At 45.6% G+C, this 119,736-nt stretch overlaps 2 protein-coding genes across 8 annotated transcripts; one reads left to right on the top strand and one right to left on the bottom strand.

The window, feature by feature from the left end:
- Positions 1–11,420: 11,420 nt before the first annotated feature.
- On the top strand, positions 11,421–71,996 carry LOC146336070 (uncharacterized). Its single transcript, XM_084820146.1, has 7 exons — positions 11,421–11,672; positions 47,114–48,093; positions 53,202–53,253; positions 53,365–53,467; positions 58,366–58,529; positions 66,703–66,948; positions 68,666–71,996. The coding sequence occupies exons 1-7, from the start codon at positions 11,586–11,588 to the stop codon at positions 69,419–69,421; spliced, it is 2,388 nt and encodes a 795-aa protein (XP_084676272.1). The 5' UTR covers positions 11,421–11,585; the 3' UTR covers positions 69,422–71,996.
- CHFR (checkpoint with forkhead and ring finger domains) lies at positions 25,418–117,039 on the bottom strand. Of its 7 annotated transcripts, XR_014785778.1 has the most exons (20): positions 116,922–117,039; positions 115,806–115,959; positions 112,318–112,417; positions 108,013–108,122; positions 107,113–107,172; positions 106,711–106,923; positions 106,236–106,451; positions 104,500–104,656; positions 101,295–101,449; positions 98,041–98,203; positions 97,262–97,404; positions 93,201–93,320; positions 91,814–91,897; positions 90,128–90,198; positions 88,340–88,427; positions 87,661–87,768; positions 83,526–83,598; positions 81,360–81,540; positions 47,642–47,950; positions 25,418–25,720 (listed from the first exon to the last, which is right to left on the bottom strand). XR_014785778.1 is itself a non-coding variant. In XM_084820147.1 (18 exons), the coding sequence occupies exons 2-18, from the start codon at positions 115,945–115,947 to the stop codon at positions 81,498–81,500; spliced, it is 2,046 nt and encodes a 681-aa protein (XP_084676273.1). In that variant the 5' UTR covers positions 115,948–115,959; positions 116,922–117,039; the 3' UTR covers positions 76,987–81,497. The 7 variants fall into 7 exon arrangements, 5 of the variants coding, with proteins under 5 accessions (XP_084676273.1, XP_084676275.1, XP_084676276.1 ...); XM_084820147.1 differs by lacking the exons at positions 25,418–25,720; positions 47,642–47,950 and having other exon boundaries at positions 76,987–81,540; XM_084820149.1 differs by lacking the exons at positions 25,418–25,720; positions 47,642–47,950; positions 116,922–117,039 and adding an exon at positions 116,667–116,880 and having other exon boundaries at positions 76,987–81,540.
- Positions 117,040–119,736: the final 2,697 nt, after the last annotated feature.

The following is a 119,736-nucleotide window of genomic DNA, read 5'->3' as shown; positions in this document are numbered from 1 at the left end:
AATTTGTCATGCATCTGATAAATAGGGCTTTTGGCCATGAAAAGTGTTGGTCTTTAAGATATCGCAGGACTCTTGGTTGTTTTTACTAAAATAATTGAAGTTGGGAATAAGCAGGAAAAAGAGGAGAATAAACTAATATTCCATTGGAGTTTTAGAACGGTTTGACTCCCATATATAGTAGAGGTCACTCCTTCCCTATGTCCTATAGAAGCCTTCTTGATCAGTCAAGGGTGGACTGTTAGTTAGTTCTTACAGCTGCTGAACTTATAGTGCCTACTTTAAATATGAGTACATGTTAGCTCCTTGCCAATAGAGCGCCATAGGTCAATGACAGAGCATGTGCTTTTCAAGCAAAAATCCCAGGTTCAAACTTCGGCATCTCCAGGTAGTGCTGAGAAACATTTCTTGTCTGAAAGCCTGGAGAGCTGCTGCCAGTCAGTGTAGACCAGAGGTTCCCAAATATTTTGAACTGGTGGGCATATTTTGAATTTTGAGACTGACATGGGTGCTCTCACAAAATGGCTGCCATCGGGGGCAACTGACCATTCCCAAAATGCCCATTTCCTCGAAGGCAAACTGGTGAATATAAAAGAAAAATAACTTACCCAAGAACAAGTGCAAGGCAGAGGTTGGGTCTGAGCTCCAAAATATGCAACTACTCTTCTGAGCCCACAGTTTTCTGTGCAATCTGATGAGGCTCAGAAACCAGTAACTTAGCTAAGAATGCCAACCGGGGCCCAGAGGCATTCTTGGAAATAAAGATAGTGCTGTAGACTGGTGTTTTGCCTTGCAGCTGATGGGATTACTTAGTAATGATGTCTCCTGTTAGAAAGGCAATTAGCAGAGAAAAACAAAAAGGCAAAACAGAATGAGCATTTACCGATTCCACATGCACACAGGCTATCTTAGAACCACAAAAGGAGACGCCCTTCTTTAGTGAAGAAAAGAAAACAGTTTTATTCACAGATATTCTTGCATATACAATGCAGGTACAGCATCGAGTTTGTTCAGTCCATTTTGTGTTGCATTATACCAGCAGAAACAAGAGAGCAAACACATGTGCTCCTAGCAATGGTGGAGATTGGGGGGGGCGGGCAGGAAGTGGAGGAGCAAAAGGAAGAAATCAGAGGAAACCACATTGTTGGCTATAGAGATCCTAAGGTTAGCTGTGGTCATTCCCATGAATTAACTAGCTGCAACACTGCCCCCTTCCAGTAACTTGCAGATGAGGCTGCAATATTCCCAACAGCAGCACAGCAGCTTCCTAGTTAAATAATAATAATGAATTACAAAATCCTAAAAAATTAAAATAAAAAATCAGGAGGGACAGGGACCCTTGCAGGCACCAAGCAAGGAGTCTGCAGGCACAGTGGTGCCCACAGGCACCATGTTGAAGACCCCAGGTGCAGACCATTTTGAGCTAGGTGGATCAATGGTCTAAGTGTAACACAGTGGGTAGCTACTGGTGAGAGGGCCTTTTTGGTGTTAGCACCCTAGCTCTGGAATGCTCTCCACAGAGAAGTTCACCTTGCACCTTCTTTGTGATCTTTTTAGCTCCAGGTGAAGCCTTCTTTAAAACTTTCCAAGATTTTTAACATCTTGCTTCTACATGTTAAACCTTTTAAATTGCTTTTACATTGGTTTAAAATGCTGGTGTTCCTTGGGAGTTTTGGGATGGCTTTTTTTATTCTCTGCAGCTGGAATTTTTTGTTGTTGCACTAGATATTTATAATTATATTAGGGCTCAATCCTATAGAGATGGCCATAATAAGCCTCCAAACACAGAGGCTTCTGGCCATCCAACAGCAAAGTTAGCTTTGCTGTTTTAAATCTGTATTTTAAACTCCTGCACTGCTGCTAGGTTTTATTGTGGTTGTATTGTTATATTGTGGTTTTAATGTTCTATATATTTTAAATTGTTTTATCGTGTGCTGTTTGGTTTTAATTTTTGTGAACTGCCCAGAGAGCTTTGGCTATTGGGCAGTATAGAAAATAAATAAATAAATAAATAAATGGGAGGCAATCTCCTCCCACTCTGTAATTTCGCTAGCTGAGGCATCAGGGAGGGGGAGGGAAGGGGGCTGGGGAGGCCTGGGGGTATGGCGTAAGACATCCCCTCCTTTCTCTGCCCAATGGCATGTCCCCTTTCCCTTCCCTCCAAGGCCTCTCCATGCCAGGTGGGAGGGGGAGGGGAGCAGGGAGTCCTGGGTCCAAGGTTGGAGCGCTTTCTTCAACCTCGGATCCAGGAATCCGAACTATCCTATACCCCCCCTCCCAGACTCTGCTTAGGGGCCATAGGATTGCTGTCTTAGGGAATGCTGGCTGGGGAATGCTGGGAGATGTAGGACTTTTTTTCTGTCCAAACTTGCATAGGATTGTGCCCTGATTGGCTTTATTGTTATTGTAAGCTGCCCAGATAACTCGATTACTGGACAGCGTGTAACTACAGTTAATATATATCTTTGAAGGCCAAAACACTTCCCTGGGGGAAGGGGGAGGTGGAGACAGCAGTGCCCCTCTAGACCTCCAGAACATCTTTTTCTGCTGGGGACTGGTAAAAAAAGAAGCTCTGTGCATCTATGAGAGACAGCACCTGCCCCCACCTCCACCTTCTGTGCCCAGGTAAGTTTTGGGGGGCAGGGGAGAGGAAGTAGGGGTGCTGGCTCCTTGCACACCGCGCCTCAATTCTGCGAGGAGAATTTCAAGCGGAGGTGCTTGACTATTCGAGCCCCCCATTCAAATTCTCACATGTAAAGTTCTTTTTCCAGCTCTTCCTTTCCAGGCTGAGCCAAACGAAAAGAAGAATTTCATCTGTGCCCCAGGAACCAGTAGGTGGCTCCCATTCCACATCAGTAGTTGTGGATTAATTTAATTTACACTTCTGGTTTATTGGCAAAGAATTTGCCTTCTAAACTGAGACAAAGGGTACAGTCCAGTCCATTTTAGGCCCGTTGACTGAAGTGGGAGAATTAAGCGCCAGGTTCTGTGCAAACATGTATGGGATTGGGTAGCAGATCTGTCTCACTAAGTTCAGCAGGATTTTTTTTTTAAAAAACCGAATGACTTAGATCAGCTTTCCCTGAGCTGGTGCCCTCCAGATGCTTTGGACTACAACACCCAGGATTCCTGGCCATTGGCCATGCTGGCTAGGGCTGATGGGAGTTGAAATCCAAAACGTCTGGAGGGTACCAGTTCAACAATGGAACAATTACCTTGAGTGGAGTGGGTAGGCCCTTGATTCAGGTCTTCAAGCGGAGGTTGGACAGTGATCTCTTGAGGCTGCTCCATCTGTGGATTTCTTGCATCAAGCGGGGGGCTGGACTAGATGGTTTCCAAGTCACCCTCCAACAGGCCATGCTGGTTGTAGGCGATTATTGCCTTCATGTCCTGTTTGTGGGCTCCCAGGAGGCATCTGTTGAAAAAGGATGCTTAACTACTGGATGGACCTTTGGTCTGATCCAGCAGTGCTCTTCTTATGTTTTTATATTCATGCGCCAAAATACTCCAGTGCAGCCTCCCCCAACCTGGTGTCCTCCAGATGTGTTGGACTATACATCCCAGCATCCCCAGCCTGGCAGGGAATGCTGGGAGCTGTAGTCCAACTCATCTGAAGGGCACCAGGTTGGGGAAGGCTGCTCTAACGTTTGTGTTCACTGTTGGGCTTAAGACTGTTTCAGGTCAATCGTTCTGCTGTACGTAGATTGCATTGCTGGAACTGAAGGGCAGGAAGTCAACCCCAAGTGTAGCAGAAATGGAACTGCCACATTGCCAGCTAATATAATTGTTCTGTACATCTCATGATGGCTTTGAAGTTAGCTCTAAATCCTGGGAACAATCATCATAACTTTTGATTATAAATTGTTTCTTTTATAGGGGAAGGGGGAAAACAAGTTTGAAACATACCCCAAGTGTAGAAAAGAGGCTGTTTGCTCTTGCAAAGAGGGCATGTAGTAGTTAACCCTTATTCTGTTTCAATCACTGTTCTGCAGCTTCCACAGAGTGATCAAAGAGAAGTGAAAAGATGGACATCTTTGCAGTTCTAAATATTGCTTACGGCAAGGGTGCGCATCCTGTGGCCCTCCAGATTCTTTGGAGTACAGCTCCTAGCATCCCTGGCCATTGACCATGCTGGCTGGGGCTGGTGAGAGTTGGAGTCCAAAAACACCTGGAGGGGGCACAGGTTCCCCACTCATGGCCCTACAAAATAATAATAAGTATAAGAATAAGAATAATGATAAGAATAACCCATTGCATTCATAAACAAGAATCCTTCAACCTTGACCAGCTACATGTTGTGGCTTTCAAAGACCTTGACTTATTGCTCTCTGAATCCCTGGGAATGGCAAAATTGGAACTGCGTAGCAGACAGAAGCTGGTAGGAGGGAACAATTACTGGAGAAGTGAAACTGGGTCTACAGGCAGCTTAAGCAAGGGTACAAACAGTATATGTTGGCTCAGTAGTGACTGCTCAAAATCCTCGCTTTTGGTACGGCAGCAGGATTGGCATTTTCTTGAAGGGATTATGGGTGACTGTACTCAGATGACCTCTGGAAAGGAATCCAGCTAACAACAGTTATAAGATCCTAAAAAGAACTGCAGTTTTAAACCTGCATGCTTTCTCCAGTGGCTTTCGCTGTTTGCTTGTCAGGTTATTCGAATCTCATTATTCACCTGTCTGACAGTCTCCCTAGGCTTACGGCCTAAAGATGTGAGAACTCTAGTCAGAATTTTTACTTTTGTCGGGTTAAGACTCTTGTTTAAAACTTTGTGGGGTTTCGTTTTTATTCTTTTTAATTCCTTGTCGGACAGATTCCCCCCCCCCCCAGCTCAACTCGTGTTAATGTTGACAATTGCAGAAGGATTTCACTCTGAGAGCAGAGAAAGCAGTACATCAAGCAACTCCTGCTTGGAAGAGCACATGAAGGGCCTGTTGGAAGTGCCACATTTCATAAAAGGCACTTGTCAGACGACAGGACTGTGTAGCAGAACCATAATAAGACACTTTTTGAATGACAGCCCTTGGAGGGAAACCCAGCAGGTTAAAGAAGCTAGATTTGCATTCGGTGCAGGGTCCAACTCAGTGATGTAGCTAGGTAATTTTAGACCCCGCACGTAACAGTCTCACGGGAGGCCCCTTGAAATGGCCTTGCGTATCACTTCAGATGTGAAGCACGCAACCACTATTTCTTTCGATCACCCCCAACCTCCATTCCATACTTTACAACTGCTTCTACGTTCCTAACATGTTAGAATGTTTGCCAACCCTGGTAAAACCCTGAGCATGCGCAGTGGTGCATTTTAAACTCACTTAAAATAATGGCACCATCATGACTTCAGGAATAAAATGGAGTTTGCTTCTGCTCCCCTGATGCCCCCATCACCTGCCACTCTCAGGGTGGTCATTTGGGGCAGCTGGGGGAGGGGAGGTTGGACTTTGCCCCCAAGGTCCAACCCTAGCACCACTGTCAAACTGTGTTAACTGGTTTGCACACCTTCAACAGGGAAGAACTGTAGTTCAATGGTACACCAAATGGCTTTCAAGAGCAAGGCCCCACGTTTGAGCTCTAGCATCTCCAGTTAAAAAGATCAGATAATAAGTGATAAGAAAGTCCATTAGAGAGCTGCTGGTGGTCAGGGTAGACCAGGGGTCCCCAATGTGGCCTCCAATGGCACCTGTGACGGGGTCACAGGGACCCGCAAATTTTTTTTAAAATCCCCCACCATTTTTTTTAATATGTGTAAATGGATTTGTATATATCCATAGCAATGAATACATATGAAATGCATGCAACTTTCTAGCAGTTATACATGGGCTTTAACAAAAGTGGACCAAATATCCAAATAAGTATCCATTTCAATCTGAGCATGAGAATGTAAAAAGAGCCCTGCTGGATCAGTCCAAGGGTCCATCTAGTCCAGCATTCTGTTCACACAGTGGCCAGCCAGATGCCCCAATGGGAAGCCCACAAGCAAGACATGAGTTCAACAGCACTCTCCCGCCCATGTTCCCCAGCAACTGGTGAACGTAGGCATACTGCCTCTGATACCAGAAGTAACGTATAGTCATCAGGACTGGTAGCCTTGTGGTGTCTATATGCCACCCGTTCAAATATTGAAAGCATTGTAAGGTCCTCAATCCATTGCATTATAGGGGGTGAGTGTTTATCCTTCCAATGTTGTAATATTAGTGTTTTAGCTGTCAAAAGGGTGCAGTGAATCCATTTATGCTGACCATTTGTTAATTTCCATGAAGCAGGTAAATAATTTAAAAGAGCATGTACATCAGTGAATATGTTCTTGTTCCAGTACAAAATTTATCTGTGTAATAACCTCCTCCCCAAAAGAAGCAGTTACTAGACACTGCCAAAACATATGTTTAAAAGAAGCATTAGCTGTATTGCACCACCAGTAATTAGCTAAATTAGACATTCCCTTATTAAAGAGGTGTTGTGGTGTCCAATAGACATGAAATAAATTTTTTTCTCTGAGTAAGACACAGCCTAAGATCCACAGACACGACAGGTAGATGCCAACGCGATGATCCACTGATTAGGTATTTCATGGTGAAGGCCACAGCAGCTTTTCAGATTTCCGAATGTGCCCACAGGTCCAAAATGGTTGGGGACCACTGGCATAAACAATACTGGGCCAGATGGACAACTTGCCCGGTCTGGTATGAGGCATCTTCCTAGGTTCCATTTGTGAGAGGCAATGCCATGACAGAGGGACTGTTCCATGTGGCCATTGTACAATCAGGCGGTCACTTATGAGTTGTGGAAAAAAAGAGGAAACACGTCACCAAAACAGAGGACACAGATCTGCATAAAATTTGCACATGCTAATTCATATGTATGGATGCAAATTTAGAAATAATTATTATAATTTAAATAGAAATACAGTACACCATAATGTGGAAGATTGCGACCAGGTGACCTGTGTACCTGCCTGTACAGTCTCCTGTCAAGGTGCTACCTGTTGATGGGCAACAGTTCTTATTGTTCTTCATCTTTAAACTAGAACTGGATAGGACAGCCTTTCAAATAAAGGATGCCTTCAAATAGAGGATATAGCTCTGTAAAAGTGGGCACATGGCCACCCTGGCAACATCATTGCAGAAATCACAGCAACCATGTAGACAAACAATTCCCCCATCTCAGTGTCTGCTAGGCTGCGAGTGCGTTGGACACCCCACACATTCCCACATCGTTGTTATGGCAATCATTGTTATATCTGGGGACCCATAGGTACTGAAGCCTCTGTCTGATTGGCCACAGTTTGGTTTGTGCCTTGGGAAGGTCACTGGCTCTGAGCTGCCCTTCCCATTTTCAATGTTCTGCAATACCCCGGAATGACTCTACATCAGGCAAGTGTCAGCCCAAGACATTTTGCTGCCAAACGATCACCCCAATATACACACACCCACAAGGGCCAAGAATTTAAAAAGTCTTGCTACACAAAACAGACACCAGGGGCATTTCTACATGAGGCTTTTATCCTGCACCTTTACTGGGGCTTTTGCTTCCGGATTCTTTGCGGGATTAAGATCAGCTGCTTTTTTCAGGGTTTTTTCCTTTCTCTGCCTTTCTATATGTTTCATTATATAGCCACTAGATAGCACTGTGGTATAGCAGAATTGCACAATTACTCGCTATAAACATAATGTCATTTAGAAAAATACCGCACTTTCCTCGATCTAAAAAACCCACTATAATGTTTGCAAGCATGGGACAGGCCCTGGAGGATGACGACATTGCATATAGGACCTGCAAACTACCATGAATGACCAATCAAAAGCGTTTAATAAAAGAAAGGCTGCAGTTCCCGCATTTATTTATTTATTTATGTACTGTCGAACTGGCAGATACCCTTGGGGAAATTTGCAATCATAACCCCCCCAAACAAGGAAGTAACAAGCCAAAACAATAAATACAACAATGAAAATATTTTGGAGTATTGTTTACACATTTTAAAAATATTTTAAAGTATTTTTGAAGTATTTTAAAAGTAATATTTAAAATATTAAAGAGCCAGGAGTACAATTAATAATCAGAGCACCAGATTAAAGAATAAATGTCTGCTGAAGAGCAAGATCTCAACCTGGCATCTAAATGTAAACACGGAAGATGCCAGATGAATCTCCCTGGGAAGGCCATTCCACAGACAGGGGGGCCACTACAGAGAAGGCTCTTCTCCTGGTAGCTACCTGTCGCATCATTGCAGGCGGTGGCATCTAGAAAAGAGCCTCTATCCACCACACACAGACACACAGTGCAGTCTGAAGCAGGTTGCTTCACCCTGTTTCAGGGCAGCAGAGAATCTAAACTGGGGAAGAATCTAAAACGGTGGACACCTTGCAGCCACCTGCTGCAAATTGTGGTTCTGCTGACAGTGGGGCAGGGTGAACCAGCAGATGGCACTTTGCCAGGCCAAGGGTGGGTGGGGCTTGAATCTAGAACTGGCTCTGGCTGCAACCAATGACAACCCCCCCCCCCCGATATTAACCAACATTACTGCAGTCAAGGAGGAAGCGTACTGCCAAAACAGTCCTGCACAGCAGATACCTCCACATTACTCAAGCAAATAAGCCAAGTCACATATCACAGGAATGAACAAACAAACCAGGGCCAGAAACCAATTTAACCTGGGGGTTCCTTTCTTAACCTAGTTAACCAAAACATAAATGTGAGCAAAATACATCTGCCATACATGCCAAGGGGAACTGTCCTGAGGTTCAAATCCATCTCACATAGGGTGGCCGTGTGTCTTAATTTACATAGGAGAGTCCTCTGTTTAAGGGCTCTGAAGCCTATCAGAGGGCAGCCCTCTGCTTGAAGGCATCCTCTAATAAAGTCTGTTTGATGGGCTGTCCAGTCCTAGTCCAGTTTAAAGATAAAGAACTATCAAAAGTGAGAGCGGAGGCCTAGAAGTTGGTCATCAACAGTTAGCACCTGGACAGCCCACAGGTAACCTAGTCACAGTCTTCCCCACGCTGGTAATACGTATTGTATTTCTAGTGAAATTAATTTATTATTATTATTATTATTATTATTATTATTTACATTTCTATACCTCCCCATAGCTGAAGCTCTCTGGGCAGTTTACAGAAGTTAAAACATTACAATTCAATATACAAAGTTTAAAAACCATTTACGTAAAAGCACAGAGACAATATACACAAACAGGAAGGAAAGGTTCCTCCTGTGCAAGCACCGGGTCATTGCTGACCCCTAGAGGGACGCCGCTTTTGCCGGCGTTTTTCATGGCAGACTGTAGCGGGGTGGTTTGCCATTGCCTTCCCCAGTCGTGACTACCTTTTCCCCAGCATGCTGGGTACTCATTTTACCGACCTCAGGAGGATGGAAGGCTAAGTCAACCTGAGCCAGCTACCCGAGGCCTGGCTTCCTCTGGGATCGAACTCAGGTCATGGGGAGAGTTTCGGTTGCAATACTGCCGCCTACCACTCTGCGCCACACATGGCTCTATACACAAACAACATATAACTAAAAACAACTTAAACAGTCACTCAAAACTAAAGACATATGCAAGACCAAGTAAAACTCAACACGTGCTGCCAAATGCCTGGGAAAAGAGATAGGTCTTAACCTGGTGCCAAAAAAATAACAATGTTGGCACCAGGTGGACCTTATTGGGGAGCTTGTTCCACAGATTGGGGGGGGCTGCCACTGAGAAGGCCCTCTCCCTTGTTGCTGCCTCCAGAGCTTCCCTTGGAGAAGGCACTCGGAGGACGACCTTAAACGCTGAAAGAAGTGTACGGGTAGGTTCATTTCAGGAGAGGCATGCCGTCAGGTATTGCAGTCCCAAGCCATGTAGGGCTTTATAGCATAAAAGCAGCACCTTGAATTGAGCTCGGACGCATACAGGCAGCCAATGCAAGAGGGCCAGAGTCGGTCTTATATGTGCAGACCTTCCAGTCTCAGTTATCCATCTGGCTGCCGCATTTTGCACGAGCTGCAGCTTCTGAACCATCGAAATTATAGTGATTGTTTATAAATGTGCATCTATTCATGTACATTAGCATATGCAATTTTTATGCAAAGCAGTGTCCCCTTTTGGTCTCTTTTTGGTAATCCATTCCCTCCTTTTTGGCAATGCATAAGTAGCCACCGTAATGCCACCTATTTTATTTTCTCTAATATTCTGGCAGGCTTTGAATTGAGTTAGGTTAGGGAGTATAGAGCAGACTGTGCAGCACCCCCAGCTGTATCCTCCAACACCTCAATGCTGCCCCAAGGTATCTGCTGCCTGAAGTGGCTGCCTCACTCTGCCTAATAGTAGGGCCAGCCCTGAGGAAAATCCTTAAAGATGTAATCCTATGCATGTTTAGACAGAAAAAGGACCCACAACTCCCAGCATGCCTGGGAATGCTGCGAGTTATAGGGCCTTTTCTTTGGTCTAAACATGCAATAGGATTGCACCTTAACTTGATTATTAGCACCATAAGAGAACCCACACTTATAGGAGACATTCCAACGTTTCCCCTTTGATGTTGTTTTCAGTGGCCACCCGCGGAAGGCAAACAGGGAAGTCATGCATATTACGCCAGTACTTTTCCAGCTGCACTGGCTGCCAGTCCATTTCCGGGCCCGATTCAAAGTGCTGGTGTTAACATTCAAAGCCCTTAACGGCTTGGGGCCAGGTTACCTGAAGGATCGCCTCCTCCCATATGTGCCTGCCCGGACCTTAAGATCATCATCAGCGGCCCTTCTCCGTGAGGCCCTGCCAAAGGAAGTGAGGCGGGTGGCTACTAGGAGGAGGGCTTTTTCTGCTGTGGCATCCCGGCTCTGGAATGAGCTCCCTAGTGAGGTTCGCCTGGCGCCTACATTGTATTCCTTTCGGCGCCAAGTGAAGACCTTTTTATTTTCCCAGGCATTTTAGCTTTCTAAATTTTTATCTTTGCTGTTTTAAATCTGTATTTTAAACTCCTGCACTGCTGCTAGGTTTTATTGTGGTTGTATTGTTATATTGTGGTTTTAATGTTCTATATATTTTAAATTGTTTTATTGTGTGTTTGGTTTTAATTTTTGTGAACCGCCCAGAGAGCTTCGGCTATTGGGCGGTATAGAAATGAAATAAATAAATAAATAAATAAATGCAAATTGGCGGGGGAGGGGGGAGAGAGAGAAAAAGAATTGGGGAAAATCCTTTATGAGCCTCTCTGGAAGGCGTCTGCAAAAATAAAAAAAGGAAAGGAAAACTCCATCCATGTCTCTCCCACAGTTAATCCTGCTGCCTATGGCTGCTTGCGCAGCAATGTCAATGGGACCTAGATGGTGTGTGCGTGAGGAAAGGGGAAGACCACCTCTTCTCCATCTCCTCTCCTGTTGCAGGTGATATACCCGGGAGGGAGGGAGATACAGAGAGTGAAGAGAAATGGGACTGGGGAGGAGGGGGGAGAGGACACGGTGAACAGGAGGAGTGAGAGAGCGGAGGAGGAGTGAGAAAGAGGAAAGAGAGAGCGAGCAAAAGGAGGGAGGACCACGCTTGGGAGAGAAAGGTACTGGGAACAGCTTCTCGGGCTTTTGCTCCTTCCCCAACGCACCAACACACAGCTCCAGCAACCAAGCATGGGCAAAACGCTCCCTTTGCCCGGATCAGGCTGGTTCCATCTGTTGGCGGCGGCGGCGGCCTGCTTCTGGGGGGCAGAAGGCAAGGTAACCCCGTGGTGCCAGAGCGGGCGAGGCGCTTTCTTTCGGATCTCTCCTCTACCCTTCTGAACAGATCTCTCTCTGGTTGTTGCTTTTCTCCGCCTCGTAGAAAAACCATGGAAAAGTCTTAATTCCAGGCTGGGTGATTAATAAAATGATTATGATGATCTAGAAAGTGCCGGAAGCGTCTGCGTAATTGCGCTTTCTCCTTAAACGGGATTTGGGGAGGGGGGCTTGTCCAGACATGTCAGGGTGTTTTTGTTTTTCCAAGGGCTTGGTGGAAGGGTGGCCTGGAGAAGGAAAGCTTTGATTTGCGAATTGTGCCCATGTGTTAAAAAAGAAGAAGAAGAAGAAAGTGGGTGGGTGGAGAGGCGGAGGCGGCTACCGCCTTGCAAGTCAGCCAGGGGAGATGTTTAGAATTTGCTGGGCTGCGGAGGGGAGGGGCGTGAGCAGCGTACCTGGGAACCCCTTTGATACCCATCCCGTTGACTCCTCGTCTTATTTTGTTTGAAATTTTAAACTGAATTGCGCGGAAAATTTGGGGAGCGGCAGCAATGCAAGGGCGCGCCGGCGTGCTGCCTCCACCCCGCTTTGATCTGTCGTCTGTACGCCCCCTCCCCTGGCGGCGCCAACCCGCTCCGTTCTCCTTTTAATTAAATTGCAGGGGCTCGACCGCGTCAGATCCAAAAGGCCCTTTTTTTACACTCTTGAATCGGTGCCGTGGAAGGAAAGCCGGATTAAAACCGGTGGGAAGGACGGGAGAGTGAACTGATCAAATGAACGGACAGAGCCAATTAATTCTGTCCTCCTGAAACTGACTAAAGCCTCGGAAGGCTTTTGTTCGTTTGCAGAGAATCGAAGCCCCTTGGAAACTATTCCCGCTATGTACGCCCCTCCTACTTTTGTCTCTGGTCAAAACAGGTGTTTCAGGCTTTCCTACATTTTTAAAAACCCTGTACAACCTGTTTGCTTTCTCTCACTGCGTTGCCCCCTATCTTTGTGTCTGCACACAAGGGAAGCAATCCCTCTCTCGAACGACTTTCAGCTCCCAGAAATGATTATCTGTCTCCACTCTTATTGATGTTTTAAAGCCGGGGTGCAAAACTTCGGGAACAGGGGGGCCAAAACTGGCCCACCTAATGGCTCCTCCCTCAGTCCCCCCCCACTTTGTTTGCTGTTTCCCCAGCTTTTATGCATTTTTGTCCCCCATTCTAAAAGGTTGAAATGCCTCTCCTAAGGCGGGAGACTGGCAGGAAGCTCAAATACGTTAAACTATTTTATACTTTATAAATACTTTAGCTCCACCCCTTTTGCCTTTGGCCACACCCACTACTGGAATAGTGGAGCGTCTCCAAAATGAAGTTTGGCCCTCTGGAGCTGCATTTGCCTCTTACACCCCTGTTTTAAAGAAATGGTAGGGGGCAAATGCGTCAGTGAACATCTCAGGTTGTTGAACTAGGGTTACAGCTCTACCTGTCTTAGAAGTCTGAGCAGATTCACACTGCATGGTTCCAGAAAGCAAGAAAGTGAAATTTGTCCTTCCAGACATGGAGATAAAGTGATAGGCAGAGTTTTAACTCTTTTCCTCTACATTGCCAGGCTGCTATCAAAAGGTACAGGAGCATGGCTAGAGAAACGGGTGGCAAGCTTAGGACAACAGTGGGGACAAGTGTTTGATTACTGTTTGCTGAACACAACTGCAAACTGTAATGAATGTTGGGCACAGAACATAGGACGCAGCCTTATACGAGGTCAGTTAGTCCATCCAGACCAGTATTGTTTATTCTGGCTTTCAGTAGTTCTCAGACCTCAGGCAAAGGTGTTTCCCATCACCCGTTACCTGATTCTTTAAACTGATGCCAGGAATTGAACCAGGCAGGGACACTGCACATATAAAGCCATTATAAAACCATTGAACTGTGGTCCCTCCCCACAGGGCCAGCCCTACTATTAGGCAAAGTGAGGTGGACACTTCAAGCAGCAGTTACTCCTATCAGAAATGGAAACAGCACTATCCAAATCCCATTAAGCTCTCTGGTTGGCCTCAGGCAGTTCACACATCAACTATTTTTAACAGCTTGCCTAAAAGAGCCAGTGTGCTTTGATAATTAGAGCAGCCTTCCCCACCTTGGTGCCCTCCAGAAGTTCTGGACTACAACTCCCATCAATGGCAGTACTGACTGAGAATGATGGGAGAGGTAGTACAACATACCTGGAGGACACACACTGGGGAAAGCCAGGTTAGAGTGCTGTCCTAGAACTGGAAAGACCTGGGTTCAAACTCTCCATCGGCCATGAAGGTTACTGAGTGACTTTGGTCCAGATATTGCCTCACAGCCTGACTGTCCTACCTCACTGGTTTGTTGTGAGGATAAAATGTTGTAAGGATAACTGTGTGTCACGATAATAGAACCGTGAGTCATCCCATGAAGCTGATTGGTGGGAAATTCAGGACAGATAAAAGAAAGGACTTCTTCACACAGTGCAGAGTTAAACTATGGAATTCGCTACCACAAGACGTAATGATGGCCACAACTTTGGGTGGCTTTAAAAGAGGATTCCTGGAGGAGAAGGCTATCAGTGGCTACTAGTCCGGATGGCTATATGCTGCCTCTAGTATCAGAGGCAGGATGCCTATGTACACCAGTTGCTGGGGAACGTGGGCGGGAAGGTGCTGTTACACTCATGTCCTGCTTGTGGGCTTCCTATGGGCAGCTGGTTGGCCACTGCATGAACAGAATGGTCTGATCTAGCATGACTCGTCTTATGTTGGACAAAAATGTCATGAATCATCATCATAAAAGGCAGAAGAAAGGTGGAAAGATGCTGTCGTAAGCAGACTGAAGTTTGCCTCCTTTTTTTTTCCTACGAAGGATCACTCCCGAGCTCAGTGAAGTATTAAAAAATTTCAGCTCCGAAACTATGTCCCTCAATTAGCGAAGAATGCAGCCTGATTAATAAGTCTGTGACATTTCAGCTGTTAAGTCTGTACAGCTATCGCCAGTGGAGCCAGAATCACAGCTTGCTGTGCTAAAGTCTCTTGCCACATCAACCAACCAAATAATGCGAGCGGAATCCATACAGTGAATGATGCAGGCAGAGCAGCAAAATAGGTGCTTTTGGCGAGTAACTGCTGAAGCACACTTTGTAGCCAAGAAACACCACCACACCCAGAAAAGCTGGAGGGGGAGGAATGGTCTTGCTTGATGTGTCTTGCTTGTGTGTCTTACCCCCTTTTAAAGCCCTCCAAATTAGTGCCCATCGCTACATCCAAAGACCTCAAGACAGCAGACACATAAGAACATAAGAAGAGCCCTGCTGGATCAGAGCAAGGGTCCATCTCGTCCAGCATTCTGTTCACACGGTGGCCAAGCAGCTCCCCACAAGAAACCCACAAGCAGGACGTGGGACCAACAGCAACCTCCCGCCCATGTTCCCTAGCAACTGGGATTCAGAGGCATCCTGCCTCTGATACCGGAGGTAGCATAGAGCTATCGGGACTAGCAACCACTCATAGCCTTCTCTCCTCCAGACATTTGTCCAACCTCCTTTTAAAGCCATCCACATCGGTGGCCATCACTACGTCTTGTGGAAGTGAATTCCAGAGTTGAACTCTGCGCTGTGTGAAGAGGTCCTTCCTTTTCTCTGTCCTGAACCTCCCACCAATCAGCTTCATGGGATGACCCCACTAGTTCTAGTATTACGAGAGAGGGAGAAAAATGTCTCCCTCTCCACTTTCTCCACACCAGGCATAATTCTGTACACCTCTATCATGTCTTCATACTTCTTTGTACCTCTTCCACATCAAGTTTTCAGACTGGTGATCAGAACTCTTCAGGTTCTAATGTGATTGTCCGGGGACTCTGCAATCCTAAGCGGAGCCTAGCAAGATTAAGAAAAGTAGTGGCCAGATCAGCTGCCTCTTTTGGCGTTGTGTTGTTGAAGTGGGACCAGCAACAACATGTTGCAGGGTAAAGTTCAGTGTTCTAGGGAGACACTGATGTCCTCTTCCACGATATCCCATTTGCTTTTTTCCTTTTTTTTCTCCCCCAACAGACGCTCAGCATTCTGTGGTACTGAGCATGCTCAGTCCTCATTGGGATGTGTTTTTTTTGCAGGGGAAGGGGCTTACCCTCTTTCATTTTTCCTTCTAAAGATTATCTGCACCTCTGCAAACCTTGAAATGTCCTCAGGTAAACTCATACGTCCCTCTTATTTCCCACTTGCTCTGTTTTGGCTACAGACCTGTCCTCACTCACTGCCAGAGTTTGCTGTTAGAAGGAGTGATGATAAGGATCATGCACCAATGATGTTCAGTGGGATATACCATCACAAAAGACATACACACACATATATTTTATTATTACATTTATATCCTGCCTTTTTTCCTTGTGCAAGGAGCCCAAGGCGGCTTACATTCTCCTCCTCCTCTCCATCTTATCCTCACAACAACCCTGTGAGGTAGGTTAGGCTGAGAGTCAGTGACTGGCCCAAAGTCACCCAGTGAGCTTCATGGCTGAGCGGGGACTCGAACCCAGATCTCCTGAGTCCCAGTCCAACACCCTAACCGCTACACCACACTGGCTCTACTTAGAAAAGGAGTACTTCAAATCTGAGTCTGCAACTGGAAGACTGCAACTGGGAGTTGAGAAATGGAGACTGTGGGGTTTGCTTTGTGCAGCCCAAATTAAGCAAGGGGCATATTTCCTCACCCACCCTGCCAATTCTCTCCTTGGTTATATCATGGGATTTCCTATTCAGATGTGGGAATGGAAGGGAAGGTGTTTGTTTTTAAATATGGATGCACGACATTTTGGTATTCCTATCAAAGTTTGGTAAGTGCCTTAACATGGTATCCCTATATATAGATGTCTGATGCTGATTTGCCTTGACAGACTCTTTAGGGCATTCATGTCTCTTGACAGACTCAGTGTTTGGGGCATTCATGTCTCTGTTTTGGTGCCTAATAGGATGTGAGTGCACGCAGCATAGCAATACTCCCTAATGACGAAGGGAGAGGAGAATTTCGGAACCGCAAACCGCTAACGTGTTTGTTTATTGTTATAACGTATTAATTGCCTTTCTGCCCTGAAAGGAGCGCCCGAAGCGATACACTATTAATTCAAAACAGCTAAAGACAAGCGAAAGAGAGAGTAGGCGACAACAGTGGTAACAGCAAAAAAAATACACACAATTTTTTTTAAATCTGAGAAAATACAAATCAACCAACTTTATAGATTGTCCCTGAACTCCAAGAGGTTCCTCGGTATGCTTCCAATGGGGAGGTCTTTTATTATAGGGGTGCACAGACTTTAGGCTTACTGGATCGACTTTGTTTTTTGCCAGAACCCCAAGATTCATCAACTGGAGCCTGGTGCAAAATAGAAGCTCAAGAAGGCAGTCAAAGGTTTGCAAGAATGAGATGCCTCTGAGCATGTGCCCAGCCTGGGAGGGTTTTTATTTTTCCAGTACCAGAACAGGAACCCACACACACATTTGCTATTCCTCCACCCCCCAAACCTGGCTTTTGTGATTTCCTCCTAAATTAGGCTGCTGCGAAACCTAAATTAGGCTGTTGTGAAGCCATTGGGAGTTGGAACCCCTTGCCAATATACTGCAAATCACCTGGAGATCTACCAGTAGATCCCAATCTACCTTCTGCCCACTCCTGTTTTATTAGACTGGGAGAGGTAGGGGGTTGCTACTCCCTTTGCCTATAGTATTGGGCCACCTCTGCTCCAATAGTAGTGAGTTTCGGAGTTGGATGCCATCACTCAGAATGTCCTGCTGTGGGCAGGGCTGGTCCTACCATTAAGCAGAGTGAAGCAGTTGTCTCAGGCAGCAGATGTGTGTAATGGAGTATCCTGCCAAAGGCCAGCAAGGTGTCAGAGGAGAGAGTTTTGGGCCACGTAGCTTGCCCTGTGCCCCCTAAACTAGCCTGCTGCCTTCAGGTGTGGTGGACCATGCTGTCCTGTTGCAAGTTGTGAGGGTCCCCCTTATGACCTGACCCCCCAGAGCAACTCCTTAAGGAGCTCTGGCCAAATTAAGAGTCCCACCTTCCTTCTTTTACCTTCCCTTTCCCAATAACGTGGGGTTTAGGCTGTAGGTGTGGGGTGACTGGCACTCTAGACACAGGGTTTAACCACAACAGTTTACTGGTAAATTAAAGCAAGCAAATCACAACTAAAGGTATTTACACAATAGAGCTGAGTGATACAAAAGGTATTAAAAGGAAATAACAGTTGCAAAACGCAAATTCATTTACCCTAGCTGTACTTAGACTTCTCCAGGTTGCTTCTTGCTGCTCCCTCTGCAGGCTCTGCTGTTCCTGATGCTACTTGTACTGCTCTCTCTATATACCCTCCTCCCTCAAAATCGAAAGTACTACTTCAAACCTGAAGAAATGAAACTTAACGGGGGAAATTAAATGACTCCTCTCAGGATACCCCCTCCCAACAAAAACTCCAGGCCTCTAAGCCTGACCCTATTCCCACTTTGCTTCGGTCGGCCTCAAACCTTCACACCACTGTTGAAGGAAGATTCAGCTGCCATTTCTGTCGGCTTTTCATAGAATCATAGAATAGTAGGGTTGGAAGGGGCCTACAAGGCCATCGAGTCCAACCCCCTGCTCAATGCAGGAATCCAAGTCAGAGCATCCTTGACAAATGGCTGTCCAGCCTCGTCTTAAAGGCCTCCAGTGTGGGAGAGCCCACCACCTCCCCAGGTAATTGGTTCCATTGCCGTATTGCTCTGACACTCAGGAAGTTTTTCCTGATGTTCAGCCGGAATCTGGCTTCCTGTAACTTGAGCCCATTATTCCGTGTCCTGCACTCTGGGATGATCAAGAAGAGATCCTGGCCTTCTTCTCTGTGACAACCTTTCAAGTACTTGAAGAGTGCTATCATATCTCCCCTCAGTCTTCTCTTCTCAAGGCTAAACATGCCCAGTTCTTTCAGTCTCTCTTCATAGGGCTTTGTTTCCAGCCCCCTGATCATCTTTGTTGCCCTCCTTTGAACCCTCTCCAGCTTGTCTGCATCCTTCTTAAAGTGTGGTGCCCAGAACTGGACACAGTACTCCAGATGAGGCCTTACCAGTGCTGAGTAGAGGGGAACTAGTACTTCCCGGGATTTGGAAGCGATGCTTCTATTAATGCAGCCCAAAATAGCATTTGCCTTTTTTGCAGCCACATCACATTGTTGGCTCATATTCAGCTTGTGATCGACGACAATTCCAAGATCCTTCTCGCTCGTAGTGTGGTTGAGCCACGTATCCCCCATCTTGTAACTGTGCATTTGGTTTCTTTTTCCTAGGTGCAGAACTTGGCATTTGTCCCTATTAAATGCCATTCTGTTGTTTTCTGCCCAGCACTCCAGTCTATCCAGATCACTTTGAATTTTGTTTCTGTCTTCCAAAGTATTAGCTATCCCTCCCAATTTTGTGTCATCTGCAAATTTGATCAGCATTCCCTGCACCTCCTCCTCCAAGTCATTAATAAAAATGTTGAAGAGCACTGGGCCCAGGACTGAGCCCTGCGGTACCCCACTCGTTACCTCTCCCCAGCTTGAGAAGGTCCCATTGATAAGCACTCTCTGAGTCCGATTCTGTAGCCAACTGTGGATCCACCGGATCGTTGTTTCATCTAGCCCACTTTGAGCTAGTTTGCTCATCAGGATATCATGGGGCACTTTGTCGAAAGCTTTGCTGAAGTCGAGGTATATGATGTCTACAGCATTCCCACGGTCTACAAGGGAGGTGACTTGATCAAAAAAAGAGATCAGATTTGTCTGGCAGGACTTGTTTTTGACAAATCCATGTTGGCTTCGAGTAATCACGGCATTGATGTCAAGGTGCTTCCAGATGGATTGCTTTATGATCTGCTCCAGAATTTTCCCAGGGATTGATGTCAGACTGACTGGTCTGTAGTTCCCAGGTTCCTCCTTTTTACCCTTTTTGAAGATAGGGACAACGTTAGCCCTCCTCAAGTCATCTGGCACTTCCCCGGTCCTCCATGATTTCTCAAAGAGAATAGACAGCGGTTCTGAGAGTTCTTCTGCCAGTTCCTTTATTACTCTAGGATGCAGTTCATCTGGCCCTGGAGATTTGAACTCATTCAAAGTAATGAGGTGTTCCTTGACCATATGCCTGTCGATCTCAAGCTGCAATCCTGCCCCTTCAGCCTGTACTTCGCCTTTGCCAGGGGGGTCATAGACCCTCTTTTGGGAGAAGACTGAGCCAAAGTAGGAATTGAGCACCTCTGCCTTTTCTTTGTCATCTGTTATCATTTTGCCATCCTTATTTAATAGCTGAACAACCATTTCTTTCCTCTGCCTTTTACTATGCACGTAGCTGAAGAAAGCCTTTTTGTTGTTTTTAGCATCCCTCGCTAACCTCACCTCGTTCTCCGCTTTAGCCTTCCTGACGCCATCCCTGCAATTCTGTGCTACCTGCCTGTACTCTTCCTTTGTTACTTGGCCTTCTTTCCACTTCCTATATGTGTCCTTTTTTGTTTTCAGGTCATCCCTAAGCTTTTTGTGAAGCCACATTGGCTTCTTCTGTTGTCTTCCACCTTTTCTTCTTGTTGGAATTGTTTGTGATTGTGCCTTGAGAATTTCCTTTTTTAAAAGTTCCCACCCATCTTGGACTCCTTTTCTCGCTAGCATTGTTTGCCATGGGACCTTACTGATCATTGTTCTGAGTTTATTAAAATCAGCTTTCCTAAAATCCAGGGTACGCGTTTGAGTACACTCGGCTTTTGCTTCCCTTAGAACCAAGAACTCAAGTACAACATGGTCGCTTTCCCCCAGAGTTCCTGTAACTGCTACTTTATCCACTAAGTCATCTCTGTTGGTTAGGATCAAGTCAAGGATAGCCGATCCTCTAGTTCCTTCCTCTACTTTCTGTAGGAGGAAGTGATCCGCCACACAAGTCAGGAATTTCCTGGAGGGGCCATGTTTTGCAGAATTTGTCTCCCAACAAATATCGGGGAAATTGAAGTCCCCCATTACTACTACATCATGCTTCCTTAAAACATTGGCTATTTGCTTTTCAAAAGTTTAATCCTTGGCTTCTCCTTGATTGGGTGGCCGGTAGTAGACTCCGACCACCAGGTTCCTTTTATTCTTTGCTCCATTTATTTCAACCCAGATGCTCTCGATGGGGCTACCAAGCTCCTCCTCCTGTATTTCTGTGCAGAGATATGTATTTTTCACATACAGTGCAACCCCGCCTCCCTTTCTGTTCCTCCTGTTCTTTTTGAACAAGTTATATCCTTCAACTGCTGTATTCCAGTCATGAGAGTCATCCCACCAAGTCTCAGTTATACCTATCAAGTCATAATTTCCCTCCTGTATTAAGAGTTCAAGTTCGTTCTGTTTGTTTCCCATACTCTGGGCATTAGTATATAGACATCGAAGACCATGTGCTTCATAGTCTGGCTTTCTTCCTACATGTGTCTGAAGACTATTATTGGGCGCTATCAGCGCTGTTCTCTCCATTGCAGTGCATGCGCCTACGTCCATTGTTACCCCCAACATTACATCTCCCTTCCCCGTAGGATTCAGTTTAAAGCCCTCCTGATGAAGTTCTTCATGCTGTGGCCAAACACATTCTTCCCAGCCTTTGTGAGGTGCAACCCATCCCTAGCCAACAGCCCATCTTCCAGGAAGTATAGCCCGTGGTCCCAGAATCCAAATCTCTCTCGTCGGCACCACCTTTGTAGCCAGTCATTCACCCGGAGTATTTTTCGTTCCCTTTCTAGCCCTCTTCTAACTACTGGAAGGATGGATGAGAAAACTATCTGGGCCCCAAAGTTCTTGAGTTTCCTTCCCAAAGCTTCAAAGTCTGACGTGATCTCTTTGTAGCTCCGCTTGGCGCTATCATTTGTTCCCACATGGATGAGAAGAAAGGGATACCTGTCAGTGGGCTTTATGAGTGCAGGTAACCTTTCAGTCATGTCTCTAATCTGTCCTCCCGGGAGACAACATACCTGGCGAGTCCACGGGTCTTCGCGACATACTTGGGTCTCGATCCCACGCAGCAAGGAGTCTCCCACTACTACCACTCTTCTCTTCTTCTTCTTGTAGGCCTGGGTTTCATCGCCTCTGTTTGACTGACCTTCAGCCTCTTGCTCACTCTCATGCAGGTTCCCCTGTGATTCTTCCTCTGCAGGCTGTCCTCCAGTCTCATCTGCAAGTACCTGGAATCGGTTCCACAGCTCCACCGCTTCCACTGGTGCAGAGTGGCGTCTAGTTCTTCTTCTCCTAACTGTCACCGTTTTCCAAGGAGTATCCTCTACTCCATTTTTCTTCTCCTCAGCATTTCCCACTTCTGCCTCATCTTGCTGTTGCTCTTCAAGCTTCTGGTCTGCCCTTTGCTGCTGTAGTTCCCCCATTCTGTCCAAGAACTCTTCGTGTTCTCTTATTCCCCGGAGGGTTGACAGTCGCCGCTCCAGTCCACTTACTTTTTCCTCCAGCAGCGTGATCAACTTGCACTTGTTGCAGGTGTAGGCCATGTTGTTCTCAGGCAAGAAAACAAACATGGCACACACCTTGCAGGTCACCACCACTGGAGAGTCTTGTCCTTCCATAGCCCCGTTTCCCTTTTTGTGTCTAGCTTTGTGATTGTTCTAGACTAGCCTGTGCCTGCTCCTCTACTCAGTAGAGGTTAAAAGCAGAGTCCCACTGGTGTGGAAGTGTGTGTTACAAGACAAATAAATGGGAAAAAGTTAGTTAAAAAAAAAAAAATGTTAGGGGCCTCCCCCTTGACCTCCCCTGCCGAACTCCCCTGGCCAACTCTTGTTTGCTCCCCCTGTCCGCTCGCTCTGTTCGCTCGCTCTCTGGGAGCTTGCCTGCTTCTGTAGTCCCTGGACCAGCTGGAGCAGCTTGCTCTGCTCTGCTCTGCTCAGCTGGGAGGCGGGAAACAGACTGAAGCTTCCCGCCCAGTCAGCTGCTGGGAGTACTCAGGCCGCACCCCTCCAATTCAGTTGGAGCTCTCAGAAGCACCTGGTGAGCTCACAGCCAGTCAGAAGGATAAAGGGCAGCCCCCTGGGCTTCCTGCAACCCACTTACCTCTTAGCCTCTGTCCCCTTTGTCTCCTTTGTCTCTTCAACCACTGCAACTCCCCTGGCCAACTCCTGTTCGCTCGCTCTGTTCGCTCGCTCTCTGGGAGCTTGCCTGCTTCTGTAGTCCCTGGACCAGCTGAAGCAGCTTGCTCTGCTCTGCTCTGCTCAGCTGGGAGGCGGGAAAGTACAAAAATTGTACTTGGAGGGGGTACAAAAATTTTGTACATGGAGGGGGCGCCATTTTGTCCTTTGTCTCGGGCAGCAAAATATCATGGGTTCCAGAACTGCAGACTTTGCACAGGGAAGGAACCCACAGATTAAAAAAAAAAGTGAAACAAGGCTTTCCCAGCAGACCTCCAAGAGTAGGGAGGAAAGTTGGCTGGGTCGGAAGGGGGAGGTTTATACAGCAAGTGACTGGGAATTGTAAGATACCCAAATATTTTCCAGAATATAATTTTCAAGGTTGCAAATGTTTAATCAATTAAGAACATGTATTTGAAAAGTCGAACATGATCTATTACCATCAAGTTAATAAAGTACAAAAAGTCCAATGTGCATATTTATCTGTCAATGAAGAAAAATAAACCTTATTATATAGCTCTCAGTTTCACAATGCAGTCCTACAAACTAATAATGAACTCAGGCAGTACTCCAGTACCCACGTACCTGGAAGTAAGGCACATTTAATCAAATTGGACTTACTTCTGAGTAGACATGTATGCTCATGTAGACACGGATTGTGCTGTCTCTGACTGTGGGCACTTATGTAGACAAAATGGCGCCATCCATGTGGAACTCCCCAAAACAGCCCAGTGCGGGCTGAACGTGCTCAGTGGTCACAGAATTCTAACTGTATTTGGGGAAGTAATGGGAAACTGGTGTGTGTCTGTGTGTGTAATGGAGTATCCCGCAAAAGGGCATCACTGGCCGGCTGACTGGCATCCTTAACAGGAGGATTCCACACTGCAGCAGTTAATTGCAGGTTCCACTTGTGTAGTTGTAATTAACATATCCTAAATAAAAAGCCAGAATTTCTATACAGACATTTTCTTGGCTCCCCCTCCTCTCCCAAAATATATGATAAACCAAGCCCATGCTGCAATTAAATAGTCTTTCTTTTCCTGCATGGCTTCCCACATTTATTTATAATACATCGTCTTATACATCAAACACAGATTCCAGTTCTTGCTTTCTTTTACCTTATTTCTAGGCCTGGGAGCTGCTCTTGCCTTTACTTTGTAACTAGCAACATTCTCACAGTAAATAACAAATTGGCTGCAATCCTATACCCACTTACCTGGAAGTGAGCCTGTTGAACCCAATAGGACTTATTTCTGAGCAGACATGTATAGGATTGCACAGCTTTAATATGTATGTCAGTTAGTCCAAGTAATATTATTCTAGGATTCATCAGGATCTTGTATCCAACAATATCTCCAATGCACGTCATAATCCTTGTCTTTCTACCTAATGCGCTCCCACCAAATCTGAAAAAGTTTCATCGTGCAAGTGGCAATGCTAACATAATTCAGATGTATTCCCATATGCTTTTTTTTTTTAGAACTTCACAGGAGTGTAATACATTATCTATATATAATTTGATTTTTAACAGTTCCCTAAAACTTGAACATTTTGATCGAGTACAAATATGGCCATGTTTACTTGGACAACGTATTTTTTAAAACTGCATTTTTAATGCAAGTACTTATAAAAACTGCAGATGGAAAGCACAAACTCACTAGAGGCCTTCCCCCCCAATGTTTAAAAAGGGAGAATGCCTCGTCTAAGATTATGCCTCCTGTAACATTTATGCATTATCTCAGGGCACCAGCAGCTGACATTTTAGGGCAGTTGCCCCGGTCCCATTGCCCTGGCAGGGCCCAGTGTTGGTGCCTGCTCTGGGCCCCCTTTAATATTTTTTCTGGCCCAGCACTCCTAGCAGTACCAGGTTGCTGGAGGTAGTCACCCTTTTAATTTCCCATAAACCCCCTGACCTAGCATCGCTGTGAGGAATTATGTGAAATTTTAAAGTGGCTAAACTCTGCTGCCCTACACTGCTCAGAATGCTGGCACCACGTTCTGACCGGGACCCCCCAAAAACTATGCTTTTTGTTTTCTTTATAAACAAACCAACTATTCTGTTAGTTTTATATTTTACATGCTGAGGCATGATGCAGGATATTTACGCCTTTGTAGTTATTATGTATTTCATCAGTTCAGCGCACAGTGTCTGCAATATGTTTCCAATAGTTCCAAATTGATTTACCCCAGCAGCTGCAGTGTTTGAAACGTCAGACTGGGCGCCTCATGGTGCCTTTTTGTCCACATGTACAGATTTAGAGGCATGTGCAATATAGAGATGAGAGTCCCGTCCCGCCGCTACCCCCACCTACGCCCCCACTCGAAGATCTAATTGCCAGAGACCACGGAACAGGACGAAACCCTGGAGAAGGACAACTCGTGCGAAGAACACATTTGAACAAGGCATTTCCAAAAAACAAACATATAGACACAATAGGAACAGTGATTTACCAGGGTTAGGGATCAGAAAATAAGAGATTGTCACTACTAAACAGGGACATTTGGACTGGGTGTTATAGTTAGGCAATGAGGAATGCTCCGGTGTTGGGAAATCATAGTAGGGTGACCAAACAAGAGGACGTGCATCACCAAAAAAAGAGGACACTGATTTGCATTTTAAAAAATTGCATATGCTAATGTATATGTATAGATGCAAATTTAGAAATAATTATTATAATTTAAATAGAAATACAGTTCATTTCGGCATAGTGTGGAAGACTGTGACCAGGTGACCTGTGTGCCCTGCTGTCCAGGTGCTGTTGATAGGTGTTTCCTTCTGATGGGTCTTTATCTTTATTCTGACTTGGACAAGACACAGCACTTCAAATAAAGGACTCCTTCCAGACAGAAGACAGACTCAGGCAGCTCTTGAGAGCAGGGGTCTTGAGAGCAGGGGTCCCCAACCTTTCAGGACCTGTGGGCACATTTGGGAATTTGAGAAACTTCTCTGGGCACCACCACAAAATGGCTGCCATGGAGGATGTAGCTAGTCACATCATGGCTGTCATGGCGGCCTGGCTAGTCAAAAGTGAGCTGAAGAAGAAGGGGAATAGTGAGGCTAGAAACTTGGAGGGAGGAGGAAATAGCAAGGCAAAGGGATAGAGGGGAGAGAAAGAGCAAGACTAGAGGTTGGATGGGGGAGAAACAGCAAGGTAAAGAGGTGGGGAGAGAAATAGCAAAACTAGAGGCTGGGAGGAAGGGGGAAACAGCAAGGCAAAGGAGGAGAGGGGATGGAAAAAGCAAAGCTAGAGGCTAGAAAGGGAGAGAAAGAAGATACTCCAAGATCTCTATCAAACATTTTTTTCTGGAAGGGGGCAGCGTGTGGAGAGCTTTGTGGGCATCATTGAAGGTGCCCATGGGTACCATGTTCCCATGGATGCTGTCTTGGGAACCTCTGAAATAGGGGACTGTCCTCCGTAAAAGAGGACACATGGCCACCCTACATCATCATGGTCACTTTGAAAGGCAAAGCAAGCAGGGGAAGAAGGATACGTGGCAAGGAGGACATCTGCAAAGCAGATAAAGATATCTTTACCAGATAACGCTTGCTGGTAAAGACCTTTCAACAACAAATCTGCCTTCCCTGTGACTGGCAAGCCAGCGCCATGATCTCTCCCTATCCCTGCTGGGTTGACATGCTTTGCAGCGGCCTGCAGGCAATAAAGTGAAATTTACAAGCATCCTGCTTTCTAAAGTCTGGATTAAGTCGAGAGAGTCCTGGAATTCTAAACCCTCTTCTCCTCCCTGCAACAGCTGGAATGCTATATAGACTTGACAGGAAGGGAAGAAAAGGCACAGCTGAATTTTCTTTCTGGATAAGCTACCCTTTGAGGGCAGCTGTGGCAATTTGGTTTTTTTAGAAATTACAGGCTGATTCACATGTGCATGGTTTCCACATGATGATGGCAGCAGTGACTTGATTGTGTGAACAAGCCAACAACCACATGCTACATTTTCATAAGACCTCCCACCCAACGCTTTATAAAAGGGTCAGTTCATACATTCAGCTGCATAGTGTGCATAGGCATGCATAGGCATGTATGAACCAGCCTTTTCTTCATGTTTTTTTCTAACCATGTGGTTGAAAAATCTTGGAATTCCTTCTCTTGTATACATTTATTTGGCATCCTCAGGCCTGCGTGTAATATTCCATCATTGCACCACACAAACACAGAAGTCGGCACTGGGTACAACATTTTTATAACATGAGAATCTTGACTTCATTTTATAATAAACAGCCAAGTTTGTAGTTCTCATGGGCTGTGAAAATAGGCTTGAAAGGCTATGTGTATAATGGCTGATAAGATGCTGATAGACATATGAGTGATATTTTAAATGCCTCTGTATGATAACTGTATGTGGAAACATGGAAAACATATTATCATTATGTATTTATTCATATATTTATTCATCCAGCAGTGTGCATGGTGCTTTACAGGGGACAAGAAAACAAGTCTCTCCAAACTGGGAGACTGGGCATCCAAATGGCAAATGTGGTTCAATGTATGCAAATGTAAAGTGATACATGTTGTGGCAAAAAAATCCCAACTTCAAGTATAACCTGATGGGATCTGAGGTAGCGGTGACCTGCCAAGAAAGAGATCTTGAGGTTGTGGTGGACAGCTCGATGAAAATGTCAACCCAGTGTGCAAATTGCTGTAAAAAAGACAAACTCCATCTTAGGCATAATTAGGAAGGGCATTGAGAATAAAACTGCCAATATCTTATTGCCTTGATACAAATCTATGGTGCAATCATACTTGGAATACTGTGTACAGTTCTACACTTGGAATACTGTGTATGGTTCTGGTCATTGCACCTAAAAAAATATATTGTAGAGCTGGACAAAGTGCAGAAAAGGGCAACTAAAACGAGCAAGGGGCTGGAGCATCTCCCCTATGAGAGAGGTTACAACAGCTGGGATTATTTAGCTTGGAAAAAAGGAGGGTAAGGGGAGACAGGATAGAGGTCTACAAAATTATGCATGGAATGGAGAAAGTGGATGGGGAGACATTTTTCTCCCTCTCTCATAATACTAGAACCCGGGGTCATCCTATGAAGCGGATTGGTGGGAGATTCAGTACAGATAAAAGGAAGTTTCTGAGCAATTTGCACAAATTATGGCCGAATTTGCAGAAATTGTGGTTGAATTTGCACAAATTACAGAAATTCAGATGTAATTTGCAGAAATTCCATGGTAATTTGTAGAAATTCAGCTGCAATTTGTGCAAATTGCTCAGAAACTTGCAGAACTCCCCCCCCCAGCGCAAACTTCCCAGAAAATCCACAAACTGCCCAACTCACTGCAGATTGAGTTAGGCACTGCAACAGGAACCAAAATGAAGCCCAGGGGGGGCGAGCCTAGGAAAACTCATCGAACTCCACCCCCCAAATGTATTTCTCCAGCATCCCTAGTTGTAAGCTAAGTTACAATATGGAATGGGAACTAGGGGGTTGTGCCAAAGGCTTCACAGAAAGGGTGGGTGTGTAAATGACATGAGAGGGTTGCATCATGCCAGTGTTTTGAGAAGTCGTTCCAGGCATATGGGGCAGCAAGGGAAGAAAGGGCAGTCTTTGGAGGGAGCAGGAGACATTTGAGTGGTAGAGGGTGGTGGTGCAAAGATCACAGGCAGGGATATATTAGGTTATAAGAGCACAGAAATAAAAGGTTTGTTACTGTGGTATTGCTTCAAGTGTCACCAGGTGGCGGTCAAAGATTTGACAAAAGAAGATTCACAGTCTTTGATGGCTGGGGATATTTTCCTTAATGGCCTGGAATTTCTTCCCAGTCTTTGGAATGTTGCACCCTGCATCTAGTAAGAGGGACAGTAAGAACAGCTTGAAAAGCAGTTTCCAGTCTCAGATTTGGGAAGGGTGACTGAGAGTCAAGGGAAGAGATCTGGGAATTTTGAACTGGGAGTTCAGCTGGACCTGAGGTAGACTTGGTGGGACAGTGCAGCGGGGATCCAAGCAGCTGGTCACTTCCGGAGTCTGATATAGGATCAGTGGTTTTGCTACCTCCTGTAGGAATACTTGAATAATTGGGTATTGCGAAGTCTCCGGTGCTCTCTCATCCAGACTAACTGTAACCTTTTAGCACTGGTATCCCTGGACTTCTTACATCTCAGAAAAGTGGGCAGTGCTTAACATTATTAATAGGGAGGGGGAGAAAAAAATATAGGGAACTTCTTCAAAGCATTTTGGGAGGTCCAAAGAATGAAGAAATGGTGGGGGAGTGTCTGCATGCAATATTTCCCCATGTGGATTGCTTTCAGTACCATATGGCTTTTTGCAACACAGATACTCAACATGTGGAACATCCTAGGGGTTTGCATAAAAGAAGATTTCCTTTGTACTGTTGGAAAACAAAGCCAAATTCCAAGCTGTTTTCATCTTTGTTTGGGGTTTTTTTTTTAAGCAGCTCAGAATCCAATTTGGCTCTGAAAAATTAGCAAATGTCACACATTCCACCCAGGGTAGTAAGACTTGAAAGAGACTCCCCTATACCGTTGTTTTTCCCTCTACTGTGAATTTGTTTTGAACCCTTTATTTAATGAGCCAGAAGGCAGAATATTGGCATGAATTCAATCTCAAATTTCCGATTTTGTTCCGCAGAAGAAACGCTCAATGACCGCTTGCTGCTTTCTCCCTCGGTTCAAAACTATCCATCAAATGGCTTTTGTTTTATCCTAGAATCATATATACGAATTGTGATTTCAGTTCGCTGAGTGGCGGTATTTATATAGCTAAGAGGGAAATCTTGGCAGGCCCAGGGGAGCCCCAACATTTGCAGAAGTAGAAAACTATTTCTAGAAAAAAGAAGCTGGCATGGGGGGAGAGAGCCAAACGACCCCAATGAGGACTGATATTTTAGTGCATTTATATCCAGCATTTCTTCCATGATGGAACTCAAGATGGTACTCATGGGAGTTTCCAGGTGGTCCCTCATCCACGCACTGATCAGACCTCAGCCTGCTTAGCTTCAGCAAGGTGGCTGCGTCTAGTGAAGGGTGAAGGTACCCCAGGTGAATTCATTATTTACTCGGAAAGTAATGAATTCATCCATGTTAGTTCAGACAACAATTCTCCTTTGATACAAAATTTCGTTCCATGTATACACCTACACCATATCAAGGTGCAGCTTGGGAGACATAGCTTGGAAACACATCAGGCGGCATGACATCGTGCATCACCGTGTTATGCGCCTCCTTTCGGATTGGTTGTTTTCATGTGGCCTGCCTGCGTGATGATGTCATGTGATGTTTATTCACGGTTGCCAGTATGCAGCTGGACTCACACAGCCCTCCGCCCTGGAGCCAGAGCTGCAGAAGCATCGATGAGGGAAGCCGCAAATGAGACTGCTTCAAGTACGTTTTGGAGGGGTCTAGGTGGTAGGATGACTGAAATTTGGTGGGGGGAATCTGCATACTGCTTCACTGTGCATACTTCAAAGCTCGCAACCAAACACCTAGGCTGCTGAAGACTAGGGAGAGGACCTTTTCTGTGGTGGCCCCGACTCTGTGGAATTCCCTCCCTAGTGACCTCTGCCATGCCCTCTCTTTGATGAGCTTCTGCCAGGCTTTGAAAACCTGGCTGTTCAGGTGAGCGTTTGGGGTGGGTTAGGGTTTTTGTAGAGTAATGTTGTCCTGTTCAGTTGATTTGTTGTATTTTGTGTTGTTATTTGTATTGTACGCCACCTAGAGTGGCCAGGTAGCAGGCCAGATGGGTGGCGAATAAATCTAATAAATAATAATACATCTAATAAATAATAATACATCTAATTAATAATAATAATAATTCTGAACTTAATAGCAAATTCGTAATGCATCAATCCAGGTTTGCTGCAAAGGTGAGCATTATGAATGGACAAGTTTCAACCAACAAATAGACTAATTACGAAATTTGGCTCGTTCCTGATCTGGTTGCTCCCCGTGCCAAACCATCACCAGGCCAGCGACAAAGCAGAGGAGAGGTCTATCAATAGCTATTTACCATAATGGCTAAATGGAGTCTGTGTTCAGAGGCAGTATGCCATGGACTACTGGTTGGTGAGGGGCAAAGCTGCATGAATTCCTTTTCTTATTTGGATAACCCATGCATGAGGAAGGTTGGGTCGGCCCTAGACCAGTGGCCAGCAACTAGTGCCCTAGGGAAACCATGCAATTGGCACCCCCACCCCAAACCCCAAGGGCAGATCTAGGCTGAGGTTTTTTGTACACTGGGAAACATTTTATCCCAATTTTCTGTGTAATGTTTTTAAAGAGTATTTATTTAAACAGAGTCACCATTATTTGGTTTTTCCATCCTTCCGTCTGTCCAACCAATGTTTATGAGACTGGATAAAAGAGAGACACTAAATTTGCAGAACAGATTTATACACAACAGCTAGACAATATTTCAGTCCGATTTCAAATAAAAATGCATTAAAAAATTAATTATAATTTGTATTTTTACAAATCCAAAATCATTCATTATGCTATTCTGTTTTAATTGCCATTACCGCCACATCATGGGCATCCATGATATTTGGAATATTATAAACATAATGTGAAATAATGACATCTTTGTTATTTTATTTGTATTTCCCCCCCTCTCATTTGGTGCCCCACTCGACTGGGCACCCTAGGCGACCGCCTAGTTCACCTATATGGATGGGCAGCCCCTGAGTTGGGGCAAACTTTAAGGGGCCCCCTTGGTCTCAGCTGGATGGAAGGAGATTGCTTAACTCTGGAACATCTCCTCTGTAGCTCCTGGTTCTTTCTTTCTCCGACCAGAGAGAGCCAGAGAGTTCCTTCCTCTGCTTTTTATATACAGCATCCTGCTACCCTGGCTTTGCTCAAGGGTAGGCCCTTCCTCATAGTTCATAGACCAGCCTTCTCCAACCTGGTGCTCTCCAGATGTTTTGGACTAAAACTCCCAGCTATCCTGACCATTGCCCATGCTGGCTTGGGGTGATGGGAGTTGAAGTCCAGAACATCTGGAGGGCACCAGTTGTGGAAGGAGGTCATAGACTATAGCTCATTGGTAGAGCACATGCTTTGCATGCAAAAGGTCCCAGGTTCAATCCCTGGCATCTCCAATTCAAAGGCTCTGGTGATGTCCAAGACCATCTACTAGAGATCTCATTGCCAGCCAGAGTAGATGATACTGGGCTAACAGACCTGGCATAAGGCAACTTCCATATTCCTCCCTCTGACTCAAGGGAACCAACACTTTAATGATACCATGCGCCACACATGTGGCATATGCAGCAGAGGCTGCCCTACGGCTGTGAAACTTGGGAGTCTTGCCAAAGGTCTGGAAGAGGATGGATAGGTTGCATGGACAGGGACCACAGCTCAGTAGCAGAGTGTGTGTTCCAGGTTCAGTCCCAGGCAGCACCTCCAGTTAGATTCAGTTAGATGATGGGAAAAAACCTCAGCCTGAGACTCTGGAAAGCAGGGGCAAGGAACATCTGGCCAGATGTTGTTGGACTGCAGCTAATCAGCCCTAACCAACATAGCTAATGTTGAGGGGGTTGCACTCCAATAACATCTGGAGGGCCACACATTCCCCAATCTTGCTGGAGAACCACTGCCAGTCAGAGCAAGTGATACTGGGCAAGAACCAGCCACATAATGGAGCCAGCAACATTGCATGCTGCTCTCTTTCTCCTTCTTCTGCTTCCCCTGCCATGGGCCCTGCTCCTGTATCTGAGTGCTTTGGCAAGGTAGGGATGCCTCCCAAACTGCCCCTCCAACATCTCATCTAATATGATTTATTCTACTTATGAGTTGCTCAAACACCATCTATTCTTATCTTGCCCCCTCCAACCATTCAGCACACCAGCAGGATATAACCAGCAGGATATCAAGGGCTTTACTGCAATCACAGTATAATTATGGGCATATCTGGTTGCATCATTTTAATTATTTAATGCCGAGCTGGAAAACAGGTCCCTAATGCCTGATGGCCATTATAACCCCTCATTATTGTTCACACCGTCCTTCCTTTTAAGAGTGGATACGACAAACAAAACTGACAATGCTCTGCTTTACATTTCTCCCCCAAACCAAACAAAAGCACAATCTCTCCTTAATGGATTTTTTGTGTGGAAAGTAAAAAGATGGAAATACTGGTGGGGAAACACAGGAGGATTACAAGTGGGAGATATTGTCATGTGGTCATCCTGTAAAATTCCGTGAATGAGGTAGGGCGATTGCATGATAAAAGCCTTGTCCGGATGCACCCTCCCCAAACTATTAACAATTTGTTAAAAATTATGAACAGGTGCTTCCAGGTAGGGATGGGTGAACTTATCACAGTCCAGGTCACACGCTGCTTGCCAGACGCCCACCACCTCCCCGCCCTGCTCAATGAGTTCAGTGAGTCATCGGGAGGTCTGCAAGCGCCCAGCGAGTGGCCACGCAGTCCCTTGCCAAGCCGCCATTTTGCATAAAAACGGCAGCTCGGCAAGAGATTGGGTGGCAGCTCACCATTTTGCATAAAAATGGCAGCTCTGCCTTTTTTTTTTAGGCTGATTTTATGCAAACTGACCATTTACATCTGTAATCCTGCATAAATGGTCACTTTACAGCCACCATTTGTGTAAAATCGGCCTTGATGTAAAAGGTCACGCTGCCATTTTGCAACCTGGTGAAGGATCAGGGATCCCTGCACTTGCCCGACTTGACATGTGCTGAGTTGGGCAAGCATGGGGGTCCATGGACTGGTGTCTGGGAGGGCCTCGAGCCCCAGCTGAATGCCCGCAACATCACTACTTCCAGGTGTAGCGTTTTGCAGGCGGTTGCTCTGAATCAGAGCACAGGTCCCCTACAATACACCCACTGAAGATGGCAATTCTCATCATGATTGCTGCCAACCTAATTGAAGTAATTGGCATGGAGAAACATAAACCAGGTCAAACATAAACCAAAGAGAGCCAAAAAGAAAATCAAACCATCCAGATGGAAACTGAGTAAGATTTATCAGCAGGACCAGCGCCACCAAGGGTGGGCATGGTTGGGCACCTGCCAAGGGCCCACACCCCAGCAGGGGCCCAATGAAGAGCCCCCCGGACTTGCTCTTCCTCTTCAGAGTCGCAACCGGCTTGTTCACCTGCCTCTTGCTCTGACCCAGGCAATGGTGGTGGTGAGAAGGGGAGCAGTAGGTGCCACGGCCTGCTTGCTCCCTGGCTCTCCGCCTGTCAAGCAATCAGGTGGAAGCAATGATGAGAATGAGGAGGTGGAGCAACAGCAGCTGGTGATAATGGCGGTGAGAAGGTGGACTCACTGAAAGAGGGGGCCCATCGACGCCGTCTTGCCCAAGGGGCCCCAAAACCTGGAGCAGGCACTGTATCTCAGACATGAACACAAGCTTGTAAAACCATGGTTAAGTCTATATAACTTTTACAGTGCCATCCTAGGCATGTCTACTCAGAAGTAAGACCCGCGGAGATCAGTAGGATGCTCCCTGATCAGCATATGTAGGATCACACCCTAAATACTTCTTGTCCCATATTTTCATCAAGTTTTGTTCCTTTCCGATATCCGAGAAAAGGGTGCCAATTTTCCAGAGAATCTTTTGTCATTTTAGAACCCTAGCAAATTATTTTGGAACATGTTAGCTGGCATGAGTCCCTTCTGCCAGAACTTTCCCTGCCATGCTGCTATTGAGGGAAGAGATTGTCTTCCCTCAATAGTAATATGAATTGTAATATTCGTACACTGTCTTTGCTGTAAGCAGTGTGTTACCAATACGTTTTTAATGGTCCCTCTTGCTAATTATATCTTTGCCAAGCAACAGAACAAAAGGCTCTGCGCATAATTTGTGTCCTTCCATCTACAGTTAGTATAAGTGTTTGTATTATTAATATTTTTTGTTTAAAACATTTCTATCCCACCCTATATCATTAAGATCTTAGAGCGGCATACAGATAAAATCAATGTAAACAATATAAAACGATAAATAATTTAAACAGTTAAAAACATATTAAACCATGAACAAACTAATACCAATTAAAATCGAAAACAATAAAACAGTTAAAACAGTGTGCTACTTTAGGGAATGCATTTAGCCCTCAAAGGCCTTGGTAAAAAGCCACATTTTTACTTGGTGCTGAAATGAAACCAATGCACACGCCAATCGGGTCTCCAAGAGGAGCACATTCCACAACTGGGGTGCCACAGCAGAGAAGGCCCTCTCCCACGTCCCACTGTAGTGTATGTCTCGCACTGGTGGGATGCAGAGGAGGACCCCTCCAACAGATCTCAGTCCTCAGGCAGGCATATATAGGGAGAGGCACTCCCTCAAATATCTAGGTCCCAAGCCGTTTACGGCTTTGCATGTCATCACCAAAACCTTGAATTCCGACCGGAAGCATATTGGCAGCCAGTGCAATATCTTTAAAACTGGTTTTATATGATTTTTATGAGATGTTCCAGTCAGCAGTCTAGCTGCTGCATTTTGCACTAGCTGCAGTTTCCAAGTCGTCTTCAAGGCAGCCCCACGTAAAGCGCCTTGCAGTAGTCTAATCAGGAAGTTACCAGTGCATGTACTACTGTGGCTGGGTTATCCCTTTGTAATAATACAAAGGGAGGGGCCATAGCTCAGTGGTAGAGCCCCCGCTTTGCCTGCAGAAGGTCCCAGGTTCAGTTCTGGCATCTCCAGGTAGGGCTGGAAAAACTCCTACCTGAAACCCTTGAGAGCTGCTACCAGTCCGTACAATACCAGGGGCAGGTATTGTGGCACCCGTGGGTGCCAATGCAACCCTGGACACCTGTCCTAGTGTCCTACCCCTCCCATTAAAAAAAAAAAAACACATTGTCTTACTGGCAGCTGGGATTGCTGTGACATAGGTTTCTGTTAGTGCTGAAAACTGTGGGTTCAAAGAAATAGTTAATGTGTTAGAACTTACATCCCACCTCTACCTTGTACTCAGTCTTTGGGGCAGGTTATTTGTCCCTTGCCATGCCTCCCATGTCAGCCATTTTTTGGTGGTGCCCAGAACTTGCCAAATGTGCCCATAGCCCCCCAACTTTTCCTACTCCTCGTGTAGACAACTGGGTTAGTTAGATCGTAGGAAGGCAGCTTCTTATGTTACTTTGTTAATATATAATGAAGCTTCTGCTCAATTAATTGTGACACCTTCGTAGCCAACTTAAAGCTTCGTCTAATGAATCAGTTAACTACATGGCAGGCCTAATATTCATACACTGGTTCAGCTACATGTGTGTTGCAACTCCCTTGGCCATGTTAGCCATAGACAAATTTCAGTAATGGAAAAGTATAAACCCTTAAGTTCTGGTGGGGAGGAAAGAGTGCATTTTTAAAACAAACTACTCTTGTTGTTTTTAATAGGTTAACAGCAGTTTTACCACATGAAAGTGATTACGGGAGTTGACGTTTCAGCTCTGAAAACATCAATTCCGAGAAAAGGGCTAAAGTTTCCTCCTGTTCCTTTTGGACACATGCAAGCTAGCATGAAAGGATCTTGTTTTCTTAGGAATGATCAACTCTTAGTTTAGCAAACGCTAAGAAGAAGTATAAGAACATCAACGTTTAAGTTAGAAAGAGGGAAACATAAAAGCCTGTTGCTTTGGGAGTTGTGGGGGCGGGGGAAAACAAAAGTTTCCAATTTAAGGGGTTGGCAAAAGGAGAAAGGAAGATGTAAGAAGGCATCAGACAATTTAAAAAAAGCCTAGCGGGTAGAATATCCCTGCACGGCTTCCCGGGAGTGTATGATTTCGAAAAGCAAGTGTGGGAAAAAAGGGTTAAATGCTTCCTCATGTAAAAACAAAACAAGCCCATCTACCTGCATGAAGAAAACTAGCACATCAGGGAGGAATGTTATAGCATAGCATAGCCCACGACTTTATGAGTTACTTTTCTTCATGCAGAGAAGGTTTTTCTTTTCCTTCAGTGTGGTAGAGAATACAAAATGTGATCCCTGAACTGCATTCTGAAGTGGTACAGTCCTAGGAAGCTGCACAGCCCTGATTCTGCTAATCACATGGCTCAGCTCAGAGTGGGGATCATCTTAACCTTCTCCTTTAACAGTGCTTCCAGACTAGATTGTTATTGTGCAGTCACACTGCTGTCTCCACAGGTTTTTACAGGGGATCCAGATGATGTTATCTTTTACTTGTAGCTCTCCTGCGTTTTCCCATTGTTTCTTCGGCCTCTTTTTAAAAAAAAAAAACACACACAGGAAAAATCCGTTAAGGACAAAAAGATGAATAGTGGGTGTTTTGATTGGTAGCACTAAGGAGCCCTCCATCTGCAAGGATCCTAAGACTATTCTACCAGGCCGATCAATTCTACAACTCTGGATGGTAGACACTAGAGCCAAGGTGACCCTCTTGTAGGTCAAAGCGTCTGGAGAGTCACAACTCCCATCGTCCCTCACAAGTGGGTATGCTGGCCAGGGAGGAGTCATAGTGCCCTCCTTGCGCTAGAGACTGATCTACTTCCGTTGGAAGGCTACAGAAGCAACCTTCATGGCAAAACTAGCGACCACTCGAAATTCGGGTTTAGAGGAAAAGCAACTGCAAGGGAATGGATGACGAGGCGAACGCCAACTGTCTCATTAAGATGTCCACAGCTGTAGCTTATCAGAAAACTATGCCTTCAACAGATCACATAATTATGCCATGAAGTCATGAGACTTGAAGCAAAAAATAAACAAGCCACCCAGTAAACTCAGACACATGGGCAAATGCCAGGAGGAATAGCAAGGCACTTCAAGATTTGCACAGGAACAACAACAACACAAGCTTCGTTCTTTCTTTCTTTCTTTCTTTCTTTCTTTCTTTCTTTCTTTCTTTCTTTCCTTGTTTAAAGAATGCAAAGCCCTTTCCAGCTTGGAAACAAGCCATCTCACGCATCTACAGACTCACAGATGGATTCCTATTTCTGTGCAATTACCTGCAGAGCACTCTGGTGTCCTATGCTATAATCAGCAATAGCAAAACATGACAACTGCACACACAAGTAATTTGGTGTTAGAATTATATGTATTTATTTGCCTGTATAGCGCAAGCCGGAGGAAGGCTGGGACCAAATTCCAGATCATACTGCTATCTTTCCTAATGCAGAGACTACAGCTACTGTATAAAAACACAGCTGGTTAAACGAAGCGGAAGCTTGATTCAAAGATAATGTTGGGCTTTAACCATAAAAATCCTGGTATATTTGTTAGGGCCTTCCCATACAACCCTCTCCCGTCTCCTGCAGGTTTTATGATCACTACTGTAGTGTTGGCCCCAATCCAGCATTATTTTATCCTTACACAATGGATTGCATGAAATGCTTTTTTAGAAATTAATAAATAAGGAGCCGGATGGTTGGGAATCCTAGTGTAGACACACTCTTTATGCATGCTTCTGACGTAGGGTAGCCATGTGTCCTCTTTTACAGAGGATAGTCCTCTTTTTAAAAGGCTGTCAGAGGAATGTCCTCTGTTTTGAAGGAGCCCTCCATTCAGGGCTGGCCCTATCATGAGACAGAGTGAGGCAGTCACCTTAGGCAGCAGCTTTCAGGTGTCATAAAAGAGCAGCACATTACTAGTTATTTATGTTGTTATTATCTCCAAGTTAGATTACTGCAATACACTCTACGTGGGGTTGCCTTTGAAGACAGTTCAGAAACTGCAGCTCGTGCAAAATGTGCGGCCAGGTTGATAATGGGGACCAGAAGGTCCAAACATATAAGACCGACTCTGGCCTGCTTGCACTGGCTGCCTGTATGTTTCCAAGCCTGATTTAAGGTGCTGCTTTTAACCTATAAAGCCTTACACGGCTTAGACCAAAATACCTGATGGAGCGCCTCTCCTGACACGAACCTACCCGTATGCTACGCTCAACATCTAAGGCCCTCCTACGGCTTCCTACACCGAGGGAAGCTCAGAAGATGGCAACAAGGGAGAGGGCCTTTTCGGTGATGGCACCCAAATTATGCAATGACCAATGACCTCCCCGATGCGGCCCACCTGGCGCCAACATTGTTATCTTTTCAGCACCAGGTTAAGACCTTTCTCTTCTCCCAGGCATTCAGCACTATATGCTAAGTGTTTCATCGATCCTGGAATGTCTTGTTATGGTTGTTTGTTTTTGAGACTGTTTGTTAGAAGTTGTTTTAGATATATGTTTCTTTTGTGTAGATTGTGCGTTCATATGTTTTTTACGTAAATGGTTTTTAATCTCCGTATATTGTATTTTTAATGTTTTTAATCTTTGTAAGCCGCCCAGAGAGGTCCGGCTATTGGCAGTATAGAAATGTTGATGATGATGGTGATGATGTATTTCTACTGCCAGGGAGAGATGCTCATGAGGTTTTCTGCCTGATGTACTAAAATAACTTGACTGGCTTTAGGTACTATGTACCTTGACTTGGGGGGGGGGGATGCCGTTTGCTGCTCTGTCTCAGGCAGCAAAATGTCTTGGGCTAGCCCTGCATCCATTTGAAGGACTTCCCAGTCCAAGTCCAGTTTAAAGGTAAAGAACCATCAGAAGGAAGAGCTGGGCCTTGGAGCTGCCCATCAACAGCAGCTAGACAGCAGACTGAGCGAGGCATACAGGTCACCTGGTCCCCGTCTTCCACACGATGGTGAAATGTACTATGTGTCTATTTAAATTAGAATAATTATTTCTGCATTTGCTTCCATACAGATAAATTATCACATGCCAACGTTCTCTTTTGTCCTCTTTTCTGGAGATTCCCCGGTGGCTGCCCTACTTCTGAGTGTGCTAATATCTGCCCTAGGACACAGCGAGACACCATTTAAAATTTCCCACAGTGCCTCAGACAGACACCCTAGGGCACTGTGGGAAATTTAAAACAGTAGCTTGTAGCCACTCAGCACAGGAGTCCATTGATGTAGGAGGGGGCCCACCGAGAGAACTTTGCCAAGCCCCCCACCCCACCCCACACCAATACTGGCACAGGCCCTGCTTGTGACGCACCCTCCAATATTTCAGAGATGGAATTAGTGTGGAACACTGCAAGCAGGTGAGCTCTGTGCCTGCCCTGGGCAACAGTTCTTACGGTTCATTATCTTTAAGCCAGAATTGGATGGGGTAGTCCTTCAAATAGAGGAAGGCTTCAATAGAGGGCGGTCCTCTGACAGCCCTTCCAACAGAGGACTGTCCTCTGTAAAAGAGGACACATGGCCACTCTAGGATAAATGGCCACCCTACTTCTGGGTCTGCATTTCTGCCATAGCGATCAACCAGCATTTCCACGTCTGTTTCCAAAATGCGAGTCTGGAAATATAACACCGGCAGCAACCAGAAACATCTCCATCAAAATCCCCAAGTCTGCGCTGTTAACATGGGCGTCTGAGACATGTAATTTAGCCTCCCATAACAGATTGTTCAAATTCGCCAGGACAGGTTTCTTCCCCCCCTTTTAAAACTTCTTCCTGTGTGGATTATATCAGTTAATCCCTCATTTCCCTGATCCAGAAACACCCCTTTCTGGCTTTAAAACATTTTAAAAAGCAAACACATCTGCCTTGCATTTATGTATTTCTTTGACTTGCTGATGAAGCACGTTCACAAGTCAGCTCAGCCTTTCTAGCTATAATGAATAAATGATTGACTGCTGAGGTGACCTTTTCCGCTATACTTTGGTGAACAGAGCAGGTTGTTGAATTTGGGTGCATTTCGTTTTGTGTTCCTTCACAACATCCCTTGCAGCTCCTCTTATATCAGCAGTTAAAGTGCCTCTTCTCAAAATAAAGCCAAGCAGACGTCCTACTAGATACCAGAAGAATGTAGCATGCAGCTGATTAAGGTTGCTATATGTTGTTGTTGTTTTTCCTGATCACGGGCATTTCTACATGAGGCTTTTATCCCGCACCTTTAGCGAGGCTTCTGCTTCTGGATTCTTTGTGAAATTAAGATCGGCTCCTTTACATGTGCTTTTTTCCAGGGGGTGGGGGTTATTCCTCTGCCTTTCTATATGTTTTATTATACAGCCACTAGATGGCGATGTGGTATAGTGGAATTGTGCAATTATATGGGACTGCCATTTCGCCATTTCTATATAATACCAGACTTTCCTTGTTAGGGAAAACAAAAACAATAATGGTTGCAAAGCATGGGAGAGGTCCTGGAGGACGACAATGTTGTGTGAAGGACTTGCAAACTACCGTGAGTGAGCAACGACAAGCACACAATAAAAGCCTCATGTAGAAAGGCTCAACGTTTCAGTGCTTTTTTCCTAAATATGCATAATACAGATAGTATTCATGTATTTATCATATTTATATCACACCTTTTAAGTGAAAAATTCAGAGCAGCTCACACAACATTCAGTTAAAATAACACCATTAAACTACCAAACACACACAAGATCTACACAAGATCTACAAAAATGGCTAATAATGTAGCACAAACCAATGCAAATTCAGGGCTAAAAATTTGTTTTTTTTAAACTAGGAAAATAGAAGGCTTTTGCCTGATGCCAAAATGATAACAACATAGGCACCAGGCAAGCCTCCCTGGAGAGCGCATCCACAGATGTGCCATCACTGAGAAAGTCCTCTTTCCAGTCGCCTCCTATCGCACCTAGTTCAGTGGAGTCATCCGATGAAGTGCGTCCAATGTTTAACTTAGTGAATGGTCAGGCTGTTATGGAGGTAAGTGATCTTTGAAATACACTTTTCCCAAGCCATGAGGGGCCTTAAAAGTCAACACTGACACTTTGAATTGTGCTCGGAAATGGACCAGGAGTTGGTGCAGCTGTTTAAACGCTGCTGGGTTGAATATTTCTCCCCTGCTTCCTTTGTCTCCACAAAAGTGGGGTAGGGAAAATTTCTGCAATTTTTAGGGGGGATGTGAAAATCACAGCACGTCTGGGTGGGTGCTACTTATTATTAGATAAGGTGACTGGGGGGTTATCATCATCATTATTATTTTACAAAGCCAGGTTGCCATTTTTGTAGGCCGCTCATCTCGGGACCAAAACAGAAATTACTTTAAATGCGTGTCTAGCGGCTATGTCTTCCCTTCATTTTTAGGTAGGTACCAGGCCCCCAATCCAGATCTTAAAAGTCCCCTACTTCCCATGCTAGAATCCTGATCTGGATCAGGACCTGCAATTTTTATAAATACTTGTTTCAAAAACAATAACTTCAGAAAATCTGCTGCCCAGTTCATTTGATTAATACAATCTTCTCGGTGCCAGGTCAACACTCCCCGCCCCCATGTATTTTAAGTCGAGTTACATCGGTTTGCCTATTCTGTTTTATTTGCCGCCTCTCGATTGTTCTCGCATGATGATTTCACTTTACTGTTTTATTATATATTTTATTTTGTTTGACTAGCTTGGTCATACGCATTGTTTTTCACCCTGGGCTCCTCAAGGATGAAGGGAGATTTAAAAAATATTTTAAATAAATAAAATAATAAATAAATACAATCCTGTACGCTACCGTAATTGATTAATTATCAATGAATTGACTGAAGCTCATACAATTAATTAAGACGTCTTCAATCAGGTGACAGATCTAGAAAATACTACAGCGGGTGATGGAAAGATTATACTCACCAGCCATTTCTTCACTGGAAATTATGCCTCCCAAGTTCTCTTTGCAAAGTCAAAGCCATAGCTGGGCATTGAAGGCAAGTGGTGGAGGCTGTACGGATAGCTCTGCCCTTCCTCCTCCTTTTTTGTTTAAGTTTGAATACAGTACAGCATGGGTTACAGGTTGATAATGTGCAGGCAAGGCTGACGTCAGGTGTGAGGGTCCCACTGGAAAAGTGCCCTCTTCTGGGCACCCTTCTGAAATGAGTGCTCTTCCTGGAAGACTTACCAGCAGCAGTAGCAGTGTCACCAATACCGGCTCCAGGTTTTGGGAGACCCTTCAGCAAGACACCCTCAATGGGCCCCCTCCCTCAGTTAGCCTACCTTCTCATCACCGTTGTCTCTAGCTTTACTATTCCTCACCTTTCTCATTATTACTACCTCTTGGTTGTCTGACAGACAGAGAGCCAGGGAGCAAGTAGGCAGTGGCATCTACTGCTCCTCCTTTTCACCACCACCGTTGTCTTGGCCACAGCGAGAAGCAGGTGAAATAGCAGGTTGCATTGGTGAAGAGTAAATCCAGAGGGCTCTCACCAGTGGGCCCCTGCTGGGATGTGGGCCCTTGGCAGGTGCCCAACATACCTTCCCTTGACGCCAGCCCTAAATGCCACAATATGCAGTCCGTGGCTTTGAGGCACCGTTGTAATTACCCACAATTGTTCGACGTGACCTGGTGTCAGGGCACTGTGAACAAATTAAAATGACTGATTCTGAGACATCCGCCACTGCTGCTTGGTAATGCAGGCCCCCGGGGGGATGGTCAGAATCAGTGCCGGCTCCAGCTTTGAGGACCCTTGGGCAAGACACCCTCAATGGGCCCTCTCGGTCGGTTAGCCCACCTACACACCACCATTTGTCAGTTGTCATTGTCAGCATGGCTGGCTGGGGAACGCTGGGAATTGTAGGATTCTTTTCCATCAAAATATGCATAGGATTGGGCCCAGATCTCTCATTTTTAGAAAGTAAGTACTGGAGAAGTGGGGGGGGGGGAGAGAGACAGACTTTAAAAATTGTGTTTTTCAAAGCCTTTAATTTCAGAGTGAGCCAAAGAGGAGCTGGTGGGGAGAAGGAATCTAGAATATTTTGACATCTGTGCCTATACACAGACTCCGTAGGATTTGTCTGTTGTCCTGCCAAGATCCTTTTTGTGTTTAAACAGACTAAAAATGACTTAATCCTTTTTACTTTTGTTTTTAAAATAAATCCCCTTTCCTCCCCAATTAATGCCAGGGAATGAATAGTGACTACAGGAGAGCAAGCGTCTTGTTAATTTATAGCTTTCTTTTTCCAAGGCAGCAGGGGAGCTGGGGGGGGGGGAGCGAGGGGCAGTGGAGGAGGTGGCAAGATTTATGTTCCTCAAGTTAATGCAGGAATTGCATTGATGTTTCCTGGGTTGATTTATTCCCCTAGATCCAAGCATCACCATGGAATTGAAGGTCAACATGTCCTATTCCCTCCTGAATTGAGGCACACTCCTCCACATGGAAACATTTCTAACAAATGTACCACCCTAATTACACATTTAACCTATGACATTATGGACAGGAGAGCCATTCTCAGTGTGAGTGAAGCAAAACAAGAAGGCGTCAAGGGGCTACCATGATACTTTCACAGTAACATCAAACAAAAAGAACGGAATCTAAACTCGCAGTCAGGCAATGTTACCACAATGCCGCAAAATAGTGAGCAAGCTTTTGGGTTCTCCAGAAGTCTTTCTCAGGCTAGATGGGGTTTCGGCGGGGGAAAGCTTGATGTTGTTGTTTATTTATTTATTTCAAACATTTCTATCCCACCCTATATCATTTAACAGTTAAAACAATGTGCTAGGGAATACGTTTAGCCCTCAAAGGCTTTGGTAAAAAGCCATGTTTTTACTTCGCGCCGAAACGAGACCAATATCTGCGCCAATTGGGCCTCTAAGGGGAGGGCATTCTACAACAAGGGTGCCACAGCAGAGAATGCCCTCTCCCACGTCCCACCCTAGTGTATATCTCGTACTGGTGGGATGCAGAGGAGAGCCCCTCCAACAGATCTCAGTTCTTGGGCAGGCATATATACTTTGTTGTACCCATGAAGTCTCCATGGCTGGAGGGAATGTAACCCTTAAAAAGAAAGGAACGTTCCATCTTCAGGTGATAGAAAAAAGTCTGCCTCCAGTTTTAAGGTCCACTCCTGAACGGCTGAAGTGTTCTGCAAGAAACACTACAAGCAAAAGAAGCCATGTTGGTCCATTAGAAAAATCCCAAAATCTGCGGTCAGATCGTACTAGCTAGGACCAGCGAAAATGTCATAAAATAGAATAATCACATGCATCTAAGTGCTAGTCTTTAATCTTTAAAGCCTTCAACAGCTTGGCATAAGAGTTCCTTAAGAATTGCCTCCTCCTGGGAGGTTTGATTGCCCATCTTTGTTTTCATTACAGCACCAGCTTAAAGCTTTAAAACAAAAGTGCCTGTGTCAGGCAACGTGGCCCTCTAGATGTTGCTGGACTGCAAATCCCATCATTCCTCACCATGGCTGTGCTGGCTAGGATGATGGAGCTGGAGTCCAACATCTGGAGGACACAAGTTGCCCACCCCCTGGCCTAGGTCTTGTAGATTGATGACTTTTTTAATTTGATGCTGGAATGTCATTCAGGTGATTAAAGGTGTACAATATAGGCATGTTGTAGTAATGGGGTTGGGATTGTGCCCACAGGCCCTGCCTCCTGACCTCTATGCATACATCATGCAGTCTGCATATAAACCAACGTTTGTAGGTTCCGCTCATGTGATCTGTATCCTCCATTTTCACAGGGTACAGATCACGTGGACATAGTCTATACACTTTAGGCTGGGCTGGCCCTATCATTAGGCAGAGTAAGTTGGCCGCTTCAGGCAGCAGATGACAGGAGATGGCAGCAAGGTCTAGGAGGAGAGAACTTGTATGCCACATGACCTGCCCTGCACTCCCTAAGTTAGCCTGATGCCCTCAGGTACAGGGGAGGATGCTGTTCCATCACTGGTGTGGAAGAAAGATTTAACTGCCAGTCCAGTTGGCTTTTGTACATGAAATGGGAGTGGGTGCCATCTTGTTTTGGCCTCAGGCAGAAAAATGTCTTGGGCCAGCCCTGACTTTAGGACAGGGGAGCAGAACCTCTTTCAGGCCAAGGGTCAAATTCCAGTTTGGAGAAGTTCTCGGGGGCCACATTCCATTGGTGGACAGGGCCAAAGGCAAAAGGGATGGGCCACAACCCTCAAAATACCAGCATATTTTAGCTTAAAGCCCTTACTGCCAATAACTAAGACAGAAGAGAGGTTAAGAATGGTTTCCCCCTTTTAGAATGGGGGAAAAGGTGCACAAGAGAGGTTTCCCCCTTTTAGAATGGGGGAAAAGGTGCACAAGAGAGGTTTCCCCCTTTTAGAATGGGGGAAAAGGTGCACAAGAGAGGTTTCCCCCTTTTAGAATGGGGGAAAAGGTGCACAAGAGAGGTTTCCCCCTTTTAGAATGGGGGAAAAGGTGCACAAAAGCCAAGAAACCACCAAATATCAGTTGTTGGGGGGAAGTGGGTGCGGCCTTCTGAGGATTCCCAGAGGACCAGATTGGGACCTCCAGAGGGCTGAAATTGGCCGCTGGACCTGAAGTTCTGCACCCTTGCTTTAGGGTGCACATGCTAGGCTCTGGTGCAAACATGTGGCCACTAAGTTTTTGTTGTTTATTCATTCAGTCGCTTCCGACTCTTCGTGACTTCCTGGACCAGCCCATGCCAGAGCTTTCTGTCGGCTGTCGCCACCCCCAGCTCCCCCAAGGTCGAGTCCGTCACCTCCAGAATATCATCCATAGGACAGCATTAAAACCATATTTTAGCAAAATCATGGAGGATAAGGCTGGCAACTAGTCATGATGGCTACATGCTACTTCCAGGATCAGAGGCAGCATGCCTCTGCATTATACCAGTTGCTGGGGGATAACAGGAGGCCAGAGCTATTGCTTTCATGTCCTGCTTTGGGGCTTCCCAGAGGCATCTGGCTGGCCGCTGTGAGAAACAGGATGTTGGATTAGATACACCTTTGTTGTGATCCAGCAGCATGCTGGATACCTGGCTGGAGCATGCTGGGAGTTGTAGGCCTTTTTTCTGTCTAAACTTGCATAGGATTGTGCCTTAAGTCTATGAGTTCCACAGGGAACATTCTTCATGGCATAGATAGGATGCTGGCAGGAAAAGGACGTTTGTATAGGGCATGGGTGGGCAAGGGTAGAGGGTTTGGGGGGCGATTTCCCCCCCACCAGAATGCACTGCCGCCCGCATCTACCCAACCCCCACTGTTTTGAAGTGAAAATGTGGCTTTCTTGCCACCACTGTGCCACCGACATTGTGGTGTGGCGTGGCCACAAAAACGGCCAGAGGGCCATTTGCGGCCTGCAAGCTGCATATTATCCATAAGGGGAATGGAGGGCTCCACTGGCCAATTACATGAGGGAGAGATGGAGGAAAGCTGAAGGCTGGAGGACCTGCTGGGGTTCCAAGATGACCACGATTCTGAGGAAGGAGCGGTGCCTCGGGAAAGAGGTCTCAGCTTCCAGGAGATTCCTGGTTCAAGACTTCCAACGGATGGCAGTCTTGACTGTAACTGATGATTCAGAAAGCAGTGTCAGCCACAAGCCAGGTGCAGTCTGGAAGGGGAGAAATGGCTGGCTGGCACATTGGGTTGTTACTTTAATTCAAGGAAATTAAGATGGTCCCCCGCTTTTTCTGTTTCAGGTATACTATTCTTGTGGCGCGCAGCTCAACTCAGTGGAAAGAGGACTCATTTTATCACCTGGTTTCCCAAACAACTACTCATCAGGCATGCACTGTGTCTGGCAGTTCTTTATCCCTGCCAGAACATACCTAATGTTGGAAATTTTTGACTTCGATGTCTTTGAAAGCGTAAGTGAGAACTCCGACGCCTGGGGTGGTTTTCTTTCTCTTTCAGAAAGTACAAACAAGGAGTTCTTCCCCAGTGAGGAAAATACGAACCGTTCCACCATCTTTCCCACCAAGAGTTCTGTTCTCCAAGAGTCTCGCTTGAAGGATTTTTATAATCCTTCCAATGGATTTCCAGAAGCTGCTTCTCAAAAACATGAGTCCAAACAATTTCAGCAAATAGAAGAACCCAAAGAGTTAGCCATTGCTCCCCCAAGTGAGCTACCATTCATGGGAACCACCAACTTCACCTTGCCAAGACAAATAACTGGTGGAGTAAAGGAGGAGAATAAAGACCCAAAGAATAAAATACTGTTTGCTCACCTCACTGCTAGGGAGAGAAGTAAGGCTTCTGAAGGCCATAAACAACTTTTAGGAGATGCGGCTGTTGGTGAGAATGTGGCCATTTCGAAAACGGTATTGCCAACGGAGAGCTCCTCGACCGCACAGCCCTCAGCTGATGTTTGCCCCCATGATGTCTTGTACGTCTCTGACCTCATTGCCTTTTCTTCTCGCTTCTGCGGTACCAATTCACCGTTGAACAGGAACTTGACTTTTGGATCTTCTCTAAAGATGGTCGAAGTCATCGTGGAGCTGATCACCACCACAGATTGCGGGCGAGGCTTTGCAATGCTGTTTGAGTACAAAAATGACACAGAACTGATGGCCGTGAATGACTCAAAGGAGGGGAAAGAAAATATTATGATGCTTGTGATCATAACAGGGATCCTCTTCTTTGCGCTTTTTCTTTTGTCCTCACTCTGTATAGCTTGCAGGTACGTGTTGCCATTCTTGACTCATTTTTTAACCATTAACTATCATTTTACCATTAACTATCAAGAATATTGCTAGGGCTGTGTTGGATTGATCAATTCAATGAATAGATTTTAAACATTTTGATTGACTTAAAAAGTTGCCCCAGGTTAATTGGGCAGCAGATATTTGTTTTAAAATTACTTTTAATACAAGTAGTTATAAAAAATTGCAAATGGCAAGCATTATCTTTAGAGGTGGCATTGCCTCCTCTGTGAAAGTGAAGGGGGGTAGACTTTTCTGCGATTAGGCCTGCTGCAACACGTGTCATTTGAAAACATTTTCTCTGTAGAACTATTTTTCTTGTATGCAGATCTGTATACAGATTTAACTGATTAAGGGAGCAATCCTATGGCTGCTAGTCAGTGGCTAGACGGCCATAGAATATGTGGGTTTCCAGGAACCGACCTCGAGCCCGCGCTCCAAGGTCGCTTCCTGGAGAACTGACCTTCCCCCTGTTCCGCACTGCCTTGCAGGCAGCGTGGAACTGCCCCACACTCAGAAGAGGAGCGCTGAGCGGCCAAAACAGGGCGTTCTGGGGCGGGGAAGGCGGAAATGCTGATACGACACATCCTATGTGTCGTACTGGCAGCCTCCTCCCCTGCTCCACCTTCCCGTGGCTAGACAGCCAAAACTGCCTGTCTAGCTGCAAATGCAGGGCAGGAGAAGCACAGAAGGGATGATGTAAGGACTGAGAGAAAAGTGCAGTGGTGGCATAAATAATAAGTCAGTTACCTGCTCTGGATGGGGTTACGCTCCCCCTGAAAGGGCAGGCATATAGTTTGGGGGTCCCTCATTGATCCAGCACTGTCACAGGAGGCACAGGTGTATTCCATGGCCAGGAGTGCCTTTGACCAGCTTGGTGGGTAAGATAGTCACGGCCATTGCTTGGACAGGGATAGCTTGACTACTGTGGTCCATAAACTGGTAGCCTTCAAATTGGATTCCTGCAATGCACTTTATGTGACCCTTAAGGCTGCTCCAGAAGCTATAGTTGGTGCAGAATGCCACAGCCAGGTTAGTAACAGGAGTGGCTTATTGCCAGTATATTACACCTATGTTGAGGGAACTACATTGGCTACCTATATGCTGCCAAACTAGGTTTAAGGTTCTGGTACTAGTTTACAAAGCCCTAAATAACTTCAGATGAGGACACTTAAGAGATTGCCTAATCCGCTACCAGCCTACTTGGTTGCTGCACTCATGAGATACTCTCCTGGCGGTACACAAGTTTTCAAAGGTTCGGTCTGTGGCTCAAAATAGGGCCTTTATTATCATAGCGCCCATTCTCCAGAACTCCCTACCACCAGAAATTAGGCAGACGCCAACCCTTCTGGGTTTTCAACACCTACTGAAAACATATCTTTTTCAAACAAACATTCTCAGGAAGCTAATCTTGACCTCTGTATGAAGACTTCTTTTTATACATCACTTAGAAATTTCTTTAATATAAGCGATGCATAAACATTGTTAAATAAAGAAGGGATATCATTCCCTCTGTTTCTGATGTTCAGGTGGTGAGTGCTGTTGCTAATGTGGCCAAAATGCACCACCTATGCATAAGAGGGAGGATTCAGCAGGTTTGGGGGAACTCCAAGATTTTCAGAAGTACAAAAAGATTTAGGGGGGGGGAACATAAGGTTGTGGGGAGAACCAAAAACAACCCAATGAGGACTGAGCATGCTGAGTGGTCATGGGATGCTGACTAAACGTTGTAGGACAAAAGGAACACCAATGGGGAGGCGGGGAATGGAATAGAGTGACTGAAAACTTGCACAGGGAGCCATGCACGCTGCAGAATTTTGTTGCAGGCCCCACTTGTTACATATCATTAATAGTCTCTGTGATTAGCGATTGACTCTCCAGAACCACAGCATTCAGTCTCAGTGCTTCTTAGTGCAATGTCTTGAATTACCTGACCCGGAAGATGGTGATCTTAAGTTGCTCCGTTGCTGAGGAAAAACCTCCATGAGAGAAGCTAATCATCTTGGAATCGTCTCTTTTCTGAAATTGTCCTGCTTTCTCCTCCACCGTTCTTTGTCCTTGGGAGACCAGAGCAAGTCAGAACTTGGCTACCCTTTCCTTCTCTCATCTCCTCTAGTCTTCTTCTCCGTGTTGTTGTTTTTAATCTGTTGCTGCCTGGCTAAAAGTAGCACCTCCCCGCCCCATAGGCTGTCTGAACGGCACTGGCCAGTTCTGGCACCTAGTGCTGTTCTAATGAATGGGTATATATGTGTGTGTGTTTTGGGATGGAGTGGGGAGTTCATCAGCAAAAGTCTGCCAGAGACTCATTCCCTTCAGCCACAGAGAGCTCTCTGGGGAAACTCCAAGATTTTGCCACACTGTTGCCTTTGTTTACTAGTTGGAGAAGGGATGAAAGCTTCAGTTGTTGGTTGGCCAATAATTCTAATTACTTTTGGCCATGAGGCCAGGCCTGAGTTAGCAAAGAAGTTGTTTTTACCCCCCTTCTTTCCCAAGCCCCCACAAACAAGGGGCTTGTCCACCTTATTTAATTTGAATCGTGCCCTGCACAGCCTGCGGGGTTTTGGTGCTGGTTGTTTTTGCTCTGTGGCTGCGAAGTATGAAGAGGCTTCGACGGAAACCCTGAAAACATAAATCGTCTGACCTGCCAAGGAGCTGTTCCCGACACTGACCTCGGTGTTTACAGCCATCTCACCAGAAGAGAAAAACCTTGTTATTTCTTGCTCACCCGCTCACAGAAAGCACCGAAGATGACTACCATCCTTGCTCCGTTTTCCACTTAGTACGAAGAAGGAACACAGTCAGGCTGTGTTCCTTCAAGTGCAAGTCTCAAGCAGGCCTCACTATATAGGGTTGTGAACCTAAACTGACTGGCTAAGAAGAACTGGCCCCAGGACTGCTAGGTACCTGGACTTAATAGTCCTATGGGTGGGTGGCTCCTTCAGATGGCATTGTTTTTTTTTCAGTTGTGAAGCACATCACTAACATTTCTCTTCCCTACCACCATCGCTATGCCATGCTTTACAGCTTTTTCTACATTCCTGATGTGTTAGAATGTTTGTCAACCCTAAAAAGAAAAATATTTAGAGCATGTACAGTTTTGCATTTTAAGCTCACTGAATTCATAGCCAATGGGATCATATCATGCCAGTACTTTTCCATCTGCACTGCCTGGCAGTCCACTTCCAAGCCCGATTCAAAGTGCTGGTGTTAACATTCAAAGCCCTAAACAGCTTGGGGCTAGGTTACCTGAAGGACTGTCTCTTCCCATATACACCTGCCCAGACCCTAAGATCACCTTCGGTGGTCCTTCTCCAGGAACCCCCTCCAAAAGAGGTGAGGTGGGTGGCTACTAAGAGGAGGGCCTTTTCTGCTGTGGCACCCGGTTGTGCAATAAGCTTCCCAAAGAGGCTTGCCTGACACCTACATTGTGCTCTTTTCAGAACCAGATGAATACCTTTTTATTTTCCCAGGTATTTTAGTTCTTCAGTTTCTATTCTGAATCCAGTGCTGTATTTTAAATCTTGGCACTGCTGCTAGCTTCTGTTTGCTTATTTTTATTTTTTACAATGTAGTTTTAAACGTTTATATTGTATTTTATTGTCTTGCATTTTATGGTTTTATTTGTTGTGAACTTCCCAGAGAGCTTTGGCTATTGGGTGGTATAGAAATGTAATAAATAAATAAGTAAGTAAGTAAGTAAATACTTCAGGAATAACATGAAGTTTGCATCAGCTACCCTGATGCTTCCCCCTCCAGCTTTCTGGGTGGTCATTTGGGGGCCCCCAGACTTTGCTCCCAAGTTCCAGCCCTAACTGCACCCCTGAGAGCCAATGACTCTCTTTACCTTTGGTGACAGAGACCTTGTTCTCATTGCACATCCATAACCAGAAAGGGGTTGCAGGGGGATGAAAGGCCCTTAGGAGGGTGTGGAATCACTGAAGAAGAGCCAGTACATAAAGACCTTGTTCAAATGTAACGAGAAATAAAGATTTCCAGTTCTGTGAATAAGCCACGGCAAGCCTTGGGTTCACATGATTCCCCATCCCTCTCCTCTCCTCCTCTCTCACATCCTGGAGGAGGAGACTGGAAGCTTCTCCTTCTCATTGCAAACAAACTGCAGTTCCCTGTGAAATCTGGACTCTGGGAACTGTGGTGAGTTAAAACTGTCTAGTTTGTGAGAACAAAGTAGGATCAAACCATGGTTTCAGATCCTGGTTTGTTCATTAGAGTTAGCAGGTGAGGGAGAAAGCTATCCTAGAGCTCCTATCCTAGAGTATCATATTTTTTCTATGTGAATGGGATGGGGTTTTTGTTTGTCTGCTTTCTGTTTTTATTTATTTATTTATTTATTTATTTATTTATTACATTTATATCCCGCCTTTTTTCCTCCAAGGAACTCAAAGAGTTTTGAGTTTTGAGAGGAGCAACTTTCAAACATGATATCCCCCACTTCATCTGCATTCTGCAATGGTACAATCCAGGAAGAGCTGCATCACATTATTTTGCTACACGTGTAGACTGGCTCCTATAAACAAAAGAGGTCAGCTAGAACTTTTGGTCATTCTTGTTGCTCTTTTCGCTTTTCCTAGTTTGAATTCACCATCTTTGAACATGGCGAGCCAGAACTGGGCATGATGCAATGAGGCATTAGAGGTGCCTCTACAATGCCATTCCTGCTTTTCCGACCTTTCTGGAAGCACATTTCCTACAATCTCTAAAGAGTTGCATTTCTCAACTTTGAAGTGCATAAATGAATAATGGATGAATGCCGAGAGCCAGTGCGGTGTAGTGGCTAGAGCGTTGGACTGGGAGTCGGGAGATTCGGGTTCTAGTCCCCACTCGACCGTGGAAGCTCACTGGGAGACTCTGGGCCAGTCACAGACTCTCAGCCCAACTCACCTCACAGGGTAGTTGTTGTGAGGATAAAATGGAGGAGGAGATGGATTATGTATGCCGCCTTGGGTTCCTGAAGGAGGAAAAAAGGCGGGATATAAATATAATAAATAATGCTGAACTAATGGCTGGGGGGCCTATTAAAATGCACATAGATGCGAGATTTCCTCTTGCCTCTTTCTTTCTTTCTCAGGCAGAAATTATGTCCCAAAAGGAGTTCTTTGGATGCGCATGGTGACCAAGAGGTTAGTGGTGATAATTCATGATCTTGCTGATTTGAGCAGGTTCTTGGTTTTCCTCTCTTTTGATTCTTGTCTAACCTGAAGATGCTGACTGGGGAATGTTTTGAGTTGTAGAATGGGATCCAGAACGCCGCCGTTGATCTCAATGAGCTCCAGCTGGTGATGCCAAGTCAAGAGAATGAAAATAACAACCACTCCATTGGTGGAAATGGAGCAGGTAAGCAACAAAAAGGTTAGGAAGAACATTGCTGACCACTCTTCACAAATAGGGCCTGCAACAAAATGTTGCAGTGTGGTGTATTCCTGATCAGTGCCCTCCTCTGGGGTCCTTCATTCCATTCCCACTCCCAAACAGTTTTCTGTGCCCCCCCACCCCACACAATACTTAGCATTCTGTGGCAACCGCAAATGCTCATTGGACTGTTTTGGGGGTTCTGTTACTAAGGCTGCAATCCTATACACACTTAACTAGGAGTAAGTTTCACTGATCTTGGTGGGACGTACTTTTGAGCAGGTATGCATAGACTTGCACTGCTCAGAGCTTTTTTTCTCAAACAGTTTTGTACTTCTGCAAACCTTCAGGCTCTTCCAAGTAAGCGGATACATCCCATTTTGTGTGTAGATGGTGCCATTTTGGGGGGGTCTTGCACATTTAGCCAAGCACACCAATATCCCCCTCTTGTCAATGTCCTTGTCAATTTCATCCGCCACTTCCAGGCTTCCCTTGCTAGTGAACACCTTTTTTAAAAAAAGCTGCTTCATATTCTAAAGAATTAATAACACCTGGCCCTAAAGCTCCTTCTTGCCTGCAGCCATCAGCCACTTTCAGCTCTCCCACCCCCCGCTTGTGCTTGTTGCTTCCCTCCACTGGTCTCTGTTGCTAGCTGTCAGATGTACATGAGGGTTACAGAGAAGTAACCTGCTGCTGTTGGGCCTGCTGTAGCTGCTGCCGCCACCAACACCAGGCCTTCCCTACGGACTTCTGCCTGGCAGACTGCCAGTCCCTGCAGGATCCGGCCCCCAGGTACCGAGCCAGCTGTGCTGCTTCCACCTGCCCCTTCCTAGAGGGGCTACATAAGCTGGCTGGCTGAGGTGGCCTGGGAGAGCTAGGGCCTGCAGGAGAAGCTGCCACTACTGGGGAAGAGGCGTGCCTGCTGCCACTATTGCTACTGTGGACTCCTGCCTGGCATTATTTTTAAAGGGGATTTTTTAAATTGTTTTTTTTTAATTTCTGGGGGATTCTGTTGTGTTTTAGGGGTGGGTAGCCTGCCTGATAGGCGGGAGCGAGGGGGCATGTGTCCACCTGATGGAGGCAGTGGGGGGAGTGTTGGGGGCCAGAACATACCAAGGCTGGGTGGCAGGTGCTGGTGGAGTGCTAGGGGCAGGCCATGCCAGGAAAGGGGAACAAGGGAGAGATGTGTAGTATCTGTCCCTGTCCAGAGCCAAAGGATGGCTGGGGGAGGCATGACTCCATCTTCTGGCCTTTGTTTGCTGCTCTGCAATGCCAGGTCTGTTACCCAGAAAACCTCCCTCATCCATGACATGATCCTGGACGAGGGTGCAGACCTGGCATGTATTACGGAGACCTGGCTGGCTGAGACTGCTGCTCCAACTCTGGCGGCCACGTGTCCAGCTGGATTTTCGTATGCACAGCAGCTGAGGGCTGGGGATCGGGGATGGGGAGTGGCTGTTATCTACTGAGAGTCCTTGGTCTTCACCAGACCCCCTCTTCGGGTGACCAAGGTTGCTCAGTGCATGTACTGGAGGTTGGGCCCGAAGGGCAGTCTGGGGATTCTGCTCATGTACCGTCCACCCCGCTGCATGACTGACTCCCTGGCCGAGGTGCTTGAGGTGGTCTCTGATGTGCGGGTACAGTCCCCTAACTTATTGGTGTTGGGGGACTTCAACGTACATTCAGAGGCCATCCTCACAGGAGCACCTCGGGACTTCATGGAGACCATGGCTTCCTGGGAGCTGTACCATATTCCAACTGGGCCCACCCATGTAGCCGGTCATGCACTAGACCTTGTGTTTGTTTCTGGAGAAGCGGGGAGTGATCTGGAAGTCGGGGTATATCCACCACCCCCTTGTCATGGTCAGATCACTATCTGGTGACGTTGGACTTCTCGGTTCCACAACCCCTCCGCAGGGGTGGAGGACCCATTAAAATGGTCCGCCCCAGGCGTCTTATGGATCCGAATGGATTCCTGAATGCGCTTGGGGATTCTCTGGAGTACGCCTACGGCCACTCGGTTGAGACCCTGGTGGGTGGGTGGAATGCCGCAATCACTGGGGCATTAGATGGGGTGGCCCCAAAACCCTCTCCCCCTGAACAGGGCTCGGACTGCACCATGGTTCAATCCACAGTTACAAGCTCTGAAACAGGAGGTGAGACGGCTAGAGCGCCGGTGGCAGAAGTCTCATTCCAAAGACGATCAGACACAGGCTAGAGCTGTATCTTCAGCCTATCACGTGGCGGTGAAGGCAGCAAAAAAGGAATATTATGCTGCCTCTATCGCATCTGCAGAGTGCTGTCCCAGGAGGCTGTTCCAAGTGGTCTGGAGCCTGGTTGGTCCAGTGGCTCCGGAACCGCTGGAGCATTCTAAGGCCTCCTGTGAGGTCTTGGCAAGGCACTTTGCAGATAAAATTGATCGGATTAGGAGTGTTACTCCGTGCGCTGTGGATACAGTTAGTGAGCAAGAGGCGGCCTGTGGCAAACCGGTTTTGTGGGATCGGTTCCAGGTTCTTCCTTCTGATGAAGTGGGCAAGGTGCTTTCATCTGTAAGGCCGACCACCTCCTTACTTGATCCTTGCCCATCTTGGCTCATTATGGGCTGCAGAGAGAGACTGGGTGAGGGGATCAGGGTGGTGGTGAACGCCTCCCTTGAGGAAGGAGTGATGCCATCAGCCCTCAAGGAGGCAGTGATAAGACTGCTCTTAAAGAAGCCCTCCTTGGATCCCCAAGTCCTGAACAACTTTCGCTCAGTCTCGAATGTGCCATTTTTGGGCAAGATGATTGAGCGGGTGGTGGCGATGCAGTTGAAGGCACACTTGGAAGAAGCCGATTATCTAGATCCATTTCAATCGGGCTTCAGGTTTGGGCACGGGACAGAAACGGCCTAGGTTGCCTTGGTGGATGATATGAGGAGGGCTCTGGATAGGGGTGAATGCTCCTTCCTTGTTCTCCTTGACCTCTCAGCGGCTTTTGATACCGTTGACCATGGTATCCTCCTGGACTGCCTGGAGGGGTTGGGCATTGGAGACACTGTATTGCGGTGGTTCCGGTCCTTCCTCTCCAGCAGGTACCAGAGGATAGCACTGGGAGAGGAGGTTTTGGACCTGTGGCCACTCACTTGTGGGGTGCCACAGGGTTCCATCCTCTCCCCAATGCTATTTAACATCTATGTGAAGCCGCTGGGGGCTATCATCAGGAGGTTTGGGGTGCAGTGTCATCAGTATGCGGATGACACGCAACTCTACCTCTTGTTCAAATCTTCACCAAGGTTCGCCATAAAATCCCTGTCCAAATGTCTGGAGACAGTGAGTGGCTGAATGGGGAGGAATAAGCTGAAGCTGAACCCTGACAAGACCGAGGTACTTTTGGTGGGAGACAAGAGGAGGCTGGGGGATGTTGACCTGGTGTTGAATGGGGTACGGCTACCCTTGAAAGACCAGGTCAGTAGCCTGAGGGTCATTTTGGACTCCCAGGTGTCCATGGAGGCTCGGGTGTCAGCTGTGAGCCGGACAGCGCTGTACCAACTCCATCTGATACGGCGGCTGCGCCCCTTCCTTCCTGACCTTCTGCTCCCATCGGTAGTACATGCCCTGGTCTCCTCTCGTTTAGACTACTGTAATGCACTCTACGTGGGGTTACCCTTGAAGACGGTTCGGAAACTGCAGCTGGTACAGAACGCGGCGGCTCGCCTGATTAAAGGCAGCCGCCGGCGAGATCACATCACTCGAGTGCTGAAGGAGTTGCACTGGCTATCAGTTGTTTTCCGGGCCAAATTCAAGATGTTGGTTTTGACCTTTAAAACCCTACATGGTTCCGGCCCAGTCTATCTTAAGGAGCGCCTCCAGCAACACCAGACAGGCCGCTTAACAAGATCAGCCTCGGATGGCCTTCTCTCTGTCCCATCAGCCAGGACAGCTAGACTGGTGGGGACGAGGGAGAGGGCCTTTTCTGTGGTGGCCCCCACACTGTGGAACTCCCTCCCTAGGGAACTCCGCCATGCCCCCTCTTTAATGAGCTTCCGTCGTGCATTAAAAACGTGGTTGTTCAGGCAGGCATTTGGGGTGGGTTAGGGTATTTTAGAAAACGTTTTTATTGTAGGATTTTATTGTTTTAAACTGTTTTATTATATGCTTTGTACATTGCCTAGAGTGGCTGGGTGACCAGCCAGATGGGCGATTAATAAATATAATAATAATAATAATAATAATAATAATAATAATGATGATGATGTGATCAGGATCACTAAAGACAGGTAAATGTCATGGCAAAGCAGTAAAACTGAGGGGGAAATTGCACAAATTTCAAGGCAAAGCAGTAAAATGGAGGGGGAAATGATACAAATTTCCCAGCAGCGTACATCCACTACTGTGCACTTGTGCAGGTCCAGGGTGGGGGATTGCGAACACACCTGGGACAATCTCTGGTGTCCTTTCTTCAAAACTTCTTTGAAAAAAAAAGAATTAAAAATCCATCCTGAGGCAGAGGGCGCTGAGGAGGGATGAGGGAGAATGGCGGCAGAACTAGCAAGATCGCGAGGAGCGGCCGAGGTTTTCGCTGCTATTGTTGGCTGGCTCTCTAGCTGATCCCGACAACCCATGATAAAATCGCCCTGCTGGGTTTGGACATCACAAAAAGCCACCCTGAAAACAAGGCACCCTAAACAACCCTACTACAAGCCATGGGTTCTCAGGGTGGCTTGTTCGTGAAAAACAACCCATGACAGAAAAACTGCTCTGGGTTCAGACATCACGCTAAGCCACCCTGCCTCACCAATCAGAGAAGGATAGCAAAGGGGTAGTCATGATTTTGAGGATGTGGTGATATTTCTCTGATACGTATCAACCAACCAACCAACCAACACATCTTTGCATTTCCTTTAGTCACTTCCTGTGATGGCAGTATGGAGTGCTCTCTTCCCCAAACAGACCTGGATGTACCTTCTTCAATGTCGGCTGTGACCACTGAGTCTGGAAGCGATGAGGTGTTTATTATTTCAGCCAGCCCCGCAGCTGGCAGCTTGAGTTTTACCTCCTATAGAATACAGGTAGAGGAGCACTTCTGGTTTCTGGTGAAACATTTTTCTTTATTTTTTTAAAAAAAGGTCCCCATGCTGTATTTTGAAGTATTGCCCTTTGAGTGTCTTACGGGGGTTTTCAGATGTGCATATTCAGCAGTAGTCCTCAACTCTTTCAGACCCAGGAGCTGCCCTTCACTCCAGTCAGCACAGGTGTGAAACGGACAACCCAGATCAAATGCTAGACACAGCTTTCCTAATGTCTCTTCTCAAACGCAATGGGTTGGACCTGACTTAGCCATGCTTAGAGTAGACCCATCAAAATCAATGGAACTTCAGTCATGACACATATGCGCATAACCTGCTGTTGCAGTTATTGACTGAGTTCGCACAACACACTAACCCATACTCGGTGCTTGTGTATGGGTTGTTGAACCGTGGGTTAGTGTGTTGGCTGAACCCAGGACATTTTCTGCAAGATGGCTTGTTAACCATGCAGGGTGGCTTATTTTTCTCAAACAAGTCACCTTGGGAACCCATGGTTTGTTGCCAGCTTGTTCAGGGTGGCTAATAAGCCACACTACATGGTTAACAAGCCACCCTGCGGAAAATGGCCTGAGTTCAGACAACATGCTAACCCAGGGTAAAACAAATAACTCACAGTCAACCACTGAGTGTGGGTTAGTGTGTTGTGTGAACAGCCCCAGGGAGTGATTTGTCTGCCATGCCACTTGATGTGGCTTGTTTCTTTGGCCTATACTAGGAACGTTCTCCGAACATAAAAATGTGCTTACCTTCAGTTATGTAGTAGTAAATTTTGAAGTGCAGGAGCTCACTTTAAAGTTTCTTTAAAGTGATCTAGGTTGGATCTAGATTTAGTCATACTTAGAGTAAAACCATTGAAATCAATGGAACTGAACTCAGTCATGACTTACATAAATCCCATTAATTTCAATGGGCCTACTCTAACTATGTCTGGATCTGACCTAATGTGTATTCTTTATTTTATAGATTTATTTAATCTATTTCTTAGCCGCCTTTCAAGACCTTCTCAAGGGTGGCTTACAGCATAAAAAACAATATAACAAACATATGAATGCAATTATACTAAATTTAAACAATTTTAAATAAAACCAGTTAAAATAAAATGCCACTTCAAAATATCCACCAGCAGTACATAGCATAATACCCCATTTATGAGGATCAGCATAACTTCAAACCCATGCATAGTTAACTGAGAGTAAGCTCCATAGAATTCAATGGTGCTTACTTCTGACTGCTAGATTCAACTTGTAAAAGACACTGAGCTTTAAGGAAGGATCTTCAGCTAGCTGAAATGCAACCTTTAGCTTTGAATTAGAAATGCAAACAATCTTGTAAAGATGTGTTACCATTTGAACAGCTAGACTGAAGTAGGATCGCCATCAAAGAAAAGGGAAGAAATATCTAGCCTCTGCTTAATTATTCTCTGACTTCCTATGCTAATCTGTCACAAACCATAATAAAACTTAGAAGCCTCATTATTCCTTCATTCACTTGACAGAGCAAGGAAGGTCCATCAATTACCTGGCGCTCTGACAGATGACGCCATGAGCACCTGGTCTGAAACAGTCCCTGGAGTGTGTTTCCTGGTGTTCCCCCAATACTGCATCACTGGTTATGAAGTTCCATATACTGAGTCCTTTAAATTTTCCCAGGACTTGTAATGCGAGGTGCAATGGCCATTTTGAAATAAGGGTATCCTACCAATGTAGAGCAGGTTAATTCTTTTCCTTTTCTGGACTTTAGAAGAATATGCGACCCACTGATTTCATCTGTACAATGGCTCTGAACATTGGCAAACTAGCCATTAGTTGACTGGTCAGAGTCCAATGGACGACTATCTTGTTCAGTCATTCAGTCATGTCCGACTCTTCGTGACCCCATGGACCATAGCACGCCAGGCCTTCCTGTCCTGCGCTGTCTCCCGGAGCGTGCTCAAGTCCATATTCATGGCATCAGTGATGCTATCTAGCCATCTCATCCTCTGCCGTCCCCTTCTCCTTTTGCCTTCAGTCTTTCCCAGCATCAGGGTCTTTTCCAGTGACGTTTCTCTTCGCATTAGGTGGCCAAAATATTTGAGCTTCAGCTTCAGTATCTGTCCTTCCAATGAGCACTCAGGGTTGATTTCCTTTAGGATGGACTGATTTGACCTCCTTGCAGTCCAGGGGACTCGTAAGAGTCTTCTCCAGCACCACAGTTCGAACGCATCAATTCTTCGGCGCTCAGCCTTCCTTATAGTCCAGCTCTCACAGCCATACGTTACTACTGGGAAGAACATAGCTTTGATTATGTGGACCTTTGTCGGCAAGGTGATGTCTCTGCTTCTTACTATGCTGTCTAGGTGTGCCATAGCTTTCCTCCCAAGAGCAAGCGTCTTTTAATTTCATGGCTACAGTCACCGTCTGCGGTGATCTTGGAGCCCAAGAAAATAAAATCTGTCACTGCTTCCATTTCTTCCCCTTCCATATGCCAGGAAGTGATGGGGCCAGATGCCATGATCTTCATTTTTTTAATGTTGAGTTTCAAACCAGCTTTTGCACTCTCCTCTTTCACCCTCAACAAGAGACTCTTTAGATCTTCTTCGCTTTCTGCCATTAGGGTGGTATCATCTGCATATCTGAGGTTGTTGATAATCCTCCTGGCAATCTTAATTCTGACCTGTGATTAATCCAACCCAGCATTTCTCATGATATACTCTGCATATAAGTTAAATAAGTAGGGCGACAATATGCAGCCTTGTCGTACTCCTTTCCCAATTTTGAACCACTCGGTTGTTCCATGTCTGGTTCTTACCGTTGCTTCTTGACCCTCGTACAGGTTTCTCAGGAGACAGGTAAGGTGGTCTGGTACCCCCATCTCTTTCAGAATTTCCCACAGTTTGTTGTGATCCACACAATCAAAGGCTTTAGCGTAGTCAATGAAGCAGAAATAGACGTTTTTTCTGGAATTCTCTTGCTTTCTCCATGATCCAGCGAAAGTTGGCGATTTGATCTCTAGTTCCTCTGCCTCTTCGGAACCCAGCTTGTACTTCCGGTAGTTCTCGGTTCACATACTGCTGAAGCCTAGCTTGTAGGATTTTGAGCGTAACCTTGCTGGCATGTGAAATGAGCGCAATTGTATGGTAGTTTGAACACTCTTTGGCGTTGCCCTTCTTTGGAATTGGAATGTAAACTGACCTTTTCCAATCTTGTGGCCACTGTTGAGTGTTCCAAATTTGTTGGCATATTGAATGCAGCACTTTAACAGCATCATCTTTTAGGATCTTAAATAGCTCAGCTGGAATGCTGTCATCTCCGCTAGCTTTGTTGTGAGTAATGCTTCCTAAGGCCCACTTGACTTCACTCTGTAGGATGTCTGGCTCAAGTTCAGTGACCACACTCTCATGGCTATCGGGGACATTAAGATCTTTCCTGTATAGTTCTTCTGTGTATTCTTTCCACCTCTTCTTAATCTCATCTGCTTCTGTGAGGTCCCTGCCTTCTTTGTCCTTTATCATGCCCGTCTTTGCACAAAACATTCCCTTGAGATCTCCGATTTTCTTGACGAGATCTCTAGTCTTTCCCATTCTGTTGTTTTCGTCCATTTCTTTGCATTGTTCATTTAAGAAGGCCTTATTGTCTCTCCTTGCTATTCTCTGGAACTCTGTATTCACTTGGATATAACTTCCCCTTTCTCCCCTGCTTTTCACTTCCCTTCTTTCCTCAGCTACTTGTAAAGCCTCATCAGACAGCCACTTTGCTTTCTTGCATTTCTTTTTCTTTGGGATGGATTGAATTGCTGCCTCCTGAACAATGTTACGGACCTCCGTCCATAGTTCCTCAGGCACTCTGTCTATCAGGTCTAATCGCTGAAATCTATTCCTCACCTCCACTGTATATTCATAAGGGATATGATTTAAGTCATACCTGAATGGTTTAGTGGTTTTCCCTACATTCTTCAATTTAAGCTGAAATTTTGCAAGAAGCAGCTCATGATCTGAGCCACAGTCAGCTCCAGGTCTTGTTTTTACTGACTGTATAGAGCTTCTCTATCTCTGGCTGCAAAGGACATAATCAATCTGATTTCGATATTGACCATCTGGTGATGTCCATGTGTAGAGTCGCCTCTTGTGCTGTTGGAAAAGAGTGTTTGCTATGATCAGCGTGTTCTCTTGGCAAAACTCTATCAGCCTTTGTCCTGCTTCATTTTGTACACCAAGGCCATGCTCGCCTGTTATCCTGGTTATTTCTTGACTTCCTAATTTAGCATTCCAATCCCCTATGATGAAGAGGACATCTTTTTTTGGTGTTAGTTCTAGAAGGTGTTGGAGGTCTTCCTAGAACCGATCAACCTCAGCTTCTTCGGCCTCAGTGGTTGGGGCATTTACTTGAATTACTGTGATGTTGAATGGTTTGCCTTGGATTTGTACTGAGATCATTCTATTGTTTTTAAGATTGTACCCCAGGACTGCTTTTCCTACCCTTTGGTTGACTATGAGTGCTACTTCATTTCTTCTAAGGGATTCTTGCCCACAGTCACCTGAATTAAATTCGCCCATGCCTGTCCCTTTTAGTTCGCTGATTCCCAAGATGTCGATGTTCAATCTTGCCATCTCATGTTTAACCACGTCCAGCTTACCTTGATTCATTGATCTTACATTCCAGGTTCCTAAACAATATTGTTCTTTACAGCATCGGATTTTCTTTTCACCACTAGACACATCCACAGCTGAGTGTCCTTTCGGGTTTGGCCCAGCCGCTTCACTCTTTCTGGCGCTACTTGGAAATTCCCTCTGGTCTTCCCCAGTAGCATATTGGACACCTTCCGACTTGAGGGGCTCATCTTCCGGTGTCATATCTTTTAGCCTTGTGATACATTCCATGGGGTTTTCTTGGCAAGAATACTGGAGTGGGTTGCCATTTCCTTCTCCAGTGGACCACATTTTGTCAGAACTCCCTGCCATGACCTGTCCATCTTGGGTGGCCCTGCACAGCATAGCTTATGGCTTCACTGAGTTACGCAAGCCCGTTCGCCACAACAAGGCAGTGATCCATGAAGGGGGGACGACTGTCTACAGGGTTCCTATGGGCCAACTACCTAATGACATTGGACTAGAAAGCCAATTTTGTTCTTGGACAAGATGTTGCATCATCTTATGATTGACTGAATTGTGTTGTCCAAAGTCATGGCTGTTTTATTATCTGAAGTGGCTCTCCCTTTAGGAGCTTTTCTAGACGAGGCTGTTTAATCCACAATGTCTACTTCTGGTTTTGTTGCAGAATTAAGATCAGAGCTCTACATGGATTATTTTCATTTCCTGCCTTTCTGTACTTTCCACTGCATAACCTCTAGGTGGTGCTGTGATATGCCGAATTACACAACTACACAAGTGGGGACTAGCGCTTTGTTTCACTTTCACAAATAATACTGGATTTTCCCATCTCCAACCCCCCACCCCCAAAGTTGCTTTTAAAAACTGGAAGTGAAACTGGATGTTGACAACTTTGTCTAAAGCTCTTGTAAATAACCATGAGTGATGAATGACAAGCACACAACAAATGTCTTGTCTAGAAAAGCTCTAGCTTTTGGCATGGCATAATAATTGATGGAAAACAATGGACAATTAGCTGTTCCAAGTATCAGGAATGTCAGTCACACCCAGTCTGAAACCAATTTTATCCACGTCTAGGTTTTATATGAGCAAGGTTGGCAGAACAGTAGTTATTCAGATGGCGGTGAAATTATCTAGATTTTAGGGCACAGAACTGATCTTGTGTCTAAATTGTGTGCGCTTGTTTCCTTTGTCCCTATACATTTGTAAGTAAACAGATGATTAAAAGACACCATAAGGCTACAATGCCCTCTGAATAAAACTACCATTATAAAAGCTAACCCTCTTTACATGAAATGAGGGCGGGGGGATGAAAAATGGTATGTTCAACTAGATAGTAATTTCTTGTACCTTTCTTTATTGGTTTAACTTATGGGTGGGCAATTTGTGGCCCTCCAGATGTTTTGGCCTGCAACTTCCATCAGACCTAGCCAGCATACCCAATTGTGAGGGCTGATGAGAGTTGAGGACAAAACATCTGGAGGACCACAAGTTGTCCACCCCTGATGATTTGAAGGCAGGCTTCAGCTCTTATCACCTTTCTCCCCCACCCGAGAAGATTGCAACTGGCTTGCAATTTGTCTGGTTTACTGGGAGTGGAGGGGCAGGAAGTGCCTGCTATGGCTGCCCCAGGGGCAAGAAGATCCCAATAAACTGGTCTATTCCCACATCTTGCTTGGGTTGCCAAAGGTGCCCCATCCCACTACCTCCACCCCTCTCAGTAAATGCAGGTGAAGGTGAAAGCATGGACTGGTGCATATCATAGTTTTGAGGACTTACTTGTTACAGCAAAGGGAAGCACATTGTTTAATCCCATGCTTCCTTAAAGTCCCCTCCCAAATCTATTGTCCAAAAGACAGTATTAAATTAGGCAAAATCTTTATCATTTGGGAGAATATTGAAATAAATTATCTGATTCTCCCTGTCAGCAGAATTTGCTCACCAGACTAAATCAGGTCAGCCCTGAGCAAATAATTACGTTTTTTCCATTTAGTGGCTGTAGTCGTTCTTTTTTCCTTCTTTCTTTTCTGTCATTATTCAGGACATTACTCCAATGTTTACATAGGTGTGAAATGTTGAGGCTTGACAGTAAATAAAGATCCCAGAATCGTGGGGCTCACTTGAAATGCTTGTCTAGAAACTGTGAAACTCTAAGCGGATTTGCAAAAAAATAGATTATCTAGATCATTTTTCTGAGACACAGCAGTTGGCCAACTTGTCTAAACTCTGATAACGCTGGGAACTTTTAGCATGCCCTGCAACATTTCACAGATTACAACAGGAACATACTTGTTTTGCCCCTATGCTCAGTTTGGGGTCAGCAACTGGCATCCTTGGGCAGCTGCTAGGGCCACAGTTCCCTGGCAAGGACCCACCACTGATGAAAGTCCTTGGGCCCCCTTTACATTTTTTTTCCCAGCCTGGCAGTCCAACCAACACTGGGTGGCTGTGTCTCGCCGCCATTTTAATTTCCCACAATATCCCCAATGTACATTGGTCTGGGGCATTGTGGGAAAATTTAAATGGCAGCTAGACCAGCTTGGGGCGCTCCTGCTCCCTGCTGCTACTGTCTCCCACTGCTTGCCACCAAGTAAGCCTCCCCAACAACTGACCTGGGAGGGGCCCGCCCAAGGTCTCCCCTCATTACTAACTCGCATTAACAACAAGCTAATAAGGCACCCCCAAAAGACAAAGATAGAGATAAAACGGGACGATTTACCAGTGCCAGGGGCCAGGAAATAGGAACTGTTCCTAGTAAAGAGAAGCCGTTGCAGTGTATGTTTTTATCAGGAAAGTTAATCTACTAACACTGGGTTTCTCTGTTGACAACATCATGTTATTAATACTTCTGGGGCTTGTCCGGGCCTGTAACCACCACTGTGCGTGCATGCATTCCCCCCCCCCCGCCTTTTGATGAATTTGCAGATTTCATTAAAAAGAGAGGTGTAGAAAACCTGTATCAGCTGTATAGTTAAGCCAGAATACTTAACTATTCTGGAGTACTGGAGTCAGGCAGGAGTACGTTTAGAGAGGCAATATTTACATTAACCTGCAATACTAGAAACCTGTCTGAAACAGTGGGGTGTACACACAACATGCTAACCCACACTAGGTGGTTGAATGTGGGTTGATGTTGAACTGCGGGTTATTTGCTGAACCATGGGTTAGCGCGTTGTCTGAATCCAAGATATTTTCTGCAGGGTGGCTTGTTAGCCACACAGTGTGGCTTGTTAACCACCCTGAACAACCCCAAACACATCCCATTGGTTCTCAAGATGGCTTGTTTGTGAAAAATATGCCACACTGCATGGTTAACAAGCCACCCTGTGGAAAATGTCCTGGGTTCAGACAACACCAGGCCTCTGTGTCTGTGCATACAATTTATATGGATAGGCCTTTCCTCTACATTTGAATGAAGGATATTTTTTCAAAATTTTAGAGGAAACAGCTCTGCAGCCTTCTCTATTATTCGTAAAGAATAGAGGCTGTGTTCGAATCCACATTCACTAGCTACTTGAATGCAATGCCATATGTGATACATTCATTTTTAACTGTCATCTGCATTTTTAGGACAAAAAACTAAAGAGAAGCATCACAAGTCCGGGTTCAGTTTCTGAGTGTCTGGCAGCTGATCAAACGGAATCAGGCATCAGGGCTGCGGAGAAAGGGTTGGCACAGACAGAGAGCCATTGCCCGACACAACAGACAAGGAGAGCACGCACTTTTCATGACTTACTGGCTCCATTACCCCAGCTGCAGAAAAAATGGTGCAGCTGGACTAGTAACAGTCCTTTCACCAAGCTGGTGAACAGCGGGGTAAGTATTTGCAAAGGCCCTTCAGGGAAATTAAATGCATCTTTTGCAGACTTGCCAGGTTTCAAAGTTGACCCCACTACTTTGGATCTTGAATGTTTCCCTGTTAGGGCTTTCATATCTACATACTCATAAGAATCAAGAAGATTGCAAACATGTTATTGGGATTATCCAGGCCATATTTTTTAAAAAGAGCATAGACGTTGAGTAAATTATTGGCTTATCGCAACCTGCGTTTTGCTGCAAGAACTGGAAGAAGCAAAATATACCCACCGTAGAAGACTGGTTGCAAAATGCCTGCCAGGTGGTGGTGGTAAAACAATACAGTATAAAGGACTATGGGGGGGGGGGATGTTTATTTGCACAATTGGAGATTTTTTGGGGGGGTCCATTGAATTGTATCTGAATTCTATGCAGATGTCTATCAATTACTAAACATCGTATAGGGGTTTTCTTTAATGTATTCTCTGTGCTGGATGTTATCTACAAAATATGATCTGGGGTTGTGTATGCTTTCTTTTTTTATGATGAACATTAAAAAATGGTTACCTAAAAGAAAAATCTAAGAAGGCTGCTTTGCACATTAGGAGAAAGCAACAGTAAAGGGTGTAAGCGATTTCTGCCCTAGCCAGCATAGTCAGTGGTGAAGGATGATGGGAGCTGTAGGCCAAAACATCTGGAGCGCCACAAACTGCCCATATGAGCACTGGTGATCCAATTGAATCCCACCCTTTGGCTTCCAGGAGTTTCAAAACTACCACTGCAGCCCTACTGTTTATTTTAATTTTAATTTATTTATTACACTTTTATACTGCCCAGTAGCTGAAGCTCTTTGGGCGATTCATAACAATTAAAACCATGAAGCGCAACACAATAATCTAAAAGCTTCAAGCTACAGTAGAAAATTAAAAATAAAAACCAAAATAAAACCTAGCAGCACTACAAAGATTTAAAATACAGTAACAGATTTAAGACAACAGAAAGTGAAAGACTAAAATGCTGGGGAAAATAAGGTCTTCACCTGGCACCAAAAAGAACACAATGTAGATGCCAGGCAGTAGAGGCTGGTGGCTCTGATTTCAGTGGGGCTGTGAATCCATTCTGGGTTTTAGTCAGAAACCTCCAGAACTCTAAAGGAGCTATCCATGACACTGAACCCTATCCCCACAGTAGGTACAGAACCTTGGATAGCTCCATTAGCTTCTGGCTAGCGCCAGGTGAGCCTCTCTGGGGAGCTCACTGCACAACTTGGGTGCCACCAGTGAAAAGGCCCTCTCCTTAGTAGCCACCCACTGCACTTCCTTTGGAAGCAGTTTAGAACAGCATTCCCCAACCTATGTGTTCTCCAGAGGATGCCATTGGCCATGCTGGCTGGGAATTATGGAAGTTGTAGTCCAACATATCTGGAGGGCGGCAGGTTGGGGAAGGCTCATTTAGCAGCTCACTTCAAAAGGTGGGGGAGCTATTGAGCTGACCACCGTGCTTCCTTACCTTCAGAGCACTCCTTTCCATATGTACATGCATATTCCCCCCTCCCCTGTATGTGTTGACTTTAAATCATGGGGACAGGAGGCAACTTGTACAAAAAGGAAAGAAAGTAAGACAGTGAGGAAATTGAGCAAAATAATCCTTTCTTCATTTACAAGTGCTTCAAGGAAGTTCTCCTTGTTATTCTCTAAGATCTGCTTATCAGAGTTGATGTTACAATTGTTCCTGGCAGGGCTTTTCTACATCAGTGAGAAGCCAGAGCGCAGTTCCTCGAAAAGTAACTTCATCTGCAGAAATAGAGGGAGTCACTGAACTGGCTTACTCGGACTCATCGGCCAGTTCTGCATCTTACCCTCTGACGCATTCAGCACAGAAGCAGTGCAAGCTGAGCAGCAGCTGCAACTTGAAGAGATCCCGATTTGGAAACCCTTACTTTGGATTTGTAACAAGCTCTCCCGATGGCAAGCGGCCGAGGTTCCCTGATCATTCCAAGCATGTGGGTGTTAGATCACCAGTCAACAGCCCAGTAGAAGACCCCCCTGAAGGTCCCATCCAACTCAAAAGCAACAACACCGGTAGCTCAAAATCCAAGGCTCTCTCTCTGGAAATGGACAAGCCCAAACCTGCTTTTGTTATTTCTGAAGACGGGGATGACCAGAAGCCTTTGGTTTTAGCAGAGCACATGAATCAATGCAGGGATGCTTTATCCGAGCCCAGTGTGGCTGCCCATAACCTAGGAATGGGCGTGGTGGATGAACAGCCGATGCGCCTGGCTGTCCAAGGAGAAGGCTTGGTTGGGCCCACCAGCATCAGGGCAGACCCGGATCTTTGGGGAGAGTACCCCAGTTCATACCAAGATTCCTTGAAGGACTGCAGTGCTTACAAAGCTCAATACTATGTGCCTGATTCAGACACGGACACTACCAATGATCATCAGAATGTTGATTCCTTAGCCTTTCACAGGTTGTGTCAAACCTCAGTCCAATAACTCTCCCAAATATGGTACCCAAACAGACCCCGAATGTTCAGGCTAGTGGAGATGGAAGCAATAAAGGCAAATGTTCCTTTGAGATAGAATAAAAGTTGTACTGCACAGAGAGGTGGAGCGTGAGCCGACTCTGTTTATGGGCGTAATTATGTGTGAAGTTGCACTAAGTTGCACTGCCACCTCTCTAACGAAATCACATCTAATGACCATGGCAAAAGCTGTAGTGCACAGAGCTTTGTGTTGGCTTATGGAGACCACCCAACTGGATCCTCTGAAAAAGACGGCGGGCTTTCTTAAAGTGATGTTTGAATAGGGAGGCGCTTTCTGTTCTGATGCCCTACCAGGAAGCAAATAGTCAAACTTGCAGTGAAAAGAGACATGCTGTTTTGGACATAATACTTTGCACAAGATCAACCAAATTCTTGCCACAGTTGGGGACAATCACACAATTTCTTACTGAAGTTTCACTGTGGCTGCACAGTGAGGTGGCGACAGACGGAATTTAGAACTGCGTTTAACAAAAATAAACTACAAAGAGGTCAACAGTTAGCTACATGAGCACAAAACAAAATGCACAGCAATCCTTGGTTGATTTCCACTGCATTTGGGCATAAAACTACATCAGATTTGAGAGGGTTAAGTTTGACAGAGTTTTCTTGGAGACAACAGTCCTGCTATTCTTAAGGACTCCATCATAAGGGGATGGTTTCTTTCCTATATCCTGTAGTGGACTAGCTTCTTCACTCGAGCTCTGCCATTTAGGCTAGGAGGACCTTCTGAGCGTGCAGCACTTATGAACAGCTGGGAAGAGTTCCAGCAACCCAATAATTTTAATGCTTTGGAAATAGGAATACACGCTTTGGAGAAACATACACCATCTTCGCACATTGCTCAAAGAATCCCCATTGCAAGGAACTGAAATTTTTACCAAACCCAGCTAACTATTCTTAGGAGTGGTTCACAGTGGACATGTCCTGTTTTTACCGTAGCAATAAAAAGTTCCAAAGGTTGTCCCATGCCTTTTGTGACGCACACTTTCAACACAGGCTTTCTTCACACAGAGCTTTTATCCCGCAATTGAGATTGCTCCCTCACAGAAGTATGCGGGCTTGTTACATGACGCCGTGAACCTCTAGGGCGTCTCCTGCACTAAATGCCCTTTGTTCCGTTTTTAAATAAAGAGCCAGTGTGGTGTAGTGGCAAGAGTGTTGGACTAGGAGCTGGGAGATCCAGGTTCTAGTCCCCACTCAGCCATGGAAGCTCACTGGGTGACTTTGGGTCAGTCACTGACTCTCAGCCCACCTCACAGGGTTGTTGTTGTGAGGATAAAATGGAGAGGAGGAGGAGAATGTAAGCCGCCTTGGGTTCCTTGCAAGAGGAAAAAAGGCAGGGTATAAAGGCAATAAACAAATAAATAATAGATAGCAGATAATGAGCTATCAAATTACCCCACTGTGTTCCCGCTTGAATTCCCTCCGTGAAAAGAGGAAAAGTGGCAAGAAGAGGAGTGAGTTCAATGAAAGATAATGGAAGGCTTGGATACAGGGAGAAGGAGGGGAAAAGGGGAGGGGGGAAAGGAAGCAGGTGAAAAAGGGAGTTGTGTTCCTGCAATTAAAATGGAAGCAGAAAGCCTAGTTTTAAATGCAGGATTTTAGGCTGGTGTAGAGATGCCCACATTCACCCTGGGGTTTACTGTTACAATCACCATAAAGAGTGGATAAACATTTAATTAAAAAAGGGCAGGGGGAGACATGGAAAATCCCAACTGGCACCCATTCATACATCTTCATTTCACATTTTTACTTCTGCAAATGTCAGCATGGCAAAACTACCTGGTGTGCAAATCATGAACCAATCCTTACGATGGGTTTGACTAGAACCAAGCTTTGCACTGCTGTAATAAAAAATGCATGTACACGCACACATTTTTTCATCCCGGAAAATAAATCACCAGAGATGTTGCATGTTTTTCTGTTTGCCTCCTGCAAATGTTAAAGTCTGCCTTCTTCCATTATCATATCTTTCATATGACTTGTACCTGTGTCTCTATCACTTGGTCTAGTGATTTACACCCTTAAACTGATTTGTCAAGGCTTTTTGGAACCCTAGGAAATGTACTGTTGAGGATGATTGGGCATGCTTTGTTTAGAAAGCCATGGCCCTCTCAAAAATAGTTCTTTCAAGGTTCCAAGCATTCCATGAGAGGGAAACCCTGATAATTCAACTCAGGTAATGTATTTAAGCACTAACCTGTAGCCATAGGCAACAAGGAATTCCATGTAGGCTCATGAGCAAGATGGAGGGAGGAGAAAGAGAGCACTCCATCCTTCTTCTAAATTCAGCATAGGAACCAAGTTGGCATTCAGAGGCAGGAAGCCCCCTCCTCTGTACCCACCATGGAAATAAAGTGGACTGGCAAAGACGACATAGGCCCTTTATTCCTCCTCTGCCAGCCTGCCCCAAGCAAGCTAGTAAACATTTTTGCAGGCTACTAACTTTTGTGCACTTATTTACAAGGTTGGGTCAGTTTATGCTTTAGTGTACGTGTGCCATTAAAAAGTTGCACCCTGGAACTATTTTTGGCATGTGACGAACATTATGTTTCTACTGTGTTGGTTTTTAACATCAAATCCAGCTATTTAATGCTGAAAAATGCTCAATGCTTGTTCAGCCATTTCCCTTCCATGAGCAAGTAATGCTTTTCTATTGCCAGCAGGCCAATCTACCCACAAAATCTAAATAGGAAAGACTTTGCTGCCTCCACCGGTTGTGAAATTCTGATTATAAATGAAGAGTATGCATTTTAAGTGCAAACTAAAGTTTGATTGCATTTCATAGCCCCTTCAGTATTTTACATTGTCTCCTGATGGTAAACTGGTAAGAAATGTATGGGTTACTTAAGCATGGATGGAAGGGATCTCTTTTTCAAGAAAATCCGTGATTGCATCTAACTTAAACACAAGGAAGGCTTCCACATATCTATTGCAAAACAGGTGCAGTGGAGAAATGGAAAACATCTAGCCCTCCCTATCAAATGGAGTGATTTCTTTTTAGCTCTGCCTTGGAGTCTAAAGTCTGGCTCCTAAAATACTTATCCCTGATTTTGCCCAGACTAATTTATGGTTTCACCTGTTCTTTAAGCTTCCATCTGCTCTATCTTAAGAGTATTGATAGCAGTTGTCGAGAGGCTGTGTGTGCATGTGTTGTTTTAAATTAAACGTGGTCTCTATATAGAAATATGAGCACTGGGTTTAGTCATAGCAGAGGAAGTATGAGCAGCATTTACAGTGCCTTTGAACTGGAAACTTATTTTCATGTATCACCTTAATCTTCATGATTGCTGGATAGCATCCGTTAGTCTTCAGGGAGAACAAGCAAGTTCTAGCTTCCCCCCTGCCCCTGCTTTTTGTTCATTTGTTTTGCAAACCAGTGATGAGAGAGACTAGTTTAATATTTTATGGCTCTGCAAAACGCTGTTTAAAAGAAACCAAGGAATTTATTTGGTCTTGATTTTTTGTTTGTTTTTTACTGTCGTATCAAAATTTCATAAACTACAGCTGCATGGCGAATGCAGAGGAGATGAGGTCTGTTGGTGTAGATTTCACTTTGAAAAATAAAGATAAAAATCAGCCCCAAACATCTGGAAATCCTTAAGTGATTACTGGTTGGGATAGGAAGAACAGCTGTAGCCACTGTCCAGCATTTATAAAGCTGCCTCAGCTGAAGCAGTTTTCAGTATTTCTTCAAACCTGCAAAATCTAAACCCAAATTCTACAGCCTGTATAAATTATGAACATTTCCCTGTTACATGTAATTCACTTTGCATTATCAAGGCATAGGGACAATGAGCTATGCAGGGCATCGAAGCTCTGCTCCTTGAGCACTGGAAATATTTTTTCACCTTTCAGCTTCTGAGATTACAGCAGACATTGTTCACATACTTTCAAGCCTATCTTCACAACAATAAGGACTAGAAACCTTAAAAAAGCACAACCTGTTAATATGAGGCTTTAACAGTACTGAATTCTGTACCCAGTACTCATAGCGTACATTTATGTTGAACATACATGGTCCTTATTTTTTCCATCCCCGTCTCTGATATAGTACATTGGAGTTTGGACAATTCCTAGAGAATGGCTACTAGTCCTGATGGCTATATGCTGCCTCCAGTGTCAGAGGCAGTATGGCTATGTCCACCCGTTGCTGGGGAACACAACTGGGAGGGTGCTGTTGCACTTGCGTCCTGCTTGTGGGTTTCCTATGGGCAGCTGGCTGGCCACTGTGTGAACAAAATCCTGGACTAGAAAGACCCTTGATGTAATCCAGCATGGCTCTTCTTATGAACAAGGCATTTAGGATTGGTGATTTCTGACATCTAGGCCCTCTTACTTTAAGAATTGTGCAAGGCAGATGGACGTCCCACAGGAGCAACTTCTCCATCACAGTGATGGAAGACCAGGCCTGCTGTATAGGATGGGAACTTCAGAGCTTTGATAAAGGGGCAGAAATCCTTCCCTTGTGGAAATATGCAAGCTGACTGCTTAGCCATTTAGGCCATAGAATCATAAGAGTTAGAAGGGACCCCAAAGGTCATCCAGTCCAGCCCCCTGCCAATGCAGGAAATCCAGTATTACAGCTTCCCTGATAGGTCCAGGGTATCCTATACAGCTTCCTTAAAAACCTTTAACGAAGGACAGTCCACCACCTTCCAACACAGTTGCACACTAAATTGCCATTGGCCAAGAGAAACAAGGTTTTCCCTTTAAAAAATAATTAATGTAAGGATACTCACACAGAAAAAGAACATTCAATGCTGCTAGTTTATGTCTCAGGCAACAGTATCTGGTTCAATTCAAACCTACCTTACCTGAACAGGAAAAGATATTGGCTTTACTCCAAAGGAGAACATTGTGCAGTGATTTATTTATTTATTTATTTATTAAATTTATTAATCGCCCATCTGACTGGTCACCCAGCCACTCTGGGCGATGTACAACCCACCATAAACAATTTAAAACAATAAAATTTTACCATAATTTTTTTTTAAAAAAAATACCCTAACCCACCCCAAATGCCTGCCTGAACAACCACGTTTTTAATGCACGATGGAAGCTCATTAAAGAGGGGGCATGACGGAGTTCCCTAGGGAGGGAGTTCCACAGAGTGGGGGCCACCACAGAGAAGGCCCTCTCCCTCGTCCCCACCAGTCTAGCTGTCCTGGCTGATGGGACAGAGAGAAGGCCATCCGAGGCTGATCTTGTTAAGCGGCCTGTCTGGTGTTGCTGGAGGCGCTCCTTAAGATAGGCTGGGCCGGAACCATATAGGGTTTTAAAGGTCAAAACCAACACCTTGAATTTGGCCCGGAAAACAACTGGTAACCAGTGCAACTCCTTCAGCACTGGAGTGATGTGATCTCGCCGGCGGCTGCCTTTAATCAGGCGAGCCGCCGCGTTCTGTACCAGCTGCAGTTTCCGAACCGTCTTCAAGGGTAACCCCACGTAGAGCGCATTACAGTAGTCTAAACGAGAGGAGACCAGGGCATGTACTACCGATGGGAGCAGATGGTCGGGAAGGTAGGGGCGCAGCCGCCGTATCAGATGGAGTTGATACAGCGCTGTCCGGCTCACAGCTGACACCTGAGCCTCCATGGACAGCTGGGAGTCCAAAATGACCCCCAGGCTGCGGACCTGGTCTTTCAAGGGTAGCTGTACCCCATTCAACACCAGGTCAACATCCCCCAGCTTCCTCTTGTCTCCCACCAAAAGTACCTCGGTCTTGTCAGGGTTGAGCTTCAGCTTATTCCTCCCCATCCAGCCACTCACCGTCTCCAGACATTTGGACAGGGATTCTACGGCCAACCTTGGTGAAGATTTGAATGAGAGGTAGAGCTGAGTGTCATCCGCATATTGATGACACTGCACCCCAAACCTCCTGATGATAGCCCCCAGTGGCTTCACATAGATGTTAAATAGCATCGGGGAGAGGATGGAACCCTGTGGCACCCCACAAGTAAGTGGCCACGGGTCCGAAACCTCCTCTCCCAGTGCTACCCTCTGGTACCTGCCAGAGAGGAAGGACTGGAACCACCGCAATACAGTGTTTCCAATGCCCAACCCCTCCAGGCGGTCCAGGAGGATACCGTGGTCAACGGTATCAAAAGCCGCTGAGAGGTCGAGGAGAACAAGGAAGGAGCATTCACCCCTATCCAGAGCCCTCCTCATATCATCCACCAAGGCGACCAAGGCCGTTTCTGTCCCATGCCCAGGCCTGAAGCCCGACTGAAATGGGTCTAGATAATCAGTTTCTTCCAAGTGTGCCTTCAACTGCACCGCCACCACCCGCTCAATCACCTTGCCCAAAAATGGCAGATTTGAGACTGGGCGAAAGTTGTTCAGAACTTGAGGATCCAAGGAGGGCTTCTTTAAGAGCGGTCTTATCACTGCCTCCTTGAGGGCTGATGGCATCACTCCCTCCTCAAGGGAGGCGTTCACCACCGCCTTGATCCCCTCACCCAGTCTCTCTCTGCAGCTCATAATGAGCCAAGATGGGCAAGGATCAAGTAAGCAGGTGGTTGGCCTTACAGATGAAAGCACCTTGTCCACTTCATCAGGAGGAAGAAGCTGGAACCGATCCCACAAAACCGGTTTGCCACAGGCCGCCGGATTCCATGGAGTATCTGGGAATGCAGATTCTCACTTACTTCAGAAGAGAACGGGAAGCTGCCTTAATTTCCAGCCCATTCAGTGTTCACAATGAGTTCGTTATCATATGCACATCCCTATCCCGTCTCATAGGAAATGCCATATATTGTCAGACTATTGGTCCATCTAGCCTGGTATTGTCAACACTGACTGATGGCAGCTCTCCAGAGTTTCAGGCAGGGTTTTTTCCAAACCTATTTGGAGGCGCTTGGGATTGAACTTGGAACCTTCTGCATGCAAAGCAGGGCTTTCACCACTGAGCAAGAGCCAGCCCCCACCCCCACCCCCCCATATTAGGATGCAGGTCTCAGTGGATGCCAACGCCTGGTTCTGTTGCCTTCACCCCTTCTCTGCCATAAAAGTACACTTTGATTGGAAATCAAATACACCGTTGTGCAAACAATGATGCAGGTTGATATATTTGCTTAAATTGCATAATGGATTCTAAAGGCAAAATGTGGGTGTGTTTAATGGCGTAGAAATCAAGCCAAAAGAGAATATCACAGCAAAATGAAGAAGGAAGCAGTTTCCATGAGTAATCCTTTTAATCCTTGAAATTCCACCCCCGCCCCCCAAAAGTCGGAAGAACGATGTGCCACCTTCTTTACAGAAGAAAATCCCAGAGAAGGTGACTAGGCCTTATTCACCAATATCATAATCCTCAATGTTTTCCTCAACACCTATTCTAAAAACAGACATCTCCAACTCCCAGTTTCTCTCTCTCTCTCTCTCTCTCTTTTTGGTGGGGAGGGGTGGGGGAGTGGGAGGGAAGCCTGCACTTTAGAGAGGTTAAAATATGCCAAACAATGTACAGTTTTTAAACATCAATTTTATGAAGTTATCACGTTAACTAAATATCACCTGGTCAAACCATACTTTTTTTTTTTTTAAAAAGGACTAAAACATATTAGAGTATGTAATACTCATGAAGAATGGAGCTCTTCATCACTTAAAGAGCACATTAAAAGTTTAAAGGTTGATTCAGCCCCACCAAAACTGGTAAAATTACTATTTTTCACTCTTTTAAAAAAGGTACAACAAATGCACAAGAAAAAGAACACCTTTTCATTCCATTGCACTACTTCAATCTCCTAATGCATAGAAAAGTAGATTTAGTCTTTTATAAAGGAGGAGGGTGGCATCAAAGGAAATCCACAGCCCTCCAATGTTCAGGTAGTTTTTGATGTGCCGTAGAGCTGATTGTTTCAGATTTCCTTTTGCTCATCATAAGATGGTATTGAGGTGCACAGAACAAGCACATATGCGTCCGGTATGAAACATTACAAGCAAAGTATAAAGCACAACTTTTAATTTTGATCTGCCCATAAAATTTCAACCTGTGCACCAATAAAGCAGAAAGTCTCTGCTGGAAGCCAATCCAGTATGCAGGAAACAGGAACAGGGATTGTGAGGCAATGTGCAATGTGTAAAGGGCTCCTTTTTCTATATATGCAAAAAAATTGCTTGCATGCACTGCCTGAGATGAAAACAAACCAAGCAGTGGGGAATGGTCTGCCTGAGAGGATACAATAGCTGCATGCATTTAAGCTGTTTTCCAAAACTTTAAAAACTAAAAAAAAACCAGAATGCAGTTAGCAGTGTTAGAATGAAACTGAATGTACCTTTTCTGTTTTGCAAAGTTCAAGGATTATTCCAGATCAGCTATTTTTGTGCAAACATTTAACTAGAAAACAGGCCATTCCATAATATTTATTTTGTAGAGCGTAAGAGGCATTTTAAAGCCAAACGCCATACCTTTACAGATGGAAGTTTAATGCACACACACCCTGTTTGTCCTCCACAGCACATGCTCACCTCCCCAAATGTCAGTAACTAGCACATTAATCTTGAACCTGCTACTTGAGCTGTTCTGTCTTGCTGTTATAATGAATCTTGTTGCCACAGAATGGGTTTAGCACAAGATGCTAAGTGGCCTGAGCGCAACAGAAAACCTCTGCTTTCATTGGGGCAGTTGACATGACCAAGAGGATAAAGTGGTAAAAACTTTCCTGGAGTGTACCACTCTGGGCTACAGGAAGAGGGTTGCATGGTTGAATACTCTGGCACGAACGAGCATTTCTGGAAGACTTGGCTAAACCCTACTCTCTGACTTGTTAGTCTCTGATATGGGGGAAGCATTCAGACATGGAAGTCATCAATTGAAACACCATTACCAACTTGGATTATGTCAACTGTATAAAAAAATTGCCCTTACTTCCAAACCAAGATGTTCAAGATTGACTTCCACACTGTCAAATGAAATGATATGGGAACACCAATGTATATCTGTGTGTTATGAGATTACTTTATAATATTGTATATTTGCCTATCTATCATTTTCCTATGTAAGGTTTAGATGATGAGGTTACTAACATTAGCATTGAGGAACCTGTTTAAGCAAGGACTGAATTAAACAAATGTATGCACGGAGACAAAAGCTATTCAAATGACATTCTATTCACATGGGAGCAAACTGTTTTCAGCCCTGTTTGAATACAGTTGCTAGATTCGTGGTCCAGCACACCAACCATAGTTATTTAAGTGTAATGTCTAGAGAATGGCCTGAGTTTGGGCTATGATGTCACATGGCGACAGCTGTAATGAACTTAAACATTGTACTGTTCTGAGGATGCCTGACACGTCTTTGCTTTTTTCCCTTATAGCAGGAAATCCAGCAGCAATTCTGGTTTCCTCAAAAGGTAACAGTTCTCACATAGCGCAGTATTACCCTTTGGTCTTTCCAGCCCCTGCAGCACACGGTTAACATTCTTTCAGGAAGTGACTTCACCATGTATTATGAAGAGCACAGCTTGGCATCACACAGGGACTCCAGACTCTGATTCACACTTACCGATAGTGACACGGAAGTCACTTTCCCGTGGCTGCTTCCCAGACTGCAATGGAGGAAATATGTAGGGGGTGGATTTACCTGGGAAGAACCATGCACGCATCAGAGGCCAAATTGAGGTGGACTGACATGGCATTTGTATGGTTCTTCCCACATGTTTCCTCCATTTCAACATTACTAGAGTGGCATGGGAAGTAGATACAAGGAAAAGGCCCCCACACCGCTAACCAACAGGAAGCATGAATCAATTCTGATTGTGAGGCCAGATTTAATTGAACTGAGCCATGTTTCAGATGAAGTCCAGAGTGCTCCGCTGTGGATTGCATCAAGGTTTAAGTGCACTCAGTAGTCTATGAATATAGTGAGTGTGCAGCCACTTAGCTGTTCGTTTTAAAAAGTAAATCATTTTCTATCGGGCTCACTAGAGCCTATTGGACGTAGTCAGTAAACGAGCTACACCATCACACTTTGGAAGCTCTGCATTTTTAAAGCCAGGAGTGGAAGAATGAAGTTTGTAGGATTAAAGTGACCAATCCTTCAACCCCATCCTTAAAGTACACTATAATTGGCATTACATCCTAGGTTAGCCTGTTGGTTTCCTCTTTGGATCAGTTCCCACATTACTACCTTGGGGTATGGGAGCATTCTCCCGAGTCATCCCCATATCTAAAAATGTAATGCAGTTTGAATTAATAACTTTGGCTGGATCATACCCAGCACTATTAAATTCCACTGGTTTTAAACAGGAGAGGTTTAAGCACTTACTTAATGGGCTGCACTGTGCCCGTTATTACGGCAAAGGAAGACAAGGATACAGGCAAGGTATTAAATCTGCCAGCATGTGTGGTTTTTTTTAAAGTAGTCTATGTTGTAAAAATGTATTTAGTGCATTGCTGAACAGTGATATTGCTAATTTAGCCACAAAATTAATTCCAGGGGGGAGGGGTGAAGGCAACTTATTCTACACCCCATCCCTTCAAGGCTGCCTTGGTCTTTTGTTTTACAATCTGCACTTCAACTAATAAAGCAGAAATATACCCAGTGCACAGTTCATTTCAAAGACAATTTCCCATTTAGCAAATTGCTTGTGCTGCTATTTGTGTTATCTAATTCTAAAGTTAAAAGGACAGCTTACAAAAATTGATATAAAAGGTGATTCTGTCGTGGTTAGCCAACATGCTAAGTATAGGAGCGGAGACAAACCCCCGCCCCCCGCTCCTTTGTTTAATGAGAGGAAGCTCATTAATGTAAGAGTATGGGCAGATACAATCGAAGACAAGAATATTTAAGTCCTATTGATAGCAATGGCATCTAAAAGTGCTTGGCTTTTATTGGAATGTGCCCATTCCATCCGCAACAACCTTGAGATTGCTTTATTGTCTGGCGAAGCAAAAAAAGAAAAGGGGTTTCCAGTGTAACTGGGCAATGAGTGGGAGAAAATAATTGTTAATCAAAATATGGAGTTCCTCTTAATTAAGACCACAACTTTTCCCTTAATGGCTTGTAAAAATATGGATTGCATTAACACATTTTCTTTGTAAAAGACGGCCCCGGGGTACAATGGAGCCTGGTTCTTCAGAGGATATAGTGTGGAAACTGCCCCAAGTACAACTGATATCAAAAGAGGATGGACAGTTTAGCTCTTGCCCTTAGTCCCCAGAGCAAACACATCTAATGGATATTGAAGGGAGCAGGGCCATGGGGAATCTAGGAAAGCAAAAAGCTCCGACTAAAGAAAAAGAGTGCCCTAATTTATCCCACCACCAATAAAAGGGGTACATCCCGATTGCACTAACTGGACATCATATCACCCTGTCAGGAGCGTGAAAAGCGTTGCTGGGAATGGCAGGGCAACAGGAAGTGTCAGGAACAACTGGATAGGCCATGCTGAACCCAGCAATTATCTTTTGACAGACAGGTTGATTGGTGGGGGACCAGGGTCTTGCAACCAACCCCCTTAGGAAGACCCACAGAGACATAGCCCAAAGGGTTCTGCGTTGTACAAATCAGGTGGAGCGGATGAGCAGCGTCGCCAGTCTATGAGACAAGGAAGAGCTTATATCTCACCTAGCAATTTTTTGCATCTTGCTGCCCCTCACTGGTAGGTCCACTGCACAGTTTATTCCACAAACAATAGCTCTCAATTTATTTTAACATACAGAGTCGCCCAGTTTCCACCACAGTGTTAATCCCCTTACTTTACTCAATGCCATTAGTACCTTTCCATCCACTGATGATGTCATAAGTCAAAAATATGATGAAACGGGCAGGTTAAACATGAATGAATTGCTTTTTCTTCCTCAGAGAGAATTCAGCAACAGAAAACAGAACTTCTGCCCTGCTCATAAGCTGCAAAACTTTACAGATTAAAAACATCACATCAGGGTACCTGATGAAAAGAGTTACCAGCTCCCTGCCTTGAGGGAACAACGAAATGATTACTGGAGATTCAGCAGTTCAGGTTTAATTCTCCCCTTCCTTCTCACAGGCTGCAAGTATTCAGACCAGTTAAATGCCCAAAGCACCTTCAGTTTTTGAATCGTGTTTGTTCACAAATGTGATTGAACTTCCTGGAACAACAACAAAACAGAAAAAGCAAAGCACAGAACATTAAGTTTTTCATAGGAGATAATATGAAAGACCTCAAAAATTGGCATAACTTAATGTGATGATTTAAAAACAAACCTCAAATACCATTCATACGCTAACTCCCCCCTCCCCCCCCAAAGACTTGCACCAGGCAGATAGTTCATCCTTTCCCAAACTGGTGCTCTCCAGATATTTTGGGTGCCAACTTCTACCATTCAAGATAGCTGGGGCTGATGGGAGTTCAAATCCAAAACATGTGGAGGGCACTGGGTTGGGGAAGATGAAGCAAGTTGATCCACTGATTAAAGTAGATTATTTTGGTTTTATGTTTTAGAATATATATATTGCACTGAGTTGCACTAAAAAAACACCCCAAACTCTAGGCTGAAGATTGAAACCTGTATGCTTTATAGAAATTGAACATATTTTACATATATGTTCTTATTTAGCATAATGCATTCTGCTTTTCCTTTTCTGGAAAGCATCAAGAAGCTACCCAGGAACACTGGAAGGCCTATTCAACTCCTTTACTCCTTCTTCAGAGATCTTATTTAAAGTTGTGCTTACATCTTTGTAATCGCAAGTGCTACAACTTTTTAAAATAACTCTCATGGTACTGAATTTTGAATTTAAGTTAATAATCATAAACAAAATACAGCCTTGAAAATAAGCCTTCAAAAATGACCAGCCTGCAATATTTTTTTACCAGCCTGCTAAAAGGCTAGTAGCTTGTGTTGACATGCTGGCCACAGAGGAAGGGAAGCACCCTACTTTGCAGCCAGCAAGAAAATGTGGGTTACTAGCTCATTGGCATGTGAGTAAAAAAAAAAAAAATCTACCAAACAGGCTAGTGAAGGATAGACAGAGCTGTGGGACGCATTAACCTTTCACAGCCAAAATGGAAAAGAAGCAGAGAGACGAAGGAGGGATGGAGAGCTCTGTCCCTTCTTCTGCCAGCCCGCTTGCTCGCCTGCATGAAATTCTCGGTCATCTGTGGCTACCAACCAAGTTATTAAATACAAAGCTGTAGTAATAATACCACCCCATGTACAATGATGACCTCATTTATAGCTTCTTGACACGTTTTTGGGACGTTCCATATTCTTAATATGCTCAGGGTGACCTGCCGCTGTTAAGACTACACCCCACATTACATGGCAGTGCTTGCACAAATCAATCCCCGTGAAAAGTCAAAGCCTAAAATGTGGAAACACTATGTACTATATTATGTACTATATTCAAAACCATTCGCTGCTTTGAACATTATGGCCCGGTTCACATATAACACTGGTTTGTTGCCATACAAGGGTTTGTCTGGCAGACAATTGAATAAACCACAGTTTGTTTTCTCAATCCCTGGATTGTTTGTTTCCCTCCTCCTCACTCCCTGTATTCCAAATGCCTTTGCAGTGCTGTAGTGCTGGGATATAGAGTGGCTGGTATTTTTCGGCTACTCTTGCCCACTGCCTCTGTAGCCTGGTGAATCAACTCATTAACAACCCACAGTTCTGGACAACCCATGGTTTAGTTCTCAACCCAACAAACCACGTGTTCTCATTCTGGGTTGTTTGTGGTTAACAAACCACGGTTTGTGTGAAAGCAGCTGCATTCATACATAACAACCCAGAATTCAATAACCTATCATGGGTTAGCGTTATGCACAAACCAGGACTATATGCAAGACCTATGTGGGGCTGTCTTTGAAGAGTGCTCAGAAACATCAACTGATCCAGAATGTTGGATCTAGCCCCAGATTATTGACTGGGGCTAGATGTATAGAGCATATTATTCCAGTGTTTGAGTATTGTTAGTATTGTTTTCATGGGAGAAAAATATTCTAGTATCTCTCTTCATCTGCAAAGAGTTTTATTTACTTCTTCCCTGGGGAACCATTGCTCTGAGCATGAAATGCAGATAGTTTTAAGTTCCTAAAGAGAAGTTCCAAAGGGGGTGGGGGACAACTCACATAGCATGGTGTGCTTTGACCTGAGTCCGGCAGTTGCGTCCCCAATAGCAATCAGGACGAGACGTGACAGCCACTGTAACAAACAAATGCATATTTGATGCAGCACTGAGATTAACTAGAAGTTAATGGAGATTGGAGGGGGGATTAACCAATCAGCATAGCTGAGACTTGCATTAGTCATTCTAAAGTAAGAAGTGGGCAATTATGTGACACTGAGGGCCATGTAACTAGATTATCAACTGGAGGACCAAACAAAATGTGTGTATTTTATATTATAGGTACTTCATGCTATCATAGTGGATGCCAAGCCACAGCTGATGGAACATATTTATATTATATTATAACTATATTATATTATATATTCTTTATTTATTTACAATATTTATATACCGCTCCATATCTAGGACAGATTTTGGAGCGGTGAACACAAGAAAGAAAACAATAAAAGAATAAGAAGATGAAAACGGCACATTAAAATTATACTTGTTTAAAACACAGTGGCAATAAAACCGTAACTGGTCCATTAAGGAATGCCCCCTGGAACAGGGCTGTTTTCAGGAGGCACCAGAAACCACACAGTGTTGGTGCCTGCCTGACCTCCAGGGGCAGGGAATTCCAAAGAAAGGGGGCCACCATGCTGAAGGCTCTTCTCCTGGTAGACTCTAATCAGGCCACAGGTCCATGTGGAACCACCAGGAGCAAGCCCTCCAATGACCTCAGTGACCAGGCAGGTTGATAAGGGAGAAGGTGCTCTCTCAGATATCCTGGTCCCAAGTTGTTTAGGGCTTTGTACACTTGTACTAAAACCTTAAACGTGGGCTGGTAGCGAATAGGCAGTCAGTGCAGTTCTCTCAGCAAAGGAGTTACACGCTGGGAGGGGCAGCTCCCAACAACAGCTGAGCTGCTGCGTTCTGCACTAGCTCCAGCTTCCAGAGCAGCCTTAAGGGCAGCCCCACATAGAGCGCATTGCAGTAATCCAATCTTGAGGTTACTACTGCCTGGACCACTGTAGCCAAGCTATCCCTGTCCAGGAGAGGCTGTAGTTGGCGAACCAGCTGAAGCTGGTAAAAGGCACTCAGAGCCGCAGCACCCACTTGGACCTCCAGTGACAATGACAGATCTAGGAGTACCCCCAGACTACGGATCTGATCTTTCAGAGGGAGTGCAACCCCATCCAGAACAGGCAATGCACCTATCTCCCAGACTCAGGAACCACTTGCCCACAGGGCTTCCGTCTTGCCAGGATTCAGCTTCAGTTTATTGGCCCTCATCCAGCCCATTACTGAGTTCAGGCACTGGTCCAGGACTTCCACAGCCTCTCCTGATTCAGATGTCACAGGGAGATAAAGCTGTGTGTCATCAGCATACTGATGGCACTTGGCTCCAAATCCCCTAATGACCACTCCCAGCGGCTTCATATAGATGTTAAATAATACTGGGGACAAGATGGTACCCTGTGGAACCCCATAGCTCAATTGCTAAGGGGCCGAGGAAGAGTCACCCAGTGTTACTCTCTGAAATCAGCCCCGTAGGTAGGACCAGAACCACTGTAGCACAGTGCCTCCAGTACCCATCCCATGGAGTCGATCCAGGAGGATACCATGGTCAATGGTATCAACAGCCAATGAGAGATAGAGCAGAATAAACAGGGTTGCACTCCCCCGTCCCTCTCTCAATAAAGGTCACCCATCAGGGTGACCAAGGCTGATTCAGTCCTGTAACCAGGATGAAGCCCAGATTCAAATGGGTCTAGATAATCAGTACCCCCCAGGAGTGCCTGCAGTTCTTCCGCCACTATGCTCTCCAGAACCTTCCCTAAAAAAGGGGTATCTGCAACTGGGTGGTAGTTGTTTAATATCATTGGGTCCAGAGTGGGCTTCTTCAGGAGTGGTCGCACTACTGCCTCCTTAAGGGCAGCAGAGACCACCCCTTCCCGAAGGGAAGCATTTACCACACCCTGGACCCACCTAGTCATACCCCCTCGGCTAGCTTTTATTAGCCAGGAAGGGCAAGGATCGAGAGGGCACATGGTTGGTCACATTGCTGCAAGAACCTTGTCCATGTCATCAGGCTGCAACAATGGGAACTGATCCCACAAAATTGGGCAGATGGTGGTGTCAGACACCTCGAATGGAAGTGCGCTAGCAGCAGCATCACGTTTGCTGTGGAGACAAGCAATTTTGTCCTCAAAGTGTGATGCAAAAAGGTCACAGCGGGTCCTTGAGAGGACCAAGGCCCCATTCACTGGGGAGAGTATTAACAGCCCCCAGACCACCCAATAGAGCTCCACTGGACGCCGTTGAGGACGCAACGGACGCAGCAAAGTAAGCCTTCTTTGCTGTCCACACCACTACACAATAGGCACGATTACATGCTCTAGAGTGTGCTTGGTCATCTTCGCTTTGAGACTTGCGCCAATTGCACTCTAGCAGACATCCAGCTCGTTTCATTGCCCATAGCTCCCCAGTATACCAGGGAGCAGAACGGGTTCCACAGCACCGGAGAGAGCACTCAGGTGCAATCGAGTTGATGGCCCTCCACATCTCACTGTTCCACAGTGAACCTAGGGCCTCAGCTGGGTCACCAGCTTTCTCCACTAGGAAATCCCCAACGGCATTCAGAAATCCATCAGATTCCATCAGTCTCCTGAGGAGGACTATCCGAATGGGTCCCCCACCCCTGCAGGAGGGAAGCAACGCCATGAGTTCAAATCTCAGCAGGAAATAATCTGACCATGACAATGGGGTTACTTAGGACCCCCCCCCCCCCCATTTTCAGATTATTCATTTCACAGCTTGGAGCAAAAACCAACTCAAGGGTGTGCCTTGCTTCATGTGTTGGGCTAATGACATACTGAGAGATGTCATGGAGGTCATGAGGTCCCGAGCTAGAGCTCCAGAGGCAGCCTCAGCGTGGAAGTTGAAGTCACCTAGAACTACCGTCCTGGGTTCCTCCAACACCACACTTGAGACCACCTCTGTCCACATATTACATGAGTACAGGGACAGTTTCAGTTTGGAATCTTAAAAAAGTACACCCCCTCCCCCAAAGCAACCCCAGAACAAAACAAAAATGCATTCCTCCGAAATGCTAACAGCATTGGAATAGAAATAACACGAACGGGGGGGGGGGGGGGGGCGGTGTTTGTGCGCATGTGTGAGAGAGTGGTATTATGGGTTTCTTTTTATTTGTCCTTTGGTTTTGGATTTAAAGGGTCTCTCTACAACAGTGAAGACAAGCAGCATTGACAAAACCTGAAAGCAAAGAGCAGAACTTTGGTGGTCACTACAGAATTGGACATTATGTAGTTTTAACAAGGAAGTGTTACTTTCTAGCTCTTATGTATATGAGACCAAAAAGGCTAGAGGAGGCATCTCAAAAACTCAAAATGGGAAGGAAGCTATATGGGTTCTTTAACCTGCCCTGCAGGACACCTTTCAGTGCTCTGCATCCTCCCACCGCTATTAATTAGTTAAATTTCTATACTGTCCATTAGCCAAAGCTCTCTGGGCAGTTGACAAGACAAAACATTTTCCCTAAAACGTTTACAGCCTCTTTGTTGTTCTGCAATTGCTGGAATAACGTTATGTACACATACATTGTTAGGCTCCATCCTAAAATTTAAACTGAGTAGCTGCTAAATTCCCCATTCATCTATAGAGACATACATCTATATGTTGCCTGAGTGCCATATGTAGCAGGAAGGTGAGATGATAATAGTAATTGTAGTAGTAGTAGTAGTAGTAGTAGTAATAATAAAAAATATTTGTGTTAGCTGCACTTTTGGAGAGGATACAATTTTAGTTTTTTCATCTCTTTTGCAATTTTAATATCTGGCATCAGGTTTTTAAGATCAATTACTTGTTTATTCTGTATTGGCATATGGACTGAAGGTGGAATACAACTGTTTTAATTTTTTTTTTAATTCACAGCTAAAAAAAAAGAATAACCATCAGCAATTTGTGTAAACAAAATCAAAATGCACTTGCTATGGAAGACTAAGGAGTACAGGACAAACAGAGTTGTAAATACCTTACTAAAAAAAAACCCGGACAACACAAAACCAAACAATTTTGGAATTGTGACCAACTAAGGCTCTAGTCTAAAGCCTAAAGATGTTTTTTTCCCCTCATACCTGGCAATTCAGCCCCCGGAATATTCTGCCTGTACTGATATGCAAGCTCTCGGAAGCTGCGGAGGCCACAACAGTAACAGAGCACCGTTTCTCCAGTAATTCGGTAATCTGGAGGGGAAGAAAAATCTGGTGGTCAAGTATGAAAAGGCAACAAGGCAACATTGCCTCCGAGTATGGATGCGTGCAAGGCCGGTGCTGTACTCCTGAGCTATGCCCCTTTCTCCTAGCTCTTAAAAAGATTTTGTAAGATGAGAGAGGAAGAAAGGAGAAAAAACAATGAGACTTGATCAAATCATAAGAAATTAGCTTTACTGCTAATAGTTGTGAAGAAGAGGGAAATTGAGCAGATACAGCTTTTTACCTTTGCCTGAGAATCTGTACCTGCAAGAAGTGTCCCCTTTTGTATGACCCAGACTGCACAGTCCTACAAATGTCTACTCAGAAATAAGTCTTGTTAAGTTCAACAGGGCTTAATCCAAGATAAGTGGGATTGCAGCCTAGAGGTACTGCTGGCTGCTTAAACAAAGACAAAGATGGATCCAAAAAATAAACAGAAGTGCATGCCATCTTGTACATTATGTTAAGAGTGGGTCCTGGGTTGATGTCTATGGACTAAGACAATCACAAATCAGAAAGGATGCTTTTAGAAATGAAGTCAGATACAAGAAACAAGGTTTACCTGGTAAAATAAAAACTCCTCTCTGAAGAGCTAGAAGACTTTCATTTAACATGTTTTTCCATGTCAAACCCCTGGATGCCAGGTAATCCTGAAAGAGGAGAAGAGCGGCGTCATCAGAGCACAAAGCAGAGGTGCAGTGATGCCTCTGACCCTCCTCGCAAAGAAAACCATTAGGATTTATTCCGCTCCATAAAAGGCTATATAGATCCCTTCCCGATCCCTACCCGCAACCTAGGGGAAACAAGTAGAGATGTTATGGCTAAATGACATCCAGGCCATATTGTGCAGGCCAAATAGAGAGGACTGTAGATTTGCAGAAATCCTGGAGGCTGAGGTTAAGACAGTCACTAGCCAGTAGAGGCTGGTGGCTCTGATTTCGGTGGGGCTGTGGACCCATTCTCGGTTTTAATCCGAACCAGCCAGAACTCTAAAGGAGCTCTCCAAGGTGCTGCCCTATTTGGGGGATAGGTTCTGGCTGGTTCTGACCAAAACCCAGAGCGGATTCACAGCCCCACCACAATCAGAGCCACCAGCCTCCACCGCCACTGGCGTGACATCACAAAATAATAACTGAAAGGAAATACAGAGCCATGCAGGGCATGAAACAATGCATTTGACCATTAGAAGCTTTGGCTGACCCAGCTCTGGTTTCTGAGTTGCCCACAGACACCACGCACACATTTCCAAGTTGCAACCATGAGGACTAGGAACCTTTTTTTTTTTTTAAGCACAAGTGGTAAATGCCCTGGACACTAGATTCACATAGATCTCAAACAGGCTTTCCGACTGTCCTTGTCCAAGATTTTTTAAAAAGACAACCCCTTTTTCCATTAATCATACTGTTGACCCCCCAAGCACAGGGGTAGGCAAATCACTGCCCTGCAGTTGTGCTGGCCTACAAACCCCACAATCCCTGACCGTTGGCCATGGAGGGCTGCTTACCCCTGCCCTAGTAACCAAGACTGAGTACTATCGGCACAGCAACCCACATTTTGTACCAAGAGAACATGAAGCATGCAAATGAAGGTAATTTGCAGAGATTTGACAGTTTTGGACAAGTTCATTCTGCTTCTGCTTACAACAGGAAGGAAGGGCAGGGGGCTATGGAATACCCTAAACCTCCTCCTCCAGTTTTCTCACCTGTTATTTTTTGCATTTCAAAGATCATATTCTTAGCTGGAATGGCTACAAAACTTTGGAACCAGAGTTCAGAAAGCTTTCTCAATTCTGTGCTCAGTGTTCATTTCATCAATGTGTGGTGTGGTAGCAAAAACACAGAATACGTACAGCTCTTTTCATGAATTGTAGTCAAGACTGCCCCATTCTCCTATTTTTGGTGGCTGCACCAAATTTTGAGTCACACTCCTTTGCTTATATTTTTCAGGTTATCTAGAACCATTTTGCAGATGTCTTTTGTCCAGATCTGCAGCTTTGATGCCTTTAAAAAAAAAAGCAATAACAGAGGCTTCTTCCTGAGACGATCACAGCCAATCAGGGATCAAAAGCAGTATGATGATGTCATGCCATCATGCAGCTAGTCAGATCTGGCTACGTGATGTCATCCCAAAAGCCAATTCAGAATGATGTCAATGCTTTCTTGCCCTCACTCTGAATGGGAGAATATTGTCACCCAATTTAGCAGCAACTCCGCCCCCTCTAAACAATAGCTAAGACAGAGGATGGCGTGTATGTGTTTCACAGAGGATGAAAGTTCAAAACATGTCCCCCACTCCGCTCAATGTCAGCCCTAATATTTTCTCAGCTGGTGTCTTTTAAAACAAAATATACCTTTAGAATATCTGATTCATAGTTATTGCCATTCAGGACTCCATCTAAACACTTGTCACCAAGGTTTATTTCTGTTAAGAAATAAAAGAGAGGAGGAAAATGATCTTTGCTCTGAAAAACCCAAGAGGCATTTTATCTTCTTTTGCATTTAAAAGGGCTTTCAAATATTTAGGTCACAATCCCAAATTCATAGAACTGGAAGTCGGTTTCATTGCAATAAGAAATATTAGTTTCCATATTAAGGGTTGGACACCTATACAAGTTAATTTCCTACTGCAGAAGACGGGCAGAGGGGGAACAGGAAGACACTGAAGTCCACAGGGGGGGATCCTGGGTTCTAGCACAGGGGCAGGTAGAAAGTAGATCTCCAGATGATTTAGCCATCAACTCTCAGCATTCCTGACCATTGGTCATGCTAGCAGGGGCTTCTAAGAGTTGAAGCTCACGACAATGGGAAATCTATCTTCTGCCCCACTTCTGTTCTAGCATAGTCAGATAGAGTTTGGACTGCACAAACAGCTGAAACATTTTAAGTGGGAACAATGGTGCATCTCATTTATAGTTCTCAACACACCATGTCTTTAAACCTCCCTGCTACAGAGACTCCTGTGTTTTGAAATGCATATGCTGGACTTAGATGTGGGGCACATTTAGCTTGGTTCAGGCCTTTTAATGAGCCTCCATCAGCTTGTAGAACAGAAGCCTCCATTTGCCAATTGATGTTCCAGCTTAGAGAAGATCTATGTAGCATACACTGCTGGAACGCCTCCTTCCAGCCTCCCTTGCACAGCTCTTCTCCACCTGAAGGGAGGTATCACTCCCAGCGGTGAGCCTCTTTCTGCATAACTTGTCTGAACCAGTAACTTCTGCAGGTGGGTGGGGGTGGGCAGGGGCAGTCACAGGCTTCTCTTATAGGATAGGCTATTAAAAGGTTACTGTCTCAAACAGGACCTTTATTTATTTGATTTGTATCCTGTCTTTCTACCAAGAAAAACGGCACTCAAGGCAGCTGGAGGCCACCACATTGGGGAAGGCTGCTGGACTGGTTAAATAATATTTATACCAACGATAAATGTTGACATTGTGGTAAGTCAAGAGCTGACTTTATCTGTGTGCCTGAAGGAGGATTCATTATTGAGTGGCGGGGGAATGGAAAAATGTTTTAGAAGAGTAATGGCCACCTATTTGGATAGCTTTAGACACACTCTTGGAGAAGCCTATCAACGGCTGCTAGTCCTGATGCCTATATGGTACCTCCAGTATCAGCGGCAATGTCAGTGGCGGTGAGCCTATGTACACCAGTTGCTGGGGAACATGGGTGGGAGGGTGCTGTTGCACTCATGTCCTGCTTGTGAGTTTCCTGTGGGCAGCTGGTTGGCCACTGTGTGAACAGAATCGTGGACTAGATGGACCCTTGGTCTGATCCAGCAGGGCTCTTCTTATGTTCTTAATATTCCAAGGGCAATTTAGGTAGTGTGAAAACACTTTTCAGATCATTACATTTCTCAAGGAATGCACCAAATAAGCTTAACTAGAATTAGATGTTATTTGCTTGCTAATATTAAGTTGGGAGCCAAATCCTTTTAGTGTCTAATGTTCAGTGCTCCCAAGTTCTTTCAAGGGTTTTTGAAAAACAATCCCACCAACAGCAGAAGACTCTTTAAAACAATTATCCTTCCGCCCTACCACTGAATGGTGCCAAGCAGCCAAAACATGCCACCCGGGTGCAGCCCCAGTACAAATGGCAGAAGGGTTGGAGGCAGATGGTACCTGTGAACATAGAGAAAGAGAAAGAAATGCGGCATCAGCCACTGAGCATACCAAGCAGTAATGGACCCCAAATCCTCTACGGGGCTGTTCACACAACATGTTAACCCACACTCAAGTGTTGAGTACAGGTTGTTGTTGAACTGTGGATTGTTCGTTGAACTGTGGGTTAGCATGTTGTCTGAACCCAGGACGTTTTCCGCAGGTGTTTGCCCCTGCAGTGGGCTTCCAGGATTTAGAGGTGCCGAGATAATGATAAGCCAGATCCAGGTTTGCTTACAAGGAGTCTTTATTGAGTACTTACAGCGCACAGGCGTACCCAATGGTTGGATCAGACAGCTTCTCTGAACCAAGAGCCAAAGGGTAAAATGGGTCTTATACCATACATGTTAGCAGTGAGGCAGCATGACAGCAGCAAGCGTTAATTAGCATTCATCTGCAACTTTCCCAGCATAGACCAACAGCCCCACGTCAGAAGGGAAACAATCAGAACTTTCCCAGCAGACACGTGTAAACATAACCTCACTTATCAGGCGCTTCCCCGGCCCTGATAAGATATATGGTTCACAGCTTGTTAGTATGGAATGTGCTGAGGTGGCGATATCGACCTTTGACTCATCTCACTAGCTCAGAGGCCCCCTAGCAAGGGAATTGGGCTTAAGCAAAGGGCATTACAGATCTCTAAGTCTCTCTAAAACTACCGGTTACTCAGGTTACTGGCCTGAGGCCTTACAGCAGGGTGGCTTGTTAACCACAGAGAAGTACAGCTCACTTCAGTTGCTGAGATGGTGTTGCATTGCAGTGTTCTGCACCCATCCAGAACAGGAATGGAAGTCTACACTGTATTCCTTCCCCCACCTGCAAAGGAATACGCATCACTTGCGAAAAGGAAGAGCTCTCTCTTTCCGTCTGCAGTTCCTTAAACTGCATGCTCCCCCAGCTCCCCTCAAGTAGATTTATTCACAAGGAACAGCCACCCACCATCTGAATCCCAAAGGGATTCGTGCACTGCACTGTGAAGGAGAAGGAAGTGGGTGGTGGTATCTAGTGAAATATATTATAGCCTGTCCTCTTGTAATGGCTCAGGCAGGTACAAATTAAAATGGGCATATAAGAAAACAGAGTAAAAAACACACGGAAACTTCCCCAACCTTTTGCCAGCCTAACTCTGACAGCCCGTGTGAAAAATGTCCAACACAGCAGCCGTATCAGCATTGTAAGACCCAACTTTGGAACCATCAGGAAAAACACTTTTTGCAGAAGGATGAACTGAAATTTGCATCCCACGAAAGGATGGCTAGCTCACATTGCTGAGGGGCGATATGTGGATTCTGTTCACGCTCCGCTCTCCGGTCCGGCATTGGCTGGAAACAACAAGTGCATATCACGTGGCTTCCTTGAGAAGGACACACATACTCCTGGATAGCTAGGAAAGCAAACAAAGAGACACACAGAAAAGGTGAGCATCACAGGAGTCAGACAGCGAGCATCACAGAATCTTAAGGACTGGACCCAAAGGACACATAAGCCAGTTTTTTTTCCAGACTTCAGACCCCTACACCACCACCACCACCACCATTATCATTATCATTATTATATTCAGGATTTGAGACTCTTAGCTCCCAAACCCATTTTCAATGCTGAAACCTTAGGCAGACCTGAATTGCAAAATTGCAATCCTAGGCAAAATTAAAGAACAGATTGCTTCTGAGTACATGCAGAGTGCAAGACTAGCTGAATTTTATGTATTTATAAGGTCTTCATAATAGATACAGTTCATGAAATCCTATCAGTCTTATACAACGTACATTTTTACACTCTTATTCCAAATATTCAGGGCTTATATGCATGTAAATACACGTATTTTCAACCTGTTTCTGCTCCCATTCCATTTCACAGAATTCCCAATAAATTATATTGTGGCACCCTGTAACAGAGCTAATGGAGATGACAGTATTCCAGCTGAGCTATTTAATATCCTAAAAGATGATGCTGTTAAAGTGCTGCACTCAATATGCCAACACATTTGGAACACTCAACAGTGGCCGCAAGACTGGAAAAGGTCAGTTTACATTACAATTCCAAAGAAGGGCAACGCCAAAGAGTGTTCAAAGTACCGCACAATTGCGCTCATTTCACATGCCAGCAAGGTGATGCTCAAAATCCTACAAGCTAGGCTTCAGCAGTATGCGAACCGAGAACTACCAGAAGTACAAGCGGGGTTTCGAAGAGGCAGAGGAACTAGAGATCAAATCGCCAACTTTCGCTGGATCATGGAGAAAGCAAGAAAATTCCAGAAAAACGTCTATTTCTGCTTCATTGATTATGCTAAAGCCTTTGATTGTGTGGATCACAACAAACTCTGGCAAATTCTTAAAGTGATGGGAGTACCAGACCACCTTACCTGTCTCCTGAGAAACCTGTACGAGGGTCAAGAAGCAACAGTAAGAACTGGACATGGAACAACCGATTGGTTCCAAATTGGGAAACGAGTACGACAAGGCTGCATATTGTCGCCCTGCTTATTTAACTTATATGCAGAGTACATCATGAGAAACGCCGGGTTGGATGACTCACAGGTCGGAATTAAGATTGCCGGGAGAATTATCAACAACCTCCGATATGCAGACGATACCACCCTAACGGCAGAAAGCGAAGAGGATCTAAAGAGCCTCTTCTTGAGGGTGAAAGAGGAGAGTGCAAAAGCTGGTTTGAAACTCAACATTAAAAAAACAAAGATCATGGCATCTGGCCCCATCACTTCCTGGCATATGGAAGGGGAAGAAATGGAAGCAGTGACAGATTGTATTTTCTTGGACTGCAAGATCACCGCAGACGGTGACTGTAGCCATGAAATTAAAAGACGCTTGCTCCTTGGGAGGAAAGCTATGGCAAACCTAGACAGCATAGAAGCAGAGACATCACCTTGCCGACAAAGGTCCGTCTAATCAAAGCTATGGTTTTCCCAGTAGTAATGTATGGCTGTGAGAGCTGGACTATAAGGAAGGCTGAGCGCTGAAGAATTGATGCTTTCGAACTGTGGTGCTGGAGAAGACTCTTGCGAGTCCCCTGGACTACAAGGAGGTCAAATCAGTCCATCCTAAAGGAAATCAACCCTGACTGCTCATTGGAAGGACAGATACTGAAGCTGAAGCTCAAATATTTTGGCCACCTAATGCGAAGAGAAACTCTCTGGAAAAGACCCTGATGCTGGGAAAGACTGAAGGCAAAAGGAGAAGGGGACGGCAGAGGATGAGATAGCATCACCGATGCAATGAATATGAACTTGAGCACGCTCCGGGAGAGAGCGCAGGACAGGAAGGCCTGGCGTGCTATGGTCCATGGGGTCACGAAGAGTCGGACACGACTGAACAACAACAACAAACCCTGTAATGAACTTTATCATTCCAAAACATAACAAAAATTGGTGATTTCTCAACAAAACTGATTTCCCTGTCTGCATTCTCTTATTTTGATGTTTGTAAGTATTAACATACATAGACGGTGACTGAGTGCAGACGTGGCTTCCCCCGCGTGTGATCTGCATAATTACCCACGATGCAGCGTGGGTTGCCATGTTGTCTGAACTCAGCGCAGTGCACAGCAGGGGTGGCTTCTTACCAATGCTACAACCCCTACTACAAGCCATGGATTTTGGCGTGGGTAAGAAACCACCCCTGCCGTGCACCGTGCTGAGTTTGGACAACATGGCAACCCGCGCGGACGGGACTTACCTTGGGCGAATCCTCCTGGCGGCGGCGGTTTGACGGTGGTTTGGCAGAGGCGGCCAGTCTTCCGACCGGCTGCCGCCACTGCCATTTCCAGTAAAAAACAACAACAACAAAACGTGATAGGCTATGTAAACATTTACATAGATGTATGTAAATCTAGACGTAGCCTAGATTTTTTAAAAATACCGTGATAGGCTACGTAAATGTTTACATAGCCTATCACGGCTGAGTAAAAAAACAAAACAAAAAACCGCGTGTACGCAAATTACCGCGTAATTTGTATGTACCGCGTGTACGCAAATGTACCGCGTGTACGCAAATGGCGGCGCCCATGGGCGCCACCATTTGCACTCCTTATTTTGGCACGTCTAGTCTATGTAAACATTTATGTAGACTATGGCGAAAATAAGGGGAACGCAAATTAGGCATTTGCGTACGCGCGGTTTTGTTTTTTTTTACTCAGCCGTGATAGGCTACGTAAACATTTACGTATTCTATCACAGCTGACTGCAGGGACGCAAACAGCGGCAGCTACAGCCGCTGCCATTTGCGGCCCAGCCAACCAGGATTCGGGATGGAGGGACGGAGTGCCTCCCCCCCGGCCAGAATTTCAGGGGGGAGGGATGGAGCACCTCCCCCCCACTGCGAATCAAATTTCGTTACAGGTAAGTGACTTTCGTACATCCCTAGAAAAGGGCAACTGAAATGATCAAGGGGCTGGAGCAACTCCCCTATGAAGGAAGGTCACAACAGCTGGGATTGCTTAGCTTAGAAAAACGCAAGTAAGGGAAGACATGATAGAGGTGTACAAAATTATGCATGGCATGGAGAAACTGGACAGCGAGACATTTTTCTCCCTCTCCCGTAATACTAGAACCCAAGGTCCTCCCATGAAGCTGATTGGTGGGAGATTCAGGACAGAGAAAAGGAGGGACTTCTTCACACAGCACAGACTTAAACTATGGAATTCGCTACCACAAGACGTACTGATGGCCACCAATTTGGATGGCTTTAAAAGGCAGTTGGACAAATTCCTGGAGGAAAAGGCTATCAATGGTTACTAGTCCTGATGGCTATATGCTATGTCCAGTACCAGAGGTAGTATGCCTATGTACACCAATTGCTGGGGAACATGGGTGGGGAGTGCTGCTGCACTCATGTCCTGCTTGTGGGTTTCCCATAGGCAGCTGGTTGGCCACTGTGGGAACAGCTAGACTAGATGGACCCTTGGACTAGATGGACTGTCTTCTTACGTTCTTAATAACTGTGACAGTATTTGGTCATATGTACTGACACTAAAGATCTCCCAACAGCTACATTTGAAACATGTAGTTGTTGGCTAGGAGAACCGCAGCTCCAGAACAAGTAAGCATGCAGTCAGGATTGGTAGTGCAAAAACCAGCAAGCCCTTAACTTGCTAACCAAAGCTCCTCCCAACTGAACCTCGCCTGTCCAGGTGTGACTTGAACATCACTGACCAGGGGGTTGGACTTGATGGCCTTGTAGGCCCTTTCCAACCCTACTATTCTATGATTCTATGATCACTTGAAGGTACAGGGCAGAACACCTACTGGAGAAGTGTTTTGTTGGAAGCAAAGCTCAGGTTCCTCTGAAAGCAATCTTTCACCACACTGACCTGTTGGAAAGTTGGCAGAGGTAGATGGTGCATCCCCCAATGCTTGCACTGCTTCTGTTTCTCCCTCCTGGGCTGGCGAGGCAAGTGGCTGAACGGGTTGCAGACGATATCCCGGACACTGTCGGCACACAATGTATGGCTGACTGAAAAGATGGACACAGTTGGGTCACTGGAACTCGTGTGTAAAAGCTGAAGTGAAGCCAATCCCAAATTGGTCTGTTGCCTCACATGACAGTGCAAGAGCCCAGCGGGAAAAGGGTCTGCATTCCATTTCCACCCATGGCCAGCCAGACACTTCTGGGAAGCCCAGAAACACAGCATGAAGGCAAACGCACCTGAACTATAGGGCAGCAGCTTCAGTTTAAGCTAAATATCAGTTTAGTTTAAGGTGGGTACATTCAGGATGCAAGAAATGCACTCTTCCTTGGATCTTTCATTTAATTATGGACAGTATTTTGAGTTCACTTTTGATAAGCAAAGTAGTTCACATAAATGCACTATTTCTACAGAAGGGAAGGAATTAAGCTGGAAGACACATGATTTAGTTCCAAGACCACCAGCAATATCATGCATTGCAAAGGTCTGAATCCAAATCTCCCTAGTCCAAATCCAGCACTGCCCCTTGGTCCACACTGCTTTCTTCTGGACATACAATTATTTTGTGCAAGGCTATATCCTTTCTGAAAATTGTGGTTTCCTGAGTGAGTAAAGGGGATGAATTCAGAGATGTTAACCTGGTTGCAAGAATACAGTTTCCACACTGCAGTTACCACATTCACCTAATATCGGAGGATTCACTATCGACATCCGACAGCTCTAGCAGATCTTCGGAACTTCCTTCTTCATCTGAAAACGACCTTCGCACCTTCGGCTGAAGCATGTCTTGAGTGATTTTGTTCCGGGCATCCATGTTTCGCACATCCTCTTCATTACGGCACTTATCTAGAAACAGAAAGAATTGGCTACCATTTCGATGAGGCTGCACAGGTTACCATTCTAAATGTCACCATGCTTGTTTCATAAAATTGAAGAGTTTAAAGGAACCCAGTAGGCTTTCTAGATTATGAGGCTGTTCACACAACATGCTAACCCACACTCAATGTGGGTTGTTTTGAACTGTGGCTTATTTGTTGAAATGTGGTTTAGCCTATGGTCCCAACACAGCACATTTGCTGCTGGGTGGGTTATTGTGTTGTCTGAATGCAGCCAGGGTGGCTTGTGAACCACCTTGAACAACCCAACAAGAAACCATGGGCTCTCAAGGAGGCTTGTTCGAGAAAATAAGCCAAACTGCATGGTTAACAGGCCACCCTGGCTACATTATTTTATTTATTTATTATATTTCTATCCCACCTTTTTTCCTCCTTAAGGAACCCAAGGCGGCACACATAATCCTCCTCCTCTCCATTTTATCCTCACAACAACAACCCTGTGAGGCAGGTTGGGCTGAGAGTCTGTGACTGACCCAACGTCACTCAGTGAGCTTCTATGGCCAAGTGGGGACTAGAACCTGGATCTCCCGACTCCCAGTCCAACACTCTAGCCACTACACCACACTGGCTCTACGTTCAGACAACACGCTGACCCACGATTCAACAAACAACCCATGGTTCAAAACAACCCACACTCAACCACTGAACGTGGGTTAGCATGTTGTGTGAACAGCCAGTCCATCTTTATATGCTTTGGGAGCCATATTATAACAGGGGTACATGGGTGAGAGAGGTATATATCAGGGGTGCAGAACCTCTTTCAGCCTGAGGGCCAAATTCCATTTCAAAGAGCTCTCGCGGGACCACATTCCAGTAGTGGGTAGGGCAAAACGGGCAGGGCCAAAATGCCAAAAATTCCAGCAGACTGTAACTTAAAGCTCTTACTGCCAGTAACTAGGCCTTAGGGGAGGCATTTCAACCTTTAAGTACGGGAAAAAGCCCATGCAAAAGCTGGGAAAACAACAAACGACTGATGGTCAAGGAAAAGGGGTAGGGGCAGGGGGTCAGAGTGGGGCTGCATGCATGGTGTTCTGCACCCCTGCCATACACCTAAGCCTAGGCACGGGTAGCTGAAACAATCACATATTCATCCAATTTATTTTGTTGTTTATTCGCTCAGTCGCTTCCGACTCTTCATGACTTTGCGGACCAGCCCACGCCAGAGCTTCCTGTCGGCTGTCGCCACCCCCAGCTCCCCCAAGGTTGAATCAGTCACCTCCAGAATATCACCCATCCACCTTGCCCTTGGTCGGCCTCTCTTCCTTTTGCCTTCCACTTTCCCTAGCATCAGCATCTTCTCCAGGGTATCCTGTCTTCTCATGATGTGGCCAAAGTACTTCAGTTTTGCCTTTAGTATCCTTCCCTCAAGTGAGCAGTCTGGCTTTATTTCCTGGAGGATGGACTGGTTTGACCTTCTTGCTGTCCAAGGCACTCTCAGAATTTTCCTCCAGCACCACAGTTCAAAAGCATCTATCTTCCTTCGCTCAGCCTTCCTTATGGTCCAGCTCTCACAGCCATAGGTTACTACAGGGAATACCATTGCTTTCACTATGCAGACCTTTGTTGTCAGTGTGATGTCTCTGCTCTTCACTATTTTATCCAGATTTGTCATTGCTGTCCTCCCAAGAAGTAAATGTCTTCTGATTTCCTGGCTGCAGTCAGCATCTGCAGTAATCTTTGCACCTAGAAAGACAAAGTTCTCTCCACGTTTTCTCCCTCTATTTGCCAGTTATCAATCAAGCTGGTTGCCATAATCTCGGTTTTTTTTTAGGTTTAACTGCAACCCAGCTTTTGCACTTTCTTCTTCACCTTTGTCATAAGGTTCCTCAGCTCCTCCTTGCTTTCAGCCATCGAAGTGGTATCATCTGCATATCGGAGACTGTTAATGTTTCTTCCAGCGATTTTAACTCCAGCCTTGGCTTCATCAAGCCCAGCATGTCGCATGACATGTTCTGCGTACAGGTTGAATAGGTAGGGTGAGAGTATACAACCCTGCCCTACTCCTTTCCCAATCTTAAACCAGTCTGTTGTTCCGTGGTCTGTTCTTACCGTTGCTACTTGGTTGTTATACAGATTCCTCAGGAGGCAGACAAGATGACTTGGTATCCCCATACCACCAAGAACTTGCCACAATTTGTTACGATCCACACAGTCAAAGGCTTTAGAATAGTCAATAAAACAGAAATAGATGTTTTTCTGAAACTCCCTGGCTTTCTCCATTATCCAGCGGATATTGGCAATTTGGTCTCTAGTTCCTCTGCCTTTTCTAAACCTAGCTTGTACAACTGGCAATTCTCGTTCCATGAATTGCTGGAGTCTACCTTGCAAGATCTTGAGCATTACCTTACTGGCATGTGAAATAAGTGCCACTGTTGGATAGTTTGAACATTTTTTGGTGTTTCCCTTTTTTGGTATGGGGATATAAGTTGATTTTTTCCAATCTGGTGGCCATTCTTGTGTTTTCCAAATTTGCTGGCATATGGCATGCATCACCTTGACCATCCAATTTATCCCTGCATCCATTTCCTCCCCTGCCTCTGTCACTCTCCCTTGGGCGCATTTTTTTATTTTAAGACCCTTGAGGTAGAAACCTGTCCTAGCATTGTTTGTGAAGCGCCATGCATGTATATGACACTAATAGAGCAATCCTATGGTGGGGGGGGGTAACGGGGGACAGACAGGATACTTGGAGACAATGCTCCAAACTCAGACCCAGGAATCTGAGCTCGCAAAAGCAACCATGGAGAGGACAGAAGGGGGCGGTTCTGGGGGCAGGGAGGGAAGGGGAAAGCGGGGATACAAGCTTTCCCCAGCCTCCTTCCCTCCCCCTCCACAGAGCCCTAATAAGACAAGCAAAAACACCTGTCTAGGAAAAATGCAGAGCAGGAGAAGCACAGAAGCGACAATCACCGCTGCGCATCACCCACTCTGCCTAGGATGCCTGTCAGCCTCCAAGTTCGAAGGCTGACTGGCACCTGGATAGAATTGCACCCTAAATAATAGATGAAGATGATGATGAACATAAATGTCTGCAGACTTGCCTGGATGCTGGATGAGATAAGCTTCCACCAAGTTGTTCAAAATATGATTTTTACAGATACGTTCCACCGGACAACGACACGTCGGACAGAGAGAGGAGCGTTCCATCCACCCTGAGTAACAAGCGGCGCAGAAAGTGTGCATGCAGGGCTGCAAGCTAGAGAGAAAGGGGGAAAATGGAGGGCAGAACCATGAAATGGAGACACAGAATAGGACAAGATTTGTCTATAATTGGATGTGGTATTTATGATCCTGCAAATCATAGCTCCAAGAGTCGAGAACAAGCCCTGGGTTTTGAAATCCTGTTTTGGAGGATTTGCTCAATCCATAGTTTGCCAGTTTGGCACAGCATACTGTGGTTTGATCAAACTAGAAAGTTATATAATATGCTGAACAACTGAAGATGGGATGGGAGGAGTGTGTAAGCACAGGGCTTGCTCCCAATCCTCCTGACTATGGTTTGCAGGATCTGAAGTGTTAAAAGCCAGTGGCTGCACTGAAATATAACATTTCATGTAACCAGGATTACAAAGTACAGCGCTTGTTCTCAGGGCCTCCAAACTACGGCTTCCAGGATGAGAAACCTGACATCTCAGTGCAGCCAATGGCTACAAACTGTTGACAGAAGAGCACAAATTTCTGACCCTCCAAGGTCTCCTCTTCTAAAAGAGGAAGAAAGGAGAAGACAAACATTCAACAGACTATAAGGTGGCAACAGCCTTCAATACCAGAGCTGGCCAAACTGTGGCTTGGTAGCTAATGTCGCTCATGGACTGCTCCTCTTCAAATGCAAATAATCAAGATTTTAGAGAGTCTACTTCTTCATCCCCCTCCACACACCTTTTTGTGCGTGCTACAAATGCCCCGCAGTTATCTTCAAATGCCAAGGTGGCTCCGAATGCTTTCAAACCATAATGGGACAAGGAAGCAATTCAACTCTCTCAAAAAGGAGCAACAGCTTTATCGTTCACTTGTCCCAGTTCCCAGCACTGTTGAAGATACTAGTTATTTATTTCTTACCTTTGTATCCCAACCTTTTCCTCCACGGAGCCTAGGTGGCATACATGACTCTCCACCCCCTCTCCATTTTATTCTCACAACAAGCCTGTGAGGTAGGCTAGGCTTAGACTCAGTGACTGGCCCAGTGAGCTTCATGGCTTACTAGGGACTTGAGCCTGGATTCCAACCACGATACCACGCTGGCTCTCAGCGTACTAGAAATTGGATACTGTCACATTGGCCGTTGGAATAAGCTGTCTAGCTTCAGCCAATCTAGATGGGATGGCAGAGGAGCCATGTTTGCTGCTCAGCTGTCCGCCCCATTCAACTATAAATTGCGTCAGGGGAAGCGTCCTTATTTAATTTTTACACAAATGGATGGGAGGAGCCGAATCTCCCCCTACCTTGCCTCTATCTCTACATACTGCTGCTGGAAGCATTTCCTCTCCAGCCTGGCTCAAAATACCAGAAGTGAGCTCAGTTAGGAGGAAAAACTCCTGAAATGACAGATCACGGTGAGGTTGGATGAGAGGAGGAAGGAGGGTTCAGCTCCACTCACCCGCTCACACCCTTGTTTATCCTTTATTTGCTCATTCATTCATTCATTCATTCATTCAAAAGGCTCTCAGAGTGGCTTACAAGAATCAATAATTTTGGTTATTGTTTTCATTCTATAATGTAGTTTTAAACATTTACGTTATAGTTTTATTATGCTGCATTTTATGGTTTTAATTGTTGCGAGCTGCCAGAGAGCTTCTGCTATCATGCTGTATAGACGTGTAATAAATAATATAAACATAATCCTGCGGTCCCTATACTCAGGCTTACAATTTAAAAAGGCACCAGACACGAGGAAAGAGACTGGGAGGGAAGAGGAAAAAAGCATGATGGTGATGCTTGATTCAGTTGCCGAGATGGATGATTCTGGAACCAATTGTACTCAGGTATGCACTGCATTTATTGTCCTTCTGGGCTGGCCTGTTTGTTGCTGGGCTGTTCCTCTTATGCCGTTTCTTCTCCCATGCCCCTTAGGGCAAGATGTTCCCTCAGAAGCCTCTCTGGTGGAAGTTGGGGGAGGGAGGGGACACCACTGGGAACTAGATTGGTTCTGCTTCTTCTCCCATCCTGCTCTGGGAAAGATGTTTCCTCAGAAGCCCTCCTGGGGGCAGTTTCACCATGATGTTAAAATCAGACCCCGCCCCACTTCACCCCCTGCTTTATACGTGAAGGGGGGAGAACAAATGGGACTGCCCTATCTAGTTTGGTGCTTAAAATAGCGACACTGCACTGCCTGCATGGCAGTGAAGCTGCTGACACTGATTGGCCAAGATGGGACAGCAGCTCAGAACGTTCAGTGGCTTGTGGAACTGATGCAACAAGGGATGGATCAGAGAGGGGGGCCTTGAAGGAGCCACACTGTACAGGAGGAGCTGATAGAGGGGAAGCGGAACAAAGAGGGGAGGTTGGTCAGGAGACAAGGGTGGCTACAGGAAGTGGAATGAAAAAGCAGGAACCTGAGGGAACAATGAATACTGGAGCCATGGAGTTGAAAAAAGGAAGAGCCAAGGAGAACATAAGACTGGTGCGAAATGACACATTGGGCTCAGAAACAGAAAGGGATGTGTACTATTGGTAGGAAGGAAGTGGGCAGGCAAGGGAGTGAGCCAAGGGGACATAAGATTGCTAGGCCTGAAGTTTAGACCCCAGTGAAGGGAATTCTGCCCATTGTGGCTTCTGCTGTGACCACAACACTGTGACCCAGAGACCGTAAGAGGGCAGCATGGGCCAAAAAGAAAAAAAAAACCCAGTGTGAGTATTGAGTTGTAGCTAGTTCTTGAGCAATAAGCTCTTAGTTTGAGAGTAATGTAGGCAGGGAACATGCTCTTTGGTAGCAGCAGAATTTGATCCTCCTGGGATTGTACAAAATCATTACCAAGGTGTGCATGCTTCTCTGCATTTGTTCTTCTTCTCTCAGCAAAAGTTACTAGGAGAAAACTAGCTGGGGGAAGGTGTGCCAACAAAGGAAGGGTTCAGAGCCCCCTTTCCACTTGCCCCTTGGTGCAGCTTAAACCCTGCTCCCACCATTCACACAAAACACACTCTATAGGAATTCAGTGGCGATTCAGTTCAGACACTGAACAGTTCAGCCTGCAGCCTACCGTGGTCACATCTGGTTTGGCCCAGGGACCCCCCTACCACCACCCATACCTGACACAGTCATGCAGCAGTTCCTGGCAGATGATACAGGTGAGCGTTTCTTCCATTTTGTCTGGCTTCACATTGGCTGACTTTGCATCTTCGGGGCCCGTTTTAATTGCACATTGATTTGGAGTAATCACCTGAAGGTACGAGCTGGCATCACCATCTGCAAAGGAGTCACAATCATTAAGACTAAAAAAAGCCACACACACAAGGACACAACGGAACCCCAATACATTGTTGCTCAACAATTAAGATATTGACTATTGGCATGAAGCTTCCCTCCCTGCTTCATAGGAATAGAGTTGAGCATGCAGGAAGGGGATCTCCTAAAGCGCTCTGTCCTCCCTTACTAGAGGACATCATGGCTGGAAGCCAGGAGACACCTTGGTAGTTCCAACAGGCCCGGGCAGGGCTTCCAAGCACTCACCCTTCAATGCGATGTTTAGACTGAGGAGTCTGGCCTGAGGCAGCAATTATATAGAACCAGATGGAACCTTACTGGCTCCTCAAGGTCATCTGACCCTACTGGGCTGGAGGCTGTAATACACCTAGGCCACCTGCAGGGCGGCACTGTAGGGCACTAGAGATCAAGCCAAGAGTCCGGTCTGCCTACATGCTGCTCTTGTGGCACAGGGGTTAAACTGCCCAGTCCCTGCTGACCTCCAGTACCTTGCAAGGAAAAATGGTTGGTGCACTGGAAGCTTGCAGGGTGCTGGACAGCGACTTGCAAGGTGTGAGACAGCCTTATGTTACCAGCAGGTGCGGGAGGATAATGCCATCAATTCTTTTGCCAACAACATCTCTATTGTCTTCTTGATATATACCCTTTCTTTTCAAGTGGAAGACGAGAAAATACTACTACTACTACTACTACTAAGCTTTGATTGCTAGGATTCTGCAGACTGCCAAATCCTGTGCAATAGGTCATATTTTGCATGTTGTGCAGTAAGATCACAGCTTAACAGATGTCTACACACGTCAACTGGAGCAGACTGGTTCACTGGAAAGTCTTGAACAGATTTAGAACCACTTCCTCTTCCTTTTGGCCAGACAGAAAGTTTGGACAAGATAACCGTGAGGTCCCCTCCAGTCCAATTCATTCTAAGATTGCAACAATTAAACCAGAATCCTAAAGTGCAGATTATTTTATGTTAGGCTAGAATCAGCTGTCATCGACCTGAGATGCTCCCATAGCCATTGGGTGCACAGTTGTGATGTCACAGAACGTTCACAAAATTAGTTAAGGGGAAGGTCAGTAATGGACTGCAGAAAATCAATACAGCTGCTATGATGGAAGCAGAAGGTTGCCTGGCTGGAAGAAAAGCCTCACTCTGAGTTTAGGGGTTGGAGGGAAATATGGGGCTTGGCAGGAAGGGTAGCTGAGAGAAGTGGCAAAGGGGCAAGGAAAGTGGGGATAAGAAACTGTTACAGTGCCTAGAAGAAGGGGGTGGGGATGGTAGGGGGGAGAACGCATGACCAATCTGGGAGGAAAAATGGCATTGGTTTGAGTGACAATATGGGTTACGTCGCACTTGTCTCTTGCTTGTGGTCTGCCAGTCAACAGCTGGTTGGCCACCGTGTGGACAGAATGCTGGATTAGATAGACCCTTGGTCTGATCCAACAGGGCTCTTCTTATATTCTTATGTGCTGTTGCTAGGATGGGATTCTAGTATGTGAGGATAACCAGCTGAATTTTGACTGCAGATCTCTTAAAAAGAAAATACAGTTGTCACTTACTAACCTCCCTTTATTTTTTTCCTAGCAGGCTCGAAGACTTGTTCTTCATCCCTGGTTTTAAGCTCAGGCATACTGGATGCCATTTTCTCTTTGTCCCCTGAAGAAATGTCAGAAGTTTCAGTATTTACATTTGGCTGCTTGTGTTCAAGTGATGCTTCGGGGCCACATGATGCTAAGGTAGGCAAAGCAAGTGCAGGAGTGAATGCGTAAGATTGTGACCCTGCAAAAAATGGAAAGGAAAATGCATCTGCTGGTCAGACAAAGCTACACCTCCTTTAGCCAAAGGGATAGGTAGTATTGGCCAAAATTATAGTGGACATATTGCTTGGGGTGTGAAAGTCACCTGCAAAGCGGCAGTCCCCCTTGCTCCTAAGGACTAACCCTATTTATCAACCCCATTCCTGACCAGGTTCGGTTTCAGTAGCATGGCTACAGTGAAATGCCTGTTAGATGTCTGACCAAGCAGGCTAGATCTTTACCTGATGTTGAGGGATTATCCTGCTCAGTGGAAATGGACTCGGTGAGAGAGGTAGAAGCAGCGTTAAAGAGGTTCGATGTAGAAGTGGATGGCTGTGGTTCGTCGTAGCTAGTTGGACAAGCTGTCAGCGGCGATGCCGTTGAGGTCCCATCATTGCTTTGTCCAGTACTTGAGGTATCTTTGGTCGCATGGCACATGCTTTCAACATTGGCTTCTGCAATGGGGAAGCGAGTGAGGAGGACGTCCCCATAGCATTGCCTCAACAGCTTGGAGGCTTAAGAGAATCAGCATTAACTGGATTCTGCGCAGCCAGGCTGTCTTAAAGGGGATGCAACTAATCCTAACAGTTCATTCTCCACCCACCCCAACCACATGCTGATCTCAAACTAATCACTTTACTTACCTACTGGCTCATTAGCTGGGTCCTGTTTTGGGTTTAAGGATTCATAAAGATACGCAACATCTGAAAGAAGAGAAGATGGTTTCAGCCAACAGTTCCCAAGAGGCAAAATGGGGCATCCCTACAGACATATGCCAGAGCAGGTGCAAACTCCTTCCTGACACCCCCTTCCATTTCCAATGTGTCACTACTTAGAGAGGAGGCAGAACACTATCCCAGGTTCCCTGTTCCTCCCAGTCAGTATCATTGTTACAGCCATGAGCTCCACTTATTATGTCAGTTGTACATGCTGAAGACTACTAAAAGCCAGTGTGGGGAAGCGGTTAGAGCACTGGATAAAGAATGGAGGGACCCGAGTTCAAACCCTTGCTCAGCCATGGAGCTCACTTGGTGACCTTGGGCCAGTCACTGTCTCTCTGCCTAGCGTGCTTCACAGGGTTGTGGTGAGGATAAAAAGCACAGGGCACTATGAACTCCTTGAAGATTGGGTAGGACTTTTTTTAAGGAAATAAATAAATAAAATATGGAGGCAACCCACAACATTTTGCCCATGAGGTCCTTTTCTGTCAAATACTAGGGTGGACCCTTGGCCCAAAACAAAAATGAGTGCAGACAGACATGTTCCATCTTATTAATTTGGAGTACGGCTGAGTTTTCTTCCACTCACTTCTTAAAAGCACACACACACGCACACTTTAACCCAGCCTTTTGCAACCTGGTACCCTCCAGGTGTGCTCGTCTATAACTTCCATCATCCCCTTAGCACAACCTGCCATGCTGGCTGGGGATGATGGGGCCTGTAGTCCAACACACCTGGAAGATGCGAGGTTCAGAAAAGGCTCTCTAACTCACCCCTTCCCCGACCCCCGCCAAGAGGCCATTAAAAAAGCAACATTCTCTTACTGTTTTCTGGCTCATTTTTCCTGTAAACAACATAGATCACATCTCCTGTCCGCAAAGGGCAAGTCTGCTTCTTCACCACCTTCTGTTTATTAATAACTGTTCCATTAGTGCTGCAAAGGAGAAATCAGACATCCTCATGACTAAACAAGGCAAGGAGTTCGGATGAGTAAATAGACTACAAAAGTAAATAGAATACCAACTAACTGGAAGTTGGAACATGCAACGTTGTTGAAAAAGTACAATGGACTTTGCAAATGTGGAAGAGTGGCATACCTTCTGAGGTGCAAAAGGAAGCTTACCCTCAAAAGTGCTGTGACTCAAGGAAGCCTAGTCACAGAACAAGCCATTAATCCACCACCTCGCCCTTTTCTCTTAGATCTGCCATCTCACCCTGTTGCAGCTTTCCCCAACCTGGTGCCCTCCAGATGTTTTGGACTTCACTTCCCATCAGTCCCAGCCAGCATGGGCAATGGTCAAGAATGCCGGGAACTGTCGTCCAAAACATCTGGAGAGCGCATGGTTGGGGGAGGCTGACGTATTACGTTACATGAAATCCTTGTGGCACACAATACAAGTATCTGATGAAGTGGGTTCTAATTCACAAAAGATTATGCTGCAAGAGTAAGTCTATTTTGAGGAGCCACCTTGCTCTATTTTTGTATTTGCTGTGACAAACTAACATGACTACCACCTGTTAACTCCTAATAGAACTTATCAAGTCAGGTCAATTCCTAAGCACTTGAATACTTTCAGGAATTTCAGTAGGGATTTATGGGTTTTATAAAATCCGTTCCATCTGCTTTTCGCAGATTGTCCAGTGCCATTCATTCTGTCATCCACTCATTGGCAGAATAGCATTTTTTCCTATTTCCTGAATTTGTGCAAATTTGCACTTGCACAAATTTGCACATGCAAAAATGTGTGAGTTCCCCCCAAATGCACAAATCCTCCTCAACTGTGCAAATCCCTCCCCCAAAATGTGGATGTTCATGCTTTAGCCTATGGGGGAAATGTGCATTTTCAGCCGGTGTTTGTTTTACATATTTTTCTATGACTCAATTTGCATAAAATTCTGGAAAGTAAAAAAACAGGTCTGCAAGTCTGCAGAATCTGTGTGACTCATGAAAAGCTGGTCCGCTGAAGAATCTGAGGGTCGGATTCATAGAAACCCAAACTCATTTGATTCCATTGCGTATTTCTCCGACATCCCTAGCCTCCAGCACAGATGGGAAACTTGTGACCCTCCAGATATTTTGCCCTACAACTCTCATGAATCCTAGCCAGCACAGCCAAAGGTGAAGGGAGATGTATGCCAAAACATCTGGAGGGCCAAAAGTTGTCCATCCCAGCCTACAGGAAGGGGGGGGACACACCAAACAGCAGCCTCTGCACCTATAAGTACATATACAGCAACTGATAAGCAGGCTGGATGTTGGAGTGACCCTAAAACATGAAACGCCACTGCTGCCATCTGGTGGATGAAGCCTGCCTACTCATGCAAGAGGGAGCTTTGGAATAAACTTGTGACTTGAGGGAAAATACTGGGATTGAATATAGGAAGAGCTACCCCTAAACGGCACAGAGGAAACAAGAATGTACATTTACTTTCATAAAAATGGCACTTAACCTAGCAGAAACTATGGGATAGACTCCCCTTGATAAGCCATCAAGGGGAGATCTCTTCTGATTTATTTCAAGGATCAACCCTGAAAACAAGCTGTTGAAAAACTGCATTAAATAGAAGATACAATGAAATAACAAACTTTTAAAAGAAAGAAAACAAACTGGCTTGTTTAAAAAAATGGCACACAGCCAAGATTTTCAGGATGCTGCATTCCACACCACCGTTCCAGTTTTAGCATGCGTGCAATACAGTAACAGATTCGCAGAACATGCTCATCCTGAACTATACATGCTCCAGCAGTGGCTTTGAAAATCATTCCTTTTATTTCCCAGGTTCAGAGGTGAGTACCGTTGATTAAGTGGCCAAAACAGCACCACCCATGCACAAGACTGTGGTATCAGCAAGCTCAGGAGAACTCCAAGGTTTGTGGAAGTACAAATAAATAAATAAATAAATACTAAGGGCTGGGGGGGCACCTCAAAGCAGTTGTTTCTCTTTGTGGTTAACAAACTGCGGTTTGTTAGTGTGGCTGGGTTCACACAACACAACCCACAGTTCAACCAATAGGCAGCCATGAGTGTGGGTGGTCATGTTGTGTGAACCCAGCCTATGTGTTTTACAAAAAGCATTTAACAAACTAGGAATCCAAGTTAATGACCACTGCTTGACTACAGACTTGGGCGGGGTGAGGTGGGGATGACACTACCTAGGGCAAATGTAGAGGAGATATCTCAGCTTCCGACCAGCTACACATTGGAACCTTGTTTATTTTTATTTAATATATTACAGCCTGATCCTGTGAGAGTTTACTCAGGAGATAAAGCCTGTCACATTCTATGTGACTTATTCCTAAATAACATGCATAGGGCTGCAGCCTTAATTAGGCTTTAGTTCAACAGTAGTTTAGTTCAACACACATCTATGAGAACATCTAAGGCCAGGATAGGGAACCCTCCAGCCTGCGTGCAAGATAAGGCCTGCAGGGTTCCCCATTTGGCCAGCTAGCTTCTTCATCAGGCCCCGCCCCTTTCCCTCGTGGCTGATTGGAGATAAGAGCTTTTCTGTGCTGGGGAGAGGAGGAGGGGCCTGGGGAGAAAGCTGATGAGTGATTCAGTCCAGCTTACTTCTGAAGCTTGTCCTGAGGCCCCACCCACAGATGGAATGCAGTCTGAGACCTTTCCCAGATTGGAATCCAGCCCTGATTTAAAGGGCACTAAGGTCATTAAATGTGCAATCCTATGCATGTTTAGACAGAAGAAAGGACTACAACTCCCAGCATGCCCAAGGCAGCATAGCTGGGGCATTCTGGGAGTTGTAGGCCTTTTTTCTGTCTAAACATGCATAGGATTGCACACTAAGAGAGCAATCCTACACGGATCGACGGTCGCCTCTGACCCTGGGGGCGACCGCCTACCCACTGCAGGGCGGGAGGAGTGGCGAGGAGCACATCTCCTCTGCACTCCCACCACCCTGCTTTTGTGGCTAGACAGCCGATTTTGCAGCGTGGGGGGGGTGGAGGTCAGTCCTCCGGGACCTGACCTCAGAGGATGGGCTCCAAGGTCAGTTCCCGGGAACTGACCAATCCCATGGCCGTCTAGCTGCTGACTAGTGGCCACAGCATTGTGCCCTAAGAGAGGTAGGATGACTACCCATTGTCCAGCAAAGTTCTTTTGCTGCTGCTCCCACTATCCTCTTAATTTGCCCTATCCCACCATGGACAGATTTCTTTCTGTAGGCTGGCAAAGATTTTGCGCCCACTGGTTTTCAAGCAGATCTTTTCACCACCCTACTTTAACTTCTTCTATTATTAATGCATTCTGTCAAATCTTTATCGTTCTGCTGTCAGCAAGACAGGTTAGTTTGCTATTATAATGAAAGGGAAACACTGACAAGAGCTAATTGTTGCACTCGTAGAAAGCTAAGATTGCGAGCGAAAGTTTCCAACCAAAGATAAAAACGAGCAGTCATAACAATATGCAAGTAACAAGCGTACAATGGATTTCCATGTCACGCAGAGAAAGGCACTGAAAAAGCAATCAAGGAATAGTTTTATCATTAAGAAAAGCAACCTGACTTTGGCTATAATTAACTCTGGAACAGAATGTAGCAGCTTGCTTCGAAAAGCTGCTGCTTCATCTTAGACCTTTGCCAACTAGTAGGGCAACAAAATGGCGCCACCAACAGACAAGGTCAGGGTTTCTACATACCCAGGAGATTCCCTAGGTATTTTATGTTAATAAAAAACCCAACAACCCTCCCTATGAGAGCAGTGGATGCACAAAGCCCTTCTGTAGGAATACATCATCAAAATAGTTTTTTTTTTTTGACAGTGATGAAAGTGGAGGGGGTAGAATTGGCCTAGGGGGCCCAAACATGTAGCAACCTAAGGACCATTATAACTACTATTCCCGTAGCATCCTAGGAACCTTGGAAATTGCATCTCAAGGAACAGTTTTAAGGAACCGTTAACAGAACTCTCAATGGCCACACAAAACTATAATTTCCAAGGTTCTGTAGAGGAAGCACAGAGAACAAATCCATTTAAGCGTTCAATGTGAATATGGCCCAAGAAGTCAAATAAGGACCGACAAGACTACCAGTGTCTCTTGTGAATGCTAAGTAAAAGATTCTGCTCCCTACATCCAAACAGGGAAGGCGGGAAGGGTTCAAGCAAAGCTGACCTGGTATCTTCCAGTGATACTTGACCAGATTCTTCATCCACTATTATTTTACAGTGATCTCCAGACACCAGTTTGTTGCCAGGAAAGGACAGGTCACAACCTTTGAGACAAAAAGTTAACATCACTATGCTTACCCTTGAAGGTTTCACACTCACAAAAGCCAACAGAGGCTGTGCTTGCATGTCACTCTAAACCAGCACCCCCCAATATTGTGCCATCCAGATGTTTTGGACTTGATCAGCCCAGGCCAGCAGAGCCAATGGTAAAGATTCCTGGGAGTTGTACTTCAAAACATCTGGAGTGCACCAGGTTGGGGAAGTCTACTCTAAACCATGGTTCAAGCAAGATATACACAAGCAGGAAGTAGCGGCGATAAGTCTTGGGCCTGCACTTTCCTCCTCCTGTGAGCCCGGGAGGAGGAGTTTGGTAGCACTTGCCAACTACAGTCAGTTTGAACAAGCCAGTTTCATAAGTCTTGGTTTGAAAGCGGCTTCTTTTCAAACTTACCATAGTTAGGGACAAACCATGATCCCTGAGCCAGATGACACGATAAACCAGGATTCAGGGAAACAGAGGGTTGGATCCAACAGAAGGCTTGCGGTGGTGCCCCAAGCCTGCTAGCATCCACGATGTAGCCCTTCCATGGCCAAGCGCTGAAACGAGTGAAAACACTCGCTTCTGGAAGGGGCACAACCTACCCCTTCCAGAAACTAGTGGTTCCACTCGTTTTGGTGCTTGGCCACGGAAGCGGTACATCGTGGCCGCCAGCGGCAGGGGCCACGCATGTGCTGCAGCTGGTGGGGCTGGCTGTGTGCACACTGACAGACTTGGGGCACCACCACAAGGGTCCTATTGGATCCAGCCCTGAAAGTAAATGCTACCAAAGTCATCCTCCCAGCCTTGTGGGAGGAGAAGAGGGGATGGAAGAGCATGCAAGCCTAAAGCTTGCACTGGCGTCTTCCTGCTCATGCACTTTTCATGAAACCACGGCTGAGCAGAGGTGCAGAACATCTTTCAGTCAAGGGCTGAATTCCATTTCAGAGAAGCTTTTGGGGGCTGCATTCCAGTGGTGGGCGGGGCCAAAAACAAAAGGGGCGGGGCCAAAAAACCAACAGTACCAGAATATCTTAGCATAAAGCTATTACTGCTGGAAAGTTACTTGGTTACTGCTGGTTACTTAGGAAAGGCATTTCAGCTTTTTAGAATGGTGGGGGCGGGGGGAAATTGCACACAAGCCAGGAAACCACCAAATCATTGGTAGTCAGGGGAAAGGGGTGTGGCCATCTGGGGAACCCTGGAGAACCAGACTGAGACTTCAGGAGGGCCAGATTTGGCCCCCAGACCTGAGGTTCTACACCCCTGGTTTAGCATGATGTGGTAACACAGGCAGAGTTTAGATAAAGGTGCCGTTAATAAGGCAACCAAATCAAACCCATCTCTAATGATGTCACCTTTTGCACAGAAAGCAAACCATCTAAGGCTCAGGATGGATTCCAGATGCTTGGTCATACGAATATAAGAGCATATTACTTCATTTATTTGACTTGTACCATGTCTTTCTACCAAAAATGGCACTCAAGGCAGCATACAGGCACAATTAAAACTGATAAAAACAAAACAATACACTGAAAAACAATAAAAACATAAATTACAGAATAAAAAATAAAAAACAGCACCACGCCCAACATACCCACTTATAGGCCAAAGGCCTCCTTGAATAAAGCAGTCTTTACCTGCTGGCAAAAGGACAGCAGAGAGGAGAAAACCTAGCCTCCCTTGGCAGGGAGTTCCACAGCCTGGGAGCAGCCACCAAAAAGGCTCTCTCTCAGGATGCCACCAAATGTGCCTCTGAAGGCTGCGGTCTCGAAAGAAGGGCCTCTCCAGAAGATCTTAAGAACTGGGCAGGCTCATATGGGAGAAGGTGATCTTTCAGACAGCCAGGTCCCAAGCTGCATAGGGCTTTATAGGTCATAACCAGCACTTTGAATTCTGCCCAGAAACAGACCGGTAGCCAGTGAAGCTGTTGTAACAAGGGATTTGCAGGCTCCCTGCAACTAGCCTCAGTCAACAGTCTGGTCACAACATTCTGGACCAGCTGAAGGTTCTGAACAGTTTTCAAAGGCAGCCCCACGTAGAATGTGAAACTGTAGGCCAAACAGGATAGAACTAAGGCATGCATGACTATGGCCAGATAGGCATCTTTCATCTTTAGGGCAGATCATGCATCTTTCATCTTTATGGCCAAATCAGGCATCTTTCATCTTTAGGAACAGGTGCAGTTGGCACTCTAGCCTCAGCTGTGCCACCCCCAAGACTAAGAGTACACCAAAACTGTGAGTCCGAGTCTTCCCATAACCCCATCCAGCACAGGTTGAATCCCTATTCCCTTGATCAGCCTTTCGACTGGCCAAAAGCACCTCTCCCTTGTCTGGATTAAGTTTCAGTTGATTTGCCCTCATCCAGTCCATGACCGACATCAGGCACCGATTTAGAACTAGAACAGCTTCCTTGGATTTAGATAGAATGGAGAAAGAGAGAGTTGGATGTCATCAGCATACTGGTAATCAGCATTAATTTGTGTAATCTTTTTTCAAAGCCATTTAAACTATAAGTGTTTTTGTGCATTATGTAAAATTATGACGCAGCATAGCCTATAACCTTTTGGTTCCAAAGATGCTGCTGTGGACTTACATAGCTCAGAAACAAAAAGCTTCAGCCCTACATCCTTATGGCAGTCATCTTAGGAACTGGTAACATGAAATAAGTTCCAGTAAAATTAGCAAGACTTAAGCCAAGCAAATATGGAAAGTAATAGGCTGCAAAAGACCTAACAACCTCCATGTATACCCATCACTATATTCACTGGAATGATCTTTTGTCATTTATGGTCACATTACAGCATTTGCTGAAGTTTACTACTAAGTAATTGCAAATCTACATCTTAGGCAGCAAAGTTCCCATCAGGAAAGTTGTAGTATGTCACTTCAAAGTGACATACTACAACTGAACACGAAATGTTCTGTTTAGTACATATCACTATTTATTTATATTCATATTTTGATTAGCCATTTGTTAATAGAACATATATTAAAAATACATATATGTTTATATTTTTTTGAGGAAGGACTACAACTTGTTTTAAATGTGTGTTTATCTTTGAAAAAGATACAACAGTTTAGCACACAAAACAGGAAGTAAAGAAAGGAAGTATTACAAAGTACAGCTGAAAATCTGCCCATTGTTGACTCATAGCAAAAACTAAGGCAGCAATCTCAGTAGCCTATTTTATTAAAATACCAACACGCATGCACACACACACACACACAGATTGAGAGAGAGAGAGAGAGAGAGAGACTTTGGTTTCCCTTACAAGATGTCAGGATAGAAAACTCTACAAACAAGGGATTGAATACACACTTTCTGCATGATCCTCTGCCATCTTGCAGCTCACATGTGTATCTGATATTCAACTGTTTCTGGAGCCATACCTTTTTTCCTGCCAATAGTCCACTCTTTCTTCAACAACAAGACATGGGGCTCTGCTTCTTCAGCCCCCAACCGGATCAACTTTCCCCAAGGCTGCGGCTGCCTTTGCTGCTGTATTTGCCCTCTGGCTTCCAAATGCTCCATCTGGATTTACATCTGAAGGGGGTGGGGGTGGAGGAGAGAAATGGGAGAGGAAAAGAAGAGAGAAGTCACACAAGCTGCATTTTTACTCCCAAGCCTGTTCGTGTTTATTTGGAAGCGAAGCCCCACTACGCCCAACAGCAGCACATTGCGAACAACCTAGTTTTTCCCCCCCCCCTTACTTGGAAAACAAGCATCTTAAAATAAAACAGAACTCCCCAGGAAGCAGACACACAAACTTTCCTCCAGGTAAAAACTTCCCCTCTGCTAAACAAAAAGAAAAAAAGACACAGCCCTTGCTGAGCTGCATTTTCACTTTCACTCCCTGCCACAGCTCAGTGCTTCTCCCAGCGCCCACCGTCCTTACCTACGCTTACTCAGAAACAAGCCCCACCGGGGTCTGCTCCTTCATCCCTGGGTTTAGGATCGCACCCTTAATTCCGCCTCGCCTCGCCTCCCCCTCTTCACCTCCCCTCCCCTCCCCTCCCCCTCTTCACCTCCCCCCCCCTCTTCACCTCCCCCCCCCCAACCTCTCCCTTGGGCTGCTTCCTCTCCTCCAGTGTTTCAGCTTCTCCAGTCTCTGCTCCCCTTTTAAGACCACATCCCTTTGGGTTGAGATGGAGAGCAGGGAAGGGGTGGGGTGGGGTGTTTCTGAGGGGTGGGGGAAGGAAGGAAGGAAGGAAGGAAGGAAGAGAGAAGCTTCAAAAGCTGGTGCCAAATACCTCCTCCTCCCCTTTCTTGGCATCCAGGCTCCCCAGAAGGCCTCTGCCCAAGCCTGGAGTGCGGGGAGGGGGCGCTTCACACGGCTGGGACAACTCTTGCCCAGCGCCCCATTTCACTGCCAGGCGCCCCTCCCCTCCTCCGCCTCCATGTAGGCCTGAGGGCGAAGAGGAGGCCTCGGTCCGTCCCCCCTCCCGCCCCCTTCCCCGCCCGCCCCAGAGGCTGAGCTCCCCTCCCCCGCCGCCACAGCCTCTTACATCCGAGCGCCGCCGCTGAGGCTGCTCCTGTCAACAGACATTGCCAGCCCTCAGCTGATCAGGCCCTGGGCGGGGCTCGCCGGGCCTGTCCGGGCCAGCCAATGGCGGGGCCCGGTTCGGGCGCCACCATGGAGACGGGCGGGCAGAGCGGGCGAAGCGGCCGGCGAGAGGAGGGAACCGGAAGGAGGAGGGCGGAAGCGGCCGCGGGGTCCGGAGGGCGCGGCTAGAGCGCCCCTCGCGTGCCACAGAGATGGGGGTAGAGAGCGGCCGGCGGTCCGCAAAGCCCCCCACGCTGTCGTCAAAAAAAAAACAAACACGAACGTGTTATTGTCGCACACCGTTCAAAGAGTAAGTTGGTCCTCGGAGGAGCTTCCGCCGGGCGTTGAAAACCTGGCTGCTCAGGTTGAGCCCACGTTTGGGGTGGGTTAGGGTTGCTGCTGAGCCAGCGGGCGAAAATGAGATCCAACGAGATCCGATGAAAAACGAGAGCCAGCCCGGTGTAGCGGCGAGAGTGTTGGAGTGGGAGCCGGGAGAGCCGGGTTCCAGTCCCCGCTCGGCCACGGAAGCTCCCTGGGGGACTTTGGGCCAGCCGCAGACTCTCAGCCCAGCCCACCTCACAGGGTTGTTGTTGTGAGGATGAAATGGAGAGGAGGGGGAGAATGTAAGCCGCCTTGGGTTCCTGGCAAGAGGAAAAAAGGCGGGGTATAAAGGCAATCAATCAATCAATCGTTCCCAGTAGCAACTATGGCTGTGAGAGCTGGACTATAAGGAAGGCCGAGCGCTGAAGAATTGATGCCTTCGAACTGTGGTGCTGGAGAAGACGCTTACGAGTCCCCTGGACTGCGAGGAGGTCAAATCAGTCCATCCTAAAGGAAATCAACCCTGAGTGCTCATTGGAAGGACAGATGCTGAAGCTCAAATATTTTGGCCACCTAATGCGAAGAGAAAACTCCCTGGAAAAGACCCTGATGCTGGGAAAGACTGAAGGCAAAAGGAGAAGGTGACGGCAGAGGATGAGATGGCTAGATAGCATCAGCGATGCGATGAATATGAACTTGAGCACGCTCCGGGAGGGAGCGCAGGACAGGAAGGCCTGGCGTGCTATGGGCCATGGGGTCACGAAGAGTCGGACACGACTGAACGACAACAATGTGAAGAGGAAAATGTCTGGAAAAGACCCTGATGCTGGGAAAGACTGAAGGCAAAAGGAGAAGGGGGCGGCAGAGGATGAGGTGGCTAGATAGCATCACCGATGCAATGAATATGGACTTGAGCACGCTCCGGGAGGGAGCGCAGGACAGGAAGGCCTGGCGTGCTATGGGCCATGGGGTCACGAAGAGCCGGACACGACTGAACAACAACAACAACAAGGGTTGTTGTTGTTTTTAGAGTAGTGTTGTTTTGTTACGTTGTTTTGTTCCGTTGATTATGTAAATTTGTTGTATTTCGTGTTATTTATTTATTGCCCATCTGGATGGTCACCCAGCCACTCTGGGCGATGTACAACAACAAAACAGTTAAAACAATAAAATTCTACATTAAAAACATCATAAAAAATACCCTAACCCACCCCCAAATGCCTGCCTGAACAGCCCCGTTTTTAAGGCGTGGCGGAAGCTCATTAGGATTGTACGCCGCTTAGAGCGGCCGGGTAGCCAGACAGATGGGCGGCTAATAAATATTTTTTTTTAATGTTCTATCCAATATTTATTAATTGATTATTAAAACATTAGGAACATAGGACGCTGCCTTATACTGAGTCAGGCCTTTGGTTCATCTAGCCCTGTGTTGTCGATACTGATTGGCAGTGGCTCTTGAGGGTTTAAGGAAGGATTCTTTCCTTGCCCTACCTGGAGAAGCTGAGGATCGAACCTGGGACCTTCTGCATGCAAATAAGAACAGAAGAAGAGCTCTGCTGGATCAGACCAAGGGTCCATCTAGTCCAGCATTCTGTTCACACAGTGGCCAACCAGCTGTTGACGGGGAACCCATGTGCTCTATCACACTGAGTTATGGCTCCTCCCATATATTGTTTTTAGCTATATGTTGTCTGTGTATGTACTATCTGTTTATGTAATTGTAATATCATGTTTCATTCTTTTTATCTTTTGTTTATTTTATCTTTTGCCATTCACTGCTCCGGAATCTGTTTAGATGTGGAGCAGTATACAAATGTTGTAAATACATACATACATAAATAAATGTGTTTATGCAAATGGGTTTCGTACTTTGTATAATGTACTTTAATGGTTTTTAATTTAATTCGGCTATGGGGCGGTATAGAAATAGAATGAATGAATGAGGTTCAGTCCTATATTTATTTGTTACGTGTATATCCACCTTTTCCTCCAAGGAGCCCAAGGTGGCTTACATGGCCCTCCTCCTCCTCTCCATTTTATCACCACAACAGCCCTGTGAGGTAGGTTAGACATGTCTCCTCAGACATAAGCACCATTCAGTTCAATAGGACTTACCTGGAAGTGGCTGCGAGAGCTGGACCATAAGGAAGGCTGAGCGAAGGAAGATAGATGCTTCTGAACTGTGGTGTTGGAGGAAAATTCTAAGAGTGCCTTGGACTGCAAGAAGATCAAACCAGCCCATACTCCAGGAAATAAAGCCAGACTGCTCGCTTGAGGGAATGATATTAAAGGCAAAACTGAAGTACTTTGGCCACATAATGAGAAGACGGGATACCCTGGAGAACATGCTGATGCTAGGGAAAGTGGAAGGCAAAAGGAAGAGGGGCTGACCAAGGGCAAGATGGATGGATGTGTTTTAAATTTAATTATGTTTTTAACTGGCTGCCATGGATGGA

This window comes from Heloderma suspectum, chromosome 13 (genome assembly GCF_057233095.1).
Source record: "Heloderma suspectum isolate Gila_16-S chromosome 13, 16-S_ref, whole genome shotgun sequence".
Taxonomy (NCBI): Eukaryota; Metazoa; Chordata; class Lepidosauria; order Squamata; family Helodermatidae; genus Heloderma; species Heloderma suspectum.
The sequence above is the reverse complement of the archived record's forward strand: the minus strand, read 5'-3'. Positions and strand labels throughout refer to the sequence as shown.

Coding starts and splice junctions, on each gene's coding strand:
- LOC146336070 (XM_084820146.1), top strand. CDS start 11,586: ATGGGCAAAACGCTCCCTTTGCCCGGATCAGGCTGGTTCCATCTGTTG. Junction 58,530..66,702: donor TTACCTCCTATAGAATACAG/GTAGAGGAGCAC, acceptor CTGCATTTTTAG/GACAAAAAACTAAAGAGAAG. Junction 66,949..68,665: donor CCAAGCTGGTGAACAGCGGG/GTAAGTATTTGC, acceptor TGTTCCTGGCAG/GGCTTTTCTACATCAGTGAG.
- CHFR (XM_084820147.1), bottom strand. CDS start 115,947: ATGGAGCATTTGGAAGCCAGAGGGCAAATACAGCAGCAAAGGCAGCCG. Junction 107,173..108,012: donor GAAAAATGAGCCAGAAAACA/GTAAGAGAATGT, acceptor CTCTTCTTTCAG/ATGTTGCGTATCTTTATGAA. Junction 90,199..91,813: donor CTGCTTGGCACCATTCAGTG/GTAGGGCGGAAG, acceptor ATTTCTTAACAG/AAATAAACCTTGGTGACAAG.